Raw genomic sequence first — 144,179 nt, forward strand, 5'->3', positions numbered from 1 at the left:
ATTTATTCTGTTAAAAATAAAGACAAGAACTTGTAGTGACACACAAATTAATAACACCTCTATTTTTTAAACAATGCGAGTCCTGACGGTGTATAAAGACCTATATTGCTTCTTTCCTAGTGAACATCAACATATGTAATAAAATTACTCCTTGATCCTGATGAATCGGCCCTAGATTAAAAGAGGCCGAGGAAACGCGTCGAGCCTGGGAGACATAAAAAAGTGCACAGAATATAAGGAATTATAAGTGCACCTAGCAATCTATGATTAATATACATATGAGATTTACAATATTGAATTGAAATAATTTTCATCATCTAATATACATGATTGAGACCAAGTATCTCACTATAGCAGACCGTAATTAGGGTGGCTATATATATCTACACCTCTAGGAAAGAAGCAATATAGGTCTTTATACACCGTCAGGACTCGCATTGTTTAAAATAAATAGAGGTGTTATTAATTTGTGTGTCACTACAAGTGCTTGTCTTTATTTTTAACAGAATAAATAAAAGTTAATTTTTAAATGGTATAGGATATTTCTTTAGTGGGTCCTTTTCAGTGAGTATATACATTGTGCATCGGCCCAGAATTGTACTGCCTACATAGCCCTATTCCCTTTGAATGCAGGTACAAAGAGATTCTCTTCATCTGGAGGACCATTTGTATTCCTGCATTATATGGACAATATTGATTTCAGTGGATGTTGTACAATTATTCATTTGTCCTATGGCGGTGCTGCAGAGGAACTGAACGCTTGCTGGTTTACCCACAGATTACTGCTGATCACTGGGAGTCCCAGCAGGGGGCTACCCTGTGGTTGGCTTATCAACAAGACCCATCTACCAAAAAAGGATTGTATAACAGACAACTCCTTTAAGATCAACAGCCTCATAACAAGAGAGGGTTTGGTAGATTTACATAGGACTCACTGATAAGGGAGCCACCAGAACAATTGTTATGTGTTGTGTCGTGATTGTTCCTTTTACACAGGCAAACTTGCTGCCAGGAACCAGTACTGATCAACATTTTTGCAAGTCGATCTGTTTCGTTTATCTCCATTTACATGGAGCTATCAGCAGTACTGTAAGGCCAGATTTAACAGGGGATGAAAACCCCGTGGAAATGTCGCGGCTTGGACACACCAAAAAGCCTCAACGGGAGAGCTGCAGCTTCAAAAGCCGCGGCGTTTTGCTGCAGGTTTTGGAGTAGTTCGGCCGCCGCATTCCGTTGTGGCTTTCTCTCTCCATAGAGAGGAGTGAGGCCGCAACGGAAATAAAAAAAGAATTGACATGCTGCGACTGTCAATTCCGTACCGCATCGCCGGTTCCGCCGGCTTTGCCACGACGGATTGGCCGCCCCGTGTGGATGAGGTTTTTGCTAAATCTCGTCCATATGGCTGGCTAATCCCGGGATTAGGAGCCATGTGCGAATTTGCCGCACAGAAATTTTGCAGCAAATCTTTCCAGTGCGAATCCAGTGCCAAAGCAATCGCTAGTTTAGGGTTCTTGGCTCTTAATTAATTTTGGGTTCCAGTCTGAATTAAGGTAGGGGTCTGGTTTTCAAACTAACAAATAAATCTTTATGTAAATCATTCCAATCTGCAAACTTTAACATCTTTACTGTTCGTGTTCAGCTTAGACCTTCGCTTGACCATAAACCTGGGTGCTGTAAAGAGGACCCTTACTTAAATTATCAAACTAGTTGGGTACCCTGTCCTATAGCTTCACTCGTAGCATAAATCAGAATTGGAGATAACAGAGTTATATTGACTTTAAATCTGGGAAGGGTATATTAGTTTTATACTACCATTTCTTATACACTTAAACAGGAAAGGAAATGTATTCATAGATGAAGGTTTTCTATTGGCATATCGATCAATAAGCCATTAAGTACCACATTCAGAGGCTGTACTTTATATTTCAATCTATATTAGTAGTGATGATAAGAGTGAGATGGCAAGAACAAGAAGCCATCATGACATAGCAAGTTTTAGCAGCAGAAACTAGAGATCTAAGCATTCTCCTGCTCAAGTATAGTTATTCTCCTGGGTACCATTTTGGAGTATGTATGACTTTTTGATAGAGATGAGCAAGTATACTCGCTAAGGCTAACTACTCGAGTGAGTATTGCCATAGTCGAGTATCCTCCCGCTCGTCTCTAAAGATTCGGGGGCCAGCGGGGAGCGGTGGGGGAGAGCAGGGAGGAACGGAGGGGAGATCTCTCTCTCCCTCTCTCCCCCCCTGCTCCCCGCCGCAACTCACCTGTCACCCGCACTGGCAGCCGAATCTTTAGAGACGAGCGGGAGGATACTCGGCTAAGGCACTACTCGCTCGAGTAGTTAGCCTTAGCGAGTATACTCGCTCATCTCTACCTTTTGACCATTTTTTATTCCAGTTTTTCAGAAACAGCAATTCTCACATTGTGGGTTTTTTTTTCTTACTACAATTGCCATGCAGAATAAATAACATGATAACATAAAAAATGAGCTTCTGTAAATGTGGATGCCTCCATCTCCCATAGCGTCCTTCGGGCTGTCACAGGGGGGAGGAGAAATGGCATTGACAGAGAGAGCCTGTAGATTTTATGCTTGCTGTTGACCATGGTATCTAAGGAGTTAAGTGCCTGGTATCGAAGCTAGCGTTGATCATAGCCATTGTTGCAGGAGCCAAGCTGTAGATTACAGCTACCTCTGGCTATAGATGGTGCGGGCTCAGCTCCTGACCCCTGCACCGAGCAAGGGCCATATATGTATGGCAATTCGAGTTAATGATCTTCTAAAACCATTGCTTTCAGAGAAGAATATGGAGAATAGCTCTGTAATACAGCATGTAAGATGATGACTGAAACATATATATTCATCTTCAGGAATGAGCACCAGTGCTTTCTTATTTGATTTACTTAATAGTGTTGAAAGTGTTCAAGTTCCAAGAAGCTGTGATTTTCCTTTGCTCACTCTTGATTTGCAGAAGAACAAGGTGTTTCCTACCACATTATTCTCTATTGTTTTATCACAATACCTCGAGAGCTTGAATTAGTCAGGCAAATGTTTTGGCCAAAGTTTTGGGTTTCTCCATAGTGACAAGTGATATTAATGTTACTCAGACATGGAGCAAATATAACATTTAAAGAAATAGTAACTGGTGGTGCTCATCCTGATCAGCAGGGCAATAAAATCGAATCGGATTTCTTCAAACCGATGTTTGATTAAAACTGTGGGAAAATCCCATAATGCTTGCTGCAGAGGTCAGAGTGTAGCCAATCAGCAGCCAGGGTGCCTTGCTGATGTCACCAATTTTTGAGAGGAGCAGTGTTCCCTAGATGTGTTGCTGTTTTTGCGTGCAATTTGGGGGAATTTGGCTGCCTTAGGAACCTTCTGGAGGACAAATTAGTGAACCTGATTTTTACTCCCATTGACTTTAAAGGGAGTCGGAATCGACCATCCCGATTCCCAATGATTTTTGTAAAATCAGCCAACCAACAGGCACTGATTATTCCACTAATTGCTCATCACTACTATAATAATAACCTCAAAAATATCATGTTTGCTTTAAATAACAATGAAATTCATTTATAAACAGTCTCTTTTTGACAAGTGCTTATCACACAGACATATATGTATCCTCAAGACTGCATTTAATGAAACCTTGCACGGTTTGTGACTAGTTACATGTGGAAAGACTGGTGACAGTAAAGATGGAGCTTTACTACCTAATCCTTCCCAATGATGAAATCATAAACATTGACTGGAACCTTCACATTCATGAGGACTTCCAAAAGAACATTTATAGAAGTCCCTATAATTCACACGACCAGAATGGAGGAGTGGTCGAATGGTAGCCATTAAGATCTGAACAAAGGAAATCTAAAATCTTATCAGACCCTCTAAGGAATTATTTTATCTGTAAAGTACTGTAAATGCTGCCACTGTGCGCAGTCACTGACAGGGGCGTAACTATAGAGGGTGCAGGGGATGCGATTGCACCTGGGCCCAGGGACCCCTAGGGGGCCCATAAGGCCTCTCTTCTCCATATAAGGAGCCCAGTACTATGAATAAAGCATTATAGTTGGGGGCCCTGTTACAGGTTTTGCATTGGGGCCCAGAAGCTTGAAGTTATGTCTCTGTGCAGCATGGTTTAGGTCTGGGTACGGGTACAGATACAGATAGAGGGGGGAGCCCACCTCACGTTGTGCATCAGGGCCCCTGAGCCTTTAGTTACCCCCCTAGTCACTGATATGCTGTTATCATTACCATTTGGTTAATCAAAATTCCTGTAAGATTGAGCTACTTTAGACAAGACTCGCACGAATATGAGCTTCTTTTGAATGGAGTCATACACATTAGCGATGTTTTCCCTCACTGCGATGTGGCGAGGAAAAAAATTGCTGCATGCCCTAGTTTTTCACATTTTTCAGAACTCCTCACCCATTGATTTCAATGGGATCTTAAATACATTGCATGGCTCTCGTACCATTGAAATCAATGGGATACACTCCCGATCCGCTATCGCAAGTGAAATTAGCGAGAGTATATCTGAATTTCACTGAAGGGATGTGAGGCAATTTTGCCTGAAAATCGTCACGCATCCGCGACTAAAACACAGGTTGACAAGTACAATATCGGGACACATTTCTCAGCCCGATATCGCGCTCTCCCATGTGTAGCTAGCCTGAATGTGTTGAGATAACGTTTTGTGCCGCTGTTTATTTTCCCTTTCAATTGCTTTTCACTGGCTTTGGTTGTGTTAAAATAAGAAAAAATATACAGTCAAGTTAAATTCTGCTAAATATGTACTTAAAACGCTCTTTTTATAGTCCAGTGTGATTTTATAATAACCTCTTAGAACACTGGCATAAATATCAGCCTGTATTCTCTCAGTGCACTGCCTAATCACTTAAGGTTGTCATGGTCTCCTGATTGCCTTTATAGTGTGGGAATTTGATATTTTGCGCTGCAGCAGGCAATGGTATACACAAATTTGGACTTCCAATAATTCTGGATTGCCTGCATTATCCCACTGCACCCACATACCACATTTCTGTACTGGCAGAAGTGATCCATCACAGGTGACTTCAGTCAATTAAACTTTCTACTGTGCAAATCAGTTCCCAAATACTGTACTTATGACTTCCTGCTATCAGCAGCAGAATACAGCAAGTGCATGGCATCGCAGCAAAATTGAATCAGTCCTAATGTGAATAGGGAGGTGCAGGGAAAAAAACACTTGCTTCTGCAGCAAACCAACAAACCACAGGAAGACTAGAACTTCCACCACTCTCATAAATAAAATGTAGCTTTTATTGCATATTCTAAAAGGCAACACAATGGGAAGCAGGGGAAAAAAACAGGAACGCTAACATGTTTCAAGCCATATGAACCAGGATTATATGGCTGAAATATGTTAGCATTGCTGTTTTTATCCCCTGCTTCCCACAGGAATGCAATTGTGTTTCAATTCACACAATCCTGACTCTTCATCATAGCCTTAGCTATAACGAAGAACCAGGATTATATGGCTTTAAACGTGTTAGCGTTCCTGTTTTTCTCCTTGGCTTGTCACTGCATTTTCTTTTAGACAATGCAATAAAAGCTGCGTTTTATTTATGAGTGCTGTAAGTCCTGCTTTTCCTAGTTACTGTGGTTGACTGCAGGCTCTGTGGTTGGTTACATCAGCAATGTAACTTTCTCCAGGAGAACTGCAACTTACTGTTTGGGCATTGGCATGTTGGCGTATCCTGGGAAACAGTACCAGAGTTTGATTAATTGGTGCCCTCTGCAGTACATTGTATTTGTTCCTTCACCCCTTTCTATGCTGTACCAAATAATACTGTTCCAAGATTACAGTACCAGTTACCAATCTATAAACTGGTGTTATCACACCACAACGGTACCGATCTGATGACCTCGTTGCCAGGTGCCAAATTGGTAGATATGCTAGCAATTATCTATCAATAGCATGAAATCACTCCATGTTATGTCAAGACACTCCTCCAGTGAGAACTCAATGAAATTCTACTTTATTATCAACATTGCCAACTCTTAGGCTGGATTCAGACGAATGTATATCGGCCGGGTTTTCACGCCTAGCCGATATACGGCGTCTCTCTCTGCAGGGGGGGAGGCTGGAAGAGCCAGGAGCAGTGCTCTGAGCTCCCGCCCCCTCTCTGCCTCCTCTCCGCCCCTCTGCACTATTTGCAATGGGGAGATGCGGAACGGGGCGGGGCTAAGTAGTGGGATTTAGCCACGCCCCCGCCTTCTTTAATTGCAAATAGTGCAGAGGGGCGGAGAGGGGGTGGAGAGGAGGCAGAGAGGGGGCGGGAGCTCCATTCCTGCTTCTGGCTCTTCCATCCTCCCCCCCCCTGCAGATGAGGACACTGTATATCAGCTTGGCGTCAAAACCGAGACGATATATGGTCGTCTGAATCCACCCTTATACAGAAAGAAGAGGGCGTATACAAAAGTTACTTGATACAAAGATTAGTGTTACATAGTTGACAAAGCTGATTGATCATAAGGCTTATTGACATCTACCAAATAGTCTCAAAGCTCTTAAGGGTCGTCTCAGCCATGGAAATCAGTTCAGTCAGTATATTGTTGTTGCATTAGACAATATTTCTGCTCTAGTTATGTGTCTTCTCTGTTAACATAGCTTAGCCTTATTTAATTTGTGTGTTGACTTCTTATCTTAAAATCCTAGTTACCCGCACTACAAAGCATAGGTTTTAGTCTTCTATTTAAGGGTCTATAGTCCAATACAAGTTAAGAAACATACACTTATTGCATTCTGAAACTTAACACTTTATATTCCATGACACTGGGTAATATTGCTATATACTGTGTAGCTGTCTTTCCATAGAATCTGCAACCACATATGGGATTATGGGTGTAAGCTCCAGGGAGCCCAGGCCATCAGGGCTAGATCATAAGGACAGCTTTGCTGGGTATATTGTAGCTATCATTATTAGGGCATTCTGCCTAGCACTGTCCTAGGGACACTGTGGGACTTTGGAATTTTGCAGTAGCGCACTATTTTCACAGATTTTAAATATCCCTCCTAGGGCTTTCAGAAACTGGAAGGTATAATGAGTCGCCAAACCAGATCTTCATGTTAAAGCTTGAAGAGAACAAGTGCTAAGTGATTCTGTTCAATCTCTGTGAGGTCCTGAAAACACTGATCCAGGTTTGCACCTCTATTACAACAGGCTTCTGTGATTGTCTATGATAGGACGCGTGTTGGATTTGTCAGTAGAAGCTGATGTTACCAGCTATTCAATGAAATGACTTCACATAGCTTGTACTTTAAAAGGAAGATGACATCATGAAATAGTGAGACGTGGGGTAAATTGTGCCTGCCACTAATAAAAGGAACACAACGCTGCTTATTTAACACTCGTTTTCCCTTGTGAATTCCGAAGTCACATAATCACGGTTTAAGGCATAAATAGATCCATCATATGACATCTATGTAGCAACATGCAATTTTAGACTGCACGCTCAGTCTTATAAAGATCAGTCTGAGGCTTGGGTAGGGTTACTGAAGAACAGCTGAACTACAACTCCTATCATTCTCAGCCAGTCTTCCATTACAGTGCCCATAGAAGTTATTATACAGTACAGCGTTCTGATGACCCAGTATGGCACTAGTTATCTAGATTCAGAGTGTTACCACTACATGACAGGGTAGTGACAGGGTGAGGGGCCGTCAGACATTAGAAAAGTTGCCAGTGCCTGTAATATAATAATAGCATTGTTCATACAGTCTGCAGCATCATGCTGGGATGTGAGACTCCAGCGCCATGCAACACTAGGACTGGTAGTACATTCACATTGGGAGATTTGACAGGAATGAGCCCTAGATCAATATCAATCGAAGCTTATTCTGCTCCATTTATATTTAGTGATGTGCCTGAATCAGGCTTGGACTGGCCCACGGGAGAACAGGTGAACCCCCCGTGGGCCCTGGCCAGGAGTGCGCCCCCAGCTCCCCACGAGTAGCATACAGCACAGTATACCTGTTGCACTATGTGCAGACAGGATGCACACAGCATGTTGTATGGCCTCTGTGTCAATATAATAAGCTGGGTAGTTTATCTGTTTATATAGACACATAAGCTGGATGAGATGACATTTCAGGGTGTAGCCTCCCTCGGCTAGGCCTCCTTGATACTGCTGTGGGGGTCCCCTATCATCATAGTGAACCATAACTCCCACAACAGGTGCAGACCCATGGGCATAGCTATGGAACGAGGGGGAGGGGGGAGGGGCGGGAGAAGGGGCATATGCCCCAGGTGCAACAGGAAGGGTGCTGCAATAGCTGACTTAATGAGTTAATGAGCTCTTGCTGTACCTCTTGAGGTGCTGCGCAGCTATCAATGGAGAAGGGCTCACTCACAAACCTGGCCATTGGCATTGTACTGCTCATCCCAGCTCCCACCCTCTCTGCCCAGCAGCTGATTGGACATGGATGTGGCTCAGCAGAGGAAGTGACAAGCCCGCAGCCTCCAACGACGTGTGCCTTCAGCAGCCCACTGATTGCAGTGATATTGGCTGGCTCAGCCCCAGCGCTCCTCTGTCTCCTGACAAGGCAGAACCGATGGAGCATCGAGAGAGAAGAGCAGAGACTCATTAGCGCCTGTCAGTGCTGACCATACAGAGGAGCTGCATAATTAAAGCAGCTTTGTAAGCAGTCCGCTAAAAGCAGATTGATCTTGCTGCTTACAAAGTTGCTTTCAGCAGCAATCGCTCATCTCTGTTGTAACTTAGGCCTCATGCACACGGGCAAATTTGAATTGCGGAATCCGCGGTGGGCATCTGCCTCCGGTTTCCGCAGTAAATACCGCCCAATTGCAGTTTCTGCTCACAGATGAAAAAATCACAGCATGCTCCATTTTTGCATGAATTCCACGTGGACGGCTTCCATTGAAATCAATGGAAGCTGTCCGATTCGTGGCCCTTCCACAATCACCTAGCAATGACGCAGGAAAAGCAGAAGTTAAAAAAAAATCTGTACTGCGCATGTCCGACAGCGAGCCGTGCGAACCATCCGCTGAACAGAGAAGCTGGACAGGTACGCAGGGTAGCCAGCCGCAGACAGGGCTGAATTCTATGCGGGATTCCGCAGCCGGAATCTGGAGGTGCTGTGCACAAGTACCCTTAGTGACAGGCGCTAGTGGCGCCTCTCTGTGCTCAGGAGGCTTCTGCCTTGTCAGGAACACTGAGGCGGAGCTGGGCTACTGCAATCTGCTATTTATTAGTATGTGATATCACACTGTCTAATATGACAGGAACCCAGACATTTCGGAGGGTTCCATATGAGATTATGAATATCCCTCGTAGATCTCCTCTGAGCTCGGGTACGAGTTTTTTCCGCCTTTTCTAACCATCTCTGGGCAAATAATTCAACCTGGAGATGGTTCTCCTGATAGGTCAGATCTTTGACCTGTCGGCCCCCTGTTGCTACGGTCAGATTTATTTGCCCCTGCAGCAACAGCAGTGTATTGGGACTCACATTAAGCCCATGTGACATGGTCGTTATAAAAGATGGGGTCAAGGCTGATGGCTGTCATTGCTCACTAGCCTTGATTGTGAGCTGTAAAAGATAAATGTCCCCCACACCCTGCTGAAATGTTTGCTGTTTTAATTGTCACAGCTTTTTTTTGAATCTGGGGTAAAGTCATCCTTTAATGGAATGGACTCTTCTGTAAATTTATTGGATTCCGAACATATGGTTGGCCTCTTTGTTATGGTTAACAAGTTTATGGTTATGAAGTAGCTAATATTCAAATTGGTCTTTATAAGCTTAATAAAGAATGCCATGGCCATTTAGTTATCCTCCAGCTCTGTGTCTTTACTATAATGATATAGTAGGAAGAATATGTTCTATAATCACTTGCAGGCAGGGCAGCCGCGGGGATTGAACCTACGGGACTGATTTCAGGAGAGGAGCCGTATTAGGTATTGCAGTATGTAGGCAGCGCTGTAGCTAGGGCGTAAGCCCCAGGCGCCACCGGGAAAGAAGGTGGGGGGGGGGGGGTGCTGGCAGTCATGTGGTAAAGAAAGTTTGCAGCAACTTTATCGAGTCCTACACTTACACAGGAGGAGTGTTGCTGAGCCTCGGACACTACATGAAACTATTTATCTCTACTGCTGCAGCCACCAGAGCCATGCCCGACACACAAAGCCCCTCTGGCATGGCAGCAGCAATCAGCAGTTGTATGTACAACCACTGTCAGAGGGTCTCTATGCATCGGGCTCAGCTGGGGAGGCTGCAGCTATAGAGATATCTGTAAGTTGTTTTATGTAGTGTTGGAGGCTCGGCAACATACTTGTCCTGTCCTGTGTTTGTCTGTCAGGTTATGCTGAGCTCTAAAAGTTGCAAATCAGGACTTGGAGGGGAAGTTGTGTCCATGAAGTGAGTTAAACACCATTTCATTCAGGCTACATTCATACCTGGTTTGGGCTACTGTCAGGCTTCTCACCCAAGGCTCCCATCCGACAAGCAGAAAATGGCAGACGGGACCCTCAGATGAGAAGCCTGGACAGTACCCCAAACCAGGAGTGTAGAGATGAGCGAGCACCAAAATGCTCGGGTGCTCGTTACTCAGAACGAAATTACCGCGATGCTCGAGGGTTCGTTTCGAGTAATGAACCCCATTGAAGTCAATGGGCGACCCGAGCATTTTTGTATTTCGCCGATGCTCGCTAAGGTTTTCATGTGTGAAAATCTGGGCAATTCAAGAAAGTGATGGGAACGACACAGCAATGGACAGGGCAGGCGAGGGGCTACATGTTGGGCTGCATCTCAAGTTCACAGGTCCCACTATTAAGCCACAATAGCGGCAAGAGTGGGGCCCCCCCCCCTCCCAAAAACTTTTACTTCTGAAAAGCCCTCATTAGCATGGCATACCTTTGCTAAGCACCACACTAGCTACAACAAAGCACAATCACTGCCTGGATGACACTCCGCTGCCACTTCTCCTGGGTTACATGCTGACCAACCGCCCCCTCCCCCCCACAGCGCACACCAAAGTGTCCCTGCGCAGCCTTCAGCTGCCCTCATGCCACACCACCCTCATGTCTATTTAGAAGTGCGTCTGCCATGAGGAGGAACCGCAGGCACACACTGCAGAGGGGTTGGCACGGCTAGGCAGCGACCCTCTTTAAAAGGGGCGGGGCGATAGCCCACAATGCTGTACAGAAGCAATGAGAAATCCAATCCTGTGCCACCGCCATCAGGAGCTGCACACGTGGGCATAGCAATGGGGAACCTATGTGCCACACACTATTCATTCTGTCAAGGTGTCTGCATGCCCCAGTCAGACTGGTAATATGTACCTTAACAGTAACCGCGTTGGTGGTAATGTGGTGGTGACTGCGGACCTAGTAGCGCGGTTTTATTTTGTTGGTTTTCGGAATGTGGCCAGGATTAAGTGGGCCGTGGCGGGGGGATGGTGGGGGGGCTCTCTTGTAGTGTCGGTAAAGGTGAAATTCTTGGACTGCCACCAGACGAACCAATGCAAAGGCATTTGCCAAGAATGTTTTCCCTGTTGGAGGAGGAGGGGGATGTTTTTGAGGCACTACGTGTCCTCTCCACGTGTCTGTGGTTATATGCACCTTAACAGTAACCGCGTTGGTGGGAAATGGCCTCGCCGCCATCATGTCTTTGGGAAGCCTCTGTTTCCACACCCCAGAGACATACCATTAGCAGCGGTATAGGCAGAGCCCATAATTAGTAACATTTCAGCCGTAGCATTAGGACAGGCCCCACTAACATATCACTAGCAGCATTATAGCGGGAGCGCAGTCTTCGTTCCATGTCAGCAATAGTAGCACTCAAGACAGGCCCCAATAACAATTCCGAAGCAGCAGTATAGCGGGAGCGCAGTCTTCGTTCCATGTCAGCAATAGTAGCACTCAAGACAAGCCCCAGTAACAATTCCGAAGCAGCAGTATAGCGGGAGCGCAGTCTTCGTTCCATGTCAGCAATAGTAGCACTCAAGACAAGCCCCAGTAACAATTCCGAAGCAGCAGTATAGCGGGAGCGCAGTCTTCGTTCCATGTCAGCAATAGTAGCACTCAAGACAGGCCCCAGTAACAATTCCGAAGCAGCAGTATAGCGGGAGCGCAGTCTTCGTTCCATGTCAGCAATAGTAGCACTCAAGACAGGCCCCAGTAACAATTCCGAAGCAGCAGTATAGCGGGAGCGCAGTCTTAGTTCCATTTCAGTAGCTGCAGTATAGCCAAGGCCCAAGTTACATTTATGTAGCTAAAGTGTAGGCCAACCCCACACACACTTCTGTACCATGAGTGCAGGCGAAGAACATACAAATTGCTATGATTACACTGTAGGTGAGGGCCCCAAAAAATTGGTGTACCAACAGTACTAATGTACCTCAGTAAAAATTGGCCATGCCCAACCAAGATGGCAGGTGAAACCCATTAATCGCTTTGGTTAATGTGGCTTAAGTGGTAACTAGGCCTGGAGGCAGCCCAGTTTAACGAAAAATTGGTTCAAGTTAAAGTTTCAACGCTTTTAAGAGCATTGAAACATATAAAAATTGTTTAGAAAAATTAGATGAGTGAGCCTTGTGGCCCTAAGAAAAATTGCCCGTTCAGCGTGATTACGTGAGGTTTCAGGAGGAGGAGCAGGAGGAGGAGGAGGAATATTAGACACAGATTGATGAAGCAGAAATGTCCCCGTTTTGGATGGTGAGAGAGAACGTAGCTTCTATCCGCGGGTGCAGCCTACGTATTGCTTACGTATCGCTGCTGTCCGCTGGTGGAGAAGAGAAGTCTGGGGAAATCCAGGCTTTGTTCATCTTGATGAGTGTTAGCCTGTCGGCACTGTCGGTTGACAGGCGGGTACGCTTATCTGTGATGATTCCCCCAGCCGCACTAAACACCCTCTCCGACAAGACGCTAGCCGCAGGACAAGCAAGCACCTCCAGGGCATACAGCGCTAGTTCAGGCCACGTGTCCAGCTTCGACACCCAGTAGTTGTAGGGGGCAGAGGCGTCACCGAGGATGGTCGTGCGATCCGCTACGTACTCCCTCACCATCCTTTTACAGTGCTCCCGCCGACTGAGCCTTGACTGGGGAGCGGTGACACAGTCTTGCTGGGGAGCCATAAAGCTGGCCAGGCCCTTAAAGACTGTTGCACTGCCTGGGCTGTACATGCTGCTCGATCTACGCACCTCCCTTGCTACCCGGCCCTCGGAACTGCGCCTTCTGCCACTACCGCTGTCGGATGGGAATTTTACCATCAGCTTGTCCGCCAGGGTCCTGTGGTATAGCAACACTCTCGAACCCCTTTCCTCTTCGGGAATGAGACTGGGAAGGTTCTCCTTATAGCGTGGGTCGAGCAGTGTGTACACCCAGTAATCCGTAGTGGCCAGAATGCGTTGAATGCGAGGGTCACGAGAAAGGCATCCTAACATGAAGTCAGCCATGTGTGCCAGGGTACCTGTACGCAACACATGGCTGTCCGCACTAGGAAGATCACTTTCAGGATCCTCCTCCTCCTCCTCAGGCCATACACGCTGAAATGATGACAGGCAAGCAGCATGGGTACGGTCAGCAGTGGGCCAAGCTGTCTCTTCCCCCTCCTCCTCATCCTCCTCATGCTCCTCCTCCTCCTCCTGAACGCGCTGAGATATAGACAGGAGGGTGCTCTGACTATCCAGCGACATACTGTCTTCCCCCGGCTCGGTTTCCGAGTGCAAAGCGGCTGCCTTTATGGTTTGCAGGGAAGTTCTCAAGATGCATAGCAGAGGAATGGTGACGCTAATGATTGCAGCATCGCCGCTCACCACCTGGGTAGACTGCTCAAAGTTTCGAAGGACCTGGCAGATGTCTGCCAACCAGGCCCACTCTTCTGAAAAGAATTGAGGAGGCTGACTCCCACTGCGCCGCCCATGTTGGAGTTGGTATTTCACTATAGCTCTACGCTGCTCATAGAGCCTAGCCAACATGTGGAGCGTAGAGTTCTACCGTGTGGGCACGTCGCACAGCAGTCGGTGCACTGGCAGATTAAAGCGATGTTGCAGGGTGCGCAGGGTGGCTGCGTCCGTGTGGGACTTGCGGAAATGTGCGCAGAGCCGGCGCACCTTTACGAGCAGGTCTGACAAGCGTGGGTAGCTTTTCAGAAAGCGCTGAACCACCAAATTAAAGACGTGGGCCAGGCATGGCACGTGCGTGAGGCTGCCGAGCTGCAGAGCCGCCACCAGGTTACGGCCGTTGTCACACACGACCATGCCCGGTTGGAGGCTCAGCGGCGCAAGCCAACGGTCGGTCTGCTCTGTCAGACCCTGCAGCAGTTCGTGGGCTGTGTGCCTCCTATCTCCTAAGCTGAGTAGTTTCAGCACGGCCTGCTGACGCTTGCCCACCACTGTGCTGCCACGCCGCGTGACACCGACTGCTGGCGACGTCCTGCTGCTGCTGACACATCTAGATTGCGAGACAGAGGTTGAGGAGGAGGAGGAGGAGGGTGCTTTAGTGGAGGAAGCATACACCGCCGAACATACCACCACCGAGCTGGGGCCCGCAATTCTGGGGGTGGGTAGGACGTGAGCGGTCCCAGGCTCTGACTCTGTCCCAACCTCCACTAAATTCACCCAATGTGCCGTCAGGGAGATATAGTGGCACTGCCCGCCTGTGCTTGTCCACGTGTCTGTTGTTAAGTGGACCTTGGCAGTAACCGCGTTGGTGAGGGCGCGTACAATGTTGCGGGAGACGTGGTCGTGCAGGGCTGGGACGGCACATCGGGAAAAGTAGTGGCGACTGGGAACTGAGTAGCGCGGGGCCGCCGCCGCCATCATAGCTTTGAAGGACGCCGTTTCCACAACCCTATACGGCAGCATCTCAAGGCTGATAAATTTGGCTATGTGGACGGTTAACGATTGAGCGTGCGGGTGCGTGGCGTCGTACTTGCGCTTCCGCTCAAAGACTTGCGCTAGCGACGGCTGGACGGTGCGGTGCGAGACATTGCTGGATTGGGCAGAGGACAGTGGAGGTGAGGGTGTGGGTGCAGGCCATGAGACGGTCGTGCCTGTGTCCTGAGAGGGGGGTTGTATCTCAGTGGCAGGTTGGGGCACAGGGGGAGAGGCAGCGGTGCAAACCGGAGGCGGTGAACGGCCTTCGTCCCACCTTGTGGGGTGCTTGGCCATCATATGTCTGCGCATGCTGGTGGTGGTGAGGCTGTTGGTGGTGGCTCCCCGGCTGATCTTGGCGCGACAAAGGTTGCACACCACTGTTCGTCGGTCGTCAGGCGTCTCTGTGAAAAACTGCCAGACCTTAGAGCACCTCGGCCTCTGCAGGGTGGCATGGCGCGAGGGGGCGTTTTGGGAAACAGTTGGTGGATTATTCGGTCGGGCCCTGCCTCTACCCCTGGCCACCGCACTGCCTCTTGCAACCTGCCCTGCTGCTGCCCGTGCCTCCCCCTCTGAAGACCTGTCCTGTGTAGGCGTTGCACACCAGGTGGGGTCAGTCACCTCATCGTCCTGCTGCTCTTCCTCCGAATCCTCTGTGCGCTGCTCCCTCGGACTTACTGCCCTTACTACTACCTCACTGCAAGACAACTGTGTCTCATCGTCATCGTCCTCCTCACCCACTGAAATGTCTTGAGACAGTTGCCGGAAGTCCCCAGCCTCATCCCCCGGACCCCGGGATCTTTCCAATGGTTGTGCATCAGTGACGATAAACTCCTCTGGTGGTAGAGGAACCACTGCTGCCCAATCTGAGCAGGGGCCCGAGAAAAGTTCCTGGGAGTGTTCCCGCTCCTGAGCATGTGTCATTGTAGTGGAGTGAGGAGGCTGGGAGGAAGGAGGAGCAGCAGACAGAGGATTCGGATTTGCAGCACTGGACGGCGCAGAACTCTGGGTGGATGATAGCTTGCTCGAAGCACTTTCTGCCATCCAGGACAGGACCTGCTCACACTGCTCATTTTCTAATAAAGGTCTCCCGCGTGGACCCATTAATTGGGCGATGAATGTGGGGACGCCAGAAACGTGCCTCTCTCCTAATCGCGCAGCAGTCGGCTGCGACACACCTGGATCAGGAGCTCGGCCTGTGCCCACACCCTCACTTGGCCCTCCGCGTCCTCGGCCGCGTCCACGTCCTCTAGGCCTACCCCTACCCCTCAGCATGCTGTATTACCAGTGATTTGATTTTCCAGGCAGGAAATAAATTGGCGCAAGCCTGCAGGCCAAATATAATTAATTCGCTTTTTTGCAAAGGGAGGGCCCCACTGCGGATATTCAATGAACAATACGTTTAATAACTGTGGTGTGGCCCTGAAAAAGTGTCACACAACTTTAGTGTAGCAGAGTTATTAACTCTGGCAGAGCAGGTATTTGCCAGTCAGGAAAGACAATGGCGCAAGCCTGCAGTAAACCGTAGCTGGTTGCGTTTGATTTTTGTACGTTCTCCACGCAGCACACACGTACACGGAGACCTTAGGACTGACACAGGCAGGCCAAATATAATTAATTGAATTCGCTTTTTTGCAAAGGGAGGGCCCCACTGCGGATATTCAATGAACAATACATTTAATAACTGTGGTGTGGCCCTGAAAAAGTGTCACACAACTTTAGTGTAGCAGAGTTATTAACTCTGGCAGAGCAGGTATTTGCCAGTCAGGAAAGACAATGGCGCAAGCCTGCAGTAAACCGTAGCTGGTTGCGTTTGATTTTTGTACGTTCTCCACGCAGCACACACGTACACGGAGACCTTAGGACTGACACAGGCAGGCCAAATATAATTTTTTCCCTGCTTTTTTGCAAAGGGAGGGCCCCACTGCGGATATTCAATAACTGTGTTGTGGCCCTGCCTACACAATTCTGTCCCTGTAGTATCAATGGAGGGTGCAATGCTCTGCACAGACGATTTTTTGAAAGAAAAAAAAATGCAACACTGCTAACAGCAGCCTGGACAGTACTGCACACGGTTAAATTTGGCCCTAGAAAGGACCGTTGAGGTTCTTGAAGGCTACACTCACTCCTAACACTCTCCCTGCCTAAGCACCACTTCTGTCCCTAATACCGGGTGCAATGCTCTGCACTGCCGATTTTGAGGAAAAAAAAAAAAAATTTTCCACTGCTAACAGCAGCCTGCACACACGTAGATGTGGCCCTAAGAAGGACCGTTGGGGTTCTTGAAGCCTACACTCACTACAAACACTCTCCCTACAGCAACTCCAATAGAACAGCACTTTCCCTCACTAACTCACACGGCATCTGAGCCGAGCCGCGGGAGGGGACGACTTTTATACTCGGGTGACATCAGATCTCCCCAGCCACTCACAGCAGGGGGGTGGTATAGGGCTTGAACGTCACAGGGGGAAGTTGTAATGCCTTCCCTGTCTTTCAATTGGCCAGAAAAGCGCGCTAACGTCTCAGAAAGGAAACTGAAAGTAACCGGAACACCGCGGGGTACTCGTTACGAGTAACGAGCATCCCGAACACCGTAATATTCGCACGAATATCAAGCTCGGACGAGAACGTTCGCTCATCTCTACAGGAGTGAATGTAGCCTATGGGCTCCTTCAGATGGACATATTTGTGCGCAATACGCAGAGAATGGAACCTATCGATTGTTGTCATTTTATTTCATGCGCATGCTTTACTTTTGTGCGCACCAAAGGGCTCTGTAGAAGTCTATAGGAGGTGCATAAATACATACTAAAGATGTATGCAAATGTGCAATATGCTGCGCAATTCTGTAAAAATAAGAACACATCTGGACCTCATTAGGCTTAATAGACGGCGGGGGTGTCCCACATCCATGTCAATAGGCCCAGCATGGATTTTCACCAATAGTTGCCCTGTGCTAAAGCAGGACCTAACAGGGTTCTGCGCAAGAAATCGCTTATTAGTCGCTATTTGCTTTGTTTCATTTCCTTAAAGTTAAGTTTAAGGGGGTTCTACAGTGAAATGAAACCCTCAGGAACATCTATACTTTCATCCCCAACCCACATAAGTCATACTAGAAGCTAGGAGCTCTTGCAGAGACATCAAACCAGATAAACAGAGAATTGAAAATATCCCAAAATTCTTGGGCCCCCTTGTCCTTCTTTCTCTAACTAGTAAGAAAGATATTCCTTGCTAGCCCAAATTTCTTCCCAGGATATCCAACAAGTCCTCCATATCATCCCTAATGGAAGCTCCACCTCCTACTATAAAAAGTATTTTAATCTCTTGGTTTACCCCCTTTATGGCATATATGAACAGTCTACTTAAAGACTCACCACCTGCTATACAAGTCCATGAAACATATATAAAAATCATATATAAAGATCTCACTTGTTGTGGCAACATTTGCCCAATCTCCCTACTTAACACAAACCCTGCTATGGCTATAAGGGTATGCATGCCATAAATGGAGATATATGGGGCACTTGGAGAGAGGGGACCCAGGCCTGGTTGTTCCCATTCCTTTGCTACTAGATGGTGAGAACATGTACAGGACTCCCATCTCCAAAGGAATAGCATTGTTAGCAAGTAATGGGGTTGGGAAATTGGTGTAAAGGTCATAGAAAGAGTGTAGAGGTCAGAGCACCAGACAAAATTCAACATCATATTGGAGGCACATTTTGATTTTAACTGTGGAAGCCCTGCCAACCAAGTGCAACATCTCAGTGGAATTTGTATGTTGTCCCTGTCTCTAAAAAATGTGTGCTTCCTTTTTCACACCGCTTATGCTGTCTTTGAAGTCTGCGTAAATACTGCTTACGGCCTCTTTCACACGAGCGTCTCATCGCAGCTATTTTGCCGCAATAAAACATCGGCCGTAAATCATGACCATCTAAAGCATTGGACTCCAATGCATCCATTCAGATGGGCGACTTTCTGTCGCGTAAAATCGTCCGGTCGGAAAAGATAGTGCATATGGTGCACATTCTGGCCGCCCACTCTTACGCACAGCCAGAAAAACTAGGTCTTGTCCGGAATACCTAGCTGATTCCCATAGACTCCTATGGGAGCCTATGACAGTCTTCAGAAAAGGGAAGGGGGAAGGAGTTTAGCAGCGGCTCGTGTTGCTAAAGTCCCTCCCCTTGCCAGCAGCTCTCATAGGCTGGGAAGGGAGGGGGAGGAAATTTAGCATGGCAAGTGCTGCTAAAGTCCATCCCTACTCCCCTTGCCGGCAGCTCATATAGGCTTTTATTGGGAGCTTCTATTGCCACTATCAGCCAGAAAGGGGAGGGGGAGAGACCTTAACAGTCTCTTCCATGAACAGGCAAAAAATGAGAGATTTAGCCATGACTTGGTCGCGGATTTCTTCTGCTTATGCAGGGGGGGGGAACAAAAATTGCAAGGTCCGTGTGAAAGAGGACTAAGCCTAGGGTCACACAGGGCGGATTTGCCGCGGTTTTGCCGCAGCAGATCCACCCGCGGCAAAACCGCCCGCAGCCGCTAATCCCGGGACTAGCCAGCCATGTGGATGAGATTTCTCAGAAATCTCGTCCACACGGGACGGCTAATCCGCTGCGGTAAATCCGGTTGAAACCGCGGCTGCGGCGGCCGCAGCCGCGGTTTCACAAGAAGCAGCATGTCCATTCTTTTTTTCATTCCGCTGCGGCCGCGCTCTCCTCTATGGGAGCGCCGGCCGCAGCGAAAGAGCGAGCGGCCGGGCCGCTTCAAAGCCGCCGCGGTTCTCCCGGCGGAAATCTCGCGGTTTTTGCTGCGGCCAAACCGCGAGATTTCCGACGGGAATCCGCCGTGTGTGAACCCAGCCTAAAGGTTAAACTAAGGCTATTTTAGCATTTAATGAGCTAATATCGTGTATACAGAGTCATTATCAGAATATTATCAGAAAGTAGGATCTGTTATTATGCAGTGTGCTGGGCAGCTAATGATCCTCAAGTACTCCCAGCAGGCTAAATAAAGACAAATAGATGCAAATTAGTATAATTGATTGAGTGCATAATTACTCCTCTCAACACCAACAAAGCTTTGGCCTTCAAAGTCAGTTACGGAGAAGATTAATAAACGTTAATACACCGCTAATGGGCACTCATGCTGGACCAAATCTACTATATAGCTAAACGAACTTCCAGCATAATGATTTTTTTACACTTAGGCCTAATGTACACGGCTGGATTTCCGCCACGTAAAACGTGGCGGAAATCCGCGGCGTTTCACTGCAGCTATTAGGTTCTATTGAGCCTAATAGCTCAATGTACATGCTGCGGAATACTGCAGCATGAAATTAACCGCAGCATGTCCTATTTGCTGCGGGTATACGTGCGGACGGCTACCATTGTAGTCAATGGAAGCCGCCCGTCACGCTATATTTCCGCTGTAACACAGCGGAAGTATAGCGCAAATATGTGCCCCACCCACCGCCGGCCACGTAATATGACGCTGCCAGCTGGTAATGTGACACCGCTGACACGTCATATGACACTGCCAGGGCGTCATGCGCTGTACTGCACATGCACGCCGGAGCGTCATGCGGGACTTTGGGCAGCGGATCCAGAAGTAAGTATGGGGTCTTTGTGGGGGCGCTGTGACGGACTCTGCTGCGGTATTCCGCTTGCGGAGCCCGTCACGGCCGTGTGCATAAGACCTTAATGAAAATTATCCAGAAGGATCTTGAATAAAAGAGTTTTTTTTATCCTCCAAAATTCCATAAAATGTATCACAGATGCAGTAAAGTGGGGTCCACTGAATGGACTGATAAACAATGGTTCAAACATATATTTGTTGCTAGGGCCCTCGTTTACTGGATCTGTGACATGTTGGACGCTTGGATTATCAATAAACTCTTAGATTTGAAATGACTCTTAGGGTTATTTCAGACAACCGTATATCGGCTGGGTTTTCACGCCGAGCCGATATACGGTGTCCTCATCTGCAGGGGGTGGGAGGATGGAAGAGCCAGGAGCAGGAACTGAGCTCCCGCCCCCTCTCCACTCCCTCTCCACTATTTGCAATAGGACGGGGTGAGACGGGGGCAGAGCTAAGTACCGGCGCTTAGCTCCGCCCCATCCCGCCCCTCCCATTGCAAATAGTGGCAAGGGGTGCGGAAGGGGCAGGAGCTCAGTTCCTGCTCCTGGCTCTTCCATCCTCCCACCCTCTGCAGGCAAGGACAATGTATATCGGCTCGGCGTGAAAACCGAGCCAATATACGGTCGTCTAAATAAGCCCTTATGGTCCTTTTTCATTTTCTGCACTTCCACAAGCTGCAGAGGGATGCTGGCACTCCCATATCTAGCATACCACTTTTTAACATTGAAGACACCATTCTGAACATGGTGAGTAAATCGTCTCAGTAATTTGTTAATGAGGTTGAAATATGCCGACACTTTAATATTTGTATTTTGCGGCTATAACATCTGGACCCGATTCTTCAGTCCTACTGAATCAGGGCTTAGGCTTCTTTCCCATGAGTGCATATCGGCCGCCTCTTTCACGGTCAGCCGATATACGCTACCATCTGTGGCGTTAAAGGTCATGAACGGGCGCACAAATCTAACGTTTTGCACCCGTTCACACGGCATGGGCCCCAGCGCATATACGTCGAGGCTGCCATGCCGTCGCCCCTTTCCTCTCCCTCTCCCTTGCAGGCTCACCTCTGCTCTCCTCCCTACTTTCTCTTTGCAATGGGAGGGGGCGGGTAGAGCTAAGTGCCACCCTGTCTCGCCCCCTCCCATTACTAGCTGAGGACAAGGGATGGGGAGGGAGAGGAGCCTAGCTCTGCCCCTGTTCCGCCCCCTCCCATTGCAAAGAGCAAGCTGGGAGGAGAGCAGAGGGAGTTTAGCAGTCACGCTGCTAAACTCCCTCCCACCTGCGGCCGCTGACATGGGCTCCCACAGGAGCCCATGCAGCGGCCGCTGTATTCCGGACCAAAAGATAGTTCCACGACTATCTTTTGGGCCCGATGAAAAAACAGCCGGCGCTATATTGGCCGGCCGAGCGCTTTTACATCGCGGGAATACGGCCATGTGATCTGATGGATTGGAATCCAATCCATCAGATCACAGTGTATATCGGCCGACCGTGAAAATGGCGGGCCGATATACGCTCGTGGGAAAAAAGCCTTATTTACCCGAGCTTAAATCGTCCGGCGTTTTCACGGCCGGCCGATATGCGCTTCCATCTAAGCAGTTCCCCCCTTCCCTCCCCCTCACCAGCTCTCTCCTCCACTCTGGCATTTGCACTAGGAGGGGGTGGGGTGGGGGTAGAGCTAAGCTTCGCTCTGTCCTGCCCACCCCCATTGCTGGCTATGGACAAGGGGCAGGGAGGGGGCGGGAGCTTAGCTCAGCCTCTGCCCCTCCCACTCCCATTGCAAACCACTCAGAGGGGAGGAGAGAGGCAGAGAGCCCGTAGGGGCGAAACTGCTTAGGTGGAAGCATATATCGGCCGGCCGTGAAAACGCCGGCCAATATACGCTCGTGTAAATAAGCCCTCAAGCTGACATCACCATAGAACCGTAAGGTGATCTCTTTATGTCAGAGAGGTATTTTGGTGTTGCAGATGCAATACAACAGTGCATTATGGCCTTAGGAGTCCACACTTGGGCGCAGAACCCCTTTAAGTACGGGTTATACTGGACAATTTGGTCACTCATGCATTATGTCTGAAACATAAGACAGAGGCACTTTAAAGGTGGTATCCAGCTGTAAACCCCCGATGTGCTATCCTTAGGATAGGTTATCAATACTAGATTGTGGGGATCCAACACCTGGGATCCCTGCTGAACAGCTATTGGTCAGGCTGGTGCACTCAATACACTGAGCTGATTTCTGCATGAAGCAGGTAGCTTTGTTCTCACTGCAGTGGTCAAGCTTGGCCATTCACTTCAATGGGACATTTGAATAAAATACCAAGCCTGGCGACTGCAGTAAAAAAAAGAGCTGCTTGCTTCCTGCAGAAATCAGCTCAGTGTATTGAGTGCAATGACCCAGCAAAGAGCTAGGACACCTTGTGATGTCATGTTTTATTATGTTGTGCCCTCTAATACCATAATGTTTTATATGTGCATTGTGATATTGTGATGAAATTCGCTTGGGGAACATTTAGGCCTCATGTCCACGGGCAGATCGGATTCCGCATGCGGAAGCCCATAGCGGAATACGGCCCTGCCCGCGGCCGTTAACCGCACGCAGCTGTCCGGCTCTTTTTTTTTTCTGTACTGCGGATGTGTGCGGAAGTGCTGGACATGCGCAGTACGTTTTTTTGTTGTTTTTTTGTTGTTTTCCCACGGAATCCGCGGCCCGTCCAAAGGTACGATTTTAGAAGTCTTGCCCAAGTTCTTACTGCCATGCAACCCATATGCATGTTTTACTTATCCTGAAAGCCTATTGAGATGATCATATAAGACTTTGAAGCTCATGTGGCATGACTCAAGGTGCCTTGAACATGTGCTTGGGCATGCCAAAGGTGATCATGACTTGCTCCACCCCTTTGCTTCATCTCTTCCTCTATATAATCACTAACACCACAATATTATGGGTTGGGAAGTTAAGCAGTCCTCAGTTAAAGGAGAACTGCCAGAAAATCTATACAGAAGTGTGCTGTAAAGTAATTATGGCCTTCACAACTCAATGCTATAATGTGTTCACTAGAATCTATTGCAAATCAGAAACCCAATTCATTTTACGAGCAGTGGTGAGCCAATTAAAAAGATTGGTTGTTAACTACTGTCTGTTCTACTTTACATGTGGAAGCAGTCAAACTGCATGTGGTTTATGTATTTTCTTGGGAAGTGAAGCCATCACCAGTAAGGCTCCATTCACACGGGGCAGTTCGGTTGCAAAAAAAACTGGACCAAAAAGTGCATTTTCAAAACTACGTGTGTTTTTTGCCACGTTTTAATACAAACGTAATAAAAACATACATGTTTCACCAATGCACATTTTGGTGCGGTTTTTATTGCATCCAAACTGCCCATGTGAATGGAGCATAAACTGTACGCAGTTTGTGCTAGCCAGTTTCCACTGCATTCCAGTTACTGCGGCACAACAGCTACGCGTAAGAGCATGCTAAGGATATGGCCATATAGGTCAGATCGTACACAGAAGGGCTTATTCACATAGGCTACAAAATCACACAGGGGGCGGAGCTTAATTAGTGGTGAAATTGCCCATTGGCACGATTGGGAGCTGCGATTTCCTGCAAAAGATAGGTCAAGACCTATTTTTTTATGCAGCAAGGAATTTCATCGAAAACGTTGAAATCAACTGTGAAAATCTACAGAATCTAGGTATATACTGCAGATCTTAAAACTGCACCGCAGGTGAATTTCTGGGTGTATTCAACGCAGATTTTAATGTTAGACAGAAAAATCTATCATGTTAACCCCTTCCCGCTGAAGTCAGTTTTGTCCTTCCTAACCAGGCCCCATTTTTCAAATCTGACATGTATCACTTTAAAGCTTCTTTCACACGAACGAATATTGGCCGGCGTCTTCACGGCCGGTCAATATGCGCTGGGATCTTATGCTTTGGATTCCAATGCATCAGATCATATGGTCGTATTACTGAGATGTAAAAGCGCCTGGCAAGGCCAATATAGCGCCTGCCGTTTTTACGTCGGACCTAAAAGATAGTCCTGAAACTATCTTTTGAGCCGGAATACGTTTGCCGCTGCATGGGCTCCTGTGGGAGCCCATAGCAGTGGCCGTAGGTGGGAGAGAGTTTAGCAGCGTGGCTGCCTCCTTACCTCCTGTCTCTACCCCGCTCGTTCTGTACAATAGAAGGGGCGGAGCTAAGCGCCGTCCCATCCCGACTCCTCCCATTGATGGCTATGGACAAGGGGTGGGTCGTGGGCGAAGCTAAGCTACCGACCTCTCCCCGCCCCTTGTCCATAGCCATCAATGGTGGAGGAGGCAGGATGGGCTGGCACTTAGCCCTGCCCCCGCCCCTCCCATTGCAAAGAAGGAGAGGGGAGGAGAAAAGAAGTGAGCCTGCGATGGGGAGGGAGGGGAAATGGGCGACAGCATGATGAGTTTGGTGCATATGCACCAAGCCTCATGCCGTGTGAACGGGCACACAAACGTTAGATTTGTGAACCCATTCACAAGCTTCTACGCCGCAGGTGGAAGCGTATATTGGCTGGCCGTGAAAGCGTCAGCCAATGTGCGCTCATGTGAAAGAAGCCTAAGGCTGGATTCCAACAGGGCAGAATCCTGACGGAAATCTCGCAGTTTGGCCGCAGTGAAAAACTGCAAGATTTGCGATGAGAAAGCGCTGCGTCAAAACCTGCGTCAAAACGTCTCCTTCTCCAAATCCCCTAGATGTCGCTGTCTACATTGGCAGCAGCATCTAAAGGTTTAAATCGCCAGGATCGGGGCTAAGCTCTATCCCACTGGTGGCAGTAGGACCACCCCTTACAAGATACAGCTGTGATCCCCTTCCAACTACTGGCAGCTCAGCTTCTGAGCCCCCTTGTAATCAGCTCTGTACATTTACAGCTCGATGTGGGAGCTACTAGCTCACTGTGCCGTACATGTTTGGCACGTGTGGGGAAGGGGTTAAATACTAATTGTATAAAAAAGACAAAAGTATTATAGAGTTGATACCTTTTTTGGTTGACTACAAAATAATATACTGTATCCAACCTTTGAGGCTACTAGGCCTCTTTGTCAGGCTAGTATCGCCAGCTGATATCTCAGCCTGATGAAGAGCATTTAACATCATAAATCTGAAATATGTAAGTTGAATAAGTGTGATAATTACCGTCTAAAATTAGAGCAGGTGTAACCCATATCCTTCAAATGACACACCAAGAAAATTAGTCTACACCTTTGTTAAATTGAAGCATTGCGAGTCGTTCCCTGGTGAGTTTTGTCTTATCGCCCAATAATGTATCTTATACCAACAGGCTGTATAGTTGTACCAAGATTCGGGTGCCTGCGGGGGAGAGCGTTGAGTTGCGGGAGTGAGCAGGGGGGAGTGGGGGGAAGAGAGTGAGAGAGAGATCTTCTCCCCGCTCCTCCCCGCTCTCCCCCCCGCCGCTCCCCGCCGGCACCCGAATCTTTTGAGGCGAGCGGGCAGGTACTCGCATAAGGCACTACTCGCTCGAATAGTTTGCCTTAGCGAGTACGCTCGCTCATCTCTAGTACCAAGTAATCCAAAATCATATCTTTCCATTGTGCAAAATACCAAATTTCGTAAAATATATATTAAAAAAATCTTGGAAACTCAGTATACAATAGATCAAAATATACCATGTGAAGGCCTTTAAATTGGATAGGCTTTATTAGGGACAGAAGACAGATGGCATGATCAAATATATAGCCTGCCATTACAGCAGACTTTTCAAAATCAATTGTCTTGTGTATACATGAGAGATAAAACTATGTCTGATCATTATTTACATTATAACCTACACGTTTCCCCAATTTTCCTCTTTGCAGACTCCATATTGTAAGTTGTCCCTGAACTCTGGTCTAGATTCAGTGTAGACTAAAGTCCCATTTACACGGAAAAGATTTTCGCTCAAAATTCGTTCAAACTATGAGCATATGAGCGATCATTGTTGCGTGTAAACATTACCATCGTTTACTTTTCGGCTAAAGGATCGATTTTAAGCTCACCTTAAAAGAGAGAAGATAACAAGGACCACACACTATGTTCTGCATGGGAGTCGGAGATTACATTGTATCCTGCTGACAGCCCATGCGAGAACAAAGGAGCTGTGTGCAGAACTCAGACCACATGCTGTGCTCTGCAAACAGCTCCCGGAGGCCCTTTTACATGCAAATGAAGCCAATAAAGTGTTAATGGACATTAGTGTCCATTAACACTTTATGCAAAATGATCACTAAAACTGTTAATCTTTCAACCGTTTGAAAGATTGTCTTTGCGTGTAAATAGGGCTTTACACTGCTGTGAAGTTTCCCATACAAACCATCAGAAGCTACAACACTATGGAGGGCATTAAGCAGCAGTACTGCACACTTTGGCTGTGAATCTAACTAGAGCCATCAGCCTTCCTTTGTATCAGTTGTCCTTCTCTCTGCATGTGCTCACTCCTTCCCTGTTCTCTCCTCGCTTTAGTCTTCTATGGGCAGCAGCTATAACCTTATCACTCAGTGATACAGCAGGCAGAGGCATAGCTATAGTGGTCAGCAGTCACATTTGCAACTGGGTCCCTAATAAGCCAGCGGTCACACAGGTCCTTCTTGCCATACTAAATGTTGATTTTACTTTAATGATTTCCTCTCTGTATAGCTTGAATTTTTCTCCTCTCTGGTGCTCCGAGGAGAAGACAGAGGAGGACGATTCAAGCTGTTCATGCTGTGTAACTCATTAACCCTTTCCAATCCACTGTCTGACCTCTGAAGACATTATGATTTAAGGCTGTACAGCTCCGATGTTGGAAGATGTCCGTCGGGGTTCTCTTACTATATATTGCCAGCCTCTCTGCTGTTAGAGCCTATCCAACGTGTCACGTCATGCAGTACTGGGTTTAGCCAGCATATAGTACTGTTGTATAAGAGCAGAAAAAGAGTAAGCCCCCTAGGAAAACCAGAATACAAATTGGATTGGAAAGGGTTAAAGTACAGTTGCAGCAGGCTGTAGAGAGAGAGAGACCCTTATTACAGTATGGCGAGGGGGCACATGAGACATCACAGTGTGTGGAGCTCATATAGAGCTGTACTAAAAAGCAATCAAAGAACAAGTATTGAGGAAAAGTAAATAGGTACTGCAGGTACTGATTTACATATCAATTTTTAGCTTCTCAATGGAGGGTCACCAATCATGGCAGTCATTACTTAAAGCTCCTGGGCCCCAATGCAAATTCTGTAATAGAGTCCCTCAAGTGTCATATGCAATCATGGTATAGCTATCTCATATCTATCTATCTATCTATCTATCTATCTATCTATCTATCTATCTATCTATCTATCTATCTATCTATCTATCTATCTCATATGTATCTATATATAGGCCCATTTACACGGGCCGAACATCGCTCAAAGGACAGTTGGAGTGACAGCTTTGAGTGATCATTTTGCATAAACTATTAAGTAGCTACTCAGCTACTTAATAGGAATTTAGTGTGCAATTGAAGCCTTTAGCTGAAAGCAGTTAATAGCTCAAGGGCTCTTATCTGCTTTCAGTTCCTTTGTTCTCTGATAGGAAACAATGTGATTAGCACTAACTGCGGAGAACTGCTGATAAGGCTGAACGACGATTTTTAGTTTGGCCTGAACTTAACGATCAGCTAGCAGTGCCTGAAAAGTGCACGATGGCTGCACGTTTAGACGCAATGATTATCGCTCAAACGATTGCTTTTTAGCGATTTTTGGGCAATCATCACTCTATGTAAATGGGCCTTATCTCATATCTATCTATCTATCTCATATCCAACTATCTATCTATCTCATATTTATCTCAATCTTACATATCTCATTTCTATGGCTTTGTCTTGTAATGAAGTATACATTTGTATACCGGTTTTTCTAGCATTATTCCATTGTAGTACTGCATGAAGCCCATATCTAAAACTCCTAAACCCAGACTTTTCATGTTAAATAATAGCTTATTTATCTGCGTAAGCAGGACAGGATGACTTGTCTGCTGATTTTGTTATGTAGCAAATAATTTCTGGAATGGAAACACGTGTTGTCAACAAACAGAAATGTCAGTAATTTGGATTCCAGAGACCTCTGTACAAGATGTCTTATATATATATATATATATATATATATATATATATATATATATATATATATATACACACACTTGCTGATCTCTTTACATTTATTTTCTCAAACTAAAGCAAGCTTACAGCAAGTTCCTGGTCATATAGATTGATATTTGCATCTAAAGTAGGCTGGGCCATGTACCAGCCAGTTCCACAATATGATTGTGCAAGTGGAGCAAGTGGTTATGGATTGACCGTGGAAGAGATTGCTTGTAAAGTCGGCATTTTGGTAGGATCTGTGCTCACCATCCTGCATCAAGACCAGAAAATGCATGAAGTTTCCTCCAGGTGGCTGCTGCGAATGCTGACTAGCAATCACAAAGCTGAGTGCGTGTTAGGCAATCTTGATCCATGATGACGGCATGAATGGTGTCTTCATTCTGTTATTTGTCACAGTGGATGCAGTTTTTGAATCCCGAAACCATACAGAAGTCGGTGAAATGGAAGCACACATCATTGCTAGAGATGAGCGAACGTACTCGTCCGAGCTTGATACTCGTTCGAGTATTAGCGTGTTCGAGATCCTCGTTACTCGTAACGAGTACCACGCGATGTTCGGGTTACTTTCACTTTCATCTCTGAGACGTTAGCGCGCTTTTCAGGCCAATTGAAAGACAGGGAAGGCATTACAACTTCCCCCTGCGACGTTCAAGCCCTATACCACCCCCCCTGCAGTGAGTGGCTGGGGAGATCAGGTGTCACCCGAGTATAAAAATCGGCCCCTCCCGCGGCTCGCCTCAGATGCGTTGTGACATAGCTGAGGGACAGTGCTGTTGGTGCCGGAGCTGCTATAGGGAGAGTGTTAGGAGTTAGTGTAGGCTTCAAGAACCCCAACGGTCCTTCTTAGGGCCACATCTAACCGTGTGCAGTAGTGTGGAGGCTGCTTTCAGCAGTGTTGCACATTTTTTTTTTTTGGTATATCGGCCGTGCAGAGCATTGCGCCCTGCAGTAATAGTCCAGGGACAGAAGTGTGGAGGCAGGGAGAGCGTTAGGAGTTATTGTAGGCTTCAAGAACCCCAACGGTCCTTCTTAGGGCCACATCTAACCGTGTGCAGTAGTGTGGAGGCTGCTTTTAGCAGTGTTGCACTTTTTTTTTTTTTGCTATATCGGCCGTGCAGAGCATTGCGCCCTGCAGTAATACTCCAGGGACAGAATTGTGTAGGCAGGGCCAGAAGACATATATTATAGATAGAATATACGCAGTGGTCCTTTTGAAAAAAATATTGAAAAAAAATTTATTTGGCCTACCTGTCACTGTGCTCAGTGTTCTGGGTGCGTGTCTGCTGGGGGTAGAAGTTCTCCAAATAAATACGCAGCCAGCTAAGTGTTACAGCAGGCTTGCGCCAAATTATTTCCTGGCGTTCCGTAAGCGAACTCAGCCTCCAACCACAGGCCAATAAGCGGCACATTTAATTACAGCGTTGTGTTTCTGCATTACTGGTAATACAGCATGCTGAGGGGTAGGGGTAGGCCTAGAGGACGTGGGCGCGGCCGAGGATGCGGAGGCCCTAGTCCGGGTGTGGGCACAGGCCGAGCTCCTGATCCAGGTGTATCGCAGCCGACTGCTGCGGGATTAGGAGAGAGGCACGTTTCTGGCATCCCCACATTCATAGCACATTTAATGGGTCCACGCGGTAGACCTTTATTAGAAAATGAGCAGTGTGAGCAGGTCCTGTCGTGGATGGCAGAAAGTGCTTCCAGCAACCTATCGTCCAGCCAGAGTTCTGCGCCGTCCACTGCTGCAACTCAGAATCCTCTGGCTGCTGCTCCTCCTTCCTCCCAGCCTCCTCACTCCATGAAAATGAGACATTCTGAGGAGCGGGCAGACTCCCAGGAACTGTTCTCGGGCCCCTGCTCAGATTGGGCAGCAGTGGTTCCTCTCCCACCAGAGGAGTTTATCGTGACTGATGCCCAACCATTGCAAAGTTCCCGGGGTCCGGGGGATGAGGCTGGGGACTTCCGGCAACTGTCTCAAGACCTTTCAGTGGGTGAGGAGGCCGATGACGATGAGACACAGTTGTCTATCAGTGAGGTAGTAGTAAGGGCATTAAGTCCGAGGGAGGAGCGCACCGAGGATTCTGAGGAAGAGCAGCAGGACAATGAGGTGACTGACCCCACCTGGTTTGCTACGCCTACTGAGGACAGGTCTTCAGAGGGGGAGGCAAGGGCAGCAGCAGGGCAGGTTGCAAGAGGCAGTGCGGTGGCCAGGGGTAGAGGCAGGGCCAGATCGAATAATCCACCAACTGTTTCCCAAAGCGCCCCCTCGCGCCATGCCACCCTGCAGAGGCCGAGGTGCTCAAAGGTCTGGCAGTTTTTCACTGAGAGTGCAGACGACCGACGAACAGTGGTGTGCAACCTTTGTCGCGCCAAGATCAGCCGGGGAGCCACCACCACCAGCCTCACCACCACCAGCATGCGCAGACATATGATGGCCAAGCACCCCACAAGGTGGGACGAAGGCCGTTCACCGCCTCCGGTTTGCACCGCTGCGTCTCCCCCTGTGCCCCAACCTGCCACTGAGATCCAAGCCCGCTCTGAGGACACAGGCACTACCGTCACCTGGCCTGCACCCACACCCTCACCTCCGCTGTCCTCGGCCCCATCCAGCAATGTCTGTCAGCGCAGCGTCCAGCCGTCGCTAGCGCAAGTGTTTGAGCGCAAGCGCAAGTATGCCGCCACGCACCCGCACGCTCAAGCGTTAAACGTGCACGTAGCCAAATTTATCAGCCTGGAGATGCTGCCGTATAGGGTTGTGGAAACGGAGTCCTTCAAAAGTATGATGGCGGCGACGGCCCCGCGCTACTCAGTTCCCAGTCGCCACTACTTTTCCCGATGTGCCGTCCCAGCCCTGCACGACCACGTCTCCCGCAACATTGTACGCGCCCTCACCAACGCGGTTACTGCCAAGGTCCACTTAATAACGGACACGTGGACAAGCACAGGCGGGCAAGGCCACTATATCTCCCTGACGGCACATTGGGTGAATTTAGTGGAGGCTGGGACAGAGTCAGAGCCTGGGACCGCTCACGTCTTACCCACCCCCAGAATTGCGGGCCACAGCTCGGTGCTGGTATCTGCGGCGGTGTATGCTTCCTCCACTAAACCACCCTCCTCCTCCTCCTCCTCCTCCAACGCAACCTCTGTCTCGCAATCAAGATGTGTCAGCAGCAGCACGTCGCCAGCAGTCGGTGTCACGCGGCGTGGCAGCACAGCGGTGGGCAAGCGTCAGCAGGCCGTGCTGAAACTACTCAGCTTAGGAGATAAGAGGCACACGGCCCACGAACTGCTGCAGGGTCTGACAGAGCAGACTGACCGCTGGCTTGCGCCGCTGAGCCTCCAACCGGGCATGGTCGTGTGTGACAACGACCGTAACCTGGTGGCGGCTCTGCAGCTCGGCAGCCTCACGCACGTGCCATGCCTGGCCCACGTCTTTAATTTGGTGGTTCAGCGCTTTCTGAAAAGCTACCCACGCTTGTCAGACCTGCTCGGAAAGGTCCGCCGGCTCTGCGCACATTTCCGCAAGTCCCACACGGACGCTGCCACCCTGCGCACCCTGCAACATCGGTTTAATCTGCCAGTGCACCGACTGCTGTGCGACGTGCCCACACGGTGGAACTCTACGCTCCACATGTTGGCCAGGCTCTATGAACAACGGAGAGCTATAGTCGAATACCAACTCCAACATGGGCGGCGCAGTGGGAGTCAGCCTCCTCAATTATTTTCAAAAGAGTGGGCCTGGTTGGCAGTAGAGATGAGCGAACGCGTTCGTCCGAGCTTGATATTCGTGCGAATATTAGGGTGTTCGGGATGTTCGTTATTCGTAACGAACACCATGCGGTGTTCTGGTTACTTTCACTTCCTTCCCTGAGACGTTAGCGCGCTTTTCTGGCCAATTGAAAGACAGGGAAGGCATTACAACTTCCCCCTGCAACGTTTAAGCCCTATACCACCCCCCTGCTGTGAGTGGCTGGCGAGATCAGGTGTTCGCCTAATATAAAAGTCGGCCCCTCCCGCGGCTCGCCTCAGATGCGGTGTGAGTTAGATGAGGGACAGTGCTGTTTATACCGGAGCTGCTGTAGGGAAAGAATTGGTAGTTAGTGTAGGCTTCAAGACCCCCCAAAGGTCCTTATTAGGGCCACTGATAGCTGTGTGTTGGCTGCTGTTAGCAGTGGCATTTTTTTTTTCTCAAAATCGGCTCTGCAGAGCGTTGCACCTGGCATTAGGGACAGAAGTGCTGCATAGGCAGGGAGAGTGTTAGGAGTGAGTGTAGCCTTCAAGAACCTCAACGGTCCTTTCTAGGGCCATATTTATCCGTGTGCAGTACTGTTCAGGCTGCTGTTAGCTGTGCTGCATTTTTTTTGGGCTTCTCAAAATCGCCTCTGCAGAGCATTCCACACTCCATTGATACTGCAGGGAAAGAATTGTATAGGCAGGGCCACAACACAGTTATTATTCATAGAATATACGCAGTGCTGCCTTTTGGTGGAAAAACAAGTGGAAACAAATCTATTTGTCCAGCCTGTGTCCGTCCTTACGGGCGGTGGACACGTGTGAGCTGCGTGAAAAACATTGCTAAATCATACGCACCCAGCTACGCTTTACTGCTGGCTTCGCCATTTGCTTTCCTTAATTGGGAAAAAAAATTCCTGCTCTGCCAGAGTTATAATAACTCTGCTACCCTCACGTTCTGTGACACATAAGCAGGGACACAGCACAGTTATTAAACTTCTCATGTTCATAGAATATACGCAGTGCTGCCTTTTGGTGGGAAAAAACTGAAAACAAATCTATTTGTCCAGCCTCTGTCCGTCCTTAGGGCGGTGGACACGTGTGAGCTGCGTGAAAAACATTGCTAAATCATACGCACCCAGCTACGCTTTACTGCTGGCTTCGCCATTTGCTTTCCTTAATTGGGAAAAAAAATTCCTGCTCTGCCAGAGTTATAATAACTCTGCTACCCTCACGTTCTGTGACACATAAGCAGGGACACAGCACAGTTATTAAACTTCTCATGTTCATTGAATATACGCAGTGCTGCCTTTTGGTGGGAAAAAACTGAAAACAAATCTATTTGTCCAGCCTCTGTCCGTCCTAACGCCTGTGGACACGTGTGAGCTGCGTGAAAAACATTGCTAAATCATACGCACCCAGCTACGCTTTACTGCTGGCTTCGCCATTTGCTTTCCTTAATTGGGAAAAAAAATTCCTGCTCTGCCAGAGTTATAATAACTCTGCTACCCTCACGTTCTGTGACACATAAGCAGGGACACAGCACAGTTATTAAACTTCTCATGTTCATAGAATATACGCAGTGCTGCCTTTTGGTGGGAAAAAACTGAAAACAAATCTATTTGTCCAGCCTCTGTCCGTCCTAACGCCTGTGGACACGTGTGAGCTGCGTGAAAAACATTGCTAAATCATACGCACCCAGCTACGCTTTACTGCTGGCTTCGCCATTTGCTTTCCTTAATTGGGAAAAAAAATTCCTGCTCTGCCAGAGTTATAATAACTCTGCTACCCTCACGTTCTGTGACACATAAGCAGGGACACAGCACAGTTATTAAACTTCTCATGTTCATTGAATATACGCAGTGCTGCCTTTTGGTGGGAAAAAACTGAAAACAAATCTATTTGTCCAGCCTGTGTCCGTCCTTACGGGCGGTGGACACGTGTGAGCTGCGTGAAAAACATTGCTAAATCATACGCACCCAGCTACGCTTTACTGCTGGCTTCGCCATTTGCTTTCCTTAATTGGGAAAAAAAATTCCTGCTCTGCCAGAGTTATAATAACTCTGCTACCCTCACGTTCTGTGACACATAAGCAGGGACACAGCACAGTTATTAAACTTAGATTATTCATTCACTAGAGGCAGTGGGGCCTTTCGTTTTCCAAAAAGGGCAAAAATTATATTTGGCCTGCAGTCTTGCGCCAATTTATTTCCTGCCTGTGAAATCAAATCACTGGTAATACAGCATGCTGAGGGGTAGGGGTAGGCCTAGAGGACGTGGACGCGGCCGAGGACGCGGAGGGCCAAGTCAGGGTGTGGGCACAGGCCGAGCTCCTGATCCCGGTGTGTCGCAGACGACTGCTGCGCGATTAGGAGAGAGGCACGTTTCTGGCATCCCCACATTCATCGCCCAATTAATGGGTCCACGCGGGAGACGGTTATTAGAAAATGAGCAGTGTGAGCAGGTCCTGTCCTGGATGGCAGAAAGTGCTTCGAGCAACCTATCGTCAACACGCAGTTCTGCGCCGTCCACTGCTGCAAATCCGAATCCTCTGTCTGCTGCTCCTCCTTCCTCCCAGCCTCCTCACTCCACTACAATGACACCTGCTCAGGAGCGGGAACACTCCCAGGAACTGTTCTCGGGCCCCTGCTCAGATTGGGCAGCAGCGGTTCCTCTCCCACCAGAGGAGTTTATCGTGACTGATGCCCAACCATTCGAAAGTTCCCGGGGTCCGGGGGATGAGGCTGGGGACTTCCGCCAACTGTCTCAACAACTTTCTGTGGGTGAGGAGGACGATGACGATCATACACAGTTGTCTTGCAGTGAGGTAGTAGTAAGGGCAGTAAGTCCGAGGGAGCAGCGCACAGAGGATTCGGAGGAAGAGCAGCAGGACGATGAGGTGACTGACCCCACCTGGTGTGCAACGCTTACTCAGGAGGACAGGTCTTCAGAGGGGGAGTCAAGGGCATCAGCAGGGCAGGTTGCAAGAGGCAGTGCGGTGGCCAGGGGTAGAGGCAGGGGTAGAGGCAGGGCCAGACCGAATAATCCACCAAGTGTTTCCCAAAGCGCCCCTTCGCGCCATGCCACCCTGCAGAGGCCGAGGTGCTCTAAGGTCTGGCAGTTTTTCACAGAGACGCCTGACGACCGACGAACAGTGGTGTGCAACCTTTGTTGCGCAAAGCTCAGCCGGGGAGCCAACACCAACAGCCTCACCACCACCACCATGCGCAGACATATGATGGCCAAGCACCCCACAAGGTGGGACGAAGGCCGTTCAGCGCCTCCGGTTTGCACCCCTGCCTCTCCCCCTGTGCCCCAACCTGCCACTGAGATGCAACCCCCCTCTCAGGACACAGGCACTACCGCCTCATGGCCTGCACCCACACCCTCATCTCCGCTGTCCTCGGCCCCATCCAGCAGTGTAGTTCAGCGCACCGTCCAGCCGTCGCTTGCGCAAGTGTTCGAGCGCAAGCGCAAGTACGCCGCCACGCACCCGCACGCTCAATCGTTAACCGTCCGCATCGCAAAATTCATCAGCCTTGAGATGCTGCCGTATAGGGTTGTGGAAACGGAGTCCTTCAAAAGTATCATGGAGGCGGCGGCCCCGCGCTACTCAGTTCCGAGTCGCCACTACTTTTCCCGATGTGCCGTCCCAGCCCTGCACGACCACGTCTCCCGCAACATTGTACGCGCCCTCACCAACGCGGTTACTGCCACGGTCCACTTAACTACGGACACGTGGACAAGCACAGGCGGGCAGGGCCACTACATCTCCCTGACGGCACATTGGGTGAATTTAGTGGAGGCTGGGACAGAGTCAGAGCCTGGGACCGCTCACGTCCTACCCACCCCCAGAATTGCGGGCCCCAGCTCGGTGCTGGTATCTGCGGAGGTGTATGCTTCCTCCACTAAAGCACCCTCCTCCTCCTCCTCCTCCTCCTCTGTCTCGCAATCAAGATGTGTTAGCAGCAGCATGTCGCCAGCAGTCAGTGTCGCGCGGCGTGGCAGCACAGCGGTGGGCAAGCGTCAGCAGGCCGTGCTGAAACTACTCAGCTTAGGCGATAAGAGGCACACGGCCCACGAACTGCTGCAGGGTCTGACACAGCAGACCGACCGCTGGCTTGCGCCGCTGAGCCTCCAACCGGGCATGGTCGTGTGTGACAACGGCCGTAACCTGGTGGCGGCTCTGCAGCTCGGCAGCCTCACGCACGTGCCATGCCTGGCCCACGTCTTTAATTTGGTGGTTCAGCGCTTTCTGAAAAGCTACCCACGCTTGTCAGACCTGCTCGTAAAGGCGCGCCGGCTCTGCGCACATTTCCGCAAGTCCCACACGGACGCTGCCACCCTGCGCACCCTGCAACATCACTTTAAGCTGCCAGTGCACCGACTGCTGTGCGACGTGCCCACACGGTGGAACTCTACGCTCCACATGTTGGCCAGGCTCTATGAACAACGGAGAGCTATAGTCGAATACCAACTCCAACATGGGCGGCGCAGTGGGAGTCAGCCTCCTCAATTCCTTTCAGAAGAGTGGGCCTGGTTGGCAGACATCTGCCATGTCCTTGGTAATTTTGAGGAGTCTACCCAGGTGGTGAGCGGCGATGCTACAATCATTAGCGTCACCATTCCTCTGCTATGCATCTTGAGAAATTCCCTGCAAACCATAAAGGCAGCTGCTTTGCGCTCGGAAACGGGGGCGGGGGAAGACAGTATGCCGCTGGATAGTCAGGGCACCCTCCTGTCTATTTCTCAGCGCGTACAGGAGGAGGAGGAGGAGCATGAGGAGGATGAGGAGGAGGGGGAAGAGACAGCTTGGGCCGCTGCTGACGGTACACCGGCTGATTGCCTGTCATCCTTTCAGCGTGTATGGCCTGAGGAGGAGGAGGAGGAGGAGGAGGAGGAGGATCCTGAAAGTGATCTTCCTAGTGAGGACAGCCATGTGTTGCGTACTGGTACCCTGGCACACATGGCTGACTTCATGTTAGGATGCCTTTCTCGTGACCCTCGCGTTGCACGCATTCTGGCCACGACGGATTACTGGGTGTACACACTGCTCGATCCACGGTATAAGGAGAACCTGCCCACTCTGATTCCCGAAGAGGAAAGGGGTTCGAGAGTGTTGCTATACCACAGGACCCTTGCGGACAAGCTGATGGTAAAATTCCCAGCCGACAGCGCTAGTGGCAGAAGGCGCAGTACCGAGGGCAAGGTAGCAGGGGAGGTGCGGAGATCGAGCAGCATGTACATCCCAGGCAGTGCAACAGTCTTTAAGGGCCTGGCCAGCTTTATGGCTCCCCACCAAGACTATGTCACCGCTCCCCAGTCACGGCTGAGTCGGCGGGAGCACTGTAAAAGGATGGTGAGGGAGTACGTAGCGGATCGCACGACCATCCTTGGTGACGCCTCTGCCCCCTACAACTACTGGGTGTCGAAGCTGGACACGTGGCCTGAACTAGCGCTGTATGCCCTTGAGGTGCTTGCTTGTCCTGCGGCTAGTGTCTTGTCGGAAAGGGTGTTTAGTGCGGCTGGGGGAATCATCACAGATAAGCGTAGCCGCTTGTCAACCGACAGTGCCGATAGGCTAACACTCATCAAGATGAACAAAGGCTGGATTTCCCCAGACTTCTGTTCTCCACCAGCGGACAGCAGCGATACGTAAGCAATACGTAGGCTGCACCCGCGGATGGAAGCTACGTTCTCTCTCACCATCCAAAACGGGGACATTTCTGCTTCATCAATCTGTGTCTAATATTCCTCCTCCTCCTCCTGCTCCTCCTCCTGAAACCTCACGTAATCACGCTGAACGGGCAATTTTTCTTAGGGCCACAAGGCTCACTCAAATAATTTTTCTTAACAATTTTTATAAGTTTCAATGCGCTTAAAAGCGTTGGAACTTTAACTTGAACCAATTTTTCGTTACACTGGGCTGCCTACAGGCCTAGTTACCACTTAAGCCACATTAACCATTGCTTACATGGAACGAAGACTGCGCTCCCGCTATACTGCTGCTTCAGAATTGTTACTGGGGCCTGTCTTGAGTGCTACTATTGCTTACATGGAACGAAGACTGCGCTCCCGCTATACTGCTGCTTCAGAATTGTTACTGGGGCCTGTCTTGAGTGCTACTATTGCTTACATGGAACGAAGACTGCGCTCCCGCTATACTGCTGCTTCAGAATTGTTACTGGGGCCTGTCTTGAGTGCTACTATTGCTTACATGGAACGAAGACTGCGCTCCCGCTATACTGCTGCTTCAGAATTGTTACTGGGGCCTGTCTTGAGTGCTACTATTGCTTACATGGAACGAAGACTGCGCTCCCGCTATACTGCTGCTTCAGAATTGTTACTGGGGCCTGTCTTGAGTGCTACTATTGCTGACATGGAACGGACACGTGGAGAGGACACGTAGTGCCTCAAAAACATCCCCCTCCTCCTCCAACAGGGAAAACATTGTTGGCAAATGCCTTTGCATTGGTTCGTCTGGTGGCAGTCCAAGAATTTCACCTTTACCGACACTACAAGAGAGCCCCCCCACCATCCCCCCGCCACGGCCTACTTAATCCTGGCCACATTCCGAAAACCAACAAAATACAACCGTGCTACTAGGTCCGCAGTCACCACCACATTACCACCAACGCGGTTACTGTTAAGGTGCATATTACCAGTCTGACTGGGGCATACAGACACCTTGACAGAATGAATAGTGTGTGGCACATAGGTTCCCCATTGCTATGCCCACGTGTGCAGCTCCTGATGGCGGTGGCACAGGATTCTATTTCTCATTGCTTCTGTACAGCATTGTGGGCTATCGCTCCCCAACTTTTAAAGAGGGTCGCTGCCTAGCCGTGCCAACCTCTGCAGTGTGTGCCTGCGGTCCCTCGTCATGGCAGACGCAATTCTAAATAGACATGAGCGTGGTGTGGCATGAGGGCAGCTGAAGGCTGCCCAGGGACACTTTGGTGTGCGCTGTGGGGGGGAGGGGGGGCGGTTGGGCAGCATGTAACCCAGGAGAAGTGTCAGTGGAGTGTCATGCAGGCAGTGATTGTGCTTTGTTGGAGGTAGTGTGGTGCTTAGCAAAGGTATGCCATGCTAATGAGCGCTTTTCAGAAGTAAAAGTTGTTGGGAGGGGGGGGGCCCCACTCTTGCCGCTATTGTGGCTTAATAGTGGGACCTGTGAACTTAGGATGCAGCCCAACATGTAGCCCCTCGCCTGCCCTATCCGTCACTGTGTCATTCCCATCACTTTCCTGAATTGCCCAGATTTTCACACATGAAAACCTTAGCGAGCATCGGCGAAATACAAAAATGTTCTGGTCGCCCATTGACTTCAATGGGGTTCGTTGTTCGAAACGAACCCTCGAGCATCACGGGAAGTTCGTTACGAATAACGAACACCCGAACATTTTGGTGTTCGCTCATCTCTAGTTGGCAGACATCTGCCAGGTCCTTGGAAAGTTTGAGGAGTCTACCCAGGTGGTGAGCGGCGATGCTACAATCATTAGCGTCACCATTCCTCTGCTATGCCTCTTGAGAAGTTCCCTGCAAAGCATAAAGGCAGACGCTTTGCGCTCGGAAACAGAGCCGGGGGAGGACAGTATGTCGCTGGATAGTCAGAGCACCCTCCTGTCTATATCTCAGCGCGGTGAGGAGGAGGAGGAGGAAGATGAGGAGGAGGGGGAAGAGACAGCTTAGCCCACTGGTGAGGGTACACATGCTGCTGGCCTGTCATCCTTTCAGCGTGTATGGCCTGAGGAGGAGGAGGAGGATCCTGAAAGTGATCTTCCTAGTGAGGACAGCCATGTGTTGCGTACAGGTACCCTGGCACACATGGCTGACTTAATGTTGGGATGCCTTTCTCGTGACCCTCGCGTTACACGCATTCTGGCCACTACGGATTACTGGGTGTACACACTGCTCGACCCACGGTATAAGGAGAACCTTTCCACTCTCATACCCGAAGAGGAAAGGGGTTCGAGAGTGTTGCTCTACCACAGGACCCTGGCGGACAAACTGATGGTAAAATTCCCATACGACAGCGCTAGTGGCCGAAGGCGCAGTTCAGAGGGCCAGGTAGCAGGGGAGGCGCGGAGATCAGGCAGCATGTACAGCACAGGCAGTGCAACACTCTCTAAGGCCTTTGCCAGCTTTATGGCTCCCCAGCAAGATTGTGTCACCGCTCCCCAGTCACGGCTGAGTCGGCGGGAGCACTGTAAAAAGATGGTAAGGGAGTACGTAGCCGATCGCACGACCGTCCTCCGTGACGCCTCTGCCCCCTACAACTACTGGGTGTCGAAGCTGGACACGTGGCCTGAACTCGCGCTGTATGCCCTGGAGGTGCTTGCTTGTCCTGCGGCTAGCGTCTTGTCAGAGAGGGTGTTTAGTGCGGCTGGGGGAATCATCACAGATAAGCGTACCCGCCTGTCAACCGACAGTGCCGACAGGCTAACACTCATCAAGATGAACAAAGCCTGGATTTCCCCAGACTTCTCTTCTCCACCAGCGGACAGCAGCGATACCTAAGCAATACGTAGGCTGCACCCGCGGATGGAAGCATCGTTCTGTATCCCCATCAAAAACGGGGACCTTTTCGCTTCATCAATCTGTGTATAATATTCCTCCTCCTCCTCCTGCTCCTCCTCCTGAAACCTCACATAATCACGCCGAACGGGCAATTTTTCTTAGGCCCACAAGGCTCAGTCATATAATTTTTCTAAACAATTTTTATACGTTTCAATGCTCATTAAAGCGTTGAAACTTTCACCTCAACCAATTTTTATTTTAACTGGGCTGCCTCCTGGCCTAGTTACCAATTAAGCCACATTAACCAAAGCGATTAATGGGTTTCACCTGCCCTCTTGGTTGGCCATGGGCAATTTTTCTGATGTACATTAGTACTGTTGATACAGCAATTTTTGTGGGCCCTCGCCTACAGTGTAATCAAATTAATTTTTAGCCCACCTGCATTACAGCTGACGTTACATCAGCTGTGTTGGGCACTGCAATGGGATATTTTTATGTACCGCCGGTGGCTTCCTGGCACCCACCCATGCTGTGGGTCCACAGGGAGTTGTAAATGCATCTGTGTCCACTTCTAAAGAACCCCAGTCTGACTGGGCATGCAGTGTGGGCCAAAGCCCACCTGCATTAAACATGACATTACTACCTCAGCTGTATTGGGCAATGCAATGGGATATTTTTGTGTACCGCCGGTGGCTTCCTGGCACCCACCCATGCTGTGGGTCCACACGGAGTTGTAAATGCATCTGTGTCCACTTCTAAAGAACCCCAGTCTGACTGGGCATGCAGTGTGGGCCGAAGCCCACCTGCATTAAACATGACATTACTACCTCAGCTGTGATGGGCAATGCAATGGGATATTTTTATGTACCGCCGGTGGCTTCCTGGCACCCACCCATGCTGTGGGTCCACAGGGAGTTGTAAATGCATCTGTGTCCACTTCTAAAGAACCCCAGTCTGACTGGGCATGCAGTGTGGGCCGAAGCCCACCTGCATTAAACATGACATTACTACCTCAGCTGTGATGGGCAATGCAATGGGATATTTTTATGTACCGCCAGTGGGTTCCAGGGAGCCACCCATGCTGTGGGTCCACAGGGAGTTGTAAATGCATCTGTTTCCACTTATAAAGAACCCCAGTCTGACTGGGGCATGCAGTGAGGGCCGAAGACCACCTGCATTAAACATGACATTATTACCTCAGCTGTGATGGGCAATGCAATGGGATATATTAATGTACAGCCGGTGGGTTCCAGGGAGCCACCCATGCTGTGGGTGCACACGGAATTCCCATTGCGGAGTTGTACCTGCCTGTGACTATTTATAAAAAACCGCGGTCTGACTGGGGCATGCAGACACCTTGACAGAATGAATAGTGTGTGGCACATAGGTTCCCCATTGCTATGCCGACGTGTGCAGCTCCAGATGGAGGTGGCACAGGATTGGATTTCTCATTGCTTCTGTACAGCATTGTGGACTATCGCCCCGCCCCTTTTAAAGAGGGTCGCTGCCTTGCCGTGCCAACCCTCTGCAGTGTGTACCTGCGGTTCCTCTGGCAGACGCACTTATAAATAGACATGAGTGTGGCGTGGCATGAGGGCAGCTAAAGGCTGCGCAGGGACAATTTGGTGTGCGCTGTGGACACTGGGTCGTGCAGGGGGGGTTGGGCAGCATGTAACCCAGGAGAAGTGGCAGCGGAGTGTCATGCAGGCAGTGATTGTGCTTTGTTGGAGGTAGTGTGGTGCTTAGCTAAGGTATCCATTTGCTAATGAGGGCTTTTCAGAAGTAAAAGTTGTTGGGGGGGGCCCACTCTTGCCGCTATTGTGGCTTAATAGTGGGACCTGGGAACTTGAGATGCAGCCCAACATGTAGCCCCTCGCCTGCCCTATCCGTTTCTGTGTCGTTCCCATCACTTTCTTGAATTGCCCCGATTTTCACAAATGAAAACCTTAGCGAGCATCGGCGATATACAAAAATGCTCGGGTCGCCCATTGACTTCAATGGGGTTCGTTACTCGAAACGAACCCTCGAACATCGCAAAAAGTTCGTCTCGAGTAACGAGCACCCGAGCATTTTGGTGCTCGCTCATCTCTAATCATTGCCCCAAAGAACAGGCCATTGCTAGGGCTAGTATTGTTGGAGTGGAGGTCCCACCTTTTCCACAGAAGAACAGCTCCTTCCAATAGAATGGAGGGCTAAGCTCGCACCCACTCACAGGTCTTTCAGATCACTAGAAGGCCTGCATAACATTATAAATAGTTTTATAGCTGCTTCACTGGGAAAGAGAGAGACAGCCATTGAGCAGCAGAGATGTAGCAGTGGATGTCGGCTGTCATTTATAAGAGACTGGTATGTGCGTTGTCCCATGGTGGGGAGCAGTGCTGGAGGAACAGCACTGCACTGAAAGGGCCGGATGACCTGGGATTGAAGAGAACAACCCCACGGGGAGTCTCCCTTCACACAAGGACTTGGTCCTGAAAAAGATGACAGCATGGTAGACCCAAGATAATGAAAGCTGTGGGATACTTAAAGGGGTTGTCCCGCGCCGAAACGGGTTTTTTTTTTTTTCAACCCCCCCCCCCCCCCCTTCGGCGCGAGACAACCCCGATGCAGGGAAGTAAAGAAAGTTTACCGGAGCGCTTACCTTAATCCCCGCGCTCCGGTGACTTCAATACTTACCGCTGAAGATGGCCGCCGGGATCCTCTGTCTCCGTGGACCGCAGCTCTTCTGTGCGGTCCATTGCCGATTCCAGCCTCCTGATTGGCTGGAATCGGCACGTGACGGGGCGGAGCTACACGGAGCCGCTCTCTGGCACGAGCGGCTCCATAGAAGACTGCAGAAGACCCGGACTGCGCAAGCGCGGCTAATTTGGCCATCGGAGGGCGAAAATTAGTCGGCTCCATGGGAACGAGGACGCTAGCAACGGAGCAGGTAAGTAAAACATTTTTTATAACTTCTGTATGGCTCATAATTAATGCACAATGTATATTACAAAGTGCATTAATATGGCCATACAGAAGTGTATAGACCCACTTGCTGCCGCGGGACAACCCCTTTAAGACTGGTACAACAAGGACAAGTTTGGACTATGGGAGTATCTCCCCGAAAGGACTATAATGTAAGAAGTGTGATGGTGCAGTTTGATGTTTAGCAATAGTACAACAAGATATGTTATGTGAGGTACTATGTGCGAAGTGATGGCATGTATCTAAGTGATGTATAGTTATTGTTCTGTGGGATAATGGCTGGTTTAGACACAACAATTATCGCTCAAAAAATCTTTTGAGCGCTTTACGAGCGATAATCGTTGTGTTCTTTAACAGCGCAAGGTGATCGCTCAAACATTGCGCGATCACCTTGTGTTCCAAGCAGAGGGTGCAGAAGACAAGCGGGGTGTCTCCACTTGTCTTCTGCATCCAGCTGTTCCCCGCTCGCAGCACCCGGCTGTTATACAGCCGAGTGCTCTGAGCGATGTATGGAGAACAGAGCTCTGTTCTTCATACCCAGCCTGTCATCAGGGAGCGGGATACAGCTGAAACAATAGTATCAGCTGTATCCCGCTGTGAATTCCTGATAACTGATCGCTGATCTTTCAACATGCTGAAAGATCAGCGATCAGCGACGGCTTAACGAAAACTGCACAATGTCAGTGCAGTTAGACACAATGATTATCGCTCAAAAGACGGCATTGAGCGATTTTTTTTTTTTTTGAGCGAAAGTCGTTGTGTCTAAATGGGCCTTAAGGCACTTTGAGTAGCAGCGTTATATGCCAGAAAGAAATGATGTGAGACAAAAGCGGGATGTATGTTTGCACCTACGTTGCATTGAGTCCACAGTGATGCAGAACTCTGAAATTCAGCGATACACTCTGGCACCTACAGTGCATGTGGCTACGAGATTAGTCATGTCGTGGACCTTAAAGCAATAGTATGGAGTACGATGATGAATATAGAATACTATGTGGACGGAAAAAGCATAACTATAGGGGATGTGATTGCACCCCGGCCCAGGAGCCTTAGGGGGCCCATAAGACCTATCTTATCCATATAGGGACCCTGGTAGTATGAATAAAGCTTTATAGTTGGAATTTAATAATGAAAGAGTTTGAAGTGTCTTGTCCTGCCAAAGTGATCCCCGGATACGGATATATGGAAATATGTGTTATGTGTGACTTATGGTTAAGTATGGAGCGTAGCTAGTTAATCTTTACCATTGCTCAATAAAGTTTTTTTTTATAAAAGAAAAAAATCTGGCCTCCGTCTCTGTCTGTCAGCTGCTGCGCCATCCTGAACCTGCGCCGCACCACCACCCGTGACATAGTAAAGATAAGGATGGAGCCAAACAGGAAGTTATGGTCTGCTGGTAGACCTCACATCAGGGCCAACCAGATCTTAATTATAGACTGCCAGGATGTTCTCTGACTTAAACCCAGAAATGATGCCTGTCATTACCCTTCTCATTGGAAGGCTCAATGCTGTACAAGGCTTTGTGAAGTTTGGCCAGTATTATTAGCTGCTTATAGCTACATTTGACAGTAGTGTTCCCTCATGTGCCACATGTACCTGTTCATGGTACCCTAATAGATCTGTGAACCTATGCTCCACAAGACTAATTCCCATGCTGAAAACGTTTGACCCCTTCTGTCCTAGATCACAAGTGAATGCTATATCTACATGACAGTATGATGAGCCCGATGGTCCTGAGGGTCCTTAAGGATAAGTGACCTATGTATAAATTATCAGAATAATGAACACTAAAAACAACATATATTGAGAATGAAGTTGTTCACACACTTATGCATTTTGTATTATGAATGGACCTTAACCGTTTCATGAGCAGGGTTCATTGAGTCTCCTGTGTTTTGGTTACATTCTGCAGTTTTGGTATTCCCACTTTTAAAAAAGTCATAATTTTTCATTTTTCTAGAGACACATCTACATGAGGGCATGTTTTTTTCCAAGACAAGTTGTATTTTTCAATGGTACCATTTAACGTACCAAATAATGTTTTGGAAAACTTAAAAAAAATTCTAGGTGAGGCGAAATTGGAAAAAAACACGACATCATTTGACTTCACAGTAAAAATGATGTGTCCTCTTTATTCTCTAGGTCAGTATGATTACAGCAACACCAAATTTATACAGCTTTTTATATAGCGCTGCTGAAAAAATGACCTTTTAAAAAAAATTGCTTTCTGTCTTTTTTGACTTTTTATTTTTCTACCAATAGGGCTGTATCAGGGCTCAATTTTTGCGGGCTGACCCGTAGTTTTTGTTGTCACCATTTTGAGGTGCACACAACATACGATCTGGACATCTAAAGGGTTAACATCCATAATCTAATTTATCTCCGATGGCACAAACTATACCCTGGTTTGGTAACTACTCTCTTCTGGCACTGGCACATTTTCCTTCTGGTAATAACATTTTAATGTAGCTTAGTTACCATAGAAACAATTCTGAACCAAACAAAACAAAATGTTTACTCTTTATGCTCTAAAAGTAATATTACAAATGATTGTCATGTATCATGTATGCTAGGAAAGAATGGTTAATTATGCAACATTATGACAAAAGTGTCATTTATAATGTATTGACACATCCTGAAGAGCCAAATATTTCCAAGCTAAAGAGCACTAGGCGATAAATGTAAGTTCTGCACATGGGCAGGAGAAATAGACGTCGCCAATATACACTGAATGGGGTACTGCTAGGGAAAAGGGATATGGTAAAAGACCTGGGGGTTATAGTTGACTTGAGACTCAATTGGAGCAATCAATGCCAGTCAGCTGCTACGAAGGCAAATAAAGTTTTAGGGTGCATTAAAAGAGGCATAGGGGTGAGGGATGAGAACATTATTCTCCCACTATATAAGGTACTTGTCGGGCCTCACATGGAATACTGTATACAGTTCTGGACAACTACTCAGGTAAGATGTTGCAGTGCTTGAGGGGGTTCATAGATGGGCAACTAAATTAATAAACGGAATGGCAGGACTGAAATAACCAGAGAGGCTATCAAAGTTAGGATTATTCCCTCTCGAAAAAAGACGGCTAAGGGGCGATCAAATAACTGTATAAATACATGAGGGGAGAATACAAGGATCTCTCCCATGATCTGTTTATACCAAGGACTGCAACAGTAACAAGAGGGCATCCTCTACATCTAGAAGAAAGCAGGTTTCATCACCAACACAGAAGCGGGTTCTTTACCGTAAGAGCAGTGAGACTGTGGAACCTGAGTACATGGTGATGGCAAAATCCATAGAGGAGTTTAAGAGGGGACTAGATGTCTTTCTAGAGTGCTGATATTAACGGATATAGACATTAAGTAGTCAGCGGGGATGTTGATCTCAAATGTTGATCCAGGGATTACTCTGGCTGCCATCATAGAGTCGGGAAGGAATTTTTTCCCCCAAAATGAGAGTAAATTGGCTTCTGCCCACTGGGTTTTTTGCTTTCCTCTGGATCAACAAGTAAGGGGGGGGGGGTGTAAACAGGCTGAACTAGATGGATATTTGTCTTTTTTCAGCCTAGCATACTATGTTACTATATAAGCTCCAAAAAAGCATCATGTGACACTTTTTTCTAGTGATTGTCCCACCTCATATATCTTTGTCAATGATATAGCTATATGAGGTGGGTATGGTGAACTTTAAACCAATGAATTTATTAATGGGGTTGACTCCTCTCATATGCCCTATTAGGCCATATGTGTACTATGAGGGTAATGCCCTGTTTGGGCCCCTCCCTTTAGAAATAGAGCAGAGAACCACTAACAGGCAACAGCACTCTAGAATTTCCTATTCGGTACTTTAAGAAGGCTGCATGAGAATCACTATTGGAGATGTAATGGCAGCTATGTTGGTTGTTACCCTGCTTTCTAAGTTATATTTGAGACCTGATCCTTTAAATGGATGAAATTTCTCTATATAGATAAAGCAGCCAAGCCATATAGAAGAAATGTCTGTTGTGGATGCAGGGGTACCGCACATCTATACTGCCGGCGTTCCGAGAAAGGATTCTTCAATCCAATCATATACATAAATTAAATCCATAGAACACTACAAGGGTTCATACAAATGTTTGTAGTGTATTAACCACTGTAGGTGGTAAGCAAACATGATATTACATTTACTCCATCTAATCAGAAAAAGTGTTCCTTTTTGTTCCAGTCTAACAGATGATGTGGATTCACCTACTGGGGCAGTAAATTCTGCCATTCCTTCTGCTACTGCCATACGTTCTACTAGATTTGAATTAGTAAAGGTCCGAGATGGGCTGAAGTATCATCTGTTAATCTGGAACATTTTTTCTGATTGGAGAATACTGTATATAGTATCACTCTTCTTTTTAATATGCCATGATTAAGAAACTACACATTATTTGACTTCGTGGAGTGTGCTGTGGGTTTGATTCGTGTAAGGCTAGGTGCACACTATGTGTGTGCAAACTGCACCTGAGAGGCTCTGCTTTACACGGAGGAAGCATATTGACCTGCATTAGTAAGTGCTATTTCTCATCTGTGAAATAGAGAGAAATAGGACATGCCTTGAATTTTGCACGTGTCCCATCCATCGCTCCATGTAAAGAAACGTCAATGTGCAAAGCCTCATAGGCTCATAATGAGGCTGTGCGCTGTCCATGGATTAGCACGGACAGCACATGGCCCAAAATACGCTAGTGTTGGGGGCTGAATAGAAATCTGTAGACATTGAAGTTTGACGACTGGCTGAAAGTTATTGATGCTTTCTCTTTTACGCATCTTCTACGATCATTTACCCCTAATGGCAAATATTTGGTCACATGACAGAAGAGTTAAAGATTTATTCCCATCTCAGTAAGTTATCCACTACCCATAGAATAGGGGATAGCTTGGTGATCAGAGGGGGTTCGACTGCTGGGACCCCCACCTATCCTTAGATTTCATCCCCAGCGCATCCGAAAGTATGAGCAGCAAAGGCCATACATGCACACTTCTGCTCTATTCACCTAGATGACCTGCTAAAAAGGTTGGAAACAGTATGTAGCCCCTGAGAAGCATTTAGGCTGCCTGTCCATGGCCGAGGCGAAATATTGCTCATGATATTCTGCTGCAGAGGATCAAGTGGGTGATCTGACAGGTCTCCGCATTGAACCTATGTGATAGATAGGCTGAGCATGGAAAATTGTGGCAAATCGCAGCATGCCGCGATTTGAATTATGCGAGAGGAGAATCGCTATGATTTATCACTCATGGACATTGGGCTGCGCTTTCCATAGTTAAGTCTATGGAAAGTGTTCACTGCATTACCTGTGGCCGGATTATCGCCGCAGTTAGCACAGTGACGTAGCGCTCGTGGTAGGAGGCCTTAGGCTGTTAGACATTTGACTACCATGCACTTCAAATTCTTCACTATGAGAGTAAGGTGACTTTTGTCAATCACAAGAGCTCTATCCATTTTGGAATTCTTGCAATACTATTGTGATTATTTCTTCCATAGGGAAACACTTAAATTACATGCAAGCTACAGTAATCTTGCAATCTTACAGCAACTTGCTAGTAAGCAAATGTTGCTTTGCAGCCCTAGCCATGTAGGCTGCACAGACGATATAGTGATAAAGCCCACTTTTTCTTTTCTTTGCAGATCCATTTCAACTGTCCATAGTCAACAAAGATGTGATCTTGAAAATATGCATTACTACCACACTTTTTATGCTTTTTTCCTAAGACTGACTGCTGTCCATAAGTACAAGCCCCCATACAATGAGAAGCTCAAACGAAGCACAAGTATCACATTAGGACAAGGATAGAATAATGATAGCCTATAAGTAAAGAATACAACAATCGGGCAATAGTCACAGATATACTGAGGGTTAATCAGTAGGACCCTACAGATCTAGCATCTTTCTGATAACCTGTATGTAGGCAGGCAAGTGAAAAATCCCTATTGAATGAAACTAGGAGAATCCCTTTAACTTAAAACACACAATTAGATTTCTGAAACACTTGGCAAACATATGGAAAACTTTCAGTAAAACTTCTCAGTATGATTTAACAGACATGATATTACTTGGATATACATGAGAATTTTTTTTTTTAACTCACCAAAATAATTCTCCAGCGTGACTCACCCCGACCTGTCAGTACATACACTAAGCTGAAGGAAGGTTAAGGCTCCCTATGTAACTACCTCGCTTTTAAGCTCCGTAGAATCAGATGCTTCTTTGCAGAATTGAGGTTAAATAGTTAAACATGTGCAGTCCCAAATCCAGGCTGCTGCCACTCGCTCGCTCGGCAGTGTAACCCTAACAATCCTATCAGGATCCAGCCATTGCAGGCTGCGTGGGCTATGTCACTAAAGTACTAGCAAATGTATCTGTCAAGTTAGTTTGTGTTTATATCATGCCTCCCTATTCTCCACTAGAGGCACCAATAAGTTTAAGAGGGTGGAGTAAAAGTTTTTTTTTTTTTGCCTGAAGAAATCAATGCAAAAAAAGGAGAGAGTCAAAGAACAAAACAAACATCTCCCATTCTTGCTCTGGGCTGCGATGAGTCACGAGAAATATCTACTGTAACTTTAACAGCTGACAATAGCTTTAGACATAGGGCTATTATACTGCCATCTTTTGACAGAATGGGAGTGTATCGCTGCACGTTGCACCTCTTATGACAGAGGTTTTGGAGATGCGTGCCGTACAGCGATAATCACAGATCTTTTCCGAATTGGCGTGTTTATGTAGCAAACAATACTGAAGCCTCTTCCAAGATGTCGTCATTTTCAGAGAATTTTCCCTCTCATTTAAAACTGAAAGTCAATTCTGCAGTCGCACTCTGTACTAAAAAAATGGTCTGCAGGAGCTTGTGTTACGGACTGCAGGGGTAACATTTATGACACACGGATCGAACTTCTCAAGTGTGCCTCTATTGGAGGGAAAGTCTTTACTTTGGATCCACGTCCTTCTGTCCCTTCGGACAGGCTCATACGAACGTAATTTAATAGAGTATTACGGATGCGATGTACACGCATAATACGCGGTGAATGGAGTCAATGAAAGTATATTGATTTTCATTGATCCACTCACACTTGCGTATATGCATTGCATGTAATAATAAAGAACGCAACATGTTCTATTATGCATGGTAGAGCCCTATTGTTCACAATGGGTGCGTTATAAGCGCTGTACATTGTGTATGTGCGAGGTTTAAATGCAACATCGCTAAGCGAAAGAGCCAGAAAATGTAAAGAAAGAAACAAGCTAGACTGTGCATGACAGTGGGCATGAGATTCGCTGTCATGCGCAGTCTAAAATCGCTGCAATACACGGAGATAGGCTGGCTCACAGAGTTTTACCGCTGAGTTTTACACACTCATGTGAGCCTGGACTTAAATGTCCTTATTTTTAACCCTTTGCAATCCAATTATGGATTCAGGGGTTTCCGAGGGGGCTTTCTCTTTGTGCCATTATACAATGGTGCCATCTGCTGGTCAGAGCCAGTACTGCGGAATATGACATGCTGGAGAGGCCCCTGACAACAGAGTGGCCAGTAATATACAGTAAGAATACCCTGCCGGACGTCTTCTGACATCGGAGCTGTACAGGCTTCGATCAGAATGTCTTTAGACGTCAGACAGTGGATTGGAAAGGGTTAACCTGGGAGACAAATTTGCATTATTGCTCCATAAACTACCTAGATGGTTCCTAACTGTATGTTTGACTCCAATTTATATATAGTTCCGTCATATGGTGCAAACCGGATCTTAAAAACTTCTATATTGTGTAGATTTTTATGTCAATATTTAAAGAAAAACGAATCAAGCGTACCCGTGTGTATTAGAAAATATATTTTCACACAATAATCCATAATTGTCCCTCTTGGACAGTCAAAAAACAGGGGAAGTATGTATAGATTACACGGGCCTGTAATGTGCTGTCAATAAAATGGACTTGGCAATACGTTTCTTACAATAATAGTAAAAAGGCTTCTCCCATCAGGACAATGCCTTACTAGAATGAAGCTTCCTGCTGGGCCACAGAACACTGCAGGACAGGATTCTCTAATCCTAACCATATACTGCAACACCCTGATGTGCAGTGAGAAGCTTTTTTTTTTTTGCAGGGGTGCCATATTCTGAAAAGTTTTGATGAGTTATGCCACGAGTGTAAAAATGTTGGAAAACACTGCTGAAACCTGTGGTAAGCAGCTGTAACTGCCATAGGAAGCTCAGTGCAGCCACTCATCTCCTTTGCAGCGACCACTACTGGGGAAATGTAGTATTACATGATGAATAATTAAATGAATGGCAACTATGCAATACATTGTCACAATGCGCTTCCACAGCAACTCCCTGTTTGGCTCAGGACCTCCATCTGCAGTAATAGAGCATATGGAAAGGGATTGTCAAGATGGGACTGTCCGCCATTGGGATCATTTCCAGAATGCAATACCACAAGAACAGAAAAAGCAATTCTTAGAATTTCACCTTCCACTCCAGAGGATGGTGAGCATTGAAAGTCCAGCAGGCCTTGTTCATACAATGTAATTGTACCTCAGATTAGGCCATTAATTCCGGCTCAAATCCACGATCAAATCTGCACCATTTAGCATTCTATTGAGTGCACATGGATTTTCGCCATTGACTGGGGCTAAATCCACATGTGGATCTGCAGGAAAATTTAAGGTAGAACTCTGCTTAGACTTTGCAAAACTCCAACGTACATCTGGTAGTTCCAAGGCCATGTGAATGAGGCCTAATGGGCAAAGGGAGACCCAGTTCTCCTATATAGCAATGAATGAAGACACCTTACCCTACCCTACAACAGCAGGAATGTCTACTGCTTCTACAGCTTATGTAACCTGTCCTGTACTACTTATACAATGCAGTGCTACTCAGGAAGCAAACATCCATTCAGAAAATAACAGCTTTGTTTCCAAAGATGACACAGTGTTGCAACAGATGTAGCAGAGTTAGCACAGCTGTCAACATGGCGCTCTACTCCCCGCAGCATCTTGTCATTTTCCACTGCAAACAGGTAGCACTACAACACACCTGTCACTGAACCATGTAGTACCAGACTTATCTAGAGAACCGCTCTGCTGAGTACCTGCCCCACAGGTTTTTAAATTCTTATGAGCACAAGAAAATTTAGGGTCAAACACTGCAAGATACAGCTCAATTATTAAAGTAGGAGAAAGTGGCACTTTAACCCCTCAAGGACCAGGCTGTTTTGTACCTTAACCCCTTAATGACACGGCCTACTTTGGGCTTAAGGATGCAACGATTTTTGGTGGATGTTCACCTGTATTTTTCAAAAGCCATAACTTTTTTATTTTTTCAGCGACGCGGCCGTATAAGGGCTTGTTTTTTGCGTGGCGAACTGTAGTTTTTATCGGCGCAATTTTTGGTTGCATAGACTATATTGTAAAACTTTTATTTTTTTTTATGATAACAGGGAGAGAAAAAGCATCAATTCTGCCATAGTTTTTCTTTTTTTTACATCGGCAATTATGCAGCATAAATGACACAATACAATTTTTCTGCAGGTCGGTACGATTACAACGATACTAAAATTCTTTTTTTTTCCCCACTTTTCTGCAACAAAAACCCTTTTTTGCGAATTTTTTTCTTTCTAAATCGTTGCATTCAAAGTCTTATAACTTTTTAATTTTTTTAAGGACTGAGCTCTGTGAGGACTTATTTTTTGCAAGACGAGTTGCAGTTTTTAATGGTACCATTTTGAGGAACATGCGGCATTTTTAATCACTTTTAATTGCATTTTTTGGGAGGCAAAATGCTAAAAACTAGCATTTTGCCTCAGTTTTTTAGCAGTTTTTTTACGCTTCTTTCTGTGCATGACATAAAGCATGTTCAAATTATTGTGCACGTCATAGCGGACACGACGATAGCAAATATGTAGGATTTTGATGCTAATATGAGAAAAAGCACTTTTTTTTTACGCTTTTCGGTTTTGTACATTATTTTTTTTTATTTTTTTTATACCATTTGTGTCCCTGTGGGGGACATCCATCATAGCACCCAGGATCACTATGATAAGGCATTGCAGGACTTCTCTCCTGCAATGGCTTATCGCTTTTTACAGCGATCATAGGCACAGGCAATACAGGATGCCGGTATTTGGCATCCTGTTGCCATGGCAACCAGTTGGGTTCTCCGTGATTATATCGCAAGAGTCTGATGACATCACAGAGGGAGCGCGCTCCCTCTGTGAACCCTTCCCATGCCACGATCTACAGATATCGCAGCAGGGAAAGGGTTAACAGTGGACAGTCGCTTCTCTGATGCACCTCCGCTGTTGCAGCAGGAGGCCAGCTATCAGGGACAACCGGCTCCTGCTGCCGGATACGACGAGATCTCTTCTGATCTTGCACTATCCACAGGACGTAAGTGTACGCCCTCTTGCGCGAAGCACCCTTCTGTCAAGACGTAAACTTATTCCCTGAAGCAGGAAGGGGTTAAGGACCAAAAACTTTTTAGGGATTTTACCCGTGTGCTAGTTTTACTACCCTATTTTTTAACTCTTCAGCTACCTAAATTATTTTTGCTGCATTTTTTCCCATTATATATAAGGCTTTTTTAATATCTTTTTTTCACTGACTTTTTTTTCTGTTTTTCAGTTTTATTGAGGGTAAATAGCTAAAAAATAATTTTCAAAAAATTCATAGCTGTATTTTTTTTAAATTAGTATATTTACCCAAAAATAAAGTATGGAAATGGGTACCTAATTTTGATTCGGACATTCTGATATATAATATGTATGGTTTTGATTTACAGGGTGCATACAGTGATGGTTTTGGTTGGTATCAGCGGTGGGTCATTTTTTTTTTATGTATATATTTTTATTTTATTCTGTAATCTTTTTAACTTTTTTTTTACCATTTATGTCCCTCGTAACCTCATGTAAGACCTCTGTGAGACATTCAAATGGCCTTTTTTTAATTTCATAGTTTTCCGGTATATCTGGGGCATCAATAGGAGCCCCAGTTACAGGGGAAAATATCCCCCTGCAGTGACATCAGTCACTAGCAGAGCTGATCAGGGTCTGCTAGGATCCTGTAACAGAGGGCACGCTGTGGTCACATGATCGCCAGGTCGTATAGAGGAAATAATACTTTCAATTTTTAGCGAGCGCTATGTAGCCGGGAAAGAACAAGGCAAAAGCTGTTATCAACTGCTTCTCCCTTCTCCTCCGGGTCCTCGGCTGTGTCTGACAGCTGAGGACCCAACCTGCTCCTGCTTGATTGCAGGGATAGAGGCTTTAATCCCACACTGTACATCTGCTATCTGCGGGAATTAAGGGTTTATACACATGGGCGTGTTTTAGTCCTGTTATGCGGCCGTGATAATCACGAACGGATAACGGGACAAAAAAAAACATTTGGGTGTGGAAAAAATGCTGAAAAGTAAGAATGTTTTCAAAAATAATGTTAATCATACACCCAACTATAATTCTTTAAAGCCCCTGACTGTGTGCGGAGGTATGCCTAGAAGCATTGATGCTGTTCTGAAGGTAGAGGATGGTCTCACCAGATATTGATTTGGTTTTGATTTCCTTTTTTCATTGACTTTGCATTTTGTAAATTGACAAAATTAACTATTAACACTTCTATTTTTTAAACAATTTTTACTTTGCAGCATTTTTTTCCATCCTATAACTTTTGTATAGAACTTGTTTTGTAGAGAACGTCAGATGAGAGGACTGGTTTTCTTGTTTGGGCTATAAAACCCCACCTTGAATAAAGGTAGAATAGGTTCTCCACCATGGGTACACAAGTACAACTGTGGTTTTAGGAATATTTATTTTTTAACCTGGTTATTTCATCACTCAATAAAAACACATGAGGCTGGCAGGTATAGCAGCTACTATGGAGCACACCAGTTTATTTTATATGGATAAATTTAGGTACCTTCTAAATATTTCCTATAGACATATCACCAAAGTATAGTTGGAACTAGGAGTGTAACAAATAACCAATGGCCCCTTTGTAAAACTTTGAATGAACCCTGTTCCATCAAGACATGCAAAGCTTATGAATATTTTGGTCTTCATTATTTCCCATGATTCTTTCCACCTTTCCTTTGTATCTTAGCATTTGTTTTCCCATTATTAGGGCTTATTTACACGAGCATATATAGGCTTTCATCTAAGCAGTTCCCCCCTTCCCTCCCCCTCACCGGCTCTCTGTCTCTCTCCACCAGTCTGGCGTCTGCAATGGAAGGGTGGGATGGGGGCGGAGCTTAGCTCCACTCTGGCCCGCCCACTCCCATTACTGGCTATGAACAAGGGGCGGAGAGGGGGCGGGAATGTAGCTCTGCCCATGCCCCGCCCACTCCCACTGAAAACCGCCCGGAGGGGAGGAGAGAGGCAGAGAGTTGGTGAGGGGGAGGGAAGGGGGGAACTGCTTAGATGAAAGCCTATATATGCTCGTGTAAATAAGCCCTTATGGTCATTATACATGGTGCGATTAATATTTTGAGATGAGTGAATGATAAGCTAGTCATTTCCTTTCAAACAATATCTGTTTACATGCATAGATTATCGGTTAAAAAATTTTTCGCCATTTTTTTTTATAGCTCGTTAAGTCAATGATTGGTCTGTCAGTGGAGTTTGAATGTGCCTGAAATGATTTTCAAATGACTAAATGATCACCTTGTACATGCAAGAACAGGCAAGTGACAAACAATTTTTATGGTTGAATAAAATGAATGACAAATGATAAGTGTGTAGTGGCCCAGAACACCATCCTGGTCCCCTCCATAAATGTCATACATGTTTTGTCTTATGTAGATCCACTGTGCATAGCTTGTCCTATCATATCCAGTGTGTGTGTGTTGCACAACTGCAGCACTTGACAGGTTAACAGTAATAAAATCACTGCCTGCATGTAGATGTATCAGTTTGTCTTGTCATGTGGTACAAGTTAGGTTATAAATGTGAGTGTTTGAGAATGGAAAAAGGTCTTCCATCTTGTCTACCTGAGAGAGTGCTAATAAAGAGCCGCATGGAAGCATCTTCAGCTTCCATGTAGGTGAAGATGGAGGAAGAGGAGCAATACACCGTAGCATTTGGAGTGTGGATGTGAGAAGAGTGAGTCCCGTCAGAGAGAGAGAGAGAGACCTACAAAAAGTCCTAAACGGGTATCAGTTCACACTACAGGCCTTTCCTGTGCAGGCATCCGTGGTTAGGATCATCGCACAGAGGTACTTTATTGTGACACCCACGCCTCTGCTGTGTGGGGTGTTTATTGGCTAAGCCTTCTTTAGTAATTGTCTGCCAGAGAGTCTGTGAAGTGACCCCTACCCCTTTCCTCCTCTGCAGTGCTCCCAATCCAGATAACGTGGCCTGTAGGACCGGTTTTATTCTGTGTATCCTCCGTACCTCTGAGCTCTAGTCTGCTAACTTTTTACAGTGAATTATACCTGCATTACCTGTTGTAAAGAACCTATTCATTAAGTAAAAGTTATACCGGGCCCTAACCGTTCTTGGGGACCCATGGTACTATACACAAGTCTCTGTGTTCATTTCTCCGCCACGTAGCATACCGGTGAGTGGGAACAGTGGCGTCACGAGTGATAAGTACTACTACTCCCCCCATCCCATTAATTGGCATTCCCTATCATAGAGTTGTCGAAGCTGGCCTGCGATCCTGCTCTGGCCTTGGCTACATGACATCCCTCAGGGACCGCCGTGAAACGTCAGCACTTATCCCTCCCAGCTCTTCACGTTAGCCAGATGCCCAGGGTCACCCCTCTGGGGTGTTGTAAGTAAATGATATCAATCATTGTTCAATTGTCGGCCGTGTTTACACTGAACAATTATCATTCATTTTTGCTCGGTTCAACAATTATTTGAACAATAACCGTCACCTGTAAAAGGGCCCTTACCTTCCATCTGTCACAGCTCTTAGTTCCTGGTCCCCATATCAGCTGTTATTGCTGCTACCTTGCTAGTTAATAGAATACATTTCTACACACTGGATAATTGAGCTGCATGATGAACCTGACTATGAGTATATTCAGACTCATCATGTTGCCTGTAAAACCAGCAGCGCTGATTACTGCCGTGGTTATGCAAATATTTGGCTATGGATTTGCACAAAGATTTAGCCGTTTTCAATGGGCAAATCCATGTGTGGAAAAACATTCCCATTGCATGGACTACAGCATGGATTTCCATCATAAGTAACGCGTTGCGGATCTGTCATGGAATTTCATCACAGATTCCGTGGCAAATTCTATGGAAAAAAGTCTGCAATGTGAACATTCCCTAAAAGTTCCAGGAAAGAACTGATGTTATTTTAATTACTCCTGGAGTCTTCTCTATAAATACTGATGAGTGGGGGTCCCGCTGCTGGGGTCTACAGAAGCTCTATACTGCGGAAGGAGCCGAAAAGCAATGAAGACAGCCAAGGGGTAACAGCGCTCGGGCAAGTGATGCAGCCCCCAATCTATGACATGTGAAAAGTTAGTTGGAAGTGCAGTTGCTCTTCACCCTACTGGTGTTATGTTCACTGCTGCTAATAGTATAATAAGTGCTGTTTTCTGATGTGCCTGTGGAAAGATGTTGGCACCTAGAACACTGTCCACACCCTGCCAAATTAAACAAAAACCTTTCTGAATGGTAATCTCGTGACTATTGTTTCACTTCCATTAAAGTTCTGCTGTTCCAGAAGAATCTTTCATTTTCTATTCTTCTGTAAGAATCCTGTTTTTCTGTTCTCTTCTAAGGTCTCGATCATGCAAGTGCTGTTTAAGCACAGTATAGGTGTACGGAAAAAAATTGTGCCTATACTGCGCTAAAAATCATGTGAACGGTCAGCTGCTCACTGGAGCAGCTACTCTTAAAAAAGTGCAGCTGCTCCAGGAGGAAAGAGAGGAGAAGCCCCACAGGGCTTCAGGATTTCAACATCGGATGGAGAGAGAGCTGGGCTGTGGGGGATTAACCCATAGCCCTTCTCTGTCTCTCCCTGTTCTGGGGATACCTGAGGGATATCCCATAGCACAGAGAGAGGGGCGGGTGTAGAGAGAGGGGGCAGGACTACATGGCTTCCCACAGTGATTCCCCATAGCAAACATAGAGGGGGTGGGAATAGATGGGTGGGGATAGAGGGTGGATACCTCTAGCCCTGCCCCTCACCCCCACACTCCCAGGGAAGACCTGTAACCCTGCCCCCCTCTCTCTTCCCTCTGTAGGGAAATCCCTTGGGGAGAGAGGTGGAGGGAGTCCCCTAGTGCCCCCTGCTGCTGGGGAATTACATATGGGAGCAGGAGTAAATGGAAACTCCTGTGCAGTAGCAATTTTTCAACATTGCTTTGAGCGAAAAATCGCTCTCGTGAATAAACACATTGAAATCAATGTGTTATTAACACGCGTGAGTTCCGTCCATATCGCTACTCGCACGTGAAACTCATCTATGTGAATCCACCCCAAAACTTATGTTGAAGACCTGGATAACTCATTTCATTGCTCTATTAACATTTATAACAAGAACAAAAACAACACAACATGTCTTTATGCTGTATTGGATTATGATGTGTTTTTCCTCCACACTATAAATGATTGACCATGACTGGGAAGACTTACAATACTGCAATTTAGACTAATTTTGGAATGGGCTCAAGCTACCAGTCATAACTATAAAAAATAAGCGAAAACACCTTTAACTTCCCAAAAGTGCCAATAGAATTCACTGACAGTCGGAATATATTTTCTTCTTGGCACGTTAGATGTCCTTGCAAGTAAATGACTCTGCAGAGGATAGAGGCATTAGAGTATGGTTATTTATAAAGTACTTGCTTGTTATTTATAGGATCCATTCTGTTAAAAGTTTTTTAATTAGAGACTAAATTATTTGCATAAACCATAAAAACATGGGGAAAAAAAATACATGGTCAGTATAAGATGGATGATGCTGGAATGTCAATCAGGTCTTCTTAAAGGGGTTATCCCACTTGTAGTTGTTTGCTGCAGCAAACAGACAGCTCTGTACATTGTGCAGTGGCCTGGGTTTGTACTACAGGCTGAATTCCATTCACGGCAACAGGGCTCAGCCTGCAGCACCAAAGAGGGCCACTGTGCAATGTACAAAGCTGTCTGCCTCCTGCAACAAAACAACTAGAAGTGGAACAATCCCTTTAAGGGAATGGGTGGATTACAATAACAAGGTTAGTAAATTTGGGCTTATTCGGTGTGGACAAAGGATGGTTCTGGGGCATGTTGACTTCTGTGGGAGAGTGTTCTAGGTATCCTGTGTAACCCATATAGAGTTTATTGTCCAGGGAAGGGGAGGAGGACAGCTGTCACCATTACTTATTGTCAGTGGTGGATTCTGTGTTATCTATATAGAGGTGTTACCAATCATTGTAGTCCTGTCTCTGATGATAATGAGATGACTGCTGAAAAGTAATCTCAACAGAGCAGGAAGTATCAAATTATTATTAGACTAAAGGCAGGTTTAGACACAACGATTTTCGTTCAAAGCTGCCTTTTGAGTGAGAATCGTTGGGTCCAACTGCACGGACATCGTGCAGTTTTCGTTAACGAGTCGCTGATCGTTCTCTTTCAGCATGCTGAAAGAGAGCGATCAGCCTTATCAGTGCCGCACGCTGAGTTCACAGTGGGATACCGCTGGTACTATTGATTCAGCTGGTATGCCGCTCCGTGAACACAGCCAGAGTATGAAGAACACAGCTCTTCAGCTGTGTTCTGCATACCCCGCTCCGAACACTGTGCACTCCGAGAACAAAGCAGGAGTATTGCCGGCACCCCGGCAGTGATTTTAGGGGAAAATCATCCGTAGCTCGTGCAAAAAATAAAAATATATATATACTCAGCTCTCCAGCGCTGCCGGGGCTCAGCTGCGCGTAGCTGGGTCATCTCCCTGCACTGCTTTGAAGTTCTTAAAATCCCTGCCTGATGAAAGAACTTCAAAGCAGTGCAGGAAGAATACCCGACTACACGCAGCTGAGCCCTGGCAGTGGCAGAGAGGTGAGTAGATATTTTTTTATTTTTTACACATGCTATGGATGATTTTCAGGGAAGGACTTATATTTAAAGCCCTTCCCCAAAAATCACTGCGGGCTTGCCTGTGTTCTGCATACCCCGCTCGGATACCAGCTGAACTCTCCCAAAAGACAACAGCTGTATGCAGAAGATAGCAGTCCTGCTTGTCTTCTGCATACAGCGTGCCTTCATTTACACACTTATGCAAAGTGAACGCCCAAAACTCACTCAAACTAGCGTTTGAGCGAATTTTGAGCAATCATCTTGCCGTTTAATGCATACAACGATTATCGCTCAAAAGACATCTTTTGAGAGATAATCATGTCTTAATGGGGAATAAGGCCCAATGTCCACAGATGAATTATTGCTGCAAAATTCACGGCCAGATGCCTGCCACGAATTCCGCAGCAATGTCCGTCCATAGACATGCCATGTTAAAGGATTCTTCCCTGCCTACGAGCGGAAATCAACTGGAAGAATCGCAGCATGTTCTATTCTGTGCAGAAAATCGCACAGGCGGCTTACGTTGCAGTCAATAGAAACTGTCCGTCCTGCGGTGAATCGCCGCGGATCCGTGCCATCGCCGGCACAATAGCAGCATCATGCCCTACACTGTGCGCGCTGGCCGAGACTCTTGCCGCAGATCCAGATAGGTGAGTATAGGGTCTCTGGGGGGCGCCGTCTCTAATTCCACTGTGAGATTTCGCAGTCGGAATCCGACTCGGCCGTGGGCATGGGGCCTTAGTGGTCAAAGTGAAAACTGCAAGATATTTTTAATTGCCGACTGTGACAAGGAAAATAAAAAACACAAACACTTGAAAATATAACTATTTGACGTAAAAACTTGACTTAAGCATTAGGCGATTTTCTGATTATATTCCTTTAAGATCCAATATTTATCCACATCCCCACAGAGTAACAATTGTTTGGTATGATTTCATGCTTTCAGGATTTATAAATAAACCAGCCATGTGATCACAGCGGTGAATTACACCAGACTGTTGCATTAATGGCATATCCCTTAACACTGTAATGAAGGATTATCTCTTCAGATCAGTCATGGCTGAGCCCATAGAAGTGGTAAAGAGTCCTCTCATCATTACCTTATTTATTAGCCCTAAATGAAGACATTCAGATGCAGAGGAGTCCTATTGCAGAAAGGCTATTGCAACATTATACTGCCCATTAAAATCTATTCATAGATATCATTGCTACAATTCTGATGTATTGGGAGTAATTAAAATATATAAACATAGATATATTGATAAACACAGGATATGGCTATTTATAAACAATATTTAGCTCTAGTTGTAGGGTGGGATTTCTAAGTGGTTATTCACAGACCACGGAATCCACGTCAGATTTCTCTACACAGATTCTATCTTAAAATCAATGGCACAGATCCACGACTGAGCAACAGATTTCGGGCTTATTCAGACAGGCGTATATCGGTCGGACTTTCACACCCGGCCGATATACGCTGTATCTCTCTGCAAGGTGTAGAGGCGGGATGGGCCCGGAGCTACTGCACTGAGCTCACGCCCCCTCTCCACCCCTCACCACTATTTGCAATGGGAGGGGCGGAACTTGCAAACAGTCGCGAGAAGCGGAGGGGAGCGGGAGCTCAGTGCACTAGCTCCGGGGCCAACCCGGCTTCTCCCCTTGCAGAGAGGGGCAGCGTATATCGGCTGGACATGAAAACCTGACGGAATCGGCATGGATTTAACGTTATATCTACGACAAAAAAATGGCATGCATTCGTATCCTTAAATAGAAGACAATCACAGACCAGATTCAATGCTACAGTTCAACATTACTGAACACAACTGCAATTACAGCAGCACAAAACGTTTGGGTTGCAGTGACTATAAAAGCTACAAAATTGTATCCATTAGGTTGGCTTCATCTTGGCATATTTGCATGCGCAAAATTTACGTGCGGAATAGACAGAGAATAGAATCCAGATTTTAACAAGCTCCTTTGAAACCACTTTTTTATGCGAGCGTACTATGCACAAGCAGTAAAAACGCAGCATACTCTACATTTGTGCACATTTGCGCACCAAAGATCCCCATAGACGTCTATAGGGAATGCACAAATGCAATTCCGTTAGAAAAAGAGCACATCTGGGACTCATTTGCTAAATAGCCATGGTTGTATCTCATAGAAAAAAACATGGATTTAGACATTTGGTTAATCAAAGTTCCTGCAAGGCTACGTTACTTCATAGGACACTCCTATTTTCAAAAAGCATATCTATGGAGCATTCAGCACCACCTGCATCACACAACACACGGACACCCCATCTGTGTGTTGTGTGGGGTGTAAGACACCTGGCCAGGGTAAACCAATCATTGCATGAGATAATTCTATATAGTGTGCACAATATTAAGGAGATCCTATTCGTAAGGTACAGACTAAGTTATAGCATTAATTGAATGTTAGTAAACTGTTTGCATTGTATCCAAATAATACTGTTGTATGTTATTGCCATATTATTTTTTATCGCACACCCAGTAAAGCATTGCTTGTTTAACTAAATTGATGTAAAGCCTCTCCATTAGGCTGGCTGCACGTGGGTGGGTCGGATTCCGCATGCAGAATTCCGTAGTGGAATCTGACCTCGTGCCCAACCAGCCTCCGCACGTACCTGCCTTTCTGAAATCTTCTCTGTACTGTGAATGGTCAGCACTGTGTGCCATCGGTCATGTGCAGTACAGATTTTTTTATTAAAACCTCTGCTTTTTGCGGAAAGGGCCGCGGATCAGATGGCTCCCATTGAAGTCCATGGAAGCCGCCCACGCGGAATCCACAGAAAAATAGAACATGTTGCGATTTTTCCTCCATGAGCATAAAATCACAATTGATTTACGCTCGTGTAGAGGAAAAAGCAATTTTCAATAGCATGTTACCGGCAGTATTTGCAGCAGAATCCAGAGGCGGACACCCACTCCGGATTCTGCAATGCAAATCCACCTGTGTGCAGGCAGCCTTACTGGCATCATATTCAGCACCTGTTAAACTACCACATATTACAGTTCTCACTGGACCTGGCTATAACCACCACTGGAGTTTAAATTCATCAAACTTACTCTCACATTACTGCCGCAGTAAATTTCCCAGAGCTAAGCCCATGCAGGCTGACAATGCATCCAGCTTTATCCGCTTCAGCAACAGCCTGTGAAGTACTCTTGCAAACCAGCTTTCTCCACGGCTAGCCTCCCTAGTCCCAATTTGGCCAACCATCCAGAAATTCCCGGACATTGCTTAAAATAGGGCACTTTTTTTCTGTGCCCGCAAAAAATATTAGATACGTTCGTGAATTTTTTGTGGGCATTGATACTAGAGCAGTTTATTATCACTGCAACTTTCATCATTTTACAGATAATGCTGCTAATGAGCTCATATCAGTATCCGGCCTATAGACATGTATCACATATTATTCAGTATGGTTTACCAATGTGTCTATAAAAATGTTGGCTGTCTGTGATTTTTGGATAGGTGTACCAGAATAATAAATAATTCAGGGTGGCAACCCCGTCTGTAACTGGCAAGCTATGTGCCCACTTGTACCTGTAATTGCAAAGCTTTGCCCTTTGTACTGCAGAGCACCCATGTAGAACCAGTATCTACTCTAATATTGGTCTTCGTACAATGGTCTAAATTCAGTAACAGGGTAGTAATATCATTCACCATTTAATGCTAATGGTAGTGATCATGGTGCAAGACTATTATTTGGTCTTGTACAGTGCTATTATTGATAATATTGATCTTTGAAGAGTGTTTTACTCCATAACAGTATGGATGTAATATTTAATCACTATATGGTGATAATAGTCAGTCCTGGTAGAGTGCTATTATACCTCTAGTCTTGTGTCCCATATCTTTTAAAGGGGTTTTCCAAATAAAAATCAAAGGTGGCAATTGGGGAACAAACCCAGTTAAAAAAAAAAAACATGCTTACTCACCTCCCACTACTGTGCTGCTCCCCCACCGCCACTTGCCGCTGCACCAACTTTCTGTTTACTTTGGCAGCAGCCGTCATGTCGGTTCTTTACCCATGTGACCGCTTCAGCCTTCATCATTGACGTCCCCTAAACCTGTCTTGAGGTTTCTATATTAAAATCCTTAGGGCTCACACCCACTGGCGATACGACTTCCCTGCGAAAACAATGGGCGATATTGCACATTCTTCTTTGCGATGCAAGGTTACAGTGAAAACATCGCCGATCAGAATGAAACCATTGAAAATCATTGGTTTCATTATCATGCGTTTTCACTCACTCTCGTATCACAGGGAAGTCGTATTGCCAGTGGGTGTGAGCCCTAAGTGACAGGTTTATGAGACGTCACCAGGTCTCGCTCGGTGACATCACTTGTCAGATGCTGTGGCTTCAGCAGTCCAGTGCAGCAGTGAGTATATTGCTTGTATATAATGTTGGGCACAAGGGGGCCCAAAACTATATAAAAAAATAACATGGAAAACAACTTTAGCAACACTCCTGGAAGCGGTAGAGATCAGTACTGCAGCATTCTGCACACTGACTTCTGAAATCACTAAATGTGACTGTATCCTTGGTACATTACATTATTTACATCTGATTCTGGGAAAGCATGGTGACAAGTCAATCATTTTGACTGCTGTTACATCTCTGATACCCAGGTTTCCTACAGTCTTTTATGATAAATCTTCCTAGTTATATAGCAATATGAACAGAAGGAGGTTATATAGGCAAAATTGCCATGAACGTCTTAATAACTGTCTTAATAAGGCATTACATTTTTGCATCGGCAAATATGCCCGTGTGAAGGAGTCCTTAAAGATTTGTTTTAATCTTCTATACTCATGTGTGCTAATACCCCGAAACAGCTGTCTGTGTATGGATTCTGGCTTGGCTTTCAATTCCCAGTCATCTTTACAAGGCTTGTATAAAGAGTCTAACACTGACTTGCAGGAAGCTGCCTTCCAATAGGTGGTGCTGCAGAGGTATTGTTCCATCTCCCTTATTTGCATATTACCCAGAGGAGCATGAATGGCCTTATAAGTCTCCTCACTCACTCACACTCTAGGTGCTCTCCCTAAGGTGAAAAGATAGCGTTTCTGAATACATTACCATGTGTCATTGCACAGATGTTCCCCAGTTCCCGATCACATCACCGTGAAACTGAGTGACTCAATAAAAAGAAGAACCTCCTTGTCATTGTCCACCAAGGCAATCAATGGGTTAAATAGCTAGGATCGGCAGTTCCTCCGATAGAGCAGAAGCTAGGCTGTCAGTAGACAGTCGAGCGCCCACTATAGGGCGGCATAGGACAACCATCTTCAGCACTCTGAAAAAAACTGCGTTGTAGAATAAGGCACCTTAATGACTGCCAGTAATAAAGCGTATTAGCCGTCATTAAGGGTTTAAGAGTGCGTCTCCTTTGGCAGCCATATTGGTTGCCACCCAGCTTTCCCAAGCACAGATGAGAAACATCTTTATAGAATTTTTAGCAACACAAGGGATTTTAGTAGGTTACATCTTGTAACCTTTAGTCTCACCCAGGTACTCGCCGCATAATAGGGACTTGTATAAATATAGTACCCTCATTTATAATGCAGTAGACATGAAAGCTTGCTGATTATCATCTTCTCTGATATTGATTGTGCAGAGCAAATATAACACTGCTTACATAGACGTGAGGTATATTACATGTTCACAGTGTATTCAAGGTAAGGAGATCCCTGATATTCACATATGTCTGTTACAGTTTAGGAAATGTGTCTCTGTGGACTTTGTAGGTTAGGGAATATCCCATTATATGGTGCAGAGGTTGGGAATAGGTGTAGACAGGAGGTGCAGCAGTTTAGAGATTAGCAGATGATTTGGGGGTTTCACGGACGTATACACAATCTGTCATCCTATTTTCAAGATTTAAAGGGGTTATCAGGTTTAGAAAACCAATTTTTAAATGCCCTATTACTCATATCTGATCTAATAGAGCGGGTTCCCATTCAGGTCCTAGAGTGGCTACCTTTAGAGAGCATGTCCCTCTAGAGCAGACCTGGGCAAAGCACGGCCCGCGGGCCACATCCGGCCCGCTGAATAGCTCGGACCGGCCCTCACCAATGAGTCCGGTGTCAGCAACGGGAAGCAGCGAAACTATGCACTCCGAAGCCTTGTCCATTTTGTTCACTTCTGTGCTGTGCTAATAGTTATTCAGGCCTTACTTATTCAAGCACCTCTACCAATGACGTAGGCTTGAATAACTTTATTAAACAGCACATAAGTTAACAAAATGGACAAGGCTTCGGAGTTTGTAGTTTCACTGCTTCCCGATGCTGAGTAAGTGATGCCACTGTAACTTCTGAGTGCCAGGATGCTCGTTGCGGACCTTGGGGAGTGCCAGGACAATCGTTCCACGCTCGTCATTGGTAAGTGTCAGGACTTTTCCCTTTGCATTGTAATTAGAATAATAATACTAATAATATTCACTTTTTAATCTCTCTTCTTGGGGCAGCTCTCTGTGCCCTCTCCTAGGAGCATACTACTGTGTATTAAAAAAATCTATTTTCCGAGGTTAGCTGTTAACCCTTAAATATGGCGGCTAACATTAAAAAAAGAAAAATTGATGCAGAATGCCGAGTTTTTAACAAAGAATGGACTTCTAAATATCTATTTACTGAAACCAAAGGTAAAGCTGTGTGTTTAGTTTGTGGAGAGCAGATAGCTGTATTTAAAGATTACAATTTGCATCGCCATTATGAGACTAAACACGGAGAGAAATACAAGAACTTGACGGAGGCAGAGCGGGCACGGGTATCTGAAGATTTGCTAGCAAAACTGCAAAGTCAGCAAGGATTTTTTAAAAAGCTTCACTCATCCAGGGATGCAGCCGTAAAGACCTGCTTTGTAGTATCCTACAAAATTGCAAGAAACAGTAAGCCATTCTCTGATGGGGAGTTTGTCAAAGAATGTTTGGTGGACTCTGCAGCGCTAATTTGTCCTGAGAAAAAAGAAGCATTCGCAAAAGATAGTTAATTTCATCAGGGCAAGAGCACTAAATCACAGACAATTTGTTGCACTGTTGGAGGAGCCGTATTACAGCGCCATTCATTTTCAATGGCGGCCGTATTCTGGCCGCAAATCGGGCGGCTGGAATACGGCCCCATTAAGGCAATGTGCATGGAGCCTTCGTATGTTGGTCTGGCCCTCTAAAACCATTCCAATTTCTCATGTGGCCCCATGGGAAAATTAATTGCCCACCCCTGCTCTAGAGGATCTGGCATGTCCTTGTATTACATAGAAATCCCTTTAATTTTAATGCAGATTATATCACATTTCATCTCTCCTGCTTTGAGCACTAAGCAATTGAACATTTACTAACAAGCAACCCAAAATTTAAGCTAATTGCTGGGGGTCCCAGCAGCAGAACACCCTGTGATCAGCTTATTGCAAAGCGCCCCTACTAATAAAAAAGGGATTTTCCATAAGCAGACAACGCCTTTAGGAAGTCGGGTTTCACTTTAGGGCATCATTTATGGATTGTGAACAATGAAGACATTTTACATGTGTTTACAGCCTTTGATTGCTGCTTTCAGCCCATTTTGGTCTTGTTGGATCAGCGGACTGAAGAAGCAATCATTAAAGGGGTATTCTGGGCATTTAACTCCTTTTAGTACTGATGACCTATCCTCAGGATAGGTCATCAGTAGTTGATTGGTGGGGGTCAACCATTCAGGACCCCTGGCGGTCACCTGATCTCAGCCTCTGCACTCATTGCAGATGGGCCAGGCATCCACATTGGCACCAAAACTGGAAGTGCTATAGAAGGTAAGCTTCTATCGTACTTCCAGCTCCGACAGTAATGCAGATGAAGCCATCAACATTTGGCCTGCAGTTAGTGCGGGAGCTATGATCAGGTGATCACCTAGGGTCCCGAGTGGTGGACCCTCACCTGCCAACTACTAATGACCTATTCTGAGTATAGGTCATTAGTACTAAAATGGGATAAATGCCAGGAATACCCCTTTAATGCTATGCAGCAGTGGGTGGGACAGAGCCATCTACTACTTGTAGGGGACTTCAGCAGTTCTGAACTACTATAGCAGTGATGTGAAAAATGGCCACCTTTGTTCAGCCTAACCAGGGCTAGTGAACTTTTCCTTGCCTACATCTTGAGTTTGAATTACATAGTATTTTATACTAAATCGCTTATTAGGGACCTTTTACACGGGGCAGAATAGTCCGCACGACACATCGCAAGCCGTGGCAAATTTTGCACCAAAATTGGCAGGCTACCGGCGGATTGTGATGCAGAATTGAAAATGACTTGAAACCTGCCCTGCAGATTTTGATGTGAAATTCTGCAGCTTTGGATTTGGCATAATTCTGAGCCTTTTTATCACGTATTGCGCATTTTGCAGGTTTTGCGCGCATAATATGCGGTACTAAACTTCCCATTACTTTCAATGGTGCCTCACACACACAGCGTGCAGCATCCACATATTATGTGCACATACACGCCAGGATAGAGTGTCCAGGATTGTCGGCACGCATTGTGTACTGCTGCGTGCTCCCCACGCGGGAGATACGCTCACGGAAAACGTTGGAGCCCTAAAGACAAGATTCTTCAGCTTAACTTCGGCAGCTGTGTGGTCCATTGTAGGCTAACTTCACACTGGCAAGTGCAATATCCCGCCCCCATATCGCGCTCCCCACCATGTGAATTCCCAGAGAATGCGAGGCGTTTTCATGACAACACAGCCTCACATCACTTCGGGAAGAAGCGAACCTCCTGCTGCGACTGACAGCCGCAGCAGGATTGCAGAGTTTCTCCCATTGCTTTCAGTGGGAGACTTTGCGATGGTGCCGCCAGCCCCATTGAAATCAATGGACGCTGCAATGCGAGAGCACGCAGAAAAATAGAACATGCTGCAGTTTCTTTCCTGCATCGCGGTACCATGCAGAAAAACATCGCTTATGTGTATGACCCCATTCAAAAGAATGGGCTTCGTATTTGTGCGAGATTTGTGCGTCTCGCAGCACACAAATATTGCACAATTTTGGCGCCTGTGAAGGCGCCCCTCCTCAGTTTCATCTGATGTTAACAACCCACATCTCATGGAAACATTGCAGCACATTGCAGTATATTCAGGTATATACAGCTAAGTACAGAGCTAGTAGATTCTACATTGCAGAATTTTGATTGCAGCTCTGGCTGTGCATTGAGTAGAAGACGTACTCCATGTAAGTCATTAGGATATATAGGGTATAAGGCAGTTATATACATGTAGAGACAATATAGTTCAAGTAATCTACAAGGCAGATGAACATGAATTGTAAGTTCTAAATTGACACTGGATTGGGGAGACCAACTGAAAGGAACACACCCTGACCAGGACTAATGGGGCTGCGCACCTCACTCAGTATGAGGAGTTGTCCATTCATGTATATTTAGATCAGTGACATTATAAAGAAATATGCAGTCATATAAGATGTTTGCATGAACGTCCTTGCAGAGTGCTTTTTTGCAGCATTAACCCTTTAGGTGCTAAAAGATTAACGAATACAGTGATATTCCTAGTTTACCATTAGTGTATTGACATATTGGTATAGTCTCAAATACTAAACAACATATCCTACAGCATGCACCGTAGCTAAACACTAAAGCGAATATTAAAAGAACAAGTTACAATGTGGCCATCAACATGACTGTGCAAAAAAAACCCGGATGTAGCAGAGTTGAATTTGTCATTTAACTCTTTAGGACTAGGTTTTTTTTTCACCCCATGGTAAAAATGACCGGCAGTCCCATGTAAAACTCTAAAATATGATAACAAGTGCTGAAATACAAACTGAACTCTACTACATACTTCTGCTAAACTGATCACTGAAGAATTAAAAGTGAAATTAAGGTAGCAGATGAAAATACAGCAGAGATTGGCATTTTATATATCTGGACATTGCGAATTAGTGTTTTGACCCAACGCATAGCAAAACTGAAATAGTCTTGGCATTATCAGGAGATGCCACACCCTGTGATTAGAAAGGCAGGAGAATTAGCTCATACAGTAATGCAGTTAAAAAGACAGTACTAGTATAGTAAAAGAATCCCACCACTGGCTGGAGATCCTTGCCAGTTAGGCAGAAACAGATGGAAGCAGTCACACATCCTGGAAGGATATCAGGACCTCCTGTCGGATGCTGGAGTTGTCCTTAGCTGAGGATTCTAGTACACATCCAGTCAGTCTTAAGAGTCTGATGCAGGAAGGTGCAAGAGTCTGAATGCAATGCTGACACACTCCTGGTTCTCTTGTAACCCAGCAAATGATACAGCCCCTGGATGGTACCCAAATTATTCAAGGCTGTCCATAAATACATTGCATCGCTTGTAGAGAAAGAAGTCACATGTCACTGCAGAGAATACATCAGAGATGCTCCTTCAAAACTCATCTTCTAGAATGGGTCATACTTAGAAGCTGATTCTCACTTATAACCAAGGAGTCTCATAGTGTAGGAATGGTTAATAGTATTGATTGACAGAAAACTACTGAAATAAAGTGAACTTAAACTCTTGATTCAGCTGTACGTATTTACAGGAACAACAGAGCTCTAATGTGGGCAGATTGTGCCATTGACAATGCAGTATGACATAGGTATTTTTCATTCTTAAAGGGGTATCTGTAAATGTCTGATGGGTAGAGATCTCCCCTGTTGGGAGAAAAGGCGTCCCTTGATACCCATTATGTCTATCAAGAAAAAGAGGGGATATCCCTACCTACCAACAAGAAAAAGTGGGGAGATGGAGCTAAGATAAGGTTAGGCATGGGAGATAGCATACTTCCTAAGTGTCCATCTTTTAGAGGGACAGTCCCTATTTTTGACAGTCCCTTAAATATCCCTCTTTTTGATCTCAAAAATAGATTAGCATTAATAAACTTACCATATTGCCCCGTAAACTATCAGTATGGTTCCTAACTGAATCCGATTCCCCAGTTTATATATTATTCCATCATATGGTGCAATTTGGATCTTAGTTTATGTTTATATTCGATGTGCTAATATTTAAATTGAAAGGATTCAAATGTACAGATATGAATTGAAAAATGGATCTGTAGCAGAATGAACTGCAAGTATCCCTCTTTGACCATTCAAAAAGTTGGGAGTTGCTTCTTCCCCAATCCTCTTCTCTGCTTGTCCTCTCTTTTTTAGCCAACATTGGCCATTTTGAGTAACACACAGGGCTTAGAGGACTCTTATTTTTCTGATAGGTTGCAATTCCAGAACTAGAACCAGTACCTTTCAGACATTTATGATGCATCTGATAGTAACATAGTATGTAAGGCTGAAAAAAGACACATGTCCATCCAGTTCAGCCTATTAACCCCCCCCCCCCCCTCAATGTTGATCCAGAAGAGGCAAAAAAAAAACAACCTTATGAGGTGGAAGCCAATTTTCCTCATTTGGGGGAAAAAAATCCTTCCTGACTCCAATCTGGCAACCGGAATAATCCCCGGATCACCGACCCTTCTGAAGTTATTAATGATTATAACATATAATATTGTAACGCTCAAGAAAGCTGGCCAGTCCCTTTTGAGCTCTTTTATCAAATTTGTCATCATCATGTCCTCAGGCAGAGAGTTCCATAGTCTCACTGCTCTTACAGTAAAGAACCCCCTTCTATGCCGGTGTAAAAACCTTCTTTCCTATAGATGTATGGATATGTTATAAATAGCTGTGCTTGGAATAACTTTTAAGTGAGATCTGTTCTAAAGCTAAACATGTGGTAGCATATTCACAACCTATAGGGTTCAAAAAGCTGCAATTGTTGGGTGGAAGTGAAGCACTCCTTATAGCATATTGTAATATTCACCCCTCTCTGAGACCATTTGTCTAGCCAGTAGATTGAGAAGTTCTCCAAGGACTGTACTTCCCTATCTAGTAGGCCTTATTACTGTAATGCTGATTATGAGTCTTTCCTCTGTGCTTCCACTCTTTTGATGAACCATCACTGGTATTGGCTAAACAAAACACACCTCACCGCAAAGACAAATAATTGCCTGTTTACATCAGATGATAATTTATTAATCAGCAAATATTTAGGTGAGTTAAAATGAAGCTAGTGAGTGAGTTTTCGCTTGGCACCTGGTTGGTGGCCGTGTTTACATGAAACAACTGTCATATTTGCTCTATTGAGTGACTATTTTGACGATAGTTGTCCTGTGTAAAGCCCCTCTTACTTGTACCCACTACTGTAAATTCATCATATATACCTTCATTTAAAGGATGAACTGGCTGCTAACATAAACTCTTTACTTTGTTGTTTAATTAGTCCCATGCAGCTACATTAAGCTCATGAAACACTATTAAAACATTATGTTGAAATATATAAAATATATTATTTTTTATTCTAATGGGCTTCAGTAAGATTATTACTGCAGCACGCATAGAAACATTTTTGGTCACATGCCGTGCCCCCTTATATAAGCCACACCCCTTTAAAGGGCCCTCCTTCACCCTTATATTCTTGAATCATGCATGCATGAACTGTTAAAGAGGCAGTAACATTTCAGACAACGTATATTCCTCTTCTAGCTGGTGTTTGTCTTATCATTTCTGTAATATACTTGCATTAAAAATGTTGTTGCTTTACCACTGTAAAACACTTTGAAGTGGCTGCCACTAGAGGTCTCCCAGCTTCTCTGCAATCCACTCTCTGTTGTTTGGTACAAAGCTTCCGGTGTAACAAGGACACAGGGATGCTTTCATAGCAACAGAGGAAGGAGATATCTTGACAGGTGGCTCCCCTACACCTCCAGGCTGCAGGCTGACAGATCTGCAGGCACTGTGATAACGATCTCTACAGTTTCTACCTCTCCTGCTGTTACAGCATGTGGGTGAGTGTCTGTGTGTGTTCACACATTACAAACATACATTAATATGCATATCATGTACATTTATTGCCTCCTACACTACCCACACCCCGTCTGCTCCATAAATTAAAAAAAATAAAAATAAGAAAACCACCCCACATATTTTCCTCACATTGCTGTGTTCCTTCGCGCTCCATCCCCTCCCCTGTTCCTTATATTTTACCCTCACCCTCCTTGTGTTTCCATAATTTTTGAATACCATTTGTAACCTCCGCTGTGCTCCAAAAGCGCCACAGAATAAGTTGGCTCTATACAAATAAAGATTATTATTATTACTATTATTATAGAGCTTTTACTAACCATTTGGGGAGAATGTCTCTAAATGCCTGATTGTCTTGGGTGAGCAGGGGGGTGGGCATTTAGATACTGCCTCCCAGCTGATTGAATTAGAGGCAGTGCAATGCAGCATGGGAAGTAAGGGCAAGGAAGTTCAGATCAATGAACTACCATGCCCCCCCCCCCCCGAAAGTAAGCCCCACCCTGATTTTTGAGAATTTTTTTTGGGGGGGGAAAGAATAGAGAGGGGGTGGGGATTAAATTTAAACCCTACCCCAAAAATAAGCCCTAGCTGCATTTCATTAAAAAAATCAATAAATTACCTAGCAGGAGCGGTTCAAATCCCTCCAGCTGGTCTCCGGAGCTTTGGTACGGTTGCTTGCAGTCCTTGGCTGCTGACAGAAGATCGCTTTCTGGTTACGGGATTCATAAATCCCACCTCCAGAAAACGATGGCTCTGATTGGTTCTCAAGCTCTGCTCAGCCAATCGATGCAGTGCTCAATGAAACAATGCGATGGCTGAGCCGCGGAATTAATTGGCCAATTCATAAATCTTGCCTCCACAACATGATCGCTGTGATTGGTTTTTGAACACTGCTCAGCCAATTGATGCAGCGCGTGATGAACCAATCATAGCCATCGCATTGTTTCATCGAGCACTGCATTGATTGGTTGAGCAGTGCTCGAGAACTAATTAGAGCTATTGTCCCTGGAGGTGGAATTTATGAATCCTTTAACCAGGAAGCGATCTTCTGTGGGCAGCCATGGACTGCAAGCAAGCTTGCTGGAGTTCCAGAGAGCAGCAGGAGGACCTGGACCGTGCCTGCTAGGTAAGTATAATAAGACATCCCCCGAAAATAAGATCTATTGTCTCTTTTGTGGCAAAAATTAATATAAAACAGGGTCTTATTTTCGGGGAAACATGGTACTGGCAGAATTCTAGGCTCGCTACGCATAAAAGTGGGTTGCAAACAGCAGTATAAGAGAAAAAAGGGGAAGACCACCTCAACATCATAATTTAAAGGTTTGAAAGAGGGTGTAAACAGCAGCAAATGAGTAAGGAGAACCTGGTATATTTTAGAAAATGTGTTGAAAATTGCTTTAAGACCCTTACAAACCCTGTTCAGTCTGTGGACAAAGTAGGGGTTTCTTCAGTGTATGGGCCTGACACGTCTAAATCCCCACAAATGTTTTTTCCAAATCCAGACTTAGAGCCCATAATCGTTTAGTACAGCATGCATCAGTCAGACCTTGGATCATAAATATTTAGCTGTGAGTGACCAGCAATATTCAGAGACAGTCTCCGGCTGCTGCAGCTAGGCTACATCCTGATGCATGAGCTACTCGTAAGCCTAATGACACAGCATCCATTAAAAAAGCAAAGGGAAGATTTGTGAAGCGCCCCCTACCCAGAAATTTCAGTAGTGTGTGATAGACTTGACAATTCTTCTGCGATTCCTCGGGGTCTCCCCTTTTTCCGGAAGACTCCCAGAAGCATATAAGTTTATATCTGCAATGGTGCAATGTGGCAGTGTTGGAGACGAGACAACAGCGAGTGAATGCAGTGAAGGTTAGATGTGGGAAGCGATCCATACTAATATTGCTCCATATTATGGGCACGTGGAATCTTGCCCTGTTATTTAGGATGATTGCTTGGCACTGCCAGTAGTGAACTAATGCCGACAATAACTTTATACGTTGTTATATGCTACATTCCAGTTGGCGCAAGTATTAGCAGCATGGAAAGATTTATTTTACAATATGATCCCCTTTCACTAATACTAAATTTGTTTTCAAAAAAGGTTTCCCAACTAAATGTGTTCTTGGAAAAATCAGATTCACAGCATAGCCACATAGGGGTAATATCAGGGTTTGACTGCTGCCAAGTTGTCCTACGCTGTCTCTAATGTCAGCACAGTGCCAATCCAGCTACGAGTGAAGTGGCTAAACAATTCAGTTGTTAGGGATACTCTGGCTAACACCCAGTGGTTTAAAGGGAATGGTCAGGCAGTACGCCTCTATCGCAGGTGGGTGATGTTGCGACGCAGATTCACGATATGATGCAGCAGAAGGAGTTACTAAACAACATGTATTTGTTAACAAAAGAATGAAAATGAGTTATGTTATAATAACAAGGAAGCAGGTTAACTTTTACAGTAGATTCACCTGTCGCTAGCTATGGCTAACTAATTCCTAGGAATAATAGCTTAGGTACAATAAGACATAAAATAATAATAGTGCCAGGAAAACAGTATTAGTAATGCTGTAATCGGATAAGTCCTGTAAAATAGAAATATAAACCTCCCAGCATAATGCACAATTCATCCGTAAAAAGGTTAACACTCCACTTTCTGGCGTCAATACTCAACTTAGTCTTTTAGAAAAGCTGGTTCCCAAAATACTGTCACTTTAAATATCACTGTCCATAACCTGGTTCAAGCACCTGGAATATATACAATGTCAGTGTCCTTATATATAGCAGGCCTGCTAGTGCTTCCTCCCTAGAAGTGTGCACAACTGGCTGTTTTTCTGAGGTCAGCCTCACTTACAACTTGTTGCTAATGCACTTCACATTATTCTGCTTCGTCTTTGGTCTTGATCCTTGGCTCTACAGCGCAATCATGTTTTCTCTTTTGCTGGCAGCAGGCATTCTCAATTAGCTCTCCAAGGTGCACTCTACCTTCTCCAGTGGCTCTCTCATACAGGCTGTTCAGGCTCCCACTGCCTTTATCTTCCCTGGCAGCAGTCGCTCTTCTGCAGTGTGTTGCACCTTTTCAGCAGCAGCCTCTAGCAGCACCTCAGCTCACTAACACCAGTGCAGGGACTCACTTTCCTGTTATGCAGCAGGAAAATGTCCTTTTATAGTGCTGACATCTCACTAGAATGTTCCCAGGGAGCATGCTCAGCTCAGTTTGAGACTGCCATCTTGGTGCTCCATTGTGAAGCCCAGTACTCCCTCTAGGCTCCTAATTTAAAGTGACCCTCTGACTACCTGATAGACTAATGATGCATGCTAATGCACAGTGTACTTCAGGTAGTCAGAGAAGTGGTGTGGCCATCGTTGTTTGTCTAGGACTGGAGGATCCCTGTAATTTGTACCCCAGACCAGTCCCCCTAAATATAGTGAGACCTCTATTCTTGTTATTGGATGTGGAATGCCACAGATCGTCCTTGCGGGTGACGATTGCGGATTCCCAATCCAAATCCAGCCGTGTGACACCTGCCTTAATTTCAAACCCCAGACCAGATCCCTAACTTTATTCAGACCCCAGAATAGGCAACAAAGTAATATTTCATCCCCAGACCAGACTATACTGTATGCTTTCTTTCCTGGCTCTTGCTCACCTCTAGGTGCTGGTGCACTGGTTTCTGGCGCCATACGGCATAAGGATGTTATTGTGCACATCCACACACTAGATGCTGATGCTGGATGGCCGCTGGGACTGGTGCAACAATCCCCAGAGCTGAACCGGCAGAAAGAAGTGTAAGTATACAGATCTCTATTTACTGGATTAATCCCATGGATTATGGCTAATTTTGTTTTGTTCAAGGTTTTTTTGCTGTGCCTACGCCCTATTTTCAACCTCCCTTCCTGGCATCGGGGTGAAAACTGCTGTGTATATCAGGTGAGGGAGGCTAAAAAGAAGGGTGACTCACTGTAAAATTGGTGACATGCCTATTTCTGTTGGCATTGCTTCTATCTCAGGTGACAAAACAATGATGGCATCAATACCAATGTATGACCTCCAGACACAAAAAGAGGGTTGAACAACATGTAGTGTAATTTGAGCAACTGAGCATATCCTACTGTATCTGGAGCCGGACTGCAAAGCAAGTTCAACCATTGTATCATTTGAATACGTCTTCTTTTTTAGTGTTTGTAAAAGGTTTTGTCTTTGGTGAAGTTGGCATTAAACTAGATGAAACTCTTCTGTATTCACTCTTTAACAGAACCTGTAACCTACCTAAAACACCATGAACTAACTTATGGCGCTGTTAGGGCAGGTGACAGGGAGCCGGGTGATGTATTCTTCATATTTACTTGCTTCCTGGCTTCTGCCTGTAAAGTCCACATGCCGGCTGAAAATCTTACACTTTTCAGAATCTTATAGAAGTCTACGGGAGAGTGTGCAGAGAACTCTTAAAAGAGTAAGATTTTGGTCCGGCATGTGGACTTTACAGGCAGAAGCTAGGAAGCGAGTGAGTAGAAAAATATCACACCCAGCTCCCTGTCATCTTCCCCAACAGCACCATGAGTTAGTTAATGTTGCTTTAAGTAGCTCAGTGTTCAGTGATGGGGGGACTGCCACAAGGGACGAAAGAATCCCCTGCCACAGCTGTCACAGCTGTGGCAGAGGAGCTCAATGCTATCCCATTGCTTTCAATGGGGCCGCGCTGCTGCTGCCCCCTTTAAAGCAATGGGATGAAGGCAACCCCCGCAGCTATGTAGGAAAAAAAAAAGGGAACTACCTAGAAGCGCTGTCTGTCTCTTCTTCCCGTCCCTGGCAGTCTTCTTCTGTATTCTGGAGGCAGGGAATTGTAAAATCCCTGCCTCCAGAAAGAGGTGCCTCTGATTGGCTGAGCGCTGTGACCAATCAGAGGCAGTGCTCAGCTGTCATTCAATGAGTGGCTGAGCGCTGCTTCTGTGACAGCTGTGGCAGGGGATTCTTTCGTCCCCGCTGCAGTCCTCTCATCACTGAAAACTGTAACAGTGCTGTCACAGGGTTCAGTGATGAGGGGACTCCCCGCGGTGATTAACGGAACCCCCGTGGGGATTAACGGAACCCCTGCAGGACCTATAGAGTTAACAGCGGGACATTTAAATACTCTGCTATAAGCACCGGCGAAGCTATTCCCTGCACAGGAGTTTCCATTAACTCCTGCTCCCATAGAAGTCAATGGAAATTCCCGCAAAACGCACACCTATGTCCTATCTTTTTTAGGTGCGCGCTGTTTTACGCTTCTAATTTTGCTCATAGGTTTTCATGGCAGCCAAGGGCCTGATCCTAGGTCTCTCTTAAGTGCATACCACATGCAATTTTAGGGCTTATTCACACGAGTGTATATTGGCTGGCATTTTGACTACCGGCTGATATACTCTACCAGCTGATGCATTGAATTCCAATGCATCAGATAACACAGGCGTATTCCCATGACGTAAAAGTGCTCAGACAGGCCCTTTTACGCTGGGCAGAAAGGATAGTCCTGGAACTATCTTCCTGGCTGGACTAGTCTGCTGCCATAGACTCCTATGGGAGTCTGAGTGACTGCTAAACGCCCCCCCCCCCCTTCTCTCCTCCTCTCTCATTCCCTCTGGCTGTTTGCAGTGGGAGGGGATGTGGTGGAGCTAAGCCTCCTCCCATTGCAAACAGCCAGAGGGGAGAAGAGAGGAGGTGAGCTGGCGAGGGGAAAGGAAGCGGGAAGACAGCTTAGCAGAGCTAAACTGTCTCTCCTCACCTGATGGCATATATGCCAAGCCCGTGCATCAAATGGTAGCATATATCGACCGGCCGTGCAAATGCCGGCCGATATACACTCGTGTGAATAAGCCCTTAGGTTGTATTTACATGGCCGATATTATTGCACATGTTTTATGCATTACAAGACAAAACTTGCTTGAAAATAAAACCCATTGTTTCTAATGGGACTATTTACATGGGCGATTTTTCTCTTGTAGAGATGCTGAGAGATGGAAAAATCGTAACATATCGTATTTGTATGCAAGTCTCACACAAGAGTAGTACATGCAAATGTGCGATATCCTGCACATGGCACAGCACATGGGAAGGATGTCTATGTGCTGTGCGATGTGAGTTGCACCCGACAATCTCAGGCACGACTTGCTTTCTGCCATGCAAATACAGCCTCAGGGCTTATTCACACGTCCGTATTTCGGTGGGGTTTTCATGCACAGCCAATATACGGTGTCCCTTTCTGCAGGGGAGGAGGCGGGCAGGACTGGGAGCAGTGCACTGAGCTCCCGCCCCCTCTCCTGCCTTTGCCACTATTTGCAATGGGAGGGAGCGGGACTGGCGGGACTTAGCTCCGCCCCCGTACCATCCCTCCCATTGTAAACAGTAGCAAGGGGGTGGAGAGGGGGCGGGAACTAAGTGCACCGCTCCAGGCCCGGCCCGCCTCCTCCCCCTGCAGAAAGGGTCACCGTATATCAGCCGGGCGTGAAAACCCGGCCGATATACGGACGTGTGAATAAGCCCTCAAGCTGACAAACATAATTTACTGCAATACGGAAGTATTGCAGAGCATTATATGAATGATCAGAAGATTGTATGTTTCCTACTGGGACTAAGAAAAAGTTAAAAAAAGGTTAAATGTTTTTAAAAAGTCCAATTAAAAAAAAAAGTCCTTTATTAATGGAAAAAGATGGAATGAAAACAAGAAAGAAAGCAAAAACTTCACTTTCTTTTTCCACATGGATTCCACCTCTAAAATCCATGGCAGAAATCGACAGCTGAGCTGTAAATTTCTTCTGTAGCTATAAAAGTATTTGGCCACGGATTCACATGCAGATTTAGCCCGTTTCAATGGGAAATCTGTGTGCTGAACTCCTGATGTAGATTCTTACAGAAACAGCGCGGAATCTGCGGCAAGAAATGACATGTCCAATGACAAAATCCACGCCATATAGACTATAGAATACTATTGAATATAATTGCGGATATGCCGTAAATTTGCAGAGAAACTGGCATGGATTCTGCATCAAATTCCACAGAAAAAGTCTGTTGCGTAAATATACCCTTAAAGGAGTTTGTATCTTAATGATGCAACCTAAAAACTTAAAAAAATATGCCAGAATTGTCACTTCTTTTATTACATCACCTCCCAAAATATGGAATAAAAAGTGATTAAAGAGCTATATGCTCTATAGCGGGCACTGCAGTGATGAATTTGAAGCACTAGAAGGCCATAGTTTCGGAAAGTGGTCAATAGAAAAGGTTTCTCTGGTCTGGAATGGCCTTATTATGCTCCACCTGAGAGACCTTGTTAAAAAGAGGTGGGAGGTTGTCAGAAGTAGCCTTATGAGATCCCAGACTCCAACTCTTGCTCTCCTTCTGAGAAGAGACAGGCCAAGCACAAAAGGGTATAAGACCATGTGCTGATATATGATGGTGATGTGAAACGTCTGCGCTCCTAAGCTGAAACAAGAGATAGGCTGTATGTGGTGTGCTACTGAATGCAAGGCACAACAGGGGAGGCAACACCCCATGTGCTGGTATATGATTTGTGGTGGTATATATAATGTTTGTGTAAAGTTTTAAGGCATTAGGTTAATTGTAGAGAGGGCGCTGTGAAATATGTAGTAAGAGAGAGGCCAGGCGGCCAGGACTTATATTCTTGCGCACTATTCTGATGTCAAGTGCTGTAAACTTGCTGTAAAGTTGTGCAATAAAGTGGCTGAGGCCAGAGATTAAAAAAAAACATTTAACATATATTCCGGCGTATAAGGCGACGGGGCGTATAAGACGACCCCCCCCAACTGTCGCCTTATACGCCTGGAATACGGTGTAAAAAAAAAAATAGTACTCACCTCCCCCGGTGTTCAACTTTGAATGGCTGTGATTGGCTGATCTGCGTGAGTCAGCAAATCACAGCCATTCAATGATGTCATTGAATGGCTGTGATTGGCTGACGCCGCGTGTGTTAGCCAATCACAGCATTAGCTTTCTGGAGGCGGGGATTTCAAGCCTCGCATACAGAAAGCAATGCTCTGTCGGGGACAAGAAGGGAGCGACAGCCTGCAGCAGCGCCGCAGAACGCCGGGGGAGGTGAGTACTGATTTTTTTTTTTGACACTTTTTTTTTTTGTATACCCGGCGTATAAGACGACCCCCGACTGCAGAGCAAATTTTTCGGGGTTAAAAGGTCGTCTTATACACCGGAATATACGGTATTGGGAACTGAGTTCTTGGGCATCTACTAACCATCTTGCGAGAAAAGATGGCGGTCCTAAGCATGTGACTAATCCTCTGATGTCACGGTTCCCCAAAAACTACAACTTCCACCTCAAATAAACACAAGGTGGCACTCGGCTCCATTGACAAAGAATAAAAGTTACTCGTCTCAGGATATGGTGACAAAAAAAACTAATTACATTTTTAAGTGTTTTTATTGTGAAAAAGTAGTAAAACATGAAAAAATAAAATGTATATAAATTTGGTGTCACTGTATAGACGGCCTCACACGCAATGTAAATGCTGTTGAGTTTCTGCAGCAGATTTTGTTGCGTAAATTCCACAGCATTAACAGTACAAGGGCAAAAACACGGGGGGGTATGCGCAACTATGCTCGCCGCTATGGAGTGTAGTTGCACATAAACCCGGTGGTTGGGTTCGGGCCATTCAAACTCTGTGCCATTGCATGAGAGTTTGAAGTTTGAAGTTTTTTCCTGCATGTAGTATTAACTATATGCAGGAAAGATACGGCAAATCCTATCTTTTCTCACCCATACTATATAAGGCACTTGTCAGGCCCCACATGGAATACTGTGTACAGTTCTGGACACCGGTGCTCAGGAAAGATGTAGCAGTGCTTGAAGGGGTTCAAAGAAGGGCAGCTAAATTAATAAACGGAATGAGAGGACTGGAATACCCAGAAAGGGTATCAAAATTGGGATTATTTACCCTGGGAAAAAGACGGTTAAGGGGCGACCAAATAACTATGTATAAATACATGAGGGGACAATACAAGGATCTCTCCCATGATCTGTTTATACCCAGGACCGCGACGGTAACAATAGGGCATCCTCTACATCTAGAAGAAAGAAGGTTCCATCACCAACGTAGAAGGGGATTCTTTATTGTAAGAGCAGTGAGACTGTGAAACTCTCTGCCTGAGGACGTGGTGATGGCAAAATCCATAGAGGAGTTTAAGAGGGGACTAGATGTCTTTCTAGAGCGCTATGATATTACAGGATATAGACATTAAATAACCAGCAGAGTTGTTAACTCGGATCTTGGAGTCAGGTAGGAACTTTCAAACATTGATCCAGGGATTATTCTGACTGCCATTATGGAGTCGGGAAGGAATTTTTTTCCCTACAAAATGGATGAAATTGGCTTCTGCCTTATTTGTTTTTTGTTTTTTTTTGCCTTCCTCTGGATCAACAAAGGGGGGTGGAAACAGGCTGAACTGAATGGACATGGTCTCCTTTTAGCTTGACATACCATGTTATACTATTAACGGGCGAGAATCAATAGTTTCATTTTGGCCCAGTATGTGTCTGCGATTATCACAGTAATAAGTCACGCCTATCTGAAGAAGCCCTATGGTGGCATAAAAGAACAACTCGTCCCACAAATAAAACCAAGCCCCCATATGGTTATGTCGACTGAATAATTTAAAAGTTCTGAACACAGTGATGCAGAAAGTTAAAAAAAAATCATGGTCACTTCAAGGCCAAGTATAGCTGCTGCGATGAAGGCTTTAAAGAGGACCTTTATATGTAAGTACAACTCTATATAGTGATAAGTTGAAGAATCCTCTTTATGTATCAATAAGCCGAGCTTCTGACGCGGGTCAATAAAGAAAATATGAGAGTGATTAAGCAGTGCGTTCAGCACGATGCAGTCATTTTTTTTTTCAGTTCTGCAGTTTTTGAGCACCAAATATAAACTAGATCATATGACATGACATTTATAGTCCGTGTCCTCAGATGCTTTGGATGATTGGTGCACATTTTCAGAGAAGACTTTCAAAAGCTTGGATTTAAAGGTGAACAGTTACAGCATTCAAGATATTTTTTTCAACCAGCTGACCATGCAGAAAAATAATAAAATAGTCTATACTCATCCATCCCGTATCCGTGCAGCTCCAGCACTATATCTGCTGGTCTTCACTCACACTCTGTTTACGATTGGGACAATCCATAACTGTAGGACCTTCCTAATAAAAAACATTGCCCAAAGTGGACAACCCCTTTAATATCCTACATAAATACCTCCAACCTGAAGGTTTTCTTTAAATGGCTTGTTCAGCCATGACAACCTCCTTTCCTCTTGTGGCAGCTACTGCAGTGGCAAGCTGGTTCCAGGGCGTCCAGCTGCTGAAATCCCTAGCGTTAGGCCATTACTAGAGATGAGCGAACGTACTCGGTAAGGCTGATTTCGCAATCGAGCACCGCGATTTTCGAGTACTTCACTACTCGGGTGAAAAGATTCGGGGGTCGCCGGGGAGGCGGGGCGTGGCGTGGTGGAGTGGGGGGTAGCAGCGCGGAACAGGGGGGAGCTCTCTCTCTCCCTCTCCTCCCCACTCCTCTCTGCAACCCCCCGCTCACCCACGGTGCCCCCCGAATCTTTTCACCCGAGTAGTGAAGTACTCGAAAATCGCGGTTCTCGATTGCGAAATCGGCCTTACCGAGTACGTTCGCTCATCTCTAGCCATTACCCAACGCGATAATATCCTATTGTGAAGAATGGGACAAATGGGGCAGATTTACTAATTCTATATTTAGACAGCATAAGCCTAGAGCAAACATTCTCAAAAATGTGCAAATTTATCAAGGTGGCTCGTGCTGTATAGTAAATTTAGTGCATTTTAGACACTTTTGTCTAACTTTCCCCTTCCTATTAGTTGGCTTCTTGTATGGCAGTATTTTGGCACGTGTTCCCCTTGCCATAACTTTTTCGTCACTGTAGTTATATAGACCTTGCATTTTGCAGGACAAATTCTAATTTTCATAAGGTGTAATTTTGGGTACGTATAATGTGTTCAATAACTTTCTTTTTTTTTTTTTTGCTTGGCAGCAATGGAAAAAAAGCTAGTTTATTTTTACGGCATTCACCATGTGGTATAAATATTATGTTAACTGCAGTCTATGGGTCAATTTTGACAACACAATTTATAAAGGATTTATTATGTTTTACTACTTTTGTACAATATAATTACTTTTTTTACAAAAATACATTTTTTGTTACTGCATTCCAAGACCAGAGCAGTTCTTTCTTTTTTTCTTTCAACAGAGCTGTATTAGGGCTTATTCCTTGTGGGACAGCTTGTAGTTTTTATTGGTACCATTTTAAAGGTATATACAACTTTAAAATTATTTCTTATATCCCTGTTTTATTTTATTTTTTAGTTTTTTTTTTCTTTTATGGAATTTACTGTGCTGGATAAACAAGGTATTATTTTATAGAACAGGTTGTTATGGATGTGGCAATACCAATTATGTGTATTGTTATTTTTGTACATATAAAGCCTTATGTAATAGAAAAAAAAAAACTTAAAAAAATTTTCTGTACAAATGTTTAGATGCTGCGGTCAGCAATGTCTGCAGCATCTGTGGGTTTAAAACTTATAATAACTTAGAATAAAGGTGTGCACAGTTTTTCGGCTCAAAATGATCCAGAATTCTACTGTATTTAGTTTACTAAATCTCCCCCCGAGTCTTTCGGAGTGAGAGACAATTCAGTGTGTTTTCATTCTGGCTAATTAAGGGGCCCCGTTTATGAAGTCCATATGTTCTAAAAAGACATATGGACAGAATGTGACGTCCCAAAGTTTGGATAATTTTAGTCTTATTATCAACACATGCAGCATACATGATAAAAACTTTTAGTGCAGCCAGGAGTAAAAGGAGAAACCTAAGCCTACACTGGGGAGACTATATACAATACATTTTCTTCCCTAGATTGCCCATAGATATTTCATGCAGTCAGGCTGAATTGATTATCAATAAAAAGTGTTTTGTCTACTGAACCATTCACAGGTCTCCATGATTCTGCATATAGAATATAATGTGTGACCTTGATTTGCTAAAAGTGAATCATAATCCAATCAATCCAGGATCGAGGGGGACGGTAAACTTTCCCAGGAGGTGATCCCTATAGACGGCACTGAGGACAGGCTGTCAGAATTCCGTCGTCGTCCCTGCAACTCTCTGTGCGGCATGGCTGACATGTCCAGTTCCGGAATCATTGGAGGTCCTGTCAGCAGTGGCTTAGTTCTCTCCAAAGGAGGAGGTGCTCCCTTTGCACTGAAATGCACCTTTAACCCTGGGTCCTCAACATCCCGGATCAGAGGATGCAATAATGGAGGTATCAGTGCCCGAGCGAGCTAGTTGTCCTTGTGGACCACGATCCACGGGAGCGGTGGCTCTTCCCTCCCTTGTGGCCACAGCAGTGGCACTCGTCTTGGCATTTGTACATGTGTGGATGGCCTCCTCCACAGGCTTGGTTGTCCTCTGTGGTCTGCACGGCTTTAAGGTCCCCAGAGGGATAAATTTCTTTTTTGACGGTCCCGGAGTACTTTCCTTCAGGAGCTCCATGAGATCTGGTTCATCCCCTCAATAATATTGCGGTTTGGGTGGTGAGTAACCCGCAGGTACTTCGTGTATCACGCGGCTGTTTGCTTTCGTAGCGGCAGACATACTCCTTGTTCTACCGCCGGTAATGCTTTTGGGCCCAGGAGTCTGCAGCTGCAGTTAGCTCCTCCTACTGTGGGCACTAGCAAGTCTATGAAGTAGGGGTAGCCCCCCTCCTACTTTGCGCCAGGCCAGGGCATTCGCTGTTTGGCGCCAATTGTGTTTGGCGGGAAATTGCTGGCGGGAGTGAGCTTTGGGAGAGCCATAAAGAAAAGCGCCATCTTGGTTGCACCCAATAAAGTTTCAACAGTCCATTAAACTTATAGGCACACAAGATTAGATCCTGTTTGTGGGACGCCAACTGCAACGTCACCCAGAGGGTACATTACGTCAAATTACAGGCAAATGATGGGGGTAGTAGTTGTCAGTTCGTGATACCACCGTTCCATACACCGACATTCATGCTCGGCGCATTAATGACACTGGACAAGTGCATAGTACCTCGGGTCCTCCGGAACGGTGGAGGCCTAATAAAACTTTACTAGTGACTTTTCTTGGAAATACAGTAGACTGCAGTTTGCAGAATTTACAGTGCAGGAAAACTTAGTACATATTCAGCAATTACTTGACATGAAAGTCAATGCCCACAGAATGGCTATAATGATCACCCTGCTCTCATAGACTTCAGCAAGCGTGGGTGTCAGTTACGGGTGTACCACTATACGGTGATCTATACTCCAGACGGCCGCATAGTAATCATCAGTAAATCTCAATATTATCTTCAGCTGTTCAGTAGACTTCTGCATTGTTATATAACTGTACAAACTTCTTGTCACCTACAAGGATAATTACTCACTACGGCTCTCTCTTGTGTTGGGACTTTATGGGAAAAACATTTAGGCACACTCACTCCCATGTGCTTCACATACAGTCCGGCGGTCTCTCCTTCTCTTCCATCTTCAGCTGCACGAGGACTGATGGTGCCCTCATGTGCCTCTGTGGTAGCAAACCCTCAGATGGTAGATGGGTGCTCCTCGGCAGCCTGAAGACGGACTCGACTCCCTTCTGGAACCCAGTCACTCATACTTATAGATTAATGCACACCACGTCACGTGACATAGCAAGATAGATACACTTAACATGCAACCAAACTCACAGCAATGATTTTAGTGTTGTTAACCCTTCAGACACTGCAGCTGTTCAACACACATACAGAAAAAAAGACAGGACAACTTTGCACAGTGCATCCACATAAAACAAACATGTATGGCAATATGGAGGGGTCCAGAATGGTGTTCTGGGACACTACAAGAGCAGAAGTTGAGCTGCCACCATCACCACCAGATTCACTGACATTGACATCTACCCCATATTCCAGCATGTCCCAGGTCAGTAGCAGCCCTCCATTCTCCAGCTATGGGAATGTAAATAAAAATACCACCCCAAGCATCCACAAGCAAATGTTTACATCCACTACTGAAAAAGGCGAGGAAACTGTGCTCACACTTTGTGTTCACACCCAGCCACCTCTCTTCTGGCGATGGTACAGTAACCGTTCCGGCTATCACCCAACCATCTCATCTGTGACGTGCCTACATGGTGGAATTCCACATTGCATTTGTTGCAGAGGCTAACCCAGCAGCAGAGATTGATCACTGAATACCAGATGGTGTATGCCATTAGCAAACGCTGTATGGAGATCGGTCACTTGATGCCTGTGGAGTGGCTGCAGATCAAAGACATATGTGCCATTTTAGCCTACTTTGATGAAGCAACCAAAAGGGTCAGTTGGGATGACGCACTGATCACTATAACCATCCCTGTTGTCTGCCTGCTGGAACAGATGCTACAGGCCTCAAGGACAATAACATGTTGTTATCATTGGAGGAGGAGGAAGAGACACCAATCTCCCAACTGCCTTGCCAGTCCACCATTACTCAACACCACAGGGAGGTTGGTTTTGAGCAAGAAAGGGAGGTGTCTTCTCCAAAAGAGCAGGAAGATGAGGGGGATAATATAGGTCCAGAGGCAGGGCAACATTTCTTCCATCCATCACTAACCCCAGCTATTCTACGTGGATGGCAGAAGTAGCCAGAGGATACTCTTTGGCCTGACCCCAAGGATTGTGGGCTATCACCTTTAGGCTCTTTGAGGCATATGAGTGATTTTATGCTGCAGTGCTTGCAGAAGGACCGTCACATAGTCCATATCAACACATCATATGATTGCTGTGTGGCCACCCTCCTTTAGCCAAAATGACAAATCTTATTCCGGCAGTGAAGATCAACTTCAAATTTTAGCACAGACGCTTAAGCAAAGCATTTCCCCATGGCCACAGTGATGCATCCACAATGGCGCATGGCAGACAAGCAGGAAGCCACCATAGTAGCACCACTATGTGTGGCAGGAAAAGTCTAACAGAGGTGTGGCATAGTTTTTTGCATCCCGTTGAAGTCTGCAACAAAAGCACAGGGTAGAACTGACAAACACAGGCACTTATCCATGATGGTCCAAGAGTATATCAGCTCCCTCAAGGTGTTATTGCTCTTGCTGGTGGTGGAACTGCTGCTGCTCTCCTTCTGATTCTGCCATGTTTCCTCCTCCGCCTCCAAAACTGAATATTTTCAAAAGCACATGAAGCACATGTTCCTTGGAGAAGGTCTGTGCTTGAGTGTTGTGTTTACCTGGTAGAATTTCTCCTTATAAAATTTATGACATTGCTTTTAAAACAAGCGGCACACCTTCTCTTTTGTTTCTCGGTGCAATTTTTGATCTATGAGACCATATGTGGGCTTTCTTTTATTTTCAGTGTCAACCTTGTGCTACAATTGACCACTACACAGCAGTACACTATTTAGACCAATTTTTAGGAGGAGCAGTGTTCCCCACATGTGTAGCTGTATTCCCATGCACTTTAGGGAGTTTAGCTACATTGGACCTTCTGGTTTTTAGTGAACCCGATTTTTACTCCAATTGATATTAATGGAGTGGGAATTGACCGCTGTGATTCATGATGATTTTTGTGATATCAGCCTGATACCAATGTGAACTAATTATTCTACTAATTGCACATCTCTAAACTCTATAGGAAAATAAAATATGTACAATTGTAAAAAAAAAACACATGAAATTGATGATATTCTTTTCAAGCCCAAATATACTGCCAGAAATTTGAGTAGGAAGGAAGCCAAAGGCTGAATTTGCTCTTTTCTACCTGTAAATAACTGATCTAGTAATAACAAAGGTTTACATTGCACACGTATTCAGGTAGCCACAGAGCAATTTTCATCCTGCTATGAATTGGGTCATTTTGAGTCTTCAGCAGCTGCTGCTTGTCAGCTTTTAACCTTAGTTCATGGTATGTGACTCAGGCAAGGCTACCATTCAAGTATGTTGCCTAAAGGTATTCGACTTGTAAATGCATTGCAAGTATAATATAATTCTAGGAGGGGATTAATATAGAGATTCTGCCATGTATGTTAGATTATATAATGCGGTGTAAAGGAAACAAACATATCTTAGAGGCATACTAAATTAATCATATTTATTATTAATGATTGGATTACTACCAAATTAACAAGGAGATGATCACACAGCCAAACTATGGAGTTCTGTATAGCGGTATTATTTATGCACATATTGGCATTACATGGACAAAGTACAGTGCCATTATTTTGGGCAGAGAAGACAGGGGTGTTGCTAGGCCATTAGAATCGGGGTTTATACCCCAGACTAAAAGCCCATTGCCACGAACCTCCAAACTGCGGCTTCATAATGGTGCAGCTACAGTGTGTACTGGTGGCTGCGGACCTCACTGTAATTAGAAGGTCCCATAGATGAGTGCAAGGATGTTGCTAAGCGAGCTCTGTAACCACTGGTGCACATTGTACAGTAAGTGAATCCAAGTCTGCTGTTCACAGTTAATTAATGCTCACACTAACTCCTTATGATCACTATTGATTGTGCAGTAAAATAGCAATATTTGCCACAACTATGGATGACACAATTATGTAAAGATATTAACACAAGAAAGGATACAAGGAGATTGGAAGAGGATCTGGATAAATTGGGGGCTAGGGCAGAAAAGTGGTAAATTAGGTTTTACACTGATAAATGTTAGGTTCTGCACATGGGCAGAGGAAATACATGTCATTACACATTAAATGGGAAACCACTGGGAAACGCTGACATGGAAAAGGACTTGGGGATTTTAGTTAACTGTGGGCGTAACTGGAGCAAGCAGCGTCAGGCAGCTGCTGCCAAAGCAAAGAGGATAATGGGGTGTATCAAAAGAGGTCTAGGGGCACATGATGAGAACATTTTTTTTTTTTTTAACTTCGTTTATTGACAGATTGTAAAACAAATATTACATTCAGTTCTGTATACAATTTTCATTTGTTCTGCATCTTATATCACTTTATGGTTACATAACGTTTTCCATAGTAACTTTTAACATTTGAGAGAATAAAATAAAACTGTTAGTGCGTTTGGTTCGTTGTGTATGAATTTCTTCCTCTTTTTCAACTAGATATCTAACCTGTACCTGCTTGACTTATAATGTGTTGTGCGAGTCTAGCCATTCACCCCACACTTTTTCAAATTTGTCTGGACATCCTCTGTGTTGGTAAATCACCTTTTCATATGTTATTATAGTGTCAGCTAACTTTTTCCATTGTGAGATGGAGGGCGGTCTCGTTGCCATCCATCTCATGGCTATGGTTTTTCTGGCTATAAATAACATTTCTCTGATGAATATTTTATTGTAGTGTGTCCACTCTTCGTCTACCAGTCCAAATATTGCTATTTTGGGGTCCATGACCAGTGGGGTCGGCAGGAGCGAAGACAGGGTATTAAATATCTCTTCCCAGAATTTCTTTACATGATAACATTCCCATAGTAGGTGCCAAAAGTCGGCATTCGGTTGATGACATCTGTGGCATGTCGCTGTGTCTGTTCTGCCCATTTTATTCAATTGGACTGGTGTAAGATATGCCTGGTGTATCACGTATAGTTGTATCATTTTATTATTAACTGCCGGTGACACTAATAGATGCAACTCCATCGCTTCCTGCCAGTCCTCTATTGTCAGAGTAGGGATATTAATTTTCCATTTGTCATAGACTAATAATGGCTCATGATCCATTTTGGCTGATAGTAAGTGCGTGTAAAGAATTGATATCAGTCCTTTGGGTCCCTGTGTCCTGAGGACGCCCACTATTGGATACTTAGAGATTCTAACCGTTTCTGGTGGAAATTGGGCATTTAGGGCGTGTCTCAATTGGAAGTATCTAAATAGTTGTAATTTCGGAATTTGCAGTTTTTCCCGTAATTGTGTGTAAGTTAGCATTACATTGTCTTCATATATGTCTCCCAACACCTGTATTCCCAAAGAAGTCCAATATCTAATATCTTGTAGTGATTTTAGTGATTGCAGAGTGGGGTTTTCCCACAGAGGGGTGTCAGTCATTATGTCAGTGAATTGTTGGATCTCTTTGGCCACACGCCACACCGATTGGGCTAGTCGGTGTATGGGTAGTAATTTAGATGGTTTTGTGTATTCTGGATGTTCCAGGAATCCAATCAAGTTTTGTCCCGCTACCTCGCTAGCTAAATAATAGTCTGTCAGTGGTAACTCCCCCCTGGTGAACCAGGAACGGAGGTTTCGTAGTTGGCTCGATAGGTAATATAATTTGAAATTAGGTAGTGCCATTCCCGCCTGTTTCTTAGATCTTTGCAGTTTAGCGAGTCCCAGTTTAGATCTGGACTGGCCCCAGATAAAGCGAATAATCAGGGTGTTTAATGTTTGAAAGAATTTTTCTGGTACTTTAACCGGTATATGTTGTAGGGAATACAGGCACTTGGGCTGAATCACCATTTTTATCAAATTTACTCGCCCGGCTACCGAGAGAGGAAGTCTGGACCAAACCTTTACTTTAGTGCTTATTGAGTCATATAGCAGATCTATATTTTCACCTAGGGTGTTTTCATGATCCTGTACTATATTCACTCCTAGGTATTTGAATTTTGTTACTTCCAGTAGTCCACTGGAGAGTACACATGGGATCATGACGGAGTCTTTGGCTGTATGCATTATTGCAGACTTGGTCCAGTTTATATATAATCCGGAGTATTTGGAGAAACAGTTTATTATTTCTAGGGCTTGTGGGAATGAGTGTTCAGGGTTGCAGAGATATAAAATCATATCGTCTGCATATAGTCCAATTTTACTTTCTCTGCCCTCCCAATGATGAGAACATTGTTCTTCCTCTTTTCAAGTCACTGGTTAGACCACACATGGAATATGGCGTACAGTTTTGGGCACCGGTACTCAAGGAGAACATATGAGAGCTTGAGCACATTCAGAGATGGACAACTAAAGTAATAAATGGAATGGGCGGACTACAATAGCCGGAGAGAATATCAAGATTGGGATTATTAATTTTAGAAAAAGAATGCTGAGGGGCGACCTAGTAACTATGTATAAATATATCAGGGGACAATATACAGTTCTCTCCCATCATCTATTTATACCCAGGACTGTGACTGTAACAAGGGGGCACCCTATACGTCTAGAAGAAAGAAGGGGGAGTAGTAGTACCAATCACTCATGACGTCACTGTTCCCCCACACCGTTAGTCTATGCGGCGGAGAAATGAACATGGAGACTTGTGTGTAGTACCTCGGGTCCCCAGGAACAGTAAGGGCCCGGTATACCTTTTATTTGGTATGACCAGTAATACAGGTACAATTCACTTTCAGTAGTTACGGGCTATATTTCAGAGGTAGGGAGGATTCACAGGATGAATACGGCCCTACAGTCCACATTATCTGTATGTCCCCGGGTCTTGGATTGAGAGCACTCTAGAGGAGGAAGGGGGGGGGGGGGTAGGGGTCACTCCGCATACACTCTGGCAAACAATTATTAAAGGAAGGCTTAGCCAATATCCACCCTGCACAGCAGATGCGTGGGTGTCTCTACAGAGTACCTCTGTGCGGTGATCCTAACATCCTCAAAAATATCACTACATACAACACATGGGAAAAGTTTAAAAACATCCTAATCACCTCATGTGAGCAGTTCATACCCAATAAAAAAAAAGAACCACATGTAGAAGGAAACCAATGTGGCTCGACAAGACTGTAAGAGGGGCAATAAATGAATAAAGGAAAGCATTTAAACTACTAAAACAAGAAGGCAGCGAAGAAGTGCTAAAATCAGACTGGAAAAAAAACAAAACATGTAAACAAAAGATCAAAATTGCCAAGAAAGAGGCAGAAAGATTGGTCGTCAAAGAGAGCAAAAATAACCCTAAACTATTCTTCAACTATATTAACAGCACCAAGAGCACTGGCCCTTTAAAGGGGTTGTCTCGCGCCGAAACAGGTTTTTTTTTTTTTTTTTGCATAGGCCCCCCGTTTGGCGCAGGACAAACCCAAGGGATGTGTTAAAATAAAAAAAAATATATTACTTACCCGAATCCCCGCTCTGCGACTACTTCCTTCTTCCTCCTTCTCCAAGATGGCCGCCGGGATCTTCACCCACGATGCACCGCGGGTCTTCTCCCATGGTGCACCGTGGGCTCTGTGCGGTCCATTGCCGATTCCAGCCTCCTGATTGGCTGGAATCGGCACACGTGACGGGGCGGAGGTACGCGATGACGAGTAGAAGGGGGCAGAGCCAGAACGCCACTCGTGCCCGGGCCGACTAGAAGGGAGAAGACCCTTCTGCGCAAGCGCGTCTAAAAAAGCAAGAAGACCCCGAAATTAGACGGAGCCATGGAGACGGGGACGCCAGCAACGGAGCAGGTAAGTGAATAACTTCTGTATGGTTCATATTTAATGCACGATGTATATTACAAAGTGCATTAATATGGCCATACAGATGTGCTGAACCCCACTTGCTTTCGCGAGACAACCCCTTTAACAAATAATACAGGAGAAGACGATGGGGGGAAGGCAAATCTATTAAATAGTTTCTTTTCAATTGTATTCACGAACTAAAAGGAAATGTCATATGAGATGCAGGGGAATAAAACGAACCCCCCGCTAAATATTGCATACCTAACACAGGAGGAAGTGCAGAGCTGGTTAAAGAGGATTAAAATTGATAAATCACCAGGTCCAGCTGAAATACACCCAAGGGTTCTAAGGGAACTAAGTGATGTGATAGCTAGACCACTATTTCTTATATTTATGGACACTATCAAAACTGGGGTTGTACCATTAGATTGGCGCATTGTCAATGTGGTTCCAATTTACAAAAAGGGGTCCAAAAGAAAGCCTGGTAACTACAGGCTGGTAAGTCTCACTTCAATAACTGGAAAGACATTCGAGGGATTTCTGAGAGATGCCATCCTAGAATACCTCAAGGAGAACAACGGAATAACTCCCCACCAGCACGGGTTCATGAGTGGTCGATCATGTCAGACCAATCTGATCAGCTTCTACAATAAAGTAAGTTCTAAGCTGGACCTGGGAGAGTCTATTGATCTCGTATATCTGTATTTTTTTTAAAGCATTTGGCACCGTGTTGTATAATGGGTTGATTATATAAAATGAGGCAGTTTGGACTGGGTGAAAATGTGTGTAGCTGGGTAAAGAACTGGCTCAGAGATAGAAAGCAAAGGGTTGTAATAAGTGGTTTATACTCTGATTGGGCCACAGTTTCTAGTGGGGTGCTACAGGGCTCAGTAATGGGCCCCATTCTGTTCAATATATTTATCAACGACCTGGTAGAGGGGCTGCACAGTAAAATATCAATATTTACAGATGATAGAAAATTATACAAGGTAATTAATACAACGGAGGACAATGTGCGGCTACAAAAGGACCTAGATAAGCTGGGCGCTTGGGCAGAAAAATGGCAAATGAAGTTCACTGTTGATAAATGTAAGGTTATGCACATGGGCAGGAGAAACGGATGTCACCAATATACACTAAATGGGGTACAGCTAGGGATATGTGATATGGAAAAAGACATGGGGGTACTAGTGGATTGTAGATTTAATTGGAGCAACCAATGCCAGTCAGCTGCTGCAAAAGCTAATAAAGTCTTGGGGTGCATTAAAAGAGGCATAGGGGCGAGAGACGAGAACATTACTCTCCCACTATATAAGACATTTGTCAGGCCTCACATGGAATACTGTGTACAGTTCTGGACACCGGTGCTCAGGAAAGATGTTGCAGTGCTTGAAGGGGTTCAAAGAAGGGCAACTAAACTATTACATGGAATGAGAGGACTGGAATACCCAGAGAGGCTATCAAAGGTAGGATTATTCACCCTGGAAAAAAGGCGGCTAAGGGGCGATCAAATAACTATGTATAAATACATTAGGAAACAATACAAGGATCTCTCCCATGATCTCTTTATACTCAGGACTGCGACGGTAACAAGAGGGCATCTGCAACGTCTAGAAGAAAGCATGTTTCATTACCAACACAGAAGGAGGTTCTTTACTATAAGAGCAGTGAGACTGTGGAACTCTCTGCCTGAGGATGTGGTGATGACAAAATCCATTGAGAAGTTTAAGAGAGGACTAGATGTCTTTCTAGAGCGCTATGACCAGCAGGGTTGTTGTTCCATGTCTTACATTCAGGTAGGAACTATGAAAGGTTGATCCAGGGATTATTCTGATTGCCAATATGGAGTCGGGAAGGAATTTTTCCTCTGAATGGGCTAATTGGCTCCTGCCTCTTGGGTTTCTTTGCCTTTCCCTGGATCAACAATGAGGTTGAAACAGGCTGAACTAGATGGACACTGTCTTTATTCAGCCTAACATACTATGTTACTATGTAATGACGGACGGCCACACAGGAAAAGCCTGTGGTGTGAACAGGTACCTGTTTCAGAATTACTTGGGGTTGCTCTCTCTCTCTGTTGCTGGGACTCACTCCTTTCACATCCACACTCCAATCGCTATGGGATGTCGCTCTTCCTCTTCCATCTTCACCTACATGGAAGCTGAAGGTGCTTCTGTGCGGCTCTGTGTTAGCACACTCTCTCCTGAAGATGGACTCTTTTCCTGCTCTCAATCTCTCTAATTTATAACCTCACTGATACCACATAACAAGACAAACTGATACATTTACAGGCATGCAATGATTTTATTGAAGTTAACCCCTCAGATGCTGCAGCTGTGCAACACACATACAGAAAATGACATGACAGCTTTGCACAGTGCATCCACATGAGGCAAAACATGTATGGAGGGGACCAGGTTGGTGTTCTGGGCCACTACAATGAGATGAAACTGAAAGGGATGAGACAGAAATTAGATAAAAAAAACAAACTATCTGACAGTGAGGGTGATCAATGAATGGCACAGGTTACCACAGGAAGTGGGGAGTTCTCTTTCAATGGAAGTGTTTCAACAGAGGCTGGACAAATATCTGTCTGGGATGATTTAGTGATCCTGCATTGAGCAAGGGGTTGGACGAGATGACCCTCTTAATACATCCCAGTATTGTATTTGCCTTTTTTGCTGCTACACTTTTTCTAGATCTTTTTGAATACTCGCTCTCTCTCTCTCTCTCTTCACTAGTGTTAGCTATCCCTCCTAGCTTTGTGTCGTTGGCAAATTTGATCTGTTTTAACTCAATTCCCTCCTCGAGATCATTTATAAAAATGTTGAATAACACTGGGCCCAGCACAGAGACATGTGGTACCCCACTTGATACATTCTTCCATTTGGATGTGTAGCCATTTATGACCACTCTTTGCGTACAATCACTCAGCCAGTTGTGAATCCACCTAACAATTGCCTTGTCAATCCCATATTTGGTCATTTTTTCAATAAGGATGGTATGAAATACTTTGTCAAATGCTTTACTAAAGTCAAGATATACTATATCTACCACATTTTCCTGATCAACCCAGTCAGCGATTCTGTGATAGAAGGAAATTAGATTTGCCTGTCATGACTTGTTTGTTACAAACCCGTGCTGGCTCTGGGTAATTACTCTATTATCATCCAAGTACTTGCATAAATGCTGTTTATACTTTGTTCAAAGATCTTTCCCGGTATAGAAGTCAGACTCACAGACCTGTAGTTTCCTGGGTCCACCTTCTTCCCTTTTTTGAAGGTGGGGACAACATTTGGCCTTTTCCAATCTTCTGGGACTTCTCCTGTTCTCCAGGAAGTTTCAAAGATTATGGCTTACGGTTCAGCAATTACCTCTGAGTAATTACCTTGATGGGCAATTACTCTTTGGTGGCAATGTTTGCTTCTAGTTTAGGGGGGATGTATATGCCTTGGGGCTTGTGCCCCTGATCTTTTAAAATCCTAGCAATGCCCCTGATAATAGAACACTTTGATGCAGACAGACAATATATGGGGATGTTATTTGGGCTCTGTTCTAGTGTTGTTTTGGATAATGGATGACGGTATTACAGCGGGAATTTTGTGTCTTTCCTTACAGAAAGAAACATTAATGGGGGTATGATTTTAAAGTGATATTGTGCTTTTTTAAGCAACAAGTACCTTAGATGTAAATCTGGTACTATACCTCAACAGTACAGCCAAATTATATTATGTACTACCTCTCTCTTTGTTTGAAGGATATAGAAAATAGCTTATGGTGCAGGCAGCAAGCTCTAGCATGTTGTATACTATATGAGTACATACAACCCTATAAACTTCTATTACACCAAATAACTTTGTTCCAGAATTCATGACAACCTCATACACTTCTGCACTGAGGTAATTATGCATGTTTTTGGCAAAGGCTCTAATACTAATGTGCATAAAATTTAATATCTGCAGGGTTAATGAGACAAGGATACATTTTTGACCGCGTGGAATCACTTCATGTCAGGAAAGAACATCACTGGTGCAATGTTTTCTTCTTCTTACTAGTAGTGCCAGTAGGGCCAAAGCAACTCTAGTATATGAGAAGCCAAACAAACAGGTCCATATATCTCAAACAATCAGGATCACTGTGACAGGGTTGGAAGAGAAATAAGGGATTAGGGGTGATTTTATTTCCCGTTCGGGGACCAAGAAAGGGGAATCCCTGTGGCCAAATGGCTCTGTCCATTCACTTTACACTTAGCTGTCCAGCTTCTAGCCGGAAGAAGAAGTGCTGCATGCTGAGCTTTTTCTTCCGGTATTTTGTGTCGCATCTGCGACAGAACCTCCGTCTGGAGATTCCAATGCAGATGTGAAACTACCCTTACTTGCTGTTCCATCTCAGTTTTTGACTTGTAACAGTTAATATTTGTGTAGTGCAATTAAAGCTAGCATATTTTGTGATTACAACACACAGTAAAAGGTTTTATTTTTAACTATTGTACTCTAATCTCTTTGTCCATTAGTCTCTGTTATAGAAGGTGAAATATATTTGCATATAAGTATTCTGCAATGGTCATTTAATATTGCTTTAAGTGCACTGCATTGCATTGTGTAACTTTCTAAATTGAAATATATTTGCAGGGATACTGCAGTACATGACTTCCTGAAAGGGAAGCTCTTTACCCGCCCATCTCCTGGTTGGAAGCCAATAACTCAACGCCGCCAAGAATCTGTTTTGAAAAAAACACTCAATGATTGCCAGGGCAGCCAATCATATTTCCCCAAGGAATTCTGGATGGTTTAGTCAGCTACATTAAGGCTTTTAAAAGAAGTAAATGTAGACCGTGCATGACATGCGAAAATCAGCAAACAGAATTAGATGATGATATCAGAAGAATTGTGAAAAGGCCTAGCAATAATAAAGACAGCAACTTAGATCAGTGGGGCAACACCACAGCGTTTGATTGATTTTGTTATGATGATTGGTCTATGGAGAATTATTATTAAAGCAAATACCGTTCTACTCTTGTAATAACCATTTTGCCTATTGTATCCACTGCAGAGCATTGCAGCGGTGTAAGAAAATGCTTTAGGGTTAACTGAAACTGTGATAGCCCTTATATCAATGCTATCATAACTACTTTCCACCACTTTTGGAAGGTCTATGGATACTACAGTTTCAAAGTCTAGGGGCTAAAACCATGATGACAACTTGTACCAGAGTTGTCCGTTTTTCCCAATACTGTTAACAGGGCCATACTTCTATTATGTAGCCACCAATAGTTCTTGCTTATTGGCACTTAGATTATCTAGTTTATTGCCTGACCTCAGTCGCTGGATACTGCTATTCATATAGCATAACCTGATCTACTGAGGGAAAGGAAACTTCCTTCTCGTTGAGGTTCTCCTTTCTCCCTCGCTGAGAAAAAAATGCATTCTTTAAGGTGGCCTGACAAGCTCTCTACTTTTCTTTGACAGTGTAATTTACCAGATGTGGACCTTTCATGTTGGTCCCTGTAGTTGGCTCTGAATTTGATATCTTTGTCAACTTTTTGCTAAAGACCCTCTGCTCTAAATGTCCAGTGACTCTCTAAGCAAGTAAGGAGTCTATTATAAAAAAACCTGCTGTTAACCTAAGGGCTGATGTCCACAACTGCGTTTTCACTGCGTATCATGCGTGCGTTGCACGGACGGGTGATACACGGTAAATGGAGTTAATGAATGTTAATGAACTTTAATTGATCCATGCTCACCAGCTTGTGGACACAAGAGAATTAAATTGTACACAGTGTGAGCTCTATACACTTCTATGCGCTGTTCATATGTAATACATTGCGTATGGACAGCGTTTCATATGCATCCCTGCTCTGAACAGAGCGGGGAATTTAAAAAAGAAAAAAATATCTATCACACTGCACATGCCCATAAGCATGTGACTTGCGGGTATATTCTAGTGCCATTCACAGCAAAATGCGGTCTCTACAGGCAGTGAGTATGGCAAAAAAATGTGTAAACCGTGCGCGGAGACCCGCAGTGTTGTACACATACGACCGTGGACATAAACCCTTAGGCCTCATGTCCACGGGGAAAATCGGGCCCGCTACGGATTCTCCATGTAGAATCTGCAGCGGGTCCCTCCTGCCCCGCGGACATGAGCGCTGAAAATAACAATAAATAAGAATAAACTCACCTCCCATCCGCTCCGTTTCTTCTATGCGTCGCGGCCGGATCTTCTTTCTTTGGCCGGCGGATGAATTCGTCACACCGGCGGCACGTCGCCGGCACGTCGTCGACGTGCCGCGCGCATGCGCCGGGCACATCCGCCGAGCGAAGCAAGGGAGATGCGGCCGTAAGAGAAGAGAAGACCTTCCCGGCCTGCTGCGGGTGAGTAAATGCTTTTAAATTCCTATTTTAGGTCTCCCGCGGATCCGGACGGCTTCCATAGGCTTCAATAGAAGCCCGCGGGAGCCGTCCCCGCGGGAGACCCGCATGAAAATGGAGCATGGTCCAGATTTTTTCAGGCTCCATTTTTTTTTAAATCACTTTTATTGACGATCCGCGGGTATTTATCTACCCGCGGGTGGTCAATGCATCCCTATGGGGTGCGGATCCGCGCGCGGGAGAAGAGTTAAAATCCGCTGCGGATTTTAATTCTTATTTTCCCCGTGGACATGAGCCCTTAGGACTTCACTCTGCTGGAACTTGATACTTTATTCTCTCTGATTCTCTTCTCTTTTTAATTCTTTTTTTTTTTTTCTTTTTAAGAAACGTTTATTGGGTATTCTTCTACGATACAATACAAGCATGCATAGGAAGAGATATCTGCAGTGTTTTGTAAATTTCAATAATCAGAACTCTTGTACTTCTCCCGTCCTTTGTAATTACATATACCCTTTTATTTCCCCAAAAACCAGAACTCAAGATTCCCAACCTGGGAAATAGTAGTACCTAAAACATACCGTAGGAACAAAGGTTTCACTCCTGACACGACTGTCATCACAGCAAACATTCAATATTCCTGCGCATAGTGAAGAGAAGAAAAAGAAAAACCTCCAAATTTCCCTTTGGCCAAGAAGCTAGTCAGATAGGCCTGATGAAGTATTAGGGCAGTCAACCCACCAGCCCCATATCTTAGCAAATTTGGCGGGGAAGCCTCGGGCCATATATATCATCTTATCTAGAGGGATGACCCCATTCACTTCACGCTGCCAAGCAGCCCTAGTAGTTTTTTTTGGATGTTTCCAGATAAGCAGTATAACTTTTTTAGCGTAAAAGAACAGCAATTTATGTAAAGTGCGTGTTACTGTGTCAACCAGAATGTCCTCTACAAGGCCAAAGAGATAAATTTTAGGATGCAGGATGCACGGGGCCCCTGTGTGCGTCTCCATAAACTCGAGGATATCTCTCCAATAGGTCTGCAAAACATGGTATTCCCAAACCATATGCATGATGGTGCTCGCACTCATCAAGCATCTTGGGCAGTCTGCATTGGGGATTAGGCCCATGGTACACAAACGGGTGGGAGTATAGTATATTCTGTGTAGGAACTTGACTTGGATCAACCTGTCTCTTGCAATAATTAAGGGTGGCCCTGAGCTGACCAAGAGGCCATCCCGGTTGTCCGAGTCTAGGTCCGGTATGTCCAAGCCCCATTTTTCAAGAGCCCCGTTCCTCAGCGAGGCAAGACACCTTGTCAGTTGTCTATAAAAACAGAAGAGTGGCTTCAGAATGTTGGCCATCTCTGCCAGCTCCTCTAGTAAGGTTACTGCGAGGGGTATGTTCAGGCCTCCAAATTGGGCTCCGAGTGCATGATGGAGTTGGAAATATCTAAAAAGGGAGTTATTAGGGAGGCCCAATCGCATCTATAGTTAGGAGAAGGTACTAAGAACACCATTCTCAACCACATCTGAGAGGGTGGTTATTGCATGACGTCTCCAGAAGATGTCAGGCATTTCTTGCAAGAGCTGGAGGTAAGGATTTCTCCACAAGGGAGTATAAGGGGACAATTTTGCTGCCTCATCCTGTATCAACTGGAGGGCTATACTCCAAACCTTAAGGGTCACCCACATAGGTATAGGCAGGGTAGTTATATGCGAAGTAGGGCCCCTTAGCAATAATCCTCTCAAACTTTGTTCAGGACTCACTATTCTGCGCTCAAGCCTCATCACTGGGTTATAATCAATAGAAGACAGCTACCACCCTGCACATACCAGCTGACTAGCCAGGTAACAGTAGTGAAAGTGGGGGAGGGCTAGTCCCCCTTCCTCCACAGACAGACAGAGTTTCTAGTTTAATTCTTGGGGTGGATCCTCACCACAGTATACGGAGGACTATCTTTCGGAGAGCCGTAAAGAACTTTTTAGGGATCAAAATAGGTGTATTTTGGAATATATATAGAAATTTGGGCAATAGCTTCATTTTGATTAGGTTTATGCCACCTACTAGCATCAGTGGAAGTGAAGCCCATCGGGTTGCCATAACTCCTGCCCACTCCAACAATGGGGCACCACTTTCGCACCACTATCCCAAAGTAGGTAACTCTGTCAGTGCACCTCAGAGGAGCAGAGAGGCCAAAGAGGTCACATGACCTTCAACTGCCAGGGCTCAGTTTTGTCCCAATAGACCTTCACCCCAGAGTATATTCCAAATATATCAAAAATAGACAGTACTGCAGCCAAGGAGGATTCTGGGTCTTGCAAGAATAAGAGGGTATCATCCGCGTAAAGCACACCTGTTCTTCATATGCTCTCAGTTGGAACCCCACGACCTCAGCTGACACCCTTATTTGGATCGCTAGTGGTTCAATTGCAATCATGAAAAGTGCTGGGGACAGAGAGCACCTCTCATGCGTTCCTCTAGCCAGGGAGAACTGTTTAGATATATAGGTGTTTGTGCGTATCCAAGCCACTGTGAGATAGTATAGTGTTTGCACCCATTTAATGAAGCTAGCCCCAAAACGGAACCGTGTCATTACTTCCCACAGATATCTCCATTCCACTGAATGAAAGACCTTAGTACGCTTTCACCGGTTGGAGTTGCGATAGTGCAAGGTTAGTGAAAAGTTGCCTAACAACCATGGTCGCACTCTTGCCCAGCATGAATCCCGATTGATCAGCGTGTATGATATGGTGAAGGACCCTATTAATACGTATTGACAGTACTTTTGCTAGGATTTTAATATCGTTGTTAAGGAGAGAGATGGGTCGGTATGAGCCACAGTTCCCTGTGTCTTTTCCAGGTTTGGGTATTAAAACTATTAGGGCCTCATGCATGGTTGCCGGCAAGATCCTTTCCTGAAGGATGTTATTTTATAACTCGAAGTTTCAGGGCAATGAATTCCGTATTTCTTTTGTACCACTCTATAATGAGTCCGTCCAGGCCTGGGGATTTTCTATTCGGGAAGGATTGGATAGCCTCTACTACCTCCTCTATCTCAAAGTTCCCATCTAGCATAGTCACGCTACTCTGGGGCATTCTCTTTTTAATTCTACCTTTTTACATTTTTTTTTTTTACTACCTGACCACATTAACTGGACCCTGCAGCATGATAGTCTTGGGCTCAATTGCTGAGCTTTCTTGTTGGCTGCAGTAGCCTGTGACAATCTGTAGACTGGCTGCTGCAGGCCATAAAATATACATCACAGAGGAGACACACAGCCACCACTGCTGGACACAGCAGGTATTTGGGAAATTCAAGTATCAGATTGTTTTTTTTCTTTGGACATGGGCAGCTTGTTTACATTAAAAAATTGATTGAGTCTTACAACCCCTTAAATGTTGCGGTGAGTCAAGATGCTCTGCTGTTATTTTGTCTACCTGTGTTTTTGATATGCTTTGTTTTGGACCCTGATTTTGGCTTTCTGCCTGCTGCCCTCCAGGTTCTGACCCTGCTTTCTGCATGATTTTGTCTTTTGACTTTGGCATTTTCCTCTGACTACTCAATACTGGGCCCCCAGCTTGTTCTCTGGCATCCTCCTGGTCCACGCTCTCACTGTCAGCTTGGTGGTGGGTCTGTGGATGTAAGCAGAGGCTCACTGTATCTAAATGCAAGCCCTATTGAGGGTGTTAAAGGAAAGACCAGGAGCTCCAAAGACTTTAATAAGCTAGTCAGACCACTGTGTTGTATTTAGGCAGACAGGCCAGACTTATTTCATTGCAGTAGTTAAGACCCAAAATTATTCCTTTCTCTCTCTCTCATTGTGGAATCTGAAGAAAAAGTCAATATGTTGACGGATCCAAACTACCTTTCTCAAGGGAGCTTAGGGCCTTGTTACCTAAAATGACTGTTAAGCGCTGAAGTGCCCGACAACTGGCTTGGCAATAATCGCTGCCATGCTTTTGTGTTTAATCTGTTTATTACATTTTAAATATAACATACAAAAGTTAAACAGAGATACAGTTCAATATTTTTAAGGCATGGCATTGAATTCCTGCTCCTGTGCTTTTAATAGGAGCGATCGTCACTGAGTGAATGGTGGTGGAGCACATTGGGGATCATTCCGGCCCACCTGCTTCCATTTACAATAAACAGGCTGTCATTCAGTTTCCCAAGATCAAGTGAGAACCTGAAAGATCATCATTCAATGTAAAAGGACCCTTAGGCTCCTAGATGTGAACCTTTTAAATTGGTCTCAGCATTTGGCAATACAATTGATATACATTTATCAACTTTTTGGTAACAACGCTCAGAACTCAACATTCGGTCACTCTCAAAGGAAACAGTCCAACTGGAAAACAATACTGCTGCCATAGAACTTTTCATATGCAGTAATTAAGCTTTGTTCACTTAAGACTGGACAATCCCATTTAATAGAAATGTTTAATCTGAGGTACAGTAGGTGAGTTAAGATATGAATTAAGTTAATAGGATGGGTATTTTTGTATGGGTTCCAGGTCTATGACATAATAACAAACCTTAAAAAACAAAGTCAGCACTTACAACAAATAAATTAAATGTGCAAGTGCACGTACACCATGGCTGTGATAATACAATACAAGCAAAAACACGTGCCAGCAGTACTCATACACATTTAATATCTGATTAAAATTGCATAACTGTTATATATTATAACAGCATTTGTACTTGCAGAGGAGTGGCTGACTCCACTTTTGTCCTGTACCCATCCATCCATCTGTCCCATGCCTTTTAATTAGACTGCATATCCTGGTATCCTACTTTCCCTGGATTCATTTGGAGGTTTAGGCTCAAAGAGAAGTGTCTTTTAGGGTTGGGATTCATACAAAAGCAATGGTTGTCTGTATGTGGTGGATGGGCCCTCATGTTTTGATCAAAATATGTACTGCTCCAGCTTACTGTCGATGTTGCCCAAATTCCACCACAAGCAGTGGGCCATTAAACATGTAATTCTATATATCCTACTACAAGACTAGGAATAGCTATTACAAATAAATCAGAGAAATTAAGGAGGGACTTTATTTATACAATTGCACCAGTTTTATGCCTTGTCGCAAATTTTGGCACAAGCTTCTTGCACAAAACGTTGTGACTTTTTTTTTTTACTTTTTACACCATCACTTATCCAAAAAGACATATTTACTATAAATATACACGAGAAACTGACAAAAACTATGGTGCAAATGTATGCCAGCTCATAGTTAGTGTAGAATTGTTTTTTCATGTACAGATTGCCATAAAATGCAGGAGGAGTGCAGCTCTTAATACATTTGGCTCATATTACTCCAGTGCAGTTTAAGGCAGCAGTAGGACATACCTGTCATGATAAATCAGGGCCTAAATGTTTTTAGATGTCTTTTAACATGACTTGAAAGATTCCCCAAAACTTTTTTTGCATTCTCTATACTATTTACAAAAAAAAAAATCGCATGTTAGTGAAAGCAGTCAATTTTCTAATGTCAATTCTGATGGATATACATTATGAAAAATTCACAGAATGTTGAAGAAATTTAGACTCCCTTCAGTGAATATTGTCATAATGCTCCTTCAATTGTAACCATTTATTTTGGAAGCAGCACAGTTCACAGTTTAGCATAAAATGAAAACAAACTGCTTAATAGCATCTCCTCCACCCACTGCACTTGAAGACTAACGAGCTTCTTTGTGTGGTCAACTTGGCTCTCTACACTTTTCATCCTTGTGACTACTTAGTACCCAGATCAAATGACTGCAGTCATCTGATTCCACACCGCTAGAGCTAAAAGGGAGATAAAAACAATCTTTGATAAGGAGCTAAGCTGATAATGAATATTAGACAGCACGTCTTTTAAATGGATTTAGAAAAATATAGATGCACATGTTCCCAAAACAAGTTCAGTCCAAAAATACTGAAAATGAGTTACAACTGTAGTGACCCGGAGGATACTACAGGGCAGTCAGATACTCAGCAGTCCTTAATACCTGTCTATGAGCTCCTGCGGAGATAGAGGGTATCGTACAGGAATGAGACCTTGTCTTCTCCCTAATTCACGGGTTAAAGTTCTTCTGTCCGGCAACGGCTTGATTCGGATTGGCTGGTTTTCAGTATTTTCCCTGATTTGTTGAGGGGAAGGAGTTGGGAGAAGCCCTGGAAAGTGAGCAGGGTGAGGCAGGCAATGCGTCTAGCTTAGGAGTAGAGATGAGCGAGTACCAAAATGCTCGGGTGCTCGTTACTCGGGACGAAATTATCGCGATGCTCGAGGGTTCGTTTCGAGTAACGAACCCCATTGAAGTCAATGGGCGACCCGAGCATTTTTGTATATCGCCGATGCTCGCTAAGGTTTTCATTTGTGAAAATCTGGGCAATTCAAGAAAGTGATGGGAACGACACAGCAACGGATAGGGCAGGCGAGGGGCTACATGTTGGGCTGCAGCTCAAGTTCCCAGGTCCCACTATTAAGCCACAATACCGGCAAGAGTGGGCCCCCCCCCGCTCCCAACAACTTTTACTTCTGAAAAGCCCTCATTAGCAATGCATACCTTAGCTAAGCACCATACTACCTCCAACAAAGCACAATCACTGCCTGCATGACACTCCGCTGCCACTTCTCCTGGGTTACATGCTGCCCAACCCCCCCGCACGACCCAGTGTCCACAGCGCACACCAAAGTGTCCCTGCGCAGCCTTCAGCTGCACTCATGCCACACCACCCTCATGTCTATTTATAAGTGCGTCTGCCATGAGGAGGAACCGCAGGCACACACTGCAGAGGGTTGGCACGGCTAGGCAGCGACCCTCTTTAAAAGGGGCAGGGCGATAGCCCACAATGCTGTACAGAAGCAATGAAAAAAATCCAATCCTGTGCCACCTCCATCAGGAGCTGCACACGTGGGCATAGCAATGGGGAACCTATGTGCCACACACTATTCATTCTGTCAAGGTGTCTGCATGCCCCAGTCAGACCGTGGTTTTTTATAAATAGTCACAGGCAGGTACAACTCCGCAATGGGAATTCCGTGTGCACCCACAGCATGGGTGGCTCCCTGGAACCCACCGGCTGTACATAAATGTATCCCATTGCAGTGCCCATCACAGCTGAGGTAACGTCCGATTAAATGCAGGTGGGCTTCGGCCCACACTGCATGCCCCAGTCAGACTGGGGTTCTTTAGAAGTAGACACATGCAGTTACAACTCCCTGTGGACCCACAGCATGGGTGGCTCCCTGGAACCCACCGGTGGTACATAAATATATCCCATTGCAGTGCCAAACACAGCTGATGTAACATCAGCTTTAATGCAGGTGGGCAAAAAATTAATTGGATTACACTGTAGGCGAGGGCCCCAAAAAATTGGTGTACCAACAGTACTAATGTACCTCAGAAAAATTGCCCATGCCCAACCAAGAGGGCAGGTGAAACCCATTAATCGCTTTGGTTAATGTGGCTTAATTTGTAACTAGGCCTGGAGGCAGCCCAGTTAAAATAAAAATTGGTTCAGGTGCAAGTTTCAACGCTTTAATGAGCATTGAAACGTATAAAAATTGTTTACAAAAATTATATGACTGAGCCTTGTGGGCCTAAGAAAAATTGCCAGTTCGGCGTGATTACGTCAGGTTTCAGGAGGAGGAGCAGGAGGAGGAGGATGAATATTATACACAGATTGATGAATCTAAAAGGTCCCCGTTTTTGATGGTGATAGAGAACAATGCTTCAATCCGCGGGTGCAGCCTACGTATTGTTTAGGTATCGCTGCTGTCCGCTGGTGGAGAAGAGAAGTCTGGGGAAATCCAGGCTTTTTTCATCTTGATGAGTGTAAGCCTGTCGGCACTGTCGGTTGACAGGCGGGTACGCTTATCTGTGATGATTCCCCCAGCCGCACTAAACACCCTCTCTGACAAGACGCTAGCCGCAGGACAAGCAAGCACCTCCAGGGCATACAGCGCGAGTTCAGGCCACGTGTCCAGCTTCGACACCCAGTAGTTGTAGGGGGCAGAGGCGTCACGGAGGACGGTCGTGCGATCGGCTAGGTACTCCCTCACCATCCTTTTACAGTGCTCCCGCCGACTTAGCCTTGACTGGGGAGCGGTGACACAGTCTTGCTGGGGAGCCAGAAAGCTGTCAAAGGCCTTAGAGAGTGTTCCCCTGCCTGTGCTGTACATGCTGCCTGATCTCCGCGCCTCCCCTGCTACCTGGCCGTTGGAACTGCATCTTCGGCCACTAGCGCTGTCGGATGGGAATTTTACCATCAGTTTGTCCGCCAGGGTCCTGTGGTATAGCATCACTCTCGAACCCCTTTCCTCTTCGGGTATGAGAGTGGAAAGGTTCTCCTTATACCGTGGGTCGAGCAGTGTGTACATCCAGTAATCCGTAGTGGCCAGAATGCGTGTAACGCGAGGGTCACGAGAAAGGCATCCTAACATGAAGTCAGCCATGTGTGCCAGGGTACCTGTACGCAACACATGGCTGTCCTCACTAGGAAGATCACTTTCAGGATCCTCCTCCTCCTCCTCAGGCCATACACGCTGAAAGGATGACAGGCAAGCAGCATGGGTACCCTCAGCAGTGGGCCAAGCTGTCTCTTCCCCCTCCTCCTCATCCTCCGCCCCCTCCTCCTCAACGCGCTGAGATATAGACAGGAGGGTGCTCTGACTTTCCAGCGACATACTGTCTTTCCCCGCCTCTGTTTCTGAGCGCAAAGTGTCTGCCTTTATGCTTTGCAGAGAACTTCTCAAGAGGCATAGCAGAGGAATGGTGACGCTAATGATTGCAGCATGGCCGCTCACAATCTGGGTAGACTCCTCAAAGTTTCCAAGGACCTGGCAGATGTCTGCCAACCAGGCCCACTCTTCTGTAAAGAATTGAGGAGGCTGACTCCCACTGCGCCGCCCATGTTGGAGTTGGTATTCCACTATAGCTCTACGCTGCTCATAGAGCCTGGCCAACATGTGGAGCGTAGCGTTCCACCGTGTGGGCACGTCGCACAGCAGTCGGTGCACTGGCAGATGAAACCGATGTTGCAGGGTGCGCAGGGTGGCAGCGTCCGTGTGGGACTTGCGGAAATGTGCGCAGAGCCGGCGCACCTTTCCGAGCAGATCTGACAAGCGTGGGTAGCTTTTCAGAAAGCGCTGAACCACCAAATTAAAGACGTGGGCCAGGCATGGCACGTGCGTGAGGCGGCCGAGCTGCAGAGCCGCCACCAGGTTACGGCCGTTGTCACACACGACCATGCCCGGTTGGAGGCTCAGCGGCGCAAGCCAGCAGTCGGTCTGCTCTTTCAGACCCTGCAGCAGTTCGTGGGCCGTGTGCCTCTTATCTCCTAAGCTGAGTAGTTTCAGCACGGCCTGCTGACGCTTGCCCACTTCTGTGCTGCCACGCCGCGCGACACCGACTGCTGCCGACGTGCTGCTGCTGACACATCTTGATTGCGAGACAGAGGTTGCAGAGGAGGAGGAGGGTGGTTTAGTGGAGGAAGCATACACCGCCGCAGATACCACCACCGAGCTGGGGCCCGCAATTCTGGGGGTGGGTAGGACGTGAGCGGTCCCAGGCTCTGACTCGGTCCCAGCCTCCACTAAATTCACCATATGTACCGTCAGGGAGATATAGTGGCCCTGCCCGCCTGTGCTTGTCCACGTGTCTGTTGTTAAGTGGACCTTGGCAGTAACCGCGTTGGTGAGGGCGCGTACAATGTTGCGGGAGACGTGGTCGTGCAGGGCTGGGACGGCACATCGGGAAAAGTAGTGGCGACTGGAAACTGAGTAGCGCGGGGCCGCCGCCGCCATCATACTTTTGAAAGCCTCCGTTTCCACAACCCTATACGGCAGCATCTCCAGGCTGATAAATTTGGCTATGTGCACGTTTAACGCTTGAGCGTGCGGGTGCGTGGCGGCGTACTTGCGCTTGCGCTCCAACACTTGCGCTAGCGACGGCTGGACGGTGCGCTGACAGACATTGGTGGATGGGGCCGAGGACAGCGGAGGTGAGGGTGTGGGTGCAGGCCAGGAGACGGTAGTGCCTGTGCCCTGAGAGGGGAGTTGGATCTCAGTGGCAGGTTGGGGCACAGGGGGAGAGGCAGCGGTGCAAACCGGAGGCGGTGAACGGCCTTCGTCCCACCTTGTGGGGTGCTTGGCGATCATATGTCTGCGCATGCTGGTGGTGGTGAGGCTGGTGGTGGTGGCTCCCCGGCTGATCTTGGCGCGACACAGGTTGCACACCACTGTTCGTCGGTCGTCTGCACTCTCAGTGAAAAACTGCCAGAACTTTGAGCACCTCGGCCTCTGGAGGGAGGCATGGCGCGAGGGGGCGCTTTGGGAAACAGTTGGGACACCGCACTGCCTCTTGCAACCTGCCCTGCTGCTGCCCTTGCCTCCCCCTCTGAAGACCTGTCCTCAGTAGGCGTAGCAAACCAGGTGGGGTCAGTCACCTCATCGTCCTGCTACTCTTCCTCCGAATCCTCTGTGCGCTCCTCCCTCGGACTTACTGCCCTTACTACTACCTCACTGATAGACAACTGTGTCTCATCGTCATCGTCCTCCTCACCCACTGAAAGGTCTTGAGACAGTTGCCGGAAGTCCCCAGCCTCATCCCCCGGACCCCGGGAACTTTCAAAAGGTTGGACATCGGTCACGACAAACTCCTCCAGTGGGAGAGGATTCGGAACCCTTGCTGCCCATTCTGGGCAGGGGCCCGGGAACAGTTCCTGGGAGTCTGCCTGCTCCTCAGAATGTGTCATTGTAATGGAGTGAGGAGGCTGGGAGGAAGGAGGAGCAGCAGCCAGAGGATTCAGAGTTGCAGCAGTGGACGGCGCAGAACTCTGGGTGTTCGATAGATTGCTGGATGCACTTTCTGCCATTGACAATAGGACCTGCTCACACTGCTCATTTTCTAATAAAGGTCTACCGCGTGGACCCATTAATTGTGAGATGAATGTGGGGACGCCAGAAACGTGCCTCTCTCCTAATCCCGCAGCAGTCGGCTGCGATACACCTGGATCAGGAGCTCGGCCTGTGCCCACACCCTGACTTGGGCCTCCACATCCTCGCCTGTGTCCACGTCCTCTAGGCCTACCCCTACCCCTCAGCATGGTGTATTACCAGTAGTGCAGAAACAGAACGCTGTAATTAAATGTGCCGCTTATTGGCCTGTGGTTGGAGGCTGACTTCGCTTACGGAACACCAGGAAATAATTTTGCGCAAGCCTGCTGTAACACTTAGTTGGCTGCGTATGAATTAGGAGGACAACTACACCCAGCACAGACCCAGAACACTGAGGACAGTCACAGGCAGCCCAAATAGATTTTTTCCCCAAAATGTTTTGGAAAGGCCCACTGCCTATATACACTGTATATGTCTTCTGTCCCTGCGTCACCACTACTGGCCCTGGAGTATGTAAAATAACTGCAGACTGTTGCACTGTGGACTGGAATGTGATGTAACAGCCAACATAGAGCCAGGAAATAATTTTGCGCAAGCCTGCTGTAACACTTAGCTGGCTGCGTATGAATTAGGAGGACAACTACCCCCAGCAGAGACCCAGAACACTGAGGACAGTCACAGGCAGCCCAAATAGATTTTTTTCCCCAAATGTTTTTGGAAAGGCCCACTGCCTATATTCAATAAATATATGTCTTCTGTCCCTGCCTCACAATATATGTCTTCTGTCCCTGCCTCACAATATATGTCTTCTGTCCCTGCCTCACCACCACTACTGGCCCTGGAGTAAGTATAATTACTGCAGGGCGCAATGCTCTGCACGGCCGATATACAAAAAAAAAAAAGTGCAACACTGCAAAAAGCAGCCTCCACAGTACTGCACATGGTTAGATGTGGCCCTAAGAAGGACCGTTGGGGTTCTTGAAGCCAAAAATACTCCTAACACTCTCCCTATAGCAGCTCCGACACCAACAGCACTTTTCCTCCTCTATGTCAGAACAAATCTGTGGCGAGCTGCAGGAGGGGCCAATTTTTATACTCGGGTGACACCTGATTTCGCCAGCCACTCACTGCAGGGGGGTGGTATAGGGCTTGAACGTCGCAGGGGGAAGTTGTAATGCCTTCCCTGTCTTTCTATTGGCCAGAAAAGCGCGCTAACGTCTCAGAGATGAAAATGAAAGTAACTCGAACATGGCGTGGTACTCGTCACGAGTAACGAGCATCTCGAACACGCTAATACTCGAACGAGTATCAAGCTCGGACGAGGAGGAGGAGGGGGAGGAGGATGAGGAGGAGGGGGAAGAGACAGCTTGGCCCACTGCTGAGGGTACCCATGCTGCTTGCCTGTCATCCTTTCAGCGTGTATGGCCTGAGGAGGAGGAGGATCCTGAAAGTGATCTTCCTAGTGAGGACAGCCATGTGTTGCGTACAGGTACCCTGGCACACATGGCTGACTTCATGTTAGGATGCCTTTCTCGTGGCCCTCGCGTTACACGCATTCTGGCCACTACGGATTACTGGGTGTACACACTGCTCGACCCTCGGTATAAGGAGAACCTTTCCACTCTCATACCCAAAGAGGAAAGGGGTTCGAGAGTGATGCTATACTACAGGACCCTGGCGGACAAACTGATGATAAAATTCCCATCCGACAGCGCTAGTGGCCGAAGGCGCAGTTCCGAGGGCCAGGTAGCAGGGGAGGCGCAGAGATCAGGCAGCATGTACAGCACAGGCAGGGGAACACTCTCTAAGGCCTTTGACAGCTTTCTGGCTCCCCAGCAAGACTGTGTCACCACTCCCCAGTCAAGGCTGAGTCAGCGGGAGCACTGTAAAAGGATGGTGAGGGAGTACGTAGCCGATCGTACGACCGTCCTCTGTGACGCCTCTGCCCCCTACAACTACTGGGTGTCGAAGCTGGACACGTGGCCTGAACTCGCGCTGTATGCCCTGGAGGTGCTTGCTTGTCCTGCGGCTAGCGTCTTGTCAGAGGGGGTGTTTAGTGCGGCTGGGGGAATCATCACAGATAAGCGTACCCGCCTGTCAACCGACAGTGCCGACAGGCTTACACTCATCAAGATGAGCAAAGCCTGGATTTCCCCAGACTTCTCTTCTCCACCAGCGGACAGCAGCGATACCTAAACAATACGTAGGCTGCACCCGCGGATGGAAGCATTGTTCTCTATCACTATCAAAAACGTGGACCTTTTAGCTTCATCAATCTGTGTATAATATTCATCCTCCTCCTCCTGCTCCTCCTCCTGAAACCTGACGTAATCACGCCGAACGGGCAATTTTTCTTAGGCCCACAAGGCTCAGTCATATAATTTTTGTAAACAATTTTTATACGTTTCAATGCTCATTAAAGGGTTGAAACTTTCACCTGAACCAATTTTTATTTTAACTGGGCTGCCTCCAGGCCTAGTTACAAATTAAGCCACATTAACCAAAGCGATTAATGGGTTTCACCTGCCCTCTTGGTTGGGCATGGGCAATTTTTCTGAGGTACATTAGTACTGTTGGTACACCAATTTTTGGGGGCCCTCGCCTACAGTGTAATCCAATAAATTTTTTGCCCACCTGCATTAAAGCTGACGTTACATCAGCTGTGTTGGGCACTGCAATGGGATATATTTATGTACCGCCGGTGGGTTCCAGGGAGCCACCCATGCTGTGGGTCCACAGGGAGTTGTAACTGCATGTGTCTACTTCTAAAGAACCCCAGTCTGACTGGGGCATGCAGTGTGGGCCGAAGCCCACCTGCATTTAATCGGACGTTACCTCAGCTGTGATGGGCACTGCAATGGGATACATTTATGTACAGCCGGTGGGTTCCAGGGAGCCACCCATGCTGTGGGTGCACACGGAATTCCCATTGCGGAGTTGTACCTGCCTGTGACTATTTATAAAAAAAACGCGGTCTGACTGGGGCATGCAGACACCTTGACAGAATGAATAGTGTGTGGCACATAGGGTCCCCATTGCTATGCCCACGTGTGCAGCTCCTGATGGAGGTGGCACAGGATTGGATTTCTCATTGCTTCTGTACAGCATTGTGGGCTATCGCCTTGCCCCTTTTAAAGATTGTCGCTGCCTAGCCGTGCCAACCCTTTGCAGTGTGTGCCTGCGGTTCCTCCTCATGGCAGACGCACTTATAAATAGACATGAGGGTGGTGTGGCATGACTGCAGCTGAAGGCTGCGCAGGGACACTTTGGTGTGCGCTGTGGACACTACGTCGTGCGGGGGGGGGGGGGGGGGTTGGGCAGCATGTAACCCAGGAGAAGTGGCAGCGGAGTGTCATGCAGGCAGTGATTGTGCTTTGTTGGAGGTAGTGTGGTGTTTAGCTAAGGTATGCATTGCTAATGAGGGCTTTTCAGAAGTAAAAGTTGTTGGGAGGGGGGGGGGCCCACTCTTGCCGCTATTGTGGCTTAATAGTGGGACCTGGGAACTTGAGATGCAGCCCAACATGTAGCCCCTCGCCTGCCCTATCCGTTGCTGTGTCGTTCCCATCACTTTCTTGAATTGCCCCGATTTTCACAAATGAAAACCTTAGCGAGCATCGGCGATATACAAAAATGCTCGGGTCGCCCATTGACTTCAATGGGGTTCGTTACTCGAAACGAACCCTCGAGCATCGCGATAATTTCGTCCCGCGTAACGAGCACCCGAGTATTTTGGTGCTCGCTCATCTCTAGTTACCACTCATTTGTTTGAAAGTGCTTTAAAAATTGCAGAAAACTGTGTACCTTTGGTTTACCACAAAAGCTACGTGGACTCGCCTCAATTCTTTCATTATCATCAATCCAGGTTTGCTCCTCAAAGGTACTGGCATCACGTGACATTTTACCAACAAACATCCGCATTGCTAGCTTAACATTGCCACTGTAAGCAACCAAGCTAGGCCCCTATTCGGCCATTGTGGAGAGGGATCGTGGAGCCACCGTTGACCACCATCTTGTTTTGCCTGAGGTCTCACCTCTAGATGGTGAGAAAAGGCTGCGTTACCTTTGATCTATGTGAAAACGAGTTCAGTCCACATACCAATGAAATAAAAAGTACTATGTAACAAGGGGTAGATAGAGAAGTCAGCTGCCTAGTGTACCGTTGGGGTAGGGTTGCAATTTATGGATTAACTATTAAAGACCAGCAATTTTTCAAATTTTCCTCCTTGTTTTTTCATGCTTGCTTTTCAAAAGCTATAACTTTCTAATTTTTCTATTAACATAGTGCTGACAGCTTGTTTTTGTGAGCAAGCTGTAATTTAACAGTACTATTTAGTGTACTGTTTAATGTGGTGAAAAACTTAATTTATACATTATTTTATTATATTATTACTTTAAAATAATACAGTAAAAAACTTTTTTTTTTTCCAAAAAAATGAGCTTTCTTTCTTTAAATATTCTGAGACCCAGGGCTTGAGGGCTTGTTTTTTTGCAGGACAACTTCTAGTTTTCATTGTTACCATTTTGGAATACATAGGACTTTTTCATCACTTCCTATTTCATTTTTTAGGAGACAGGCTGCCCAAAAAAAACCCGCAATTCTGGCATTATGTATTTTTTTTCTTACAACGTTCACCATGTAAGATAAATAAATATATATTTTAATAGTTTGGACAGTTACATACATGGTGATACCAATTATGTTTGTTTAGTTATTTTTATATCTTAGATCAAGGAAAAGATTTTCTTTTGAGCTTTTTATTTTTTGTTTAAAAGTTTTATTAAACTTATTTTAATCTTTTTAGTTAGTCTTCATAGGGGTCTTGAACTTGCTATCATTTGATCGCTTCTACAATACACTAAAATACTTTTGCGTAGCAATATATTGTGCATTTCACTGTTAGTCTATTGAACCCTGCTACAGGCATGGCTTAATGGACTGCAATACATGGCTGCCGTTGGGAGCCTACACTAGGCTCAAGGCCACCATGTGAATCCATCGATATTCTACAATTGTGTTGTGGAAGAGCTGATGGGGTGCCAGAGTAGACCCCACTTCCAGCTGACTGCTTAGACATCCTGTCATTTTTGATAGGAGCATCTAAACAGTTGACAGCCACAATCAAAGCTAGCTCCAATTGCAGCCATTGCAGGCAGGTGTCAGCTGTCAGAAACAGAAGGCACCTGCTGGGTAAGGATAGGGCTTGGCTCTCAAGACTGCTGCATACACCAACTGCGAAATACCACTGTATATTTATGGTGGGTGGTTAAAAAAAGAAAACAAATAATGCTCTAACTACAAATGTCTTTGCACAACCAATTGGATCCAGTGTTCAAACTGCTGATAATCTTGTGGTGCAAGGATTGCTTCTCTTTAGAGTATCAGTAAAAAAAGAGTGCCTCTTACGCAGGAACACTTTCACTGTCTGATGGGCACACACTGTAACAAATCCTATGTAGAAGGAAGCAGCAAACTTAAAATAAGTGAGTCTCAGCCGCAGTATCCAACTGAAAATCATACAGTGGGGGGTTCTTGTAGATGACCCTAGAGGCAAATGTCAGGGTGCTCATCTGATATCTCAGCAAAAACATGCTGCAATGGACCAACTGACCCAGCAGTACAACAGCGGGGAAGTTAGATAAATTTCCACAATGAACATGTGCCATACTTTGCACTGACTGAGATTCAGTAGATGAAACCTGACAAGAGTGCCTCTGATGACCCCAAGTCATTGCCAACAGTGTCTCATATGGACCCAGGAAAGACATCAACGGATCTTGGACACATGGTAAAAGTTCATCTGGAATGATGATTCTGGTTTCCTGCTGAACCATACAGATGGCTGGGTCTGTATGTGGTATAAATGGCATTAGGCCATATCCCATGGGTATACCATTGAGGTTCAACAGGCCAATGGTGGCGATGTCATGATCTGGGAAGCGGTTTCCTGCCATGGCCAAATACCTTTGGTCATCATACCACAATCCTTGAATGGTGAGTGCTATAGGGACCTGATAATCGACCATCTGCAACCTTATCTTCAGGCATCTTGCTTGACCACAGTGCCTTCATTCAAGAGGACAACGTTCTGTGTCATCAAGCTCGGTTCGGGGGATCCCAGCAATGAATTTTCCACACTATCTTGACCCCCAAATTAACCGGACTGCAACCGCATTGAACACGTTTGGAATATGCTAAAAAGGTCTGTGAGATCGGCTCTAACAACAAGATGTGCAGCAACCAGCGAAGCTGCTGCCACAGGCATGAATTGGATTGACTATGGTGGATGTTCACCACCTTGTGGAATCTGTTTTCCTTCCTCTGAAAGTGGACCAACCCTTTATTGAGTAGGTGTTCGTAATGCAGATCCTTCAGTGTTTATAAGAGAACTGATGGATTGAGTCAGAAGAGAAACTGCAAGTATCAGCAGTAGATGAGCAACTTAGTCCAGCTTGTTTTCAGCTAAAGGATCCGAATACAAACCGTCATAAATTTAATACTCTATGTAATAGATGGTGATTAGAGATGAGCGAACGTATTCGTCCGAGCTTGATATTCGTGCGAATATTAGGGTGTTCGGGATGTTCGTTATTCGTAACGAACACATGCGGTGTTCCGGTTACTTTCACTTCCTTCCCTGAGACGTTAGCGCGCTTTTCTGGCCAATTGAAAGACAGGGAAGGCATTACAACTTCCCCCTGTGACGTTCAAGCCCTATACCACCCCCCTGCTGTGAGTGGCTGGGGCGATCAGATGTCACCCGAATATAAAAGTCGGCCCCTCCCGCGGCTCGCCTCAGATGCCTTGTGAGTTAGATGAGGGACAGTGCTGCTGGTACCGGAGCTGCTGTAGGGAGAGAAATAGCAGTTAGTGTAGGCTTCAAGAACCCCAAAGGTCCTTATTAGGGCCAGTAATACCTGTGTGTTGGCTGCTGTTAGCAGTGCCTTTTTTTTTTTTTTTCTCAAAATCGCCTCTGCAGAGCGTTGCACCCGGCATTAGGGACAGAAGTGTTGGATAGGCAGGGAGAGTGTTAGGAGTGAGTGTAGCCTTCAAGAACCTCAACGGTCCTTTCTAGGGCCATATTTAACCGTGTGCAGTACTGTGCTGGCTGCTGTTAGCTGTACTGCATATTTTTTTTTTCTCAAAATCGCCTCTGCAGAGCATTGCACCCTCCATTGATACTACAGCGAAAGAATTGTGTAGGCAGGGCCACAACACAGTTATTATTCATTGAATATACGCAGTGGGTCCTTTTGGTGTAAAAAAAGGGAAACGAAATCTATTTGTCCTGCCTCTGTCCGTCCTAAGGGCTGTGGACACGTGTGAGCTGCGTGTACAACGTTAAAAAATCAGACGCACCCAGCTACGGTTTACTGCTGGCTTCGCCATTTGCTTTCCTTAATTGGGAAAAAAATACCTGCTCTGCCAGAGTTAATAACTCTGCTACCCTCAAGTTCTGTGACACATTAGCAGGGACACAGCACAGTTATTAAACTTCTCATGTTCATTGAATATACGCAGTGGGTCCTTTTGGTGTAAAAAAAAGGGAAACGAAATCTATTTGTCCTGCCTCTGTCCGTCCTAAGGGCTGTGGACACGTGTGAGCTGCGTGTACAACGTTAAAAAATCAGACGCACCCAGCTACGGTTTACTGCTGGCTTCGCCATTTGCTTTCCTTAATTGGGAAAAAAATACCTGCTCTGCCAGAGTTAATAACTCTGCTACCCTCAAGTTCTGTGACACATTAGCAGGGACACAGCACAGTTATTAAACTTCTCATGTTCATTGAATATACGCAGTGGGTCCTTTTGGTGTAAAAAAAAAGGGAAACGAAATCTATTTGTCCTGCCTCTGTCCGTCCTAAGGGCTGTGGACACGTGTGAGCTGCGTGTACAACGTTAAAAAATCAGACGCACCCAGCTACGGTTTACTGCTGGCTTCGCCATTTGCTTTCCTTAATTGGGAAAAAAATACCTGCTCTGCCAGAGTTAATAACTCTGCTACCCTCAAGTTCTGTGACACATTAGCAGGGACACAGCACAGTTATTAAACTTCTCATGTTCATTGAATATACGCAGTGGGTCCTTTTGGTGTAAAAAAAAGGGAAACGAAATCTATTTGTCCTGCCTCTGTCCGTCCTAAGGGCTGTGGACACGTGTGAGCTGCGTGTACAACGTTAAAAAATCAGACGCACCCAGCTACGGTTTACTGCTGGCTTCGCCATTTGCTTTCCTTAATTGGGAAAAAAATACCTGCTCTGCCAGAGTTAATAACTCTGCTACCCTCAAGTTCTGTGACACATTAGCAGGGACACAGCACAGTTATTAAACTTAGATTATTCATTTACTAGAGGCAGTGGGGCCTTTCGTTTTCAAAAAAGGGAAAAAATTATATTTGGCCTGCAGTCTTGCGCCAATTTATTTCCTGCCTGTGAAATCAAATCACTGGTAATACAGCATGCTGAGGGGTAGGCCTAGAGGACGTGGACGTGGCCGAGGACGCGGAGGGCCAAGTCAGGGTGTGGGCACAGGCCAAGCTCCTGATCCAGGTGTGTCGCAGCCGACTGCTGCGCGATTAGGAGAGAGGCACGTTTCTGGCGTCCCCACATTCATCGCCCAATTAATGTGTCCACGCGGGAGACGGTTATTAGAAAATGAGCAGTGTGAGCAGGTCCTGTCCTGGATGGCAGAAAGTGCTTCGAGCAACCTATCGTCCACCCGCAGTTCTGCGCCGTCCACTGCTGCAAATCAGAATCCTCTGTCTGCTGCTCCTCCTTCCTCCCAGCCTCCTCACTCCACTCCAATGACACCTGCTCAGCTGCGTGAAGACTCCCAGGAACTGTTCTCTGGCCCCTGCTCAGATTGGGCAGCAGTGGTTCCTCTCCCACCAGAGGAGTTTATCGTCACTGATGCCCAACCATTGCAAAGTTCCCGGGGTCCGGGGGATGAGGCTGGGGAATTCCGCCAACTGTCTCAAGAACTTTCTGTGGGTGAAGAGGACGATGACGATGAGACACAGTTGTCTTGCAGTCAGATAGTAGTGAGGGCAGTAAGTGCGAGGGAGGAGCGCACAGAGGATTTTGAGGAAGAGCAGCAGGACGATGAGGTGACTGACCCCACCTGGTTTGCAACGCCTACTCAGGACAGGTCTTCAGAGGGGGAGGCAGGGGCAGCAGCAGGGCAGGTTGCAAGAGGCAGTGCGGTGGCCAGGGGTAGAGGCAGGGCCAGACCGAATAATCCACCAACTGTTTCCCAAAGCGCACCCTCGCGCCATGCCACCCTGCAGAGGCCGAGGTGCTCTAAGGTCTGGCAGTTTTTCACAGAGACGCCTGACAACCGACGAACAGTGGTGTGCAACCTTTGTCGCGCAAAGCTCAGCTGGGGAGCCAACACCAACAGCCTCACCACCACCAGCATGCGCAGACATATGATGGCCAAGCACCCCACAAGGTGGGACGAAGGCCGTTCACCGCCTCCGGTTTGCAGCCCTGCCTCTCCCCCTGTGCCCCAACCTGCCACTGAGATGCAACCCCCCTCTCAGGACACGGGCACTACCGCCTCATGGCCTGCACCCACACCCTCACCTCCGCTGTCCTCGGCCCCATCCACCAGTGTAGTTCAGCGCACCGTCCAGCCGTCGCTAGCGCAACTGTTGGAGCGCAAGCGCAAGTACGCCGCCACGCACCCGCACGCTCAAACGTTAACCGTCCGCATAGCAAAATTCATCAGCCTTGAGATGCTGCCGTATAGGGTTGTGGAAACGGAGTCCTTCAAAAGTATCATGGAGGCGGCGGCCCCGCGCTACTCAGTTCCCAGTCGCCACTACTTTTCCCGATGTGCCGTCCCAGCCCTGCACGACCACGTCTCCCGCAACATTGTACGCGCCCTCACCAACGCGGTTACTGCCACGGTCCACTTAACAACGGACACGTGGACAAGCACAGGCGGGCAGGGCCACTACATCTCCCTGACGGCACATTGGGTGAATTTAGTGGAGGCTGGGACAGAGTCAGAGCCTGGGACCGCTCACGTCCTACCCACCCCCCAGAATTGCGGGCCCCAGCTCGGTGGTGGTATCTGCGGAGGTGTATGCTTCCTCCACTAAAGCACACTCCTCCTCCTCCTCCTCCGCAACCTCTGTCTCGCAATCAAGATGTGTTAGCAGCAGCACGTCGCCAGCAGTCGGTGTCGCGCGGTGTGGCAGCACAGCGGTGGGCAAGCGTCAGCAGGCCGTGCTGAAACTACTCAGCTTAGGAGATAAGAGGCACACGGCCCACGAACTGCTGCAGGGTCTAACACAGCAGACCGACCGCTGGCTTGCGCCGCTGAGCCTCCAACCGGGCATGGTCGTGTGTGACAACGGCCGTAACCTGGTGGCGGCTCTGCAGCTCGGCAGCCTCACGCACGTGCCATGCCTGGCCCACGTCTTTAATTTGGTGGTTCAGCGCTTTCTGAAAAGCTACCCACGCTTGTCAGACCTGCTCGTAAAGGCGCGCCGGCTCTGCGCACATTTCCGCAAGTCCCACACGGACGCTGCCACCCTGCGCACCCTGCAACATCGCTTTAAGCTGCCAGTGCACCGACTGCTGTGCGACGTGCCCACACGGTGGAACTCTACGCTCCACATGTTGGCCAGGCTCTATGAACAGCGTAGAGCTATAGTCGAATTCCAACTCCAACATGGGCGGCGCAGTGGGAGTCAGCCTCCTCAATTCTTTTCAGAAGAGTGGGCCTGGTTGGCAGACATCTGCCATGTCCTTGGTAATTTTGAGGAGTCTACCCAGGTGGTAAGCGGCGATGCTGCAATCATTAGCGTCACCATTCCTCTGCTATGCATCTTGAGAAATTCCCTGCAAAGCATAAAGGCAGCTGCTTTGCGCTCGGAAACGGGGGCGGTGGAAGACAGTATGCCGCTGGATAGTCAGGGCACCCTCCTGTCTATTTCTCAGCGCGTACAGGAGGAGGAGGAGGAGCATGAGGAGGATGAGGAGGAGGGGGAAGAGACAGCTTGGCCCGCTGCTGACGGTACACCGGCTGATTGCCTGTCATCCTTTCAGCGTGTATGGCCTGAGGAGGAGGAGGAGGAGGAGGATCCTGAAAGTGATCTTCCTAGTGAAGACAGCCATGTGTTGCGTACAGGTACCCTGGCACACATGGCTGACTTCATGTTAGGATGCCTTTCTCGTGACCCTCGCGTTGCACGCATTCTGGCCACAACGGATTACTGGGTGTACACACTGCTCGACCCACGCTATAAGGAGAACCTGCCCACTCTCATTCCCGAAGAGGAAAGGGGTTCAAGAGTGTTGCTATACCACAGGACCCTTGCGGACAAGCTGATGGTAAAATTCCCAGCCGACAGCGCTAGTGGCAGAAGGCGCAGTACCGAGGGCAAGGTAGCAGGGGAGGTGCGGAGATCGAGCAGCATGTACATCCCAGGCAGTGCAACAGTCTTTAAGGGCCTGGACAGCTTTATGGCTCCCCACCAAGACTGTGTCACCGCTCCCCAGTCAAGGCTGAGTCAGCGGGAGCACTGTAAAAGGATGGTGAGGGAGTACGTAGCCGATCGCACGACCGTCCTCCGTGACGCCTCTGCCACCTACAACTACTGGGTGTCGAAGCTGGACACGTGGCCTGAACTAGCGCTGTATGCCCTGGAGGTGCTTGCTTGTCCTGCGGCTAGCGTCTTGTCGGAGAGGGTGTTTAGTGCGGCTGGGGGAATCATCACAGATAAGCGTACCCGCTTGTCAACCGACAGTGCCGACAGGCTAACACTCATCAAGATGAACAAAGCCTGGATTTCGCCAGACTTCTCTTCTCCACCAGCGGACAGCAGCGATACGTAAGCAATACGTAGGCTGCACCCGCGGATGGAAGCTACGTTCTCTCTCACCATCCAAAACGGGGACATTTCTGCTTCATCAATCTGTGTCTAATATTCCTCCTCCTCCTCCTGCTCCTCCTCCTGAAACCTCACGTAATCACGCTGAACGGGCAATTTTTCTTAGGGCCACAAGGCTCACTCAAATAATTTTTCTGAACAATTTTTAAAAGTTTCAATGCGCTTAAAAGCGTTGGAACTTTAACTTGAACCAATTTTTCGTTAAACTGGGCTGCCTCCAGGCCTAGTTACCACTTAAGCCACATTAACCAAAGCGATTAATGGGTTTCACCTGCCCTCTTGGCTGGCCATGGCCAATTTTTCGGATGTACATTAGTACTGTTGATACAGCAATTTTTGTGGGCCCTCGCCTACAGTGTAATCAAATTAATTTTTAGCCCACCTGCATTACAGCTGACGTTACCTCAGCTGTGTTGGGCAATGCAATGGGATATTTCTATGTACCGCCGGTGGCTTCCTGGCACCCACCCATGCTGTGGGTCCACAGGGAATTATAAATGCATCTGTTTCCACTTGTAAAGAACCCCAGTCTGACTGGGGCATGCAGTGTGGGCCGAAGCCCACCTGTATTACGCACAACATTACTACCTCAGCTGTGTTGGGAAATGCAATGGGATATTTTTGTGTACCGCCGGTGGGTTCCAGGGAGCCACCCATGCTGTAGGTGCACACGGAGTGTAACCTACATGTGTCCACTTGTAAAGAACCCCAGTCTGAATGGGGCATGCAGTGTGGGCCGAAGCCCACCTGTATTACGCACGACATTACTACCTCAGCTGTGTTGGGCAATGCAATGGGATATTTCTATGTACCGCCGGTGGCTTCCTGGCACCCACCCATGCTGTGGGTCCACAGGGAATTATAAATGCATCTGTTTCCACTTGTAAAGAACCCCAGTCTGACTGGGGCATGCAGTGTGGGCCGAAGCCCACCTGTATTACGCACGACATTACTACCTCAGCTGTGTTGGGCAATGCAATGGGATATTTCTATGTACCGCCGGTGGCTTCCTGGCACCCACCCATGCTGTGGGTCCACAGGGAATTATAAATGCATCTGTTTCCACTTGTAAAGAACCCCAGTCTGACTGGGGCATGCAGTGTGGGCCGAAGCCCACCTGTATTACGCACGACATTACTACCTCAGCTGTGTTGGGCAATGCAATGGGATATTTTTGTGTACCGCCGGTGGGTTCCAGGGAGCCACCCATGCTGTGGGTCCACAGGGACTTCACAATAGGGAGTTGTACCTGCCTGTGTCTATGAATTAAAAACCGCGGTCTGACTGGGGCATGCAGACACCTTGACAGAATGAATAGTGTGTGGCACATAGGTTCCCCATTGCTATGCCCACGTGTGCAGCTCCTGATGGCGGTGGCACAGGATTCTATTTCTCATTGCTTCTGTACAGCATTGTGGGTTATCGCCCCGCCACTTTTAAAGAGGGTCGCTGCCTAGCCGTGCCAACCTCTGCAGTGTGTGCCTGCGGTCCCTCGTCATGGCAGACGCACTTCTAAATAGACATGAGGGTGGTGTGGCATGAGGGCAGCTGAAGGCTGCGCAGGGACACTTTGGTGTGCGCTGTGGGGGGGAGGGGGGGCTGTTGGGCAGCATGTAACCCAGGAGAAGTGGCAGTGGAGTGTCATGCAGGCAGTGATTGTGCTTTGTTGGAGGTAGTGTGGTGCTTAGCAAAGGTATGCCATGCTAATGAGGGCTTTTCAGAAGTAAAAGTTGTTGGGAGGGGGGGGGGCCCACTCTTGCCGGTATTGTGGCTTAATAGTGGGACCTGTGAACTTGAGATGCAGCCCAACATTTAGCCCCTCGCCTGCCCTATCCGTTGCTGTGTCGTTCCCATCACTTTCTTGAATTGCCCAGATTTTCACACATGAAAAGCTTAGCGAGCATCGGCGAAATACAAAAATGCTCCGGTCGCCCATTGACTTCAATGGGGTTCGTTATTCGAAACGAACCCTCGAACATCGCGGGAAGTTCGTTTCGAATAACGAACACCCGAGCATTTTGGTGTTCGCTCATCTCTAATGGTGATACAATTATACCTGCATCTGCCTTCTCAGGTGCTCCAATAATGAAATGGAGCCTATCTACTAATTCATGCATATTAGGATATTGCTGTCAACGTGAAAAATATAGATCCAAGGTGGAGCAACACATCTTTAATTCAAAGAATTGTAGCTTGAAGCTACAAAGATATATAAAGCAAATATTGGATTCCCTGATATCTTTCATCAAAGTACTTCCTGCAAGTTCTGTCTTGTTCTTGACTTTATTCAAGGAAACAAGAAAACACTTTTCTTTGTAATTGAATGTTTAATGACATTTAAATTCAAAACCTTCTGGAACTTAGTATTTAGTTGAATTGATTTGCATATATTAGATTTGATGTAGTGATCAAAATTCAAAGACAAATTAAGTTTGCTGGCACGAAGGATGGCAACATGATGGATTAGATTTTTTTCAATATACATTAGTATCTTTCCTAAATCAAGATAAACATTCATTTCATAATGTTAACGAATCTAAAGTGGGAATGAAAAATGGGGGGTCTTGGGTTCTGTTGCATGGTAAAAGAGGGACCTCATATCTATCTGTTGTCATAAGGAAGGCAACAGTTATCAACAGCTTGATGAGATCAAACGTTCATTGATGCAATGTGATTGATAACTTATTCTGGGATATAGCAAACTGCGTTGACACCATATGGTTCTCTGAATAATAGTTGGAATAGCATAATGCACAGCCCCAAAAGGCAGATTATCTGCCATTACACAACATTGGGGATATCATCTTTGTTAGTTGTTCGTTTTATTCCAGATTTGCCAATCTGGGGAATGACCTGGGTCTGTCATGTGCTTTTCTCATTTTAGTATGCACACTTGTCTCGGCGGGACCTGTTTTATGGAAAATGGCTCACAGGACAACAAGCAAATTCTAGCTATTTTAAACAGCTTTTCTAGTAATCACAGCCTATATACAGTAAAAGCACCATATAGTCCCCAAATAATAGTCCCTTCTAGAGCCCACATAATCCTGCCATGCCATGTAATCGTTCCGATATAATACTACAACTGACTTCTCAAATAATACAACCATACATAGCAAAATAATACTAGGTGGTTTTAGTTTTCTCCTAGTCTTCCCTTCCTCAGGGACCATGGGCAAAATGTCATCCAGCTTGCCATCCCCTAAAACCACTCAGTGGCATAGCTATAGGGGTCAGTGTGGTCGCAGCTGTGCATTTAAACCTAAGGGGCCCAAAGGCTTCCTTTATCTTATTGGGAACCAATGGTGGCCCCTCTCTGTCCTCCCACTACTCTCCTTTTGGATTTCTTTTACATTATAGTCAATGGGTGACAAAACTGAATACAAAGGTTTCCATTTGATTTAGCTGTCTGTTTAACGGATACATTTTTAATGAGCATGCACAGAACGTTAGAGAAACAAAAGAATATAAAACAGATCAGCTAAAAACTGATGCAAATAGAACAAAGCAGAAACAAACTAATAGAAATGGAATTTTTTCTGTTTTACCGATCCGTAAAAAAACCCCGGAAACTATGGCTTTCATTTGGTTCAGCTTTAAATCTGTTTTGCTATCTGATTCATTAAAAAATAAACAAAAACTGATCCGCTTAAAAAAGTAAAGCAATTGTCTGACGTGTACCAGTCCTAATTGGTGTAATCACAATTTAATTTTATGTTCAATAAATTTTTATTGATTGATTTTACATTACCGTTGACATCATGAGCAGTACAGTTAAGAATGTTAATGGCAACATAGGGCTTAAGGCCCATTTACATGGAGCGATGATCGCTCAAAGATCGCTCAAACGACAGTTTGAGTGACAGATTTGAGCGATCATTTTGCATAAACTATTAAGTAGCTGCTCAGCTACTTAATAGCTTATTAGCGTACAAATGAAACCTTTAACTGAATGCAGATAACAGCCCGAGGGCTCTTATCTGCATTCAGCTCCTTTGTTCTCCGACGGGTAACAATGCTATCAGCACTACCCGCGTAGAACTCAGTGTGTGGTCCTGAAAAGACCACACAATGATTTTTAGGTTGGCCTGAATTTAACAATCAGCTAGCAGTGCACGAAAAGTGCACGATAGCTGCTTTTTAGCGATTTTTGAGTGATCATCGTTCAGTGTAAATTGGCCTTTACTGAGTAGACCTTACTGAATAGAATAACAAACCACAATTGGAAACGCTAGATCCCTAGTCGGTAGCATAACACGTAAACCACAAACAGGAAGGGAATATAGGGACTGGGAAAGGGGGATCCAGGTACTAACCCCTGGGCATCGCAATTTAATTTTGACATGAGCAATTGGGTTTCAACTTAAGGATAGAAATGTTCAAGAAGGTGGGGAAATATTGCGAAATGAGATTCGCAAAGCACAAGCATTAACAATCCCTAAGAGAAGGAAAAATGGGAAGCATTTAAAGAGACCAGGATCGATGAGCACAGAACTTACACACATGTTAAAAACGAAGAAAAATATGTTTTCAAATGGAAAGAGGGGTCAATATCTGAAGAAGAATATAATGCAGTCTGCAGAAACTATAGGGCAAGTGTCAGAAAAGCTAAAGCTAATAATGAATTGAGGCTTGCAACACAGGCCAAAAGCAATAAAAAAAGGATTTGGGGGGGTCGAAAGAAAAGTCAAAGATGCTATTGGATCCTTACAAGATGAAAATGGTGAATTGGTTAAGAATAATGTTGAGAAGGCCAAACTTTTAAATTAGTATTTTGTATCTGTTTTCTCTCACAAAGTAGATGGAACATCAACTGATCTTCCCTGTGCTATTGCAAGAATAAAAGAATGAAGGCTAGCTATAAGCAGAGAGATGGTGAGGGAACACATAGCTAACCTAAATGAATTCAAGTCTCAAGGTCCAGATGAATTGCATCCTAGGATACTAAAGGAAGCAGCAAAGGTAATTGCTGAGCCACTCACCATTGTTAGGTTGTGCTGCTGAGACCTGTCGTACTAGGGTTCCTAGCAGCACAGCTCACAGGTGGTGATTGTGCGAGCTGGGTGTGGTGATCTCCTGCTAGCCAATCCGCCGGGTCTTTGCTCACATATAAACCCAGCTCCTGTCAGTGTTTGTCTGGTGTCCAGGGTGAGCAGTCATGTTACATCTGTGTTGCAGCTTGCTGTGTGACTGGTGTCCAATGTTTGGCAGGTGGCCAGACATTAGGTGTGGATAGCCCTGTAGGGGTTATATCAGACATTATGTGTGGATAGCCCTGTAGGGGGTATATGGTGTGAACAGTGCCAAGTTCTGTATGTCTAAGCAGGTGGCTAGACATGAGGAGTGAATAGTCCTGTTCAATGTGGTTGAGTGTCTGGCATGCTAACCCTAGTGTATCCCCCTGGTATGAGGAGACATAGACTTGTTCATATGTTGGATGTGGTATGTTGGTGCTCAGATTGTGGTGTAGTTGCATTCGGTTTTTGGAGCGTGTCCCCCGTATTTCCCCGCAGATGGCTTTTCCTCCCCTCCTGGCATTCTGGGGTGGTGCATTCAGTAGTGTGTGGTACGGTGACCGCACAGGTGCAGCCACCCACAGGTTTCTCCTTCCCTTTGGCAGGTGTGGCCTCCAAACATCTGATTTCTGTTGCGTGGTGCAGGCTAGGTGATGCCGGCCAAAATTTTTCCTTCCCTTGTACGGTGGGTGTTGTGATGGCTTCATACAGCTTTGGTGGCATGCATGTTGTCTGAGTGGTGTTCCATCAAGCGCGTTCTGTAGGAACGCAATACCGAATCCGTGTGTGTGCTGTGGCAAGGTGCGCCCAGCGGACGTAACGTACCAACCAGCCTACTGCCATTTGCACCAGAGATCTGTGTGATGTACCTGCATTTTATCCCTTCTCCTGCTGACTGGCTGGCGTCCGCATCAGGCATGAAGTGATAAGTCCTGTGCACGCCATGTCAGTTGGGGGGGTTGCCATCTTTCCCCTCTGGACTGGTGCATTTTCTGAAGAGGCTACTGTTGGGTGGCCTTTTTGTAGACTCTGCTGTGGAGTTCCATCTGTGTGCATGTGATCTCTGGGTGGAGTTCGTGTTGTATGCACTATATGTTGTAGTCTGGTATGAGTAGTCCTGTTCTGTTCTCATTCTGTCTCTGTGGTGTGAACAGGTTCTATGCATGGTGGCTGCAAGAGAGGTTGGTGTCGCGGGACTCCTGGTTAGTGTAGGAACTAGCAGTATAGCCAGGAGCCGTGAAGTGGCCTGCTAGCTTCCACGTTTTGATAAAAATGTCAACTAATACCTGGTATTTATTTATAGCTTATCATATTTTTACTAGTGGTTGCATTTTGGCTGCTGTATGCTGTGTTTTCTGTCTCTGTGTTCTGTTCCTGTCGTGTGGCATATGTATGTATCCTGTTCTGGTGCGGGGTCCCTAGGATCAGCTAGGGCCCAGATCCGAAGACCGCTGGGCCGCGCTTTATTGGGGTGATGTCCCTGCTTAGGTAGAGCCATGTCATCCCCCTTGTGGCACAGGGAAAGTTGCTTGAAATCCGTGTGTCTGAGTTCCATCCCCCTTTTGTTACGATCGTGTGGGCCCCGTACTTAGTTTGCCCACACGATCGTAACAGCCATAATCTTTGAAAATTCCTGGAGAACAGGAGAAGTCCCAGAAGATTGGAAAAGGCCAATCCCTATCTTCAAAAAAGGGAAGAAGGTGGATCCAGGAAACTACAGGTCTGGGAGTCTGACTTCTCTCCAGAAAAGATCTTTGACCAAATTATTTAACAGCATGTATGCGAGTACTTGGATAAAAATGGAGTAATTAACCAGAGTGAGCATGGGTTTGTAACAAACAAGTCATACCAGATGAATCTAATTTCCTTCCATGACAGAATCACCAACTGGGTTGATCATGGAAATAATGGGAAACTGATCAATTTTGCCGACAACACAAAGCTAGGAGGGATAGCTAACACCAGGGAAGAGACAGAGTATTAAAAAAAACAAAACTAGAAAAGCTTGAACAGTGGGTGGTGACTAACAGAATGGTATTTAACAAGGAGAAATGCAAAGTCCTACATCAGGGCAAGAAAAATGAAAAAAAGCACATACAGAATGGGAGGAATTAGGCTAAGCAGCAGCACCTGTGAAAATGACTTGGGTATACTAATAGATCATAGACTGAACATAAGTCAACAATGTGATGCAGCAGCCAAAAAGGCAAACACAATTCCGGGATGTATTAAGAAACGCTTAGATTGTGGATTACGTGAGGTAATTATCCCACTCTACTCTTCCTTAGTCAGACCTTATTTGAAATACTGTGTCCAGTTCTAGGCACCCCACTTTAAAAAAGACATAGACAAACTGGAGCAAGTTCAGAGAAGAGTTACCAAGATGGTGAGCGGCCTGCAAATCATGTCCTATGAGGATTGGTTAAAGGATCTGGGAGTATTTAGCTTGCAAAAAAGAAGGCTGAGAGGAGACTTAATAACTGTCTACAAATATCTGAAGGGCTGTCACAGTGCAGAGGGATCAGCCCTATTCTCATTTGTACAAGGAAAGACTAGAAGCAATGGGATGAAACTGAAAGGGAGGAGACACAGATTAGATATTAGAAAAAAAATTCTGACAGTGAGGGTGATCAATGAGTGGAACAGGTTACCACGAGAGGTGGTGAGCTCTCCTTCAATGAAAGTGTTCAAACAAAGGCTAGACAAATATCTGTCTGGGATGATTTAGTGAATCCTGCACTGAGCAGGGGGTTGGACCAGATGCCCCGGGAGGTCCCTTCCAGCTATGATTCTATGATCAGTCTGTAGTAGCTATAAGCAGTTATCAAACATCCCATCCCTAGCAGAATGAAATAAATGAAAGAATGGCAATTTCTGCAGCACATACAACATGCCACAGCAACTTTGTTTATATTAAACCACATCCTTAATCCATCATAATCTTGTCCAGCCCCCTTTTGTTTCCCATGCACTTTCATAGTGCCCTCTTTGTGTGGTGCATAGTGTCCCCACACAGTGAAGATGTAACTTTAGTGTACCTTACATTAAGGCCTCATGTCCACGGGCAAAAGAAGAATTAAAATCCGCAGCGGATTTTAACTCTTCTCCCGCACGAGGATCCGCGCCCCATAGGGATGCATTGACCACCCGCGGGTAGATAAATACCCGCGGATGGTCAATAAAAGGGATGTAAAAAAAAATGGAGCATGAAAAAATCTGGACCATGCTCCATTTTCGTGCGGGTCTCCAGCGGGGACGGCTCCCGCGGGCTTCTATTGAAGCCTATGGAAGCCGTCCGGATCCGCGGGAGACCTAAAATAGGAATTTAAAAGAATTAACTCACCCGCAGCAGGCCGGGAAGGTCTTCTCTTCCTCACGGCCGGATCTGTCTTGCTTCGGCTCGGCGGATGTGCCCGGCGCATGCGCGCGGCACGTCGGCGACGTGCCGCCGGCGTGACGAGTTCATCCGCCGGCCGAAAAAGAAGATCCGGCCATGAGGAAGAGAAGACCTTCCCGGCCCGCTGCGGGTGAGTTAATTCTTTTAAATTCCGATTTTAAGCGCTCATGTCCGCAGGGCAGGAGGGACCCGCTGCAGATTCTCCATGGAGAATCCGTAGCGGGCCTGATTTTCCCCGTGGACATGAGGCCTAAGAATGTCCCCTTACTATCCCCTGATGTCCCTTTAGAGCCTCCCCAATCAGTAAAGATGCCCTCTGCTTGCCCCTGACACAGAGCGATGAAGGGAAGCCCCCCCTAATGTATAGAGGAAGAGAGCTTCAGAATAATGCCCATTAAATATTGGTACATAAGAGGGAGGGGTCAGTGGAATAGTTTAGTGGCAAGCACCACAAGTTCAGGCAGAGTGTACTTGCAACTTTTAACACTTAAAGTCATAAACACATTTAAATAAGAAATGACCACATAAGTTCTTATCTAGGACACTACAGTGCAACGCAGGTTCAGAATGGTGCATCAGCTGACAGATGGAGACTGAGCCAGCGCTTTAAAAAAAAATAAAAAAAAATTTCTTAACAAAAGTTGTTTTATATCGCTCCATAGGAGGGCACTGGTAATTTAAACGTTATGTAAATTTAACTTTAAGGCTCATTTAACATATATTTCTATTTGATATTCTCAGAGCTCCGAAGCACATGGATGCGGTGCACTGTAGGTGCAGGGTACATCTCCTTCACTTCCCTCAGGGCAACAAGGCACTTTACTCTCTCAGGTCTGGATACTGTCCTTCTAGCACTCAATATTCAACGTTGCACTCTGTACTATTTCCTCGATGGTTCATGGCATGAGTAACCTCATGGTTTCCGGCAGCATAGGTGCCAGAGTACATTTACACATTAGATGTCCCACGCTATTACGGGCTCAATACACCATAGGTGCATACAAGCACTTCTCATACACTTTCGTATTGCATTATTTCATAGTGGTGCATTGCACTGCTATTCCAAAGTGCTTTGTTCTCCTGTTACAATGCATCACAGCTGGCGAGATACTCCTGTATTCCATATTAATCCAGCAATATGCCTAGTGTTCGCACACTACATAGTCGTTGGACCGGTCTTATGTGTCCTGTAGCTTTGCATCTGGAATCATGGTGTCATCAGCATCTTCTTTAGGGATCATGTGGCTTGTTTCCATCTTCAGCCCCCGGGTGATCGGGCCCTTTTGACACTATTTGCATTGCACTTCTTTCACTGTTCCCTAGCCTGGGGGAAATGCTACATTTATCACTCCTCTCAAATAGCTGTCACTACATCACACAATGGCCATTTAACTGCTCTCTCTGCTACTCATTTCTCTGTAGCTATGTCCTCTCTGAGCTGCAGTGGTGCTGATCTCTCCATTCCCCGCTCCAGGCTGCGTCTTGGACCAGGAGTGAGTGGAGACTAATATTGCACCTGTTGGCTGCTGCTGACAGCAGATATAAGATCCGCTAGTAAGGCGGAGCAGGGCAGTGCCACCCCGTTACACATATACCCCAGTAATCCTCTACCTCATCTGGGTTTGACCATGCATTGTTAGTTATATAGTTTCTTAATTGCAATTATGTGTTTCACTAGTAAAAGGCAACCTGCCCTCAAAGACAAAAAAAATTATGCAAATGGGTACTATACTCCCCCTGGGATCGCGTTACTTCTTTTCTATTGTACCAATATTTTATATACTGAGCCCTCTGCACTAGTCAAGTAAAGAGTGAATATAAATCGAATATAGCAATCCTTTCTCCTCCCGTTCCTGCAGGAACTTGCAGCACAATCCTAAACATCAATCATTTGCGGAATTACGTCCACCCAATCATCTGCATGTAACCAAATCTATGGTTCCGTATTCTGAGAACCCCAGGCCCTCAGTGCTTTTCAGTTATGCCAAAACCAAAATCCAGCAGCAGCAGATTGTAACTGGTATGAGACATCTGTGATGAGAACTGAAGATGTGATTATATTGATAGACAAGTACAGAGATTCCAATCATCAATGTAAACTGCTGTTTACAGCACACAAGAAGTTAATGCTATCTCATCAGGCTGCTGACATTCTACTGTACCATATTATTGTGTTTTGTAAGCTTCCTGTTCATAGCCCTTTAATCAGGAAAAATCAGTATACTCTCATTATCATCGTTGAACCTCTTCCTGGAAAATACTTGGCAGATTCTTTGTGGTAGGCTTCATAATGTAGACGCTCTACTAAAATACAGTCTATTGAGTTTATGGGTGTCTAGGGAGAGTAATGTGGATTATTGTGGATTACTAAAGTAAGGGTGATGACATGGTGATTTTTTAAAAATATTATTTTCTTGGGTAACCAATTCTTGAATCTTTTAGTAACTTTCAGTTCAAGAAATGTATATTTTCTTCACAGCAACATACGTGTCTCGGCATCTTGGTCGCGCGGCGTCGTGGCATGTTGGTCACAATGCAGGGACAGACCAGTCACTCTGCCACTATGCAGGTCACTGGTTGACACACATTGAGCTGGGGTTGCTGGCTACTTTTAGCAGCTGTATGCTGGTATTCTCTCTTGGAGTCCTACCTTTTGAGAGAGAGTTTAGGGTGTGATTCTTTCTCTGTGCTACCTATCAGCAGGTGAGGAGGGCTTTATATTCCTACCCCTTGCCTTGTCCATTGCTGTTTATTCAGTTCAGTTGGTGGTAGTGGTTGGAGCCTTTACAGGGATAGTCAGGTCCTAGATGCAGACTGTGGGGCCGTCCTTACCAGGATGCTAACTCTGTGTTTAAGCAGGGGTTCCCCATCTTCCTGACTATTAAGGGGCTACATGATGTAGCCTTTCTCAGCATTATATTGAATGTGCTTTTGCGATTCTCTGTGACCACCGCCCTGTGTCTGTGCTGCATGTGGTGTTCTAGGATCACTCGCACATGACAGTACCAATAATATTCATAGTAGTGCGGTAAAAAATGTCTTAATCTGGCATCAATGGAATTTGAAAGATGCTAGACTATGAAATATTCCGAATTGTTAGATGGTCACAGAAAAGTATAAAAACTTGTTAGAGTATGTTCACATGTTGCATTTTCAATGCACTTCCAACAAGAAAATGCATCAGAAGTGTGGTCACACACAAGTGGTTCCTCTTCAACTAAGACAATAGCAGAAGTCCATGGGAGAGCATGCGCACAGCAATCTGAAAAGGAGTCAGACTTTCATATTGGGCAGACTTCACCGTGAGACACAGTGGAAACCAGGGAGCTGGTCAGTGTAAAAAGTACATCTCTTGGCTCTCCATCACATTCCCAAACAACACCATAACTTATTTTATGGTGCTGTTCCATAGTGATAGTGTCTCTTTAAAAGGATTGCCCCAATTCTAGCAGTTTTGCTGCAGGAAGCAGACAGCTCCGTACTTCACACAGTGACCCAGGTTGGTACTGCAGGCTGAGTCCTATTCACTTCAGCTGTACTACAAAGCCAGACCAATTAGCAATGTATGCATCTGTCTGCTTACTGCTGCAAAAAAAAGTGAGACAACCCATTTAAACTTAATTGTTGAAGAGTTTAACTGAACAAATTATAGCATAGAACAATGTTTTATTCTCCTAATTCCTGGTTCCTATTCACTTCACAATAGTCTCACTCAAAAGATGGCGCTGCATTACACAGGCTCAACTGCTTCTCAACTTCCACTGAATTGACAACTGCACTTCCAAATTAGGCCCTGATTATCAAGTGTTTCCCTCCCACTATTTTCCAGTCAAATCCCAGTACACCTATTTGAAATACCCCACATGACTCAAGTGTTTCATTGTATAGTATAATATGCCGTGCCACTAAAACAGTTTGGCTACTCTCCAGAACTTCCAGACAACCAAACATACACTGAAGCTCATCCCTCCCAGAGTTGACTCGTACCTCAACCTCAACTAGGCCTACCAACAGCTTACCCCAGTTTTAAGCTCAGCACTGTCTTATCCCCATAGATACAGCAGTTGCACTCTCCAGAGCTAACGTTACCTAGGTCAGTCATGCTGTCAGCCAACACTACTTCAGTGGTGGTTGGCACAATGAACCTACAACCCTTCTTTCTCCATCATTAGCCCACCTAGCCCCCAGTCTGATTAGCAGTCGTTGAGTTAGCCAACCATCTCCCCCAATGATGACACTGGCATGCTTGGTAAAAGAGTATCTCTGTTCTCCTTCAGAGGTTCACCTCAATGCTCAAGGTAATCTTTATGTGCAGCCTTTCACAGACCATAGTCACACCCCTGTCTCCACATCTACCATGCAAGAATTCTTCCTTTCCAAGCTCTATCATGCCATGTTCCTTATTAGTTTAACAGGCTCCAAGCATCATCGTCTTACAGGTCAATCACAACTCCAGTAGGCACCACGCAATATCTAAGCATGATCTCCCCTATTGATATCAAAGCTGCCCTTTTGATCTACTTCCAATTACTTCTCCTAGTGTGATAATGCAGGGAACTGGTGTCACTGCACACATCTTCTCCCTGTAGGACCAGATTCTTCCTGGAGCTACTCACCATGCATACCTACCTATGGCTGACAGACAAGAAAACTGTGCACATCAAAGCTAACCACTGCATACTGTCTTGGTGGCCCAGCAGGGCCTTGCGATCCACAGTTTTAACAACCTGCAAGGCAAGTGCAATGTGTAGACATTAAACGTACAAACATACCTATGTATATATACACAATACAAGTTCAAATAAACCACCAGACTCTCAGTGAACCAATCAGTCCACTTAAAGAAACAGGCAAACAATGGATACAGTTGCAGTCTATTTGCTGCTAAAGGGAAGCGCACACAGTTTACTTTCCTTACAAGAACAGTTTTAATTCTTCATCACCCCATTTACTACTAAATGGGAACTGGTGTTGCTTTCCAAGGCCCATTTACACGAAGCGATTATTGCTCATAATTCGTTCAAACGATCGAAAATGAGTGATAATTGTTACATGTAAACACTGGCATCCTGCACTTTTCATCTGAACGATGATTTTAAGGTGAACTTAAAATCCATCATTCTCTCACCAGACCGCACGCTGTGTTCTCCACGGGAGTCGGAAGATAGCATTGTAATCTTCTGGCAGCCGCGAGGAGAACAATGCAGCTGCTTGCACAGCTGGGCGTGTGATTAATGACGTGCTTGGCTCTGCAAATAGATTCTGGAGGCCCTTTTACATGCAGATTAAGATGATAAAGTGTTAATGACCATTAACACATTATGCAAAAAGTTTGTTAAATCTTTCAATCTTTCAGTCATTTGAAAGATTATCTTTGTGTGTAAATGCACCTCTACGTTTCTAGGGTAACATTGCTGTGGGCCTATAAACTAGAGCTGACACTGAGTCACCAAATGAAGTCGTCTTAGTGTCTAAACTCCTCAAATGTTCAGAACTCCAATCAAAAACACAAAATGGTGTTCAAAGGTGGACATTCATTTTATGTTATTACATACAATCAGGATCACTCAGAGTGCCAGTGGCATTTTAGAAATGGTCACAACTAGAGATGAGCGAGCATACTCACTAAGGACAATTGCTCGATCGAGCATTGTCCTTAGCGAGTACCTCCCCGCTCGGATGAAAAGGTTTGGCTGCCGGCGCGGGTGACAGGTGAGTTGCAGCCATGAGCAGGGGGGAGCGGGGGGGGGGGGGAGTAGAGAGGGAGAGAGATCTTCCCTCCATTCCTCCCCGCTCTCCCCCGCTACCGGCAGCCGAATCTTTGCTCCCGAGCGGGCAGGTACTCGCTAAGGGCAATGCTCGATCAAGCAATTGCCCTTAGCGAGTATACTCGCTCATCTCTAGTCACAACTAAAGTTAAGAAGGCACCAAAATGTGACATGGTAGGCCTTCGAATAAACACATAATGGGGAGGTAGTCCTCATCATATAAAATTCGTTATATAACGCACTAACACTGGTTTGTATATTTAGGAGTATTATTTTCCTCGAGGCAATTATTCATTTTCAATCAAGAACATGCAGTTCTTCAACTCAATTGTGGCTCTGCTCCCAGTCTTCAAAATGAAGATGATCTTAACCATCATGTATGCAACTGTATCATAATGAGCTCATTTCAATGTTTGGCCTCCAAACTCTCTGGCGAACATTCAATCCTTCTAACCTCAAGCTACACATACACAGAGAGATCTCTATGTTGGAGATGGCTGCATCGACTGCGTCCCTGATGAGTTATACTGTAGGTGTATTGTCATCTTTCATTTTCTAAGGAGACATTCATATTAAGTAGCATTTTCATTTCCATTATTCCTTAAATTCCTTTAATTCCTTAAAGTCCACCTCCACACAATATGACCGAGCTTCTGTGTAGTAACAATGTACAGGCATTCCCTTGCAAACCCAACAGTATGCGCTCTTGAATTCTGCACTCTGAGACAGGATGTTGTTCGAGGTTACATTTTCTAACTACTGGTTACCTAGATATGCCTCCTTTCTTCCTCTATCAGCTATTCATGACAATCAATCGTAGTGTGAAGGAGTTGTAACATGTCATAGTGGTCTCATTGGTGGGATTTGGGTAGATACATTTAGCTCATGGAAATACAGATCATAGCGCAAAGAAACTCCACCTTGGGGAAGGTGGGCATATGCTCCATATATGCATGTGGTTTTCCCATCCCGCAGATTGTGGCATTATGTGCCAAAAAGATGGAAGGCGGCTTCATCACTAAATGCTAAAGATTCCATGAAGCCGTCGCTTTCCATTACAGTTTGCATACTCTTGCAGAAAGAACGTCGCCTCACTTTGTCGTCCGGTTTTAGGGTCTGTAACAATTGCATTTGGTAGAGATAACATCACAAACATTTGCGAGAATCTTCCACAGTCGGCCACAGGATGTCCAATTCTCTGCTTGCTTTGATGGTGGATTTCTGAGGACTTTGTGTCAAACTTGCACGGACGCGCTCCACTTTTTCCACACTTACTGGTGGATAGTTGGATAATTTTCACTTCTACATGCAATTGACACATTTAGTTGCTTCCTTCACTGGTGCCTATGGAATTTGGCTGGCTATGATTACATAGCCAGTTTTTAAAAATTGTTTCCTGCATTAAATCCATAACCTGTGAGTCGAAGAAATGAAAATTTGAGCAGCTCATGAGAGACTTTGTAGTTCCATTGGCCCACTGCATGACAGTAGAACCCACTATGAAATTAGTCTGCTTGGGAAGATGGAAAGAAATTCAATGAACCACAAATACCGGGGCTAATTCTCTACTAGGGATGGTTCCAAAGTAGTAACAGGGAAATTTATACATGGTCTAACATATGTCATAAACGAGGTTCACTAATTGATGCCCACAGCAAGGAGCCTTTTGAGCATGCAGTCAATTTGGCAACGTTTCTGGGAGACGGAGCCATATTGGCAAAGTTGGCATAGAAAGGGCCTTTAGGCTCCTACCACTACATGTAGAGAGCTAGAAGTTCACAAATTGTTTCTTGAAGTGTGGATACTATGCTGATAAGTGCCTGTCAATGGGCTGTGCAATTTTGTGTAAATTGTTTGAGACATTTAGCTGTTTTTTGTACTGGTGACTGCTGAAGAAATCAAGGTGGAATTACATCGGCCATTACTTAGATGATGGCCCAGCTAGATCTACCATTTACAACGCTGTAAAATAGCAATCAAAGGATTTTATGGAGGAATCTGGAGTGCAAGTGGCCCATGGCAAGAGTCTAATATGAAGCTAGATTGAATCATAAAAAAAGTTCATGTAGGCTCAACAATGAAAGAGTACAGTCCTGAAGAGACTTAAGGCCCCTTTACACGCAACGATTAATGCTAAAACGACCGCATGACTGAACGAACTCACAACATTTTTGAATAACATTGCACGTGCAGATAATGGCTTTTCACCATCTGCATTTCCACCACAAGTTGTTTGCTCAGGCTAGCATGTGTTAATGCGATTTGTGTTATCTGGCACACAGGATTCCATTGCCTCCTCCAGGCATCTGTTTCTCTTTCATAAACAGTGTACTCATTATGTATGCAAGGCAAACAAAACCAATAGTGCAGCCACTCAAAAGCCTGATGAATTCCATTCAAATAAAACCAATTTTGAGCGACCAAACAATGACTTTTATGCAAGCTAAAAACAAACGCTAAATGACCATTGAATGAATAGTGCATGACTGCCCGCGTTTACATGTAGCAATCACTCACTTTCAACCATTTGAACAAATTTTGAGCGATAATCGTTGCAAGTAAAAGGGCCTTTAGTCATGATGGGCAAGAGCAAGGGGAAGGATACCTAATATACCAGGAAGTGGATAGTTGTTCGTGGGGGACCTGTTAGGGATGCGTGAACTGGCCCTTTAAAAGGAGGGGCAGGAGCGCTCACTACAGGCAGACGGGAGATGCAGTGGTGGAGTGGTATGCAATGCGGGGAGGATGATGGTGCTGGGCCACGGGCATAGAAGCGATGCACCAAGGGGAACATCGGTGAACTGTGACAGAGAGAAGCAGAGCAGGGATCAAGAAACCCTTTAATAAGATCAGAATAACTGAAAACATCTGTGTGGGAGACTTTCCTAGAAAAATGTAACAGGGTAGAAGTATAGATGGAGGCTCCTTTATCAGGCTTAGAATTACAGCTGTTTAAAGACGCTTGAGTGTCTTATGGCTTTGAGGTGTACTTCAGTGAGCAGTGGTGCACAGGTAAATAGCCAAAGATGTGAGAAACGAGTGGTCTGCTATGTAATTGTTAGGTCTAGCAGAGGGAGGCGTCGTCCTGTCTCCTGAGTCTGCTTCTGTTTCTTCCAGCATTCACAGGGTTACTGTGTCTGGCTCCTCCACCCAGCTTTTGGGGATTTGCAATCAGACTCCTATTTAAACTCTCCAGACCTTTCCCAGAATGCTTAGTGTTAATTTCCTGTATGACTGCATGCGAGCTTCTGGCCCAGCTATCTTGTCCATATTCAGTTCTTTGTGTATTCTTAGCTGGATTAATTCTGTGTCTTTGGGTCTATACAGCTTTCCGTGTGTTTGCTGCTGGGTTTTTGTTTGTCTATCTAGTTCCTGTATCTGTTTTCTCTGTACAGGATTGCCTCCAGTTTCCACCTTATGCCCACTCCTCCATATCTGCGTAGCTCGGTGCAACTGACTCTGGATTCCTATCCTCACCAGGTAGGTAGGGAAGTCTAGGAGTCAGAGATAGGAAAGGCGGCCTGGATCTCTCCACCTTCAGGAGTATCTCCAGGTAAGGGATATCTTAGCCCATCTAAGTTAGGGTAAGGCCCGTTCTCATCCTTTGTATTGAGTCCCTGTTTATGCACAGTCTTCACCTTGGTGTCAGATGTCTAAACTGCCGGGTGGTTCCACTAGATAGGACGACTCAGTGGATCCACAACCTCAATGTAACAGTACAACAAGCCATAGATCCTGCGGAATCTCACCACGGAGACCTACCAGAGTTGTTTCAGGAAGTCGCGGTGCAGCAACAAACAGAGACAGGAACAGATTGTGACTTTTCTGCATGACGTAAGTACTCGTCTTGATGGTGTCTCAGCTGCCATGTTGACTTCACAGCCCTCTACCAGTGCAGCCGCTGCCTCACCATTTCCATCTGCGAGAACCACTTCTGGCCTCGGACCCCGGTTGGCAGCGCCATCTTGCTACAAGAGTGACCCGGGACTGTGCCGAGGTTTTGTGAACTAGTGCACTTTACATTTCGAGCTCCTTCCTAAAAAGCATTCATTATGTTGCATCTTTCAGGTCAGGCACTAGTATGGATCAACCCCGTGTGGGAGCGGAACAACCCATTAGTGAACAACCTTGCTCTCTTAATTGAGACCAAAAGCTGGGTCGTTCAGCCTCGTCCACCTAGGATCCATCAGAGAGGCAAACCTAGGCGAGGATGCCTCCTCTCCCTGATTAAATCTGCCGTTAAACTTGATTCTGTCTGGTGTCCAGTGTTACGTGTGCTGCTGAGACATGTTGTACTATTGTGATTCCAGCAGCACAGCACTCTCAGGGTTAATGATTGAGCTGGCTGGGTGTGGCACTGTCTGCTAGCCAATCCCCTGGATCGGTGCTCACATATAAACCCAGCTCCTGGTCAGTCACTGCATGGCCCCTAAGGTGAGCAGTCATGAATGCTTGTCTGGTGAGGTTTGCAGTGTGACTTGGTTCATGTCCGTTTGTACGTTTATATTCTCTCAGTTTTGTGTTAGCTTGCTGTGTGTCCTGCAATCTGTGTTGTGTCCTGTTGCAGTGGGTGGTGAACTGTGTTCGGTTCTGCTGGACTCCTGGTTAGTGTAGGGACTAGCAGTATAACCAGGAGCCGTGAACTGGCCTGCTAGCTTTCAACATCTTGTACAAAATGTCAACCAATACCTGGTATTTATATTCAGCTTCCAATCTGTTACTAGTGGTTGCATGTTGTATGCGGTGTATTCTGGGTCTGTCATGTGGCATGTGAATGCATCCTGTTCTGGTGCGTGGCTCCTAGGATCAGCTAGGGCTCAGATCCGAAGACCGCTGGGCTGCCCTTTTTGGGGCAATGTCCCTGCTTCGGTAGGGCCATGTCATCTCCCCGTGTAGCATAGGGTAAGTTGTGTGAAACCTGTATGCATATTGAGTCCCTTTGGTCACGATCATGTGAGCCCCATGCTTTGCCTGCCCACACGATCGTAACATTCATGTTCTTCTGGTGGCCTTTCTTGACTCTGATGCTGCTGCAAACTTTTAACAACAAAGCTTTATGGACCAACATTGGATTCCCATTTGGCGTCTCAAGAAACCTCTGGTGGTCACTAAGGTGGATGGCAGTTCTCTGTCTGAAACTATTCAGCGGACCACAGAACACTTATAATTGAGAGTTGGCGCCCTTCATTCTGAGACAATCTCTTTCTTGGTTCTTCTGGGGGCTACCAGTCCACTACTTCTGGGGTTATCCTGGCTCCGGGATCATAATCCTTCCCTGAACTGGAGAATAATAATAATCTTTATTTGTATAGAGCCAACATATTCCGCAGCGCTTAAAGGGCAAGGTGCTCGAGTGGGGAGGGACCGGTCATACCAGGTGCCTGTGTCCTGTTCATCCGGTATGCACCGCCCACTTATCCTCTAATCCACAGGGCATTCCAGAGGTTTTACCAGGACCTTGCAGACGTCTTTGATAAGAGAGAGACTGAATGTCTGCCCCCACACCGTCCTTATGATTGTCCTATCGAACTGATGCCAGGTACCGTGCCACCACGGGGCAGACTTTTTTCCCGTCTTTCCCAGAGACACAGGCCACTGCTGAGTACATCAAGCTCAACCTGGAGAAAGGATTTGTTCACAAATCTACCTCTCCAGTGGGGTGGGCTTCTTCTTTGTGAAGAAGGACGGATCTCTGAGACCATGTATTGACTACTGAGGGCACTATGAATATCTTGTGATGCCATTCGGTTTAGTCAATGCTCCAGCCGTGTTCCAGGATTTATGATATTTTTCGGACCTTCTCCATTTATGTGTGGTGATATACCTGGAGGACATTCTGATTTTTTACCCCTGGACATTCCTATTCACTGAAGATAGGTCCATACGGTTCTGAGAGAACCGTCTATTCACCAAACTAGAGAAGTGCCTCTTCGAGCAAGACCCACTTCCTTTCCTCTGGTACATAGTCTCCAAGCAAGGTTTAGAGATGGACCCAGAAAAAGTTTCTGTGATATTGAATTGGCCTCATCCTTCCGGACTCCAAGTTATGCAGCGATTCTTGGAGTTTGCCAATTTCTATTAGCAATTCATATTGCATTTCTCCTCTCTGACGGCGCCCATATCTGCCCTTAAGAGAAAGAGAGCAGATGCTAAGCACTGGACTCCAGAGGCAGAATCTGCCTTACAGGCTCTTAAGGAGGCATTTCCATCAGCCTCTGTTTTATATCGACCTGAGGAAGTGAAACAATTTTTTCTTAACGCCGATGAATCCTCATCTAGAGCAGGGACGGTCTTACTGCAAAAAGCTGCATCTGGCAAGAGAACCTGCGGGTTTTTCTTGAAATACTTTTCTGCTGCAGAACTGAACTGCTCCATTGGGGATCAGGAGCTGTTGGCCAGTAAAATGGCTGTGGAATTCTGTCGATATTTACAGGAGGGAGCCTCTCATCCTATCATAATTTATACGGACCATAAAAACCTGACATACCTGCAAATCACTCAGCAGCTTAACCCTCGGCAAGCTCGATGATCCTTGTTTTTCGCGTGCTTTGATTTCCTCTTGGATTTCTGACCCACGACTCGAAATATCAAACAGACGCGCTATCTAGAGCCTTCAATTTTGAGGACGTAG

This window comes from Eleutherodactylus coqui, chromosome 6 (genome assembly GCF_035609145.1).
Source record: "Eleutherodactylus coqui strain aEleCoq1 chromosome 6, aEleCoq1.hap1, whole genome shotgun sequence".
In the NCBI taxonomy this organism is placed as follows: domain Eukaryota; kingdom Metazoa; phylum Chordata; class Amphibia; order Anura; family Eleutherodactylidae; genus Eleutherodactylus; species Eleutherodactylus coqui.